This window comes from Propithecus coquereli, unplaced genomic scaffold (assembly GCF_000956105.1).
Source record: "Propithecus coquereli isolate 6110/MARCELLA unplaced genomic scaffold, Pcoq_1.0 Scaffold119, whole genome shotgun sequence".
NCBI lineage: Eukaryota > Metazoa > Chordata > Mammalia > Primates > Indriidae > Propithecus > Propithecus coquereli.
The window spans coordinates 6,212,773-6,350,199 of record NW_012135969.1 but is presented as its reverse complement, the minus strand read 5'-3'; the positions used below and the strand labels follow the sequence as shown (position 1 = coordinate 6,350,199).

Genomic DNA, 137,427 nt, shown 5'->3' with positions numbered 1-137,427 from the left:
AATGAGGCCGACAGTATGTTCACAGTTGAATTCGCCTGATGTTGCTCCATTTTTTTCCCTAACTTTTGCGAATCCATTGGGCAATCACAATGAGCTGCACAGACGCAGCCTGGACGTGCACATATTCGCGCACACACACTCACATGCAGGAATGCTGACATACACAGACCCTACTTTATTCTGCCTCTAGAGTCTTTTATGACTCAGCCTCAGGAATGAAAATAAGGTTTGGAGTGAAATAATGTGTCCAAGGCCCAGTAGGACGCAGCTGCTCCAGATGTGTGCTCGGTAATTAGGCATCCTCAAGAGCCCTTGCTGGCTGGGAAACATGCATCTCCTGGGACCGCAGACCCCAGCAGGTGCCCCCTGTGAGTCTGCCCCATAGTAGGCACGTGCCCTTTGCTGCCTTGCCCCCGTGTTCCCTCAGCCCTCTTCTTCTCTTCCTCCCCTGCAGGTGATTCTCTGGCACCTCTGTCCTCCAAGGAATAACTCTGGAGAAATATCTGGCAGAGGGCTGCGCAGTATAAAATGGTGTCTCTGCCATAGGGAGGAGGGACTCTGGTTTCTCCTCTCTGGCTCTTCCCGGGTCCTGGACATCTCTGAGCTCAGGCTCAGAGGGGCTGGATCCCAAACAAGGCCTCTCTTTCCTTGTCCCACCACAGGACTTAACAAAGAGGCTCCATTCAGGCCAAGGAGAGTGACCTGAGTGCCAGCCCTGGCTGCCCCTTGTTTTTGGGTTTATGGAGCAGTCGTGCATCCAACGACAAGTTCTCGTAGTTACCAGGCCCTGTTTCATGAAGTGTTCACGTTTTAACACATCCCCTTTCAGTAGGTCTTCTTCATCTGGGCCTTTGAGGGCCTAAGGCACTTGGCCAAGATCACATAAGCTGGGGAGGTTGTAAGTGACTAGCTGGCCATTTCCCAGAAAGGAGGGGGCTGGATTTGTCTGGATTCTGAATCCTGGCTGAGCTCTCCCTATATCCACCTCCAGTTTTCTTATGCACTCTCCCAAATCTGAAATCCAAGAAACCCCAGAATTCCAACATAGACAACCCTCAAAGCCTGCCTTTCTGAAGATGAATTTTGCTTACAAGAAAGGTTTAAGCCCAGGGGTTCAAGCCTATAGTCCCAGCTTCTAGAGAGACTGAGGCAGGAGGATAGATCCCCTTGACCTCAGGACTTTGAGACGGCCTGGGCAACCTAGGGACACCCCCCCACGAAGAAAGAAAGAAACAAAGAGAGGAAGGGAAAGAAAAGAATGAAAAAGAAAGAAAAGAAGAAAGAACTAAAGAAAGAAGAAAGAGAAAAAAGAAAAGGAAGGAAAGAAGAAAAGAAAGATGTTTGTTGGGGTGGGTGGTCCTCTTAATTTGGGGTAAGAACATTCGATTTGGAGTTTCACCACTTTTAATAGCTGTTGTAATCTTGGGCTAACCACTTAATTCCTTCGGAACTCAGAGTCTTCTTTTACGAGTTGGGAGGCGTTAAAGACGCTGGCGCTGTCCTCTAGCTGGCCGCTGGGGAGATCAAAGGAGATCCAGGCTGTGGAAGGCTCCCTAGCGTCGGGGATGGCGGTAGGGAATGGGGGTGGGTTGGAACGGATGGGGTTTTGATTAGCTGCCATTTCTTTCCCAGCGCACTCGTTTAACCGTGTCTCTCTTGCTTGGCAGAGGGCGCCAAAGGCGACGTGCGGGCGGCCAGCTCCAGGCCAAGCCCTGTGCGCCGGCAGGGACCGGCCCCTTCACCCGGCGCGGGACGCAGAGCTGCGCGAGAATCTTGTTCGGCGCGGACTCAACGCCAGGGCGCCGCCTAGAGGTCTGTTTCTGCCTCGGCCTCACCCGCCGGAACCGCAGAGCTGCTTCCCCAGCCGCCTGCCACCAGAAATTATAAAAAAAAAAAAAAGAAAGAAAGAAAGAGAGAAAGAAAAAAAAAAATCCAGCTTCGGTCTCAGGGACTCGGCTTCAGGCACCTCTGACTTCTTCGAGACTGCCTCCCACCCCCTTGCCCCATAATGAACCCCGGAAAGAGAGAGGCCAGGAAATCCCAGAAAAATTTATTTATTTTTTGAGACAGAGTCTCGCTTTGTTGCCCAGGCTAGAGTGAGTGCCGTGGCGTCAGCCTAGCTCACAGCAACCTCAAACTCCTGGGCTCAAACAATCCTTCTGCCTCGGCCTCCCAAGTAGCTGGGACTACAGTCATGTGCCACCATACCTGGCTAATTTTTTCTATATATATATATATATTTTTTTTTAGTTGTCCGGCTAATTTCCTTCTATTTTTAGTAGAGACGGGGTCTCGCTCTTGCTCAGGCTGATCTCGAACTCTTGACCTTGAGCTATCCACCCGCCTCGGCCTCCCAGAGTGCTGGGATTACAGGCGTGAGCCACTGCACCCGGCTGATTCTTGTTGCTCTCACTAAATGGAAGAGGGTCTCAATCCTTTTGTTTAAGGATCTTGTGTTTTGCTTCTGTGTCTACACTGCTCCTCTCACCATCCAAATTGTCCAGCCCCAAGCAGTTATGCTAGAACTTTGCTTTATCTTCAAGGAAGAAAGGGAGTAGAGAGAAGTTGCCCCTAAATCTTACAGCTTGGCCAGCAATTTTCTGAATTATTTGGAGATCGACGTGCTTTTGGAAAAGTATTTGGAAAACGTTTGGGTGTGAAAGGAAGCACTGCCTAAATGGCGTTTACTCACTAACCGGCAGCTCAGCTAATGTATGAGCGACGTTCAGGAGTGTGCTTGGCACCAGCACTCCTGTCTGTGAGTGTCCGTGCTGAGTAGTTGAAAGTTGACTTCTCCTTTGGAGCCAGGTGACCTCGGAAGGAGACAGCTGGCATCTGTGGAAACAGGTTTGAGCTGTCCTTCAGCCCCTTGCAGAGAGTTTAATTTTTTAAAACTGGGATCCAAGGCCTAGGTTCTAGGGATGGGGGTAGGGAGAAGCCACAAAACCCCTGAAAATGTCTGCAAAATGTATGTATATGCAGGTGCACAAGGTTCTAAGGCTGTGACCGCTTCAGTGTTTCCAAAGAGTTTAAGACTATAAAATGTTTCCATCAGCCACGGAGCGACGGAGACTCAGGTCAGCAATAGGCTGGGAGCCGGCACCTGACCTACCCCCAGTGCAGGCTCTGACCAGGCACCCCACAGAGGATGGATAATAACAGCTCTGAATAGTCTGAAAACTGCTGGTCCCTCAGTCCAGCCCTGTTCCTAGAGGGAAATCCTGATAGGACAGGTGACAGCCAGTAGCTGCCTTCTCGGTATTTTAAATAAAAATATAGCATGATAAAGAGCAAATTGAGGGAATTGGAGCACATGGTAAGGAGGGGAGTTAGAGGGGCCTCCTAACACAAATCCTAGAATTTGAATGTTGGATAAAAATGAGATACTTCCTATCCTCCAGCTGTTAAAGAGTTCCCCCCTTCCTCCCTCTTGGTGCCAAGAAGGAGCCACAAGGCAGTCCTGGCACTCCCCTACCACACCGCCACCCACGTCTGGACAGGCCGGGCCACAGTGGGACTGCTTGCAGCAGAGTTAGCCTTTCAGAAAGTTTAGAAACTGTAGAACACAGCCTAGTATTTTCCCTGCCCATTCCATTTTTTATCCATTTTTAAAAATCTCCGCCAGCACTTTGGCGCTTTTTCCTGGAGGGGGAGTGGAGTTGGCTGGTCAGGGTTGCACCTGTGTGTCTGTAGGAAGCGGGGGTGCCTTGGGTGCACTAAACCCCTCCTGGGCCTGCAGCTGGGCCTCAGTCCTGTGCCTGAGCCTGAGCTAATCTCAGCCCTCTGGGGTGTCTCAGACCTGAACCCTTGGTGTTTGGGGGGTGAGTCACTGTGGGGCAGGATCCAGAGCCCTTTTGCTCTCCCACCCAGAAGGGCACCTAACCAAGCCCCTGGAGCAGACAAACGGAGCAGGAAGTCAATAACTTCGCTTCCAGTTATCTGAAGCCCAAAGCAAAAAGGGGTTTTTCTTAGTTTGGGTTCATGGTGGCCTAGTGTCGATATCTGGATTTCACAAAGTTTTGAAAAAAGCAAATGACCCAGAGCAGAAAATAACTGTAAAGAGGAAACTTGAGGCCCGGGTGGTGGTTGCTTTTGTTTGATTTTGACGCTTTTAAGGAGCAAGAGAAGAGCCGGTGGTGGCTCTCGGCAGAGGCCGATTTGGACACCACTCGGCCCTGGCTGTCACTCCCACACCGACGGAGACCGGCCCCTCGGGTTTCTGCTGTGGGAGTCCCTGGCCGGCTCAGCCCCCTTTAGGCCTTGGAAGTCTTATCTTCTATCCCTTTCTAGCAAGTACCTGGCAATAAACGGGCGGGGCAGGGCAAAGGTCTGGCCACTAAAGACGAAAAAAAAAGAGAGAGAGAGAGAGAAAAAAAAAAACCCGCTTTGAGCGGAAAGATGCAAAGAATGGAGGCCACAGGGTGTGGTTGGAGAGCCGGGCCTGAGCAAGGAAGCGCCAGCGCGCCCCGCTCTGCCGCAGCGAGAAGCGGGGAGCCTCATCCTGAGCCTGGCGGGCCGGCCGTTGGATGTGCGCGGGGCCCTGTGAATTTTGACTTCAGGCGGCAGCTTCCAGGCTTCGGCATCAGGCCGCCCGGGCTGCGCGCGGACAACTCCTTGCGAGAGGACAGCACGCCTGGTGGCTGGGACCGCCGAGGTGAAGGCCCGAGGCCGAGGCTGCTTCTCTCCTCGCCGACAAAGTCGGTGCAGCCCAAAGAAAGGGGCCGAGGCGGGTGCTTCTGCCGCTCGTAAATTTGTTTCCCTTCCTTTTAATCCGCCCCCGGCCCGTCTTTCTTTTCAGGACAGGAGGGGATGTAAACCGTTTGAAGTTCATCAGCACGGTGAAGTTTTATTGTATTTCCGGTCCCCAAGATTTATACCCGGGAGGGGGAGCGGGCGACCAGGCCGATTCCCTCGCTACCTCGGACTTCCCCGCCGGACACGTGGCCACTCGGACACTCGCCTCCCGGGCGAGGGCGGGAGGGAGCCGGGCCGGACGGGGATGGGATTGCTCCTCCGCTCCTTCCGACGGCCGCTCCCGCCCGCGACCACCGGCCGCCGCCCAGGTAAGTCGGCCGCCCTGGGTCCGCACGCCTGCGGACGGTTGTGGATGGGTGCGGGGTGCGCGCTTGGGCACTTGTGAGGATGCGGGTATTTGGAGAGGCGGGGGTGGCGAGCGGCAGCAGAGGACGTCAGGGTGGCAAGGACCCAGACTGAAGGTCAGGAAGGAAGAAGCAAATTTGTTCTCTGTGTCCCAATCCAAGTCCTTAGCCTCCCGTTCCATTTGTGAATTCGGAATGGATTGTCTTACCTGGGGCAGCTCAGCGGACGTTTCCGAGAGGGAGAGGCTGTGACTTCACAGCAACTGTCTGGTCAACAGGCTTTCCCCTCCAAATCACAGCCTTCCTCTGTTCCCTAGAGTTCTTAATACTTTCTGACACTGTCCTTTTCCGTCTTTCTCTCTCTCTCTCTCTTGCTTTCTCAACACTCTTTGCCCCACTCTTCTGTCTACACCCCAGTCTCAAAGCTGGGGGTTGATGTAGGGCTTAAAGAATTGGCCTCTCAGAACTACTCTGGGAGGCTGGGTGACCCCGGAATACAGGGACTAGCCCCATGGTGAGTGTAGATACACCTTCACAACAGTTTGAAGTTGAGAATTCTTTTTATCCGTGGAGACATCCAGCTGCAGAGACTGGCTGAGGGGCAGAGACCAAGCAGGTGTACCAAAGAGGCCCTGCCCAGGTCCAGGGATGTGCTAGGGGCTTCTCCTCTGGCCAGGGCTCCTGGAAGACAGCAAAAGTCTGGAATCTGCAAGGATCAGCTCCAAAATGGTTTTGCTTGGAGTCCTGGGTTCAGTTCTTTGGATATGTTGTTTACTAGCAACTGGGCTCTTCTGTTGGGGAAGAGGTGGAGAAAAATGAAGTGAAGTGGCTTTTTGACCCACAAAAAGGGCCACAGGCCCTACCCCAAGTGAGCCCTTGACCTGGAGCTTGACCTGGAACTGCTAAGTGAATTAGGTAGTTTCATGTTGTTGGGCCTGGGTTTCTGAACACAACAACATCGAACCACCCGATCCACGGCAGTTACTGCTCCTCGCTTAGCTGGAGGAGTCGGGGGAGGAGGAGTGGAGGAACCAGGACTGTGTATCACCTTTGCAAAATGGTGAAGAGGTTTGAGGTCCCTCATCCAGAAGCAGCAAGGATGCTCCGGAGAAGCGATTGGGGAAGTGTCTTCCCACTTCGGAATGTTTTTAGTGTGAGTGTTTGGAGGGAAAGGCAGATGGCGAGCATTCAGCTCTCCAAAGGCACCTTCCTGGCAGTTGTTGAGCTGTTGTGCGGAGCCGAAGGTTGGCAGTCAGAGCTCAAGCTTCCTGCCTTAGGGTCTTGGGCTGCTGTCTACGTTCAGAACCTTCTAGAGAAGTTCTCCTCAACTTCACAAATATTTCGTTTCAACAGAGACACAGGGGGGCCTTGAGGCTTTTGTAACTCTTCAGGGGTCCACCTTAATAGTTAGCTGTAGGTCCTTGAAGAGGGCTCAGTAGGTCCCATTCTGAAAGAGAAACACTGGGATCTCAGGGTCCTGCCTAGGGCCCCCTAGTGGGACTGGACCTACAGAGGTAGGTTAAAAAAAAAAAAGTCCTTCCTTTTCTAATCTCTCAGTTGGCTCCATTCTTACCCAGTGGCCAAAGACTTCCCACTGGCCCTTGGGCCGAGTTGGGGGTTCACATAGGTCCTGAGGGCCACCCCCTGGGAGAAGAGCCTGACTTGCAGACTAGTGGGGAGCCCAGGCTATTGGGCAACTCAGTCCAGACTGATGCAGTGACAAGGGATGGGGGGGCAGGGTGAGACTGTGAGACCCTCTCGGACCCCAGACCTCTTAAGGCTGCTGGCTCTGTGCCCAGGAAAGGAATAACCAGAAGTGCTGGTGGATGGAGGGGAACTGTTCCAAAGCATAAGCTAACTTTTGTTCCCAAACTTTCCCCCCTGCTCGAGGCAGAGGAAATGTGCAAAGGGGCCAGGGAAAGAGGCCCAACCGGATGGGGCTCTGGCGCCAGGCTGGCTTGAAGGGCTGGGGTGGGGGTGGGGGGGGTCTCTCAACAAGGGGCCTCTGCTGGGGCAGAGGAGCACTGGGGAGACGCACCCCCAGCCCAGGGGAAATGCAGCCTTCAACCACTGTTCTGATAAGCAAAGGCTAAGAGCACTGTCGCTTGACAGTGTCTCATCATCCGGTCTCGGTGAAGATGGTCTGGCATGTCCCTGCAGCCTCACTTCACTTCTCCCTGGGCCTCTCGCAAACCTGCCAAGTCACTAGAAACCTGACTGTCTTCCATCTCTAACCTCCCTTGACCACCCCCTCCCAGGAAAAGTGCTATAAAAAGAAAAAAGGGGGATGTTAGAGAGAAAGGAGGAAATAAAGTCTTTGGAAAGCCGAGTTTTACAACAGCCACAGGTTTTATGGAAGCAATTCTGTAATAACCTTCTACCTGCTCGCCTCCTTTCTGCCGGCCTGCCGCCCACCCCGTTTGGCCTCCTGGATACCCCCTCCCAAGGAGTCAGCCACCCCCACTGCCTGACTTGGATATCCTTGATGGCTGAGAGTTGGTAAGAAGATTCCTGAGGTCGGCTTGGGCCACTGACCTCTCCGTCCTTCCTTTCACCTCTGACATTCTGGGAGGGAGGTTTGGCAGAAGATTTCATTACTTCACAGTTAAGATCCTCACTCAGAGTGTGGAAGTACAGAGGTTTGAACCCAAGTGTGCAGATTCGATGTGACACCTGTTTTGGAGGCAGTTTTGTACAAAGGGCAAGGGTTCTCTGGGACCTTGTGTGCCTCCTCGGATGGAACAAGTGTCCTCATGCCTCACTCTTTCCCAGAGGGGGTCTGGACTCTGATCCTGAGTCAGAAGAAATATCTCTGGTGCTTGGGGGCATAGATTTGGGGACTTTCCTAATTTTGTTCTACACAGCAATGCTTTTGCATGATCCCCATAGTTACCTGCGGACTTTAGCACTCAGCTCAGCTCTGCCCGCCTCTCCTTCACACTTGCGTAGGACACATGTGTGCAAAAGTAACTGTGCCTCCACCTCCGTGCCCATCACTACCATGAAATAAGCATCACACAGCGTACACTGTCCCTGCAGTTTGGGGTAAGATACGAAGTAAAGGATTTCGTGGTCAAACAAAAAAGTCACAAAACTTCATGATCTCTCTTGGGCCAATTTGAGACATTTCCTTCACCTTCCTGAGAAATGTTTTGGAAGGAAATTGTAATAGAATCCAGTCACATGCATTTGTTTTGTTTGTTGATACGGTATATATTTTTCCTTGAATATCGAGTCAAGGGATAGATTTTCAAGTGAGACTTCCGAGCTAGCTAATATTATATTTTATAGCCATAATTCAAGTACACGAACACCCAAGTTTTTGCCTTCTCCATAGGTGTGTGATGGTTATTAAAATGTACACACAAACTTTTGGGTCGTTGATCTTATATGAGCAGACTCGTAAACCTGCATCACTCACAGAGGTTATACACGCATCTACATACACACGATTAGATCTTATATACGAACACCCAAAACACTCAAGTACATTTAGTATTATAGTTGGGCAGATTTATTTATTACATATCATATTCTACATACAGTATAGAGCACACTGTATTTGCATACTGGGTTCCCCGTACAGAAATACTGATTTGAAATATACAGAATACAAACATCTATTCAAGTACAGCATGCATAAATTTCAGCTTAGCTTGTTAATTAAAAACAAACTATTTTTCCCCTTTCTCATTTATTGTTTTTATTTTTCCTCTTTTCCTTTTTCTTACCTCCCTCTAGATTTTCTCTACCTTCCTATTGCCATGGACCCTCCCAAAAGTCACCCCTAAAACACAGGCACTCACCGACTGGTTCCGGCCAGCGTCGGTCTCTATTCTTCAAACCTCAACCCCAGTTTTAGCTGCTCTTGGCCCCAGTATGGCCAGGGGCTGCTGTTTTTTCCCCTGCCTTCCCTTCCCCAAGTCACCAGCTACTGGCCCCAGCTGTGTTCCGGTGAGGCTGCAGTGCAGGGAATGGTAAGAGACTCTAAGGGAAGGCAGAGTTTTTCCTTCTTTCTCTTTAGGATTAAGGGTGGGATGTGGAGCCGCTTTGCTCTCTCAGGACAAAGTGACCTCCACTAAAGTAACCACTCTGTTAAGTGTCTTTGGAAACTGTGCTCTAGGGGCTGAAATCCTGTTTGTGCCACTTCATCATAATGGGTACCATTGTCTGGGGAGAAAACAAGGTTTTAGGGGGTCCACATATTCTCAGAGCACCCACATAAGGGAAGCCTTCTCAACTGACCCTTTAAGCATTTGCCTAGGCTGGGGTTGAACTCCAATTTGGGGCAGCAATGCTTTCTAGAAAGCGTGGATGGGGTGGGACTCATTGCTTTGTGTATCCACATCCTCTGGAGGGCAGTGAGCTGGGATGTAGTGTCCGGGGCCTGGGGGCTAGTTCATTCTCTTCCCTCTGGAGTCACCTCTCCCTAGAAGACCAAGACCTCCAAAACTTGTCATTTTGAAATTGTTCCATGCTCCAGCTTCCTTGTGAGCAAAGGCTAATCTCTGGTCTCAGAAAGGAGGCCTGGGTCTCCTCCTCACCCAGCACTCAGGAACCACCAGGTACTAGGGAAAGCTTCCCAGGCAGACAGCAACACACAACCTGAACCCTGTCTGCTGGAAGAACTCACCCTTGCTGGGCACAAGTCATGAGCCCAAATGTTCTTCTTCTAACTTCTTCCCTAAACTAAATGGGTCTCTTGACTCCTCTCGTTGCAGGGAGGCAGCTGCAAAGCCGGCGAAGGGGAACCAGGAGGGTGATAGTCAGAGCCCAGAGCTTGTAGAGCTTGGGTCTTAAGGACAGCCCAGTGCTATGACTTTTCCATAAATAAAAAAGCCCCAGTCCACAGTCCATATGTCCTTTTGGGCCCTAATTTATACACTACAGGAAATCATATACTCAGCCTGTCATGCTTCATAACGCCATTATTTATGTCGGGGGGGGGGTTTTTTTTTTCCTGAAGAGTATATTTATTACAGGTAAAGCTGACAGCAGACTCCTTGCGTCTGGCAAATAGAGAACAGGTGCTTTGCCTTAACTGTGATTCATTCGCTCAGCGCCCAGCTTTCTCGCTGGCGAGTCCGGGGAGCTCCCTCGACTTTCCCAGGCGTCCAACCGCTACTCAGAAGAATTTGCATCGGATTTTTGTTTCCCCATTTGGGTCCCATGGAAAAAGCAGATCTTCACGCTGTTTGGCTCCGGATCTGCCGGGCTGCCGCCTTCGGAAAGCAGGGTTGGAAAAGGAGAGGGCCAGCTGGGCGCCGACATTGATCTTTAAAAAATCATTTTGAAATCGCCATAATGTGAAGAAATATGGCGCTTCACCCTCGTATTTCACACGTAATGACACGAGATGGCTTCATTTGGAAAGAAAAGTGGGCGGGAGTGTGTCTGTGCTTGTGCGGAGGTGATCCGCAGGCTTCCGCAGGGCAGAGGGATGGGTGTGTGGCCAAAAAGATAAAACCCCAAGATAGAGTGGCCCCGCTTTTGTTAAAAGGACCGAGCTGAGGGCAGCCTGCCTTATAATGGCTCAGGGTCAGAGAGTTGCCGAGAAATCCACCCCAATCTGCCCCTAAACCCAACCGAGGAGGAGAACTGGGTCTGTCTGGGGGCCGCGCCTCCCCAAGAGAGCGCCCCATGCCAGGACAGGCGACTGCACCCAGGCAGAAGCTGGAGGAGCAGCGGCTGGGAGAGGAGCCAGGAAGCCAGCCAGTGGCCCCGGGGGAGTCCCAGCGCAGGGCCGCATAGTAGATACCAACAAAAGTGGCTATTTGGAAGCTCCAACGAGGGGGTCTGCAGGAAGCAAGGCAGCGAGTGGGTGAGAGACTGACCCCAGGGGCTCGCAGTTCATACTGGTGCCCTATGCCGGTATTCAAAAGTCATCCACAACAGCAATCGGGGTGAGAGGAGCAGCACAGGAGGGCGGAAAACTCGGCCTTGGCTCCTTCCTCTCTGGGTGGAAGGGGAGATAATTCGGGACCCCTTCCCATGCTGGTTAGGGATCTTTTCCCAAGGCCTCTGCTCCGGTGACACCTCAGGGAAGTACCCTTTTTCATGTTTGACTCCTTTATCTGGGCAATTTTAAGGACCTGGGTGGTTATTCAGTGGAGAGAAGGAGAAATGGTGGTTCCCCTAACCCCTCCATCCATTCACCTGGTCAGAGCCAGAGAAAGGCCCTAGATATTTAAAGGAGCTTTGTATTAAACTCTTTCGGAGGCTTAAGTTTCCAGGGCCTGATGAATCCCTTTAACGTGAGGCAGGTTCTAATTCCAGGACAGATAGTGATCCTTGGACACTCATTCCATTTTATTCCCCTCTCTTCTTCTCCCTCAGCTACTGAGGGGTCAGAGGAAGCACCCAGAAACCTAAATCTCCACAAACAGTGCACAGAGAGTCCCCTCCAAATCTGAAAACGTCCTAAAATCCCCAACTTCTCCCCCATTCCTTCTACTTCGCCTCCTGTGGATTGCTGCTGCTGCCGTTGTTTAATAAACATCTTCTGTCAAGGGGACAGAGGAGAGGAAATGAGTGCCTGCGGGGTGGAGGTGTGTGTGGAGGACCACCTCCTTTTTAATTATGCTGTCCGGCCTCTCTGGCTGCTCCCTGGGCTGGGGCTCTCTCCCTCCCTCTGCCCTGGCTGTCCCTCCCTCCCTCCCCGACCCGCCTAGGGAGAGGGCTCCACAGCTTGCGTCCCTCCCGAGGCAGCCCGCTGTTTCCCTCCGCCTCTCCTCCGCCCCCGCCGCCCCACGTCGAGAACTCCCCCCCTTCCTGCAGCGGGCGGGCGGGGGCGGGGGCGGAGGGGGGCCGGCCGGCCGGCAGCTCCGGCTGAGGTTACGTGGCCGCCGGAGCCCTGACGTGATAGCACATTGCATCAGCATAAAACAATCCATCCTCGATATGGAATGCGGTGCGGACGGATGACAGCGAGAGCGCAGCCCCCTCGCCCGATTGATTTATGTCGGAGCTGACGCTTTATCAGGCAGTCGGAAAAACTTTGACCAATCATTTTGCAAGGAGCGCTGAGCCGGGCTGCTCCACTGTACTTTGTTGGCTGAGAAGTTGAGCAGGGGGTGGGGGTGGGAGGGTGGGGGGCTGGGGGGGGTCGCGTCCGAAAGCCCTCACACCGGTCCGGGTGCCACCTCTCCCTGCTTGGGCGCCGCCGCGCGAGTGCTTCCCTTCCCCCTGCGAGCGCCCGGATAATGTCTGAGAATGTCCATTTCTGGGACGCTTAGCAGCTATTATGTCGACTCGATCATAAGTCACGAGAGTGAGGACGCGCCTCCAGCCAAGTTTCCTTCTGGCCAGTACGCGAGCCCGCGGCAGCCGGGCCACGCGGAGCACCTGGAGTTCCCCTCGTGCAGCTTCCAGCCCAAAGCGCCGGTGTTCGGCGCCTCCTGGGCACCGCTGAGCCCTCACGCGTCCGGAAGCCTGCCATCGGTCTACCACCCCTACATCCAGCCCCAGGGCGTCCCGCCGGCGGAGAGCAGGTACCTCCGCACCTGGCTGGAGCCCGCGCCGAGAGGCGAAGCTGCCCCGGGGCAGGGCCAGGCGGCGGTGAAGGCGGAGCCGCTGCTGGGCGCGCCTGGGGAGCTGCTCAAACAGGGCACGCCCGAGTACAGTTTGGAAACTTCGGCCGGCAGGGAGGCCGTCCTGTCTAATCAAAGACCCGGCTACGGGGACAATAAAATTTGCGAAGGAAGCGAGGACAAAGAGAGGCCGGATCAAAGTAAGTTATAAAAAGTGAGGAAATACCCAGGCCGAAGGCCAGGCGAGGGGGAGGGGAGGGGAGAGGCAATAAACTGCGGACAATGTGAAGGGAAAACACGGCGGGGGCCGGAGAGCGAGCGGGGGGTGGGAGGAGGAAAGAGGAAGGAGGGAAGGTAAAAACCTGGGTGCCCTAGAAGGGGACTCTGAGGCCGCTGAAGGAGCGCCGCCCCCACTACTTCAAGTTCTGCAGGGGAAGTGGGGTTTAGGGACCAACTCGCCGCTCTCTCGCCCTCCCTGACCCACTCTCTCCCGGAGGCCGCAGCTGAAAGCCGGGCGACCGCCGGGAGAGGAGCTGGCGGGGGCCGGGGCTGGCGGCCAGCGAGGCCGAGAGCCGGCGCGGGCAAGGGCCGGAGCGCACAGGGCTGCCCGGGACCGCGCGGCTGGCAGAGCTCCCCGCGCCACGCGCAGACCGTAAAAGCCGGCCAAGGGGAAGGGGGAGGGGGCTCATTAGGATTTTATTTGCGATGCAACAGCTTGGCGGAGGATTGTTCCTAGCAAATCTCGCGCAGTAGCCGTGCAGGGTCCGCAGCCGGCGCCGGGAGGGGCGGGGGAAGCCCAGGACGCGGTGACTGAGCCCCCTCCTCGGATGCGCCGGCCCCTCCCGGGAGCCTTCCCTCCGGTGGCCCCCTGTCTTCCTCCGCATCCTTGCCTGGGCCGCCGCTTCCTTTTCTGCGGGCCACCTCCTCCCTCCCGCTGCTCTCCGCAGGGCTCCCTAGCCCCAGCCGCTGCTGTCCGCCTCGCGGGGAGTCTGGGAATCGCTTCCGAATTTCGGGGCATCCCGAAGGGACCCAGGGGAGCGGAGGGGAGGGGAAAGAAAGGATTGCGGAGAGGCGGGGAACTTTACCCTTCCTAGGTAGTTTCTCTTCACCTTCTACTCCTCAAAAGCACTCCTGCCAGTACCCCATGTCTGGCTAATTTCCAGGAGGTGCTACCCGGTGAGAGGAGTGGGTTCTTGTATTTTTTTGTTTTTAAGGTTGAGAAGGGCAAATGGGTTAGGGGGCTCTTAGCGCCAAACAATAACCCGAAAACTGCCGGGTCAAGTCCTCACCCCTGGCTCTTTTGGGGAAGTAGAGAGTCCGATTTTTTAGCCTCTCTGCCCTCCCTGCCAGATTTCCTACCAACAGAATGGCCAAGGGCCCTCTGGGACGCTTGCTGGAGAGTAAAGAGCTGCCCCATTCCTCTCAGGTCCCTGCTGGGTCTCACCACCTTCAACCTGCCAGGTTGAATCGGAAGAGCTGGCATTTGGGGAACACTGCTCTTCCCAAACCCTCCCGGGCACCCCCAAACAGACTCCCCCATCCCCAACCCCAAAACTCTGCCTGGAAAGCTCATTATTGCAAGGCGGCCATTTGGCTAGGATCAATTATTAACAGTTTTTTCCTCTTTCATATTTAATGCGGCTGTGGGTCCCATCCCAGGCAATCACATTAAGGAAATAGCAGTGCAAATTGGTAAGACAGGGTGCTTAGTGTAGGATGAACCGAATTTTTTTATTTTAAATATCCAGAGCTTTTCATTTGGGGAGAAGGAAGCTAGTAGCGGATGGCTGTTATTTTTAATTGGCTTGGCTTCATTTGGCAACTTTCCGCATTCCAGGGTAGGGGGTGAGATGCTAAGGAGAGGAGAAGCCTATTTCCTCTTTTTGCTCCTCTTCCACTCAATTGCCCCTTTCTCTACCTCCCTCTCCAAACACACAGGGCCAGGTAAGGCTAGGCGTGCTGTGAAGGGCTTTCTGTTACCCTCATATCGTGTCTGGCTCCCCAGCTTGGGACTGGAGCAATTTTGCTCCCCAAATTTCCCTGTACTTGTGTTAACCAAACTATGAGCTGAGCAGGAGCAGAAAAGGAGAGACTATTGCAACCATAAGTTATCTGTGAGCCCCAGCGCTCCCCTGTCCATAGGCTGGAGTTGATAAATGGTCGCAATTGCGTTGCGTGTGAATTGGAGTATGCTGGATGTTTACGGCTCTAAGTGCAGACCTGTATTTGTGGTGTGTGTTGGTGGAAGAGGGGGAGATTTTTCCACAGACACACATGCCTGCTGCCATGTGGCCTTAGAGATGCAAGCTTATGATCAAGGCAGGGTGTACTCCATGGACGGAAGGGCTGAGAGGTCTCTTGGCTGTGGCTGAACAGAAATCCCTCCTCCCCCACCCCATCCCTCCTCTCACCTCCTAGACCTAGAGCCAGCAGCCTTCATGTTGGCCACCCCTAGACAGTCTGGTGGCACTGGTGGTGGGGCTTCAGCCATTCTGGGCTCTGACCTGGGACCTAAGAAGTTTGGAACCAAGTGGAGAAAAGTTGAGAGAGAACTTGAGATAGGCAAAGCTTTGGAAGTTCTGAGGAAGCCTGGGCACACTCTGGCTCCATCCTCTCCAGATAACCTCTCACCTGGAGGTGTCTCTAGCAGCTGCTGGCCCATCTGTGGGACCTTTTCTGGGAGCTTGAAGGCCCAAGTGCCTCCTCTCCAGTGCAAGATGGGGAGTGGAGACCAGGGGTGCACCCTCTTGGTCTGGGGCCCTTCACCCACACCTTCCTTTCTTTGATTCTATCCCTGCTTCTCTTTCAGCCAACCCCTCCGCCAACTGGCTGCACGCTCGCTCTTCCCGGAAAAAGCGCTGTCCCTACACCAAATACCAGACGCTGGAGCTAGAGAAGGAGTTTCTGTTCAATATGTACCTCACCAGGGACCGTAGGCATGAAGTGGCCAGACTCCTCAATCTGAGTGAGAGACAAGTCAAAATCTGGTTTCAGAACCGGCGGATGAAAATGAAGAAAATGAATAAGGAACAGGGCAAAGAGTAAAGATTACCCTCAGCCCTCCCCAGCTCTTCCCCATCTCTTATTTATGTGATGGCTGCAAAGCCAGTGCTGTCTGGGATGTATTCAAGTGAATGGGGAAGGGCATCTTTATCTTCCAAGTCCTTTTCCTCCACCTGGAGCCTCTCTCCTTTCCTTTGCCCTTACCTGTCTCTCTCTTCTCCCTGGGCATCAGGAGAAAGTTTTGTTGATTTAGAAGGTAGAAGTAGTTGGTTCCCAAGAAGGTGATGGGCCACAAGGAAAGAGAGACCCTAGTCAAGCTCCTAGCACCCCTTGTAATTTTTCTGGGAAGCCCCAGCCCCTTTCCAGCTTGCCTGTTCCCCTCCTGCACCTATCCAAAACTTGCCCAGGGACACTCCGACTGCACACAGCCCAGCAGACACCCACAAATGTACAGCCTGGAGTCCACAGTAATAACAGGGAAAGCTCACAGCCACCATTCAGTCAAGTGAAGTGACACCCCAAATGCAGACTGTCAAATATCAAATCTGGCAGAAAAGTCCTCAGACCATCAGGCAAGCCTGGGTCCTACCCCTGATGCAAATATGCACACTGAGAAGATGTGTAGAGACAGAGACAGACTCCTGAATGAGACGCTGCTGCTCCAAGGTCTCAGCATTGCAATACCTTCCCCATGGAGTCACCAACTATACCTAGGCCATGAGGTCTCAGGTAGATGGGGCAAACCTAGCTCCCAAGCTGGTGGACTGGAAAGGGCAAGAAAAGGCAGCAGGTGGTTTTGCAAAGGTACTCCAGGTGGAGCTTCCCCACACTCTACCCCCCCACATTTTGTTGCAGGAAATATTTAATTCTGCATGTTGCTTTCCTCTCCTTCCAACAAAAGGAGGTCAAACTGTGGGTCATAGAGCCTTGACAATGTCGTCCTCCTGTTCATCTGTGCCCCACTTGACAGACTGTAGCTTCTCTTGCTCTCCACTGGCCCTGCGTTCTTCAGCATCCTTCCTAGCTCTGAAATCAACTCTCTATTCGGCCAAATCCACCTTGCACCAGCGAGTCAAGCTGCCCCTTGTAGAAAATCCCCTCCACCCTCCACACTTCCCCTCTAGGTCGACCCCACCGCTGTAGGCAGGAAGGCTGGGTCAGTAGAGCCCGACTGAGAATTTATTGTGAATCGATTCCTGAGCACCCTTCGGGGTAAGTTATCCGGGACAGGGAGGAGCTATGGCCCCAGCGCGCAGAGCTCAGCGCTGTTCCTCCCTATCCTGCCCGCTTCCCAGGCGGAGGAGCCCTAGACTAGGTGGCCTCCGACCCTGCGCCAGAGGAGACTGGCCCCAGCGCCGGGCTTTACCTCCTGCTACACTGGCCAGGGTGGCGATCTGCGCGACTGGTGCGATCGCATGCTTCTGGGACAGCAGTCCCGCATGCAAAGGAAAGAAACTAAATCGCACCTAAGCATCAGGCAGAAGCTTACTCTCTGCTTCCCTTCCTCCCCCTACTACCCCAGCTCTCAATCCCCTCCAATTCCTTCTTGCTCCTGCTTCTCCTGATCCTGCAAGGGAGCATCCAAGTAGTTTTTGCTTTGTCCGTGGCTGTCGTGAAATTGTGCTTGTGTTTTGTGATTTCTTTGGGGGTGATTGTCTCGCCTGTTTTCAGTTGTGGCTTATATGGGAGGGTTGTGGGTGGGAGTGGGGAGGGTGAGGGGCCTAGAGCTCTAATTGTTTGTTTTGGAAGAAAAAAAGAAAAAGAACAAAAAATATATATCACTCTAGAAAATAAATCTCTCCTTGTGTCTTATTCCGTGTTAGCTCTCCCAGCCTGACATAGATAGAGATCCCAGTTGCCAGGATCAAGGATTGGAAAAAGAGACTGCCGTGCCCAAGAGGTGGCTCCTTAGACCCTGCAGAGCAAGGTGTCTCTGCAGAGCTCCCTGATCTGGTGGAGCTGAGAGCTGGTCCCCGACACAAGGTCCCAAGACCACTGCTTAAAGTGAGCAAGAGTCTCCCAACAGGAGAACTGGAAGGCTGGAGGAGGGAGGAAAGGAAATACGGGTGGTTTGGAGAGGGGACTGGGTCTTGGGGAGCAATGGGGTCTTCTCCCAAAGTTGCACCGGAGACCTCCCCACCTATGTAAGAGCAGGAGGAAAGGCAAGTGTCCCTGCAAGTCCTGAGAGAAGTTCCTCTCTCAGCCACTGAGAATGTCATCTTGGTTTGGCCACTTTAAAATGCCGTGCAAAGGAGCAGCAGCTTCCCTCTGCTCTTCCCTGCAGCAGGGTAGCTGGGTGTAGACAGAGGCCTCAAGCAGGCTGGGCTGTCCTTCCTTTCGCTCAAAGGGAGTGAGTCCCTTAGGGTTCTCAGCCCCTGCTTGAGGTTTGAGGCACCAATTTAAGCCACAGAGTAGCTGCCTTGGTCTGAGGCGGACTGGATTTGGTAGGGGCTGAGGCCTGGGGAAGCAGCTCCCAATGGCCGGAAAGGGCATTGAGTGTGGATCAGAAATGTCTCAGAAGAGAAAAGAATTCCACTCCCAAAAGGACCCCAGAATTAAACTCAGGTTCGGAAGGCACCTTTCTGTCCCTCTGGTGTCCCACCGGAGCCTCCTATGAAGACCGCAGTTCTCGGCAGCCTGCCTTTCTCATCCGGGCGTTAGGATTCGACTTTGGCTCGGCTGACGGTCCCGAGCCGGTCTCCCGCCCAAGCCTCTCACCAGACCCACCCTGGCGACACAGAAGCCCGCAGACATCCTGCGGGCTGGAGTAGTCATGGGAACAAAGCGTGGTCCAGTGAGGGGAGTCGGTGAGCGAGAAGAGCCTACCCTCCTCGAACGAAAGGGTGATACGAAAGGGTCGGAGAGACAGCAGGAGGCTGGAGGAAGCGAAGCTTCGGGCAAGGCAGGCTAGGACAGGCACTCTGCAAGGACGGTTCCACCGGGGATACAAAATGAATCTGGCATTACAGCTGGTGTAGACTAGGCTCCCTCCCTGTCTTGGGCTCCCGGGGCCCCGCTGGCGCTGAGAGCGAGCGGAGAAGGCCATTTCTGCTAAAAGGAAACAGGAAAGTGAGGCTGGAAGCTCACGCTGTGCAGCGGGGTAGGGGGCCAGGCGCCCGGAGGGGCCTCCGGCAGCGGCGTCTGGATCCCGAGCCCCGGGTTGCTTCTTTAAAGACAAACAAAGGCGAAGATGCGGAGGCTCCCGAAGCCGGAGATGGGGAAATCGGTTGTCATAAAAGAGAGAGAGATTCAGAGAAAGAGACCAGGAGAGTGCGAGGCAGAGAGAAGCCGGGAGAGGAATTCAATGCCGTGTGCGCAGCAATAAAAGAATATGACCGCTATAAAAGTTTATAGCGTATAAATTTCTGAAGGTTAAGAAACTAAACAGCAGCAAAGCAAACAGTGAGGGGAAACTTTCCGGAGCTGAGAGAGCCGCAGCTGGGCCTGAGCTCGGAGCCTGGCGGGGGGAATGGGTGGGCCCGGCTCGCAGCCCCCACCTTCACCCTCCCAGAACGCGGGGCTTGGGGCTTCCGGGGCCCCAGGGGGCAAAGAGGGGAGATGAGGGAAGGCGGGGGAGGGAAGAACACTTTGTTGTCGCCAATGCTTCAGAGATCGCAACTCGCAATTCGGACTCTTTGTTCTTCACACCCTCTCCAGAATCAGGCACCATAAATGAGAAGCCCCCTGCGCGCGCACACACACGCGCGCACACACACACAGACACACACACACACACACACACACACGCACACGCAGGTCCGGAGAGGCCAGACGTCTGGGCGCGGGCAGCCCCTTGATCCTTTTAAAGTCTCATCCGATCCTCTCAGGCCTCCTCTCCCCCCACAAAAAGCCCAATTGTTTCTCCTCAGAGTTTGAAAAGTGCTCGGTTCTCCCTTTTACGGGCCATAAACGGGTGCACAGCTTGGCGGTCTCCGCTAGAAATTAGGGACTGGTGGGGGTGTGTGAGTAGAAAAAAAAAAAGCTTATGACTTCTTTTTTTCCTCCCTCCTCCATGTTTTTTTTTTTTAGCTTATCTACACAATTTCATGAACCGTTTCCTGATTCCGATGCCTTTTCTCTGGTCCGCTCTCGTATCCCTCCCCCTTTTCTGCTAATAATGAAAGTTTCTCTCGCTGGTCGCCGCCGCGGCTGGCTGGCTCTTTGAGAACCTGACCGAGCCGGTGGCGGCGACGCCTTTTGGCTGAGCGGCCGCTAGATGGCACCCTTGCTCCACGTGAAAAATCCCCGGTGCGGCGGCTGCGGACGTCCGCGTCTCCGCGCCGCACCTTGGTCGGCCCTGAATCTATGAACTGAGAGCTACCAAAAGTCATGAATAATTTGCACATAATAAAAAAAAAATAGGGTTCGTTATGGCCTCCCCCCCATTTTATAGATTTCAGATATAGCGGTGTTCCCCCCTCTCCGTAAATGGTCAATTTTCTGAATTTCCCCCACGAGGAGGAATCAGTGCTTCTCACCCAGTTGCTGTACTCGCTGGGGCAACAAATGCGTGAAAACGGGGAATAATCGTAATAATAGGAATAATGGGTCCAAATAAAAAAGGAGAATTGATTCGGAAATATGAGATTTTCCGGGAGGGGGGTGAAAGGAATGTCCTCGGATGCGGGTGAGCAGGTCGGTGAGAGGGGCGAACCGGCAAAATGAGGTCCGGGTGGAGAAGCAGCTGCCTCGAGGGGGCTGCCCACTCCAGCTGGCTAGGGAACCGGGTGAGCCAGCCTGGGGGGCTCCCAATTTGCGGGGAATGGAGCCATGGTTTTCTGGAAATTCGGAGTTGCCCAAAGCCGGAGGGGCGGCTCCGCACGGGCGCAGGCTCCAGAGGCTTTGTACGTGTCCGGGTCGGGGCTGGGCGCGCGCCGGGTGACCCAGGCTAGGGGCTGGGGCTCCCCAGGGCGGCGGGGTGCGGGAAGGCTCGGATATCTCCGCGGGATGCTCTGAGCGCCCCAAGTTGGGCGGCCAAAAGAATGCGCGTTTTCCGGGTGGGTGTGAGGGCAGGCGCGGCGTCGGGGAGCAGGAGCTCGGTTCTCTGGGCGTCCTTCGGCTTCCAGGTGAGAGCTGCGGCTCCCGCGCGCCCGGGCCCTGGCCCCAGGAAAACCTGGGGGCGCAGGTCCTTTCGTAATTTAGAAGCTGGAGACCTGAATGCGGGACACTTTGCTTCCGAGGTCCGCGCTCTGGCTGTCCACAGCCCCTTGGATTCCAAATCTCCTATTTCCTCCAGGCCCCAGCAGAACCCTGCCTCCCATCCAGACAAACCTGCGCCAGCAATAGACACTCCACCCCGCTCAAAATTACCCTGGCCACAGCCTCCCCTCTCTTCCCCCAGGACCCAGAGCAAAGAGGCAAGCGGAGTTTCTCCTCAACTTGAGTTTCTCTAATAAATCTGCGCTCCGCTGGGTGTTTATAAATTATCTCCTCGCTCTTTCTTGTTTTTTTCTTATAATAGAAACATTTTCCTTCCATCAGGAATTTCTGGCACGGTGTAGGGATGATTTAGAACAAGCCATTGAATTTCTACCTCGCTGGTGAGTCCTCAAATCATGACCATAAAATCTCCGGCACTTGATAAAAATGTTTGCTTCGGCAACAATTTAACTGTGCCTTCGTTTGCCTCATGGCCCCCTCAGCCACGCGCTGAAAATTCAAAACCCTGGTTCTTTCTACTTCTTTTTTCCTTTCTCTCTCTCTTTTCTCCCCCCCACCCCTTTTAGCCCCTCTCCCATTCTCTGGATTCACTGTTGTAGACGTGACCCCTCTGGTAACTTTCCCTTGGAAAAGGTGATAATTTCATTTTTATAAAGGTTAGGGTGTGTGGGGTCCCCAAAAGGTGCCCCTCTAAAAGCAAACCACTCTCTCCTGAATAAACAATGGATCGAATATATTTGTAAAGCCTCCACTTTTGTTGCTAGAAATTTTCTTTCTCTCTCTTCTTCCTTTCCTTTCTTTTCCTTTGCCGATAGGCTGCTTCAGGAGGCCATTGATTCTAACCCTAGAATGGGGCCTTCTAAAGCTTGGCCATCACCATCATTGGGCCCAGTAGGCAGGGAAGGTGGTGGGCATGGAATGTGCCCCCATCAGCTTGCTCCAGCATTCTGTGATTCAGGTCTCTGGTCCCCAGGTCTGCAGGGAGAGCCGGGTTTAACTAGAGGCTCTCCAACGGGAGAGGAGAGAAAATGGGGTACTCAGCTCTATCTGAATCCTCTCCTCTTTAGGGGAGAGATTAGGTAATAACAGTGGCTCAAAGGGTGCTGGGGACACTGAGGACAAACAGGTGTCCCCCTCCAAACACATACCTTGCAGCCACTGCCCAGGGCAGCCCAGAGCATAGAACGGCAGGTACCAAGGCCAGGTGCCAGGGCCTGGGTGCCCAGCAGGAGCCTCCATTGCCCTTCCCTCCTTTTGATGTGTGTCTGGGGTTGACGGTGCCCTCTCACCCTCGGGCACTGCAGAAGGTGTGGGGCGGTTGGCCAGGGAAGGTTGGGAGCTAACGGGGCTTGTTTACTGGATCCCAAGACCCGAATGCAGGTGCAGGGCAGCTCCATGGGGTGTCATCCCCTCTCCCCTGATGCAAAGTCTGCCCTGAAAGCACTGACTGGACCGAGGTGCTCTCAGGAGTCCGAGTTTCAGCACTCCTGCCAGCAAGCCTAGATTGTGCAGAACCGCAGAATCTGCAGTTGCAGGCGAACTTTGCTCGGTGCTTCACCACCGCCCATTAACCGGAAAGTTACTTCTTCCCCTGCCCGTCCCTCTGCAAGCTCTCCCAGACCCCTGTTCCACAGAAAATCCTTGCTTATTTGTTTAATGAGGGAAAGTTGTGTGACTGGCCAGGTCAGGGCGGAGGGGGGACCTTTTGGGGGCTTGAGAGAGGGGGTGGGGGCAGGTGCTTGCCAAGGCTGAAGGAGGCAAAAATCTCCGGAAAAGTCACCGTTTGCGCCGAAAAAATAAAAAAAAAACAAAACCACCCATAATCGTTCTCATTTCAGCTTCGTCACCCCCACCGTGCTGCAGTCGGGCGGCGGGGGCGATCGAAGCTGCAGTTTTATAGCTGTAGAGGAAAGAACTCGTAAAATGCTAACAGCTTTTATGCGCTGCGGCATAAACAACAACAGACTCCGGCTTTATTGCGTTTTATAGTTTGTTAAAGAGTTTACAGCCGTTTTTTTGGGGGCCGGTTACCCAGCCAATTCCCTCCACACGATAGTTAAACCTTTATCAATAATAAGGAAATTGATCATTAAAGCTTTAAATATGACTACCTCGTTTGTTTGAAAATATGTTTAGGAGAGGAAGCTGTATGATTTGATAACTTGTATTAAAATACCAATTACATTTATAGGACCTTTTAAAACTCGGCGCAATTAAACCGTGTTCTTTTACATTTTTCCGAAGCGACCCTGACATTTAGAAAGACTCCAATTGCCTCGTTAAAATCGCGAAATTAACAGCGTGCCTACGCCTGGCGCGTTGTGTATGCGTGCGTGCGTGGTTTTTTTCCATGACTCCCCCACATCAGTCTTTGGGGGTGGTCTGCGAAGGTATTTGATTTGTTGTGAGGCGAGAGATATCTCATTAATGTAGGTAGTTAAACAGATTTAATCCGTATTCATTCTCTCTCACCCCCTCTCCCTCTCCCCCTCTGTCTCTCCCCCTCTCCCCCTCTCTCTCCCTGGGTGTTTTTTTTTCTTCCCCTCCTCTTTTTCCTCCTCTTTTTTTTTTCCGCTCTCTCCTCACTCCCTGGCGCTCTCTCGCTCTAGCTCTCTCTCTCGCTCGCTCTCTCTCGCTCGCACCCTCGCTCTGCGTTCTGTCCGGGAGGAGTACGAAGAAGCCAATAGGATGCGGGGTCTCTAATGGATGCAAATGATCATGAAAAGACAGTGCAAAATATGAAACAACTCATTTGCAGGGAAGTAAATCACCGAAAACTGTTTATGAACTGGCATCCCTTCTTCGAAATGTAAAGCGAGGACCTCTTTAAGTGGCGGTATATTTTTGTTTGGGGGGTGGGGGGTGGGGGGAGGGCGAGCGAGCCGCGGCTGCCATGCAGGCTTAGACTTTTGGAGGCTTCTCTGTCCTTTTCTATTCCTGGAAATCACAAAAAGTGTGGCGGCTTCGAGATCTTCTTCGCCTTTTCTTTCTTTCCTTTTTTTTTTTTTTTCTCCTCCTCCCTTTCCCTCTCCTTTCCTGGCGAGGGTGACTAGGAGCCGGCGAATCCGCGTTTTTTTTTCTCTCTCTCCCTCCCTTTCCCCCTCCCCACCCCCTCCCCAACAGCCCCCAACTACAGCCTCCGCCGCCGCCGCCGCCTCAAAATTCAATAAAATGAGCTCTTATTTCGTCAACTCACTGTTCTCCAAATACAAAACCGGGGAGTCCCTGCGCCCCAATTATTATGACTGCGGCTTCGCCCAGGACCTGGGCGGCCGACCCACCGTGGTGTATGGTCCCAGCAGCGGCGGCAGCTTCCAGCACCCTTCGCAAATCCAGGAGTTCTACCACGGGCCATCGTCGCTGTCCACGGCTCCCTACCAGCAGAACCCGTGCGCCGTGGCGTGCCACGGGGACCCGGGCAACTTCTACGGCTACGACCCGCTGCAGCGCCAGAGCCTGTTCGGTGCGCAGGATCCAGACCTGGTGCAGTACGCAGACTGCAAGCTCGCGGCCGCCAGCGGCCTGGGCGAGGAGGCTGAGGGCTCGGAGCAGAGCCCGTCGCCAACACAGCTGTTCCCCTGGATGCGCCCGCAAGGTGAGCTCGCGACGGGGCCGGCGGGGCCGGGCCGACCCGGAGGGCCCAAGGCCGGGCAGGGGGCCGGGCAGGCCCGGGCGCATTCCCTGTAGCTACTGGAAGACTTGCGGGCTCCGTTCCGGTCGCCTCCGGCTTCTTCCTTTTCTTCCTTCCTTCCTTTCTTGCTTTTTTTGGGTTTCTTTCTTTCTTTTTTGTTTCCCTGGAAAGGGGGGTCAGTAAGCGACATTTCCTGAATCCATAAACCCCTCACCCTTCCTTACTTTTCTTCTCCTTCCCCTCCTTTTTTTTCTTTTACTGTTTTATGGGGGGTAGTGGAGAGAGGGTGGTGGGAGTGGGGGCGCTCAACTTTTGCACTTCTCAATTGCTTTATAGTTTAATTACCCTGAAGAAACTTTTCTTCTGGGGCAGAGGCTCTGGGGGCTTTTCAAGGTGGGTCCATTCGTCCCCACCGGCTTTTTTATTCTTATTTTTCCCCCTCCTTCACATCCTTCCTTCTAAAGTTTATGGCACTTTTAGTAGATTTGAACCACCCTCCACCCAACTCTGGTTCTGGTTACCAGGGCAGGGGGCTCCCCTTTCTGGCTCCCTTGGACTCACTGGTGTCTGATCCTTCCCACCCCCGCTGCCGACCACGGCCTCCCCGAGCCCCCCGCCCCCGCGTGAGGTAGAAGGTCCCTTGCCCTTATTATACTGGTCTCCTAGGCTCGTTCACGAATCTTCCAACCTTCTCCGTCTCTGTCCCCTCCCCCCTCCCCCCTCCCCTCTGTCTCGCCCTTTCCCCCATTCCCAGCAGCCGCCGGACGCAGGCGAGGCCGACAGACCTACAGCCGCTACCAGACCCTGGAGCTGGAGAAGGAGTTCCTATTTAATCCCTATCTGACTCGCAAGCGGCGAATCGAGGTATCGCATGCGCTGGGACTGACAGAGAGACAGGTCAAAATCTGGTTCCAGAACCGGAGGATGAAGTGGAAAAAAGAAAACAACAAAGACAAGTTCCCCAGCAGCAAATGCGAGCAGGAGGAGCTGGAGAAACAGAAGCTGGAGCGGGCCCCGGAGGCGGCGGACGAGGGCGACGCGCAGAAGGGTGACAAGAAGTAGGCTCCAGCTGGGACTGCCAGGGCCGCGGCCTCCCGCACGTCCGCCGGTCCCCGACCGCGCCGCCGCCACAGTCCCTCGCCCGAGAGAGCTCTGGCCCCGCGAGCGGAGCCAGGAGCCGAGCCTCCCACCGCAGCGTCCCCACCGCGCCAGTCCCCGCTAGTGGTAGTATCTCGTAATAGCTTCTGTGTGTGAGCTACCGTGGATCTCCTTCCCTTCTCTTGGGGGCCGGGGGAAAAGAAAAGGATTTTAAGCAAGGACTCCCTCGCTCTGCGAGGGTGAGCGGCCGAGGCCCGGCTGAGCCCCCCTCCCCCGCACTCCTGCCCCGTCCCCGTGTAAAAAGCCTCCTTGTGCAATGGTCTTTTTTTCCTTTGAACGTGCTTCTTTGTAATGACCGAGGTACCGATTTCTGCTAAGTTCTCCCAACAACATGAAACTGCCTATTCACGCCGTAATTCTTTCTGTCTCCCTCTCTCTCTTTTCTCTTCTCTTCTCGTCTCTTCTCTCTCGCTCTCTCTCTCTCTCTCTCTCTCTCTCTCTCTCTCTCTCTCTCTCTCTCGCCGCGTCCTCATTTCCCCTCCCAACCCCTCTCTCCCCGCTGCCCTCCCTAGCTGGCTGGCTTTCTCTCTTGCTTCTCTCTTTTCCTCCCCCACCGCCCCTTTGGTTTGACAGTTTCGTCTTAAGTGTTTCTCAAAAGAGGTTGCTTTAGTTAGCATGCGCGCTGTGGGCAATTGTTAAAAGTGTTCTTAGGTTTACTGTGAAGAGAATGTATCCTGTATCCGTGAATTGCTTTATGGGGGGGAGGGAGGGCTAATTATATATTTTGTTGTTCCTCTATACTTTGTTCTGTTGTCTGCGCCTGAAAAGGGCGGAAGAGTTACAATAAAGTTTACAAGCAAGAACCCGAGACTGGCCCGGCCCGCGCTCCTCTTTTGCTCCTGGGCGCCTTGCAGAGCTGGGGGGAGCCTGTCACCGGGCTCCTGCGCCTGCTGAGGCTAGGCCGCGGAGAGGAGGGGGCGGGGGCTGGAGGCAGGTGGTGAGAGTCCCTTGGCCCAGGGGCGCAGCGGGTGAGGGAGGCGGCTGCGCGTGATTGGAGGAGAGAAAAACGAGGGAGGGGAGCCAAGAGAAACCCCCTCCCCTCGCGTTCCGAGGCTGCCCGGCCCCGGAGACCCGGGCGCCCAGGCCACGGGGGAGAGATGCGCATAGGCTGGTGGCTATATCCCCCACCACCTCCCTCTTTGTTTTGATGTGTGTCCTTCTATATGTGTGGGGTAGGGGATAAAGGTGGAGTGCAGGGCTGCTGAGCTCGCTTATATTTTTATTTTTCTCGAATTCTGGTGGGGGGAACAAGAGGAGAAGGGAAATCCTCTTCTCCACCTCTCCCTCTTTGGGACTTGGCCACCTTCGCTCAGCTCCAAGGCCTAGGCTCGCCGCCTTTCTTCCTTCCCTGCCTCTGCTTCGCTGGTAGCCACGCTCTACTGAGGCATCCAGGAACCGGGAGAGCAGCGTGCCTGGGCCGCCCTCCACCCTTCCTTTCTTTGCCCACCCCACCCCACTCCACCCCATCCACTCAAACACCCCCCCGTTTTTTGTTGTTGTTGTGTTTTTTTACTTTCAAACCTTTTTTTTAGCCACCAGAAACTGCAGCACGGGCTGGATCTTGTGCCTTGCACCTATGAAGCCTCGCTCCATCTCTGCTTGTGTATCTGGGGCACCGAGAGAGCCGTGAGCCAGGTTTACCTCGTTCCTCGCCTTGGGAGAACCGGACCAACTTCACCCAAAGCCCTGCTGAATTGGCCCGGCTTAATAAAGACTGACCTGCCCCCACTCACCACCCACCAACCAACCCAGTTGCGTGTATTCAATTCCTGCGTTTGTCTCTCGCTCGGTCGGTAACGGGCTGGAGAGGATGGGTGGAGGGTGACAACGCGGATCTCTGGGAGGTTATTTATTTTCCCTTCCACTCAATCCCTTCCTCCCCAAATCTCGCCTGCAAGCTGCCTCCAGCCCGCGGGGGTCGGCAGCGGCCCTTGAGCCCCCAGCCCCAATCCACAGTGCTCGGCTTTCCCATTCATTATTGATCATATTTTATAAATCCAACGCCACACAATTTTTTCCACATTACCGGGAGCCGCGGGGAGGCTGCCCGGCCATTGGCGGAGGGGACGTCACGTGGGCGAGTGTCACGTGGTCTGGAGAGGAAAAAGGGGGTCCTTTTTGGTGTAAATCTGGACTCTAATTCTGTAATATATCAAGGAATCTCGTAAAACCGACACTAAAACGTCCCTGCCTACAAATCATCCGGCCAAATTATGAGTTCATTGTATTATGCGAATGCTTTATTTTCTAAATATCCAGCCGCAAGTTCGGTTTTCGCTACCGGAGCCTTCCCCGAACAAACTTCTTGTGCGTTTGCTTCCAACCCCCAGCGCCCGGGCTATGGAGCAGGTTCGGGCGCTTCCTTCGCCGCCTCGATGCAGGGCTTGTACCCCGGCGGGGGGGGCATGGCGGGCCAGAGCGCTGCCGGTGTCTACGCGGCCGGCTACGGGCTCGAGCCGAGTTCCTTCAACATGCACTGCGCGCCCTTTGAGCAGAACCTCTCCGGGGTGTGTCCCGGCGACTCCGCCAAGGCGGCAGGCTCCAAGGAGCAGAGGGACTCGGACTTGGCGGCCGAGAGTAACTTCCGGATCTACCCCTGGATGCGAAGCTCAGGTAACGCCGCGCACCAAACTGTCCCGAGCCCCAGCGGGCAGGGCACATTCGCTGGAAGGCGCCCCCTTCCTGGCCGGGCATCCCTTTCCGCGTCCAGAGTCCTTCCGGCCTGGGGTCGGCCTTGGGGACGCGGCACCCCCTTGGCTGCGACCCAGCGAGCTGCCCCCACCCCTATATTTGCTCGGTGCTCTCAGGCTTGCTCTGCTTCCCGGCGGATCTCTCTTCGCCGACGCCGCGACGCTCCGAGCCCCCATCCCGCCCCCCACCCTTCCTCCCGGCCTTTTAGCTTTAAATATTTATCAGCAGCGCCGGCACGGGTTGGAGACGAGGCCGTTTGTCTTGCGGAGGAAGGCTGGGGTTTGCAGAGAATAGCCATTAGGTTCTCCCCCTTCTCTCCCCCCTTCCCCGCCAGGGATCTCAGTTCTGGGTGTGTCTCCCAGCCCCTGCTCCGATAAGGTATGGGGGAGGGGGCCATAGCGTTAAGCAATCTCCCCTCCCCCTTCCTTTCCAGCCAACCCCGCTCCCCCATTATTCCCAATGGGACAATTAGAGGTGGGCTCTAGAGGCCTGGGGGGAGGAGATGAGGACCCAGCAAGGGAGACAGAGCCAGAGAGGCAGGTGCAGGGAGGGAGCTGAGGCCAAGAGAGATGAGGCTCCTGACCCCCCAGTGAACTTGGGGGTGGGGAGGAGAACTAGAGAAAGGGTCAGAGGCCTCCTGGGAGTACAACTGGCTTCCTCAGGTGCCCTTCCCGGGACTCCTATGCACCCCTGGAGAACTGGCCAACAAGTTTGGAGGTGTCTCTCTGGAAAGGTGACTCTCCTCTTGGGGGAGGGGCTATGACTCCATGGAGCCAAATGAAGATTTAAAGAGTGCAGGCCACCCAGCTAGCTGCTGCAGGAACCCCAAGAACCCAGGGATTCCATGGGTCTCCTGCCAAGCTTGGCCCAGACATCCTTTTTAATGTTGCCCCAAGGCAGATGAACTTGGGGGCTAGCCCCAAGGTCCAGAAGGCCCAAGACTTGTGGTCAGAGGCACCAGGAAAGGTGGGGGGCCAGGAGGAACCCACCTCTCACACTGTCAGTATTGGTGATCACAGTCCCCATTACCTGCTCCATAATTCAACTGCCTTTCCAGTTGATTTATCAAAGCCCCAATTTTTCTGCTCGTAAACATTTCAGCTTGGCTTTTATCTGACTTGAAACAAGGGCCCCTGGCCCCTCCTCTGCATCTCCTTCCCAGGAGGGCTGACATCAGCACCTCTCCCAGGTCTCTTCAGGTTCTGGGTCTAACCTGGGAAGTTCCCCTCTGCCCTTCAGCCCCCACCACCCAGATACTCCATGTTCTGCCCTAACTCAGGCTGCTGTCTCTCCTCTCCCTGTGCGCCTTCCTGGAGGCCCTTCCTGGAGGCCCGAAGATCAGATCGCTTTGGGTTGTCTAGGCAAGCAGGAAGGCAAGCACAGCCTGGCCCTGGAAGAACCTCAGCCAATCACTGGAAAAGAATCATCAGAGGGCAGCTGCTCTCAGACCAACTCCAGGCTCGAAGGAAATCTGCAAATCTGCACCTCATTCCACAACGGGATGGGGGGGAGATTGGGCCTGTGAGGCCCCTTTGTCTCCTTTTCTTCTTGGGAAACACTCCTAGGCCAGGCCTGGAGCCCCACTCCAGGGCCACTTGCGTGGTTCCCATTGGCCTCTACCTCCAAGACCATCTGAATCAGCATCCAAAAGGGGAGGCTTAGGGTCCCTGATCTCAGAGAGTGAAAGGAGGATTAACCTTGCCTTTTCCTACCTATACCCGTTAGGAGCAGAACTTTCAAGAACCAGCAGGTTAGATCCTCCTGGGTTCAGAAGCTCCAGGCTGAAAATGACTTCTTGGATGGAAAATAGAAATGTTTTCCTCGGGAGACCTGTAGAATGTTCTACACATTTAGGGGAATGGGCATGGAGCATGGGCTGAGGTGTGGAAAGAGAGAATTTAGTTTAGTGGGAAAATGGACTGCTTCTGTCCGCTGACTTCACACACATGGTCTAAGAGGGAGGTGGGCACTCTCTTGGCGGTTTACCCACTCACTGATTTTTCTCCTCCAAATACGGTACGCAGGAACCGACCGCAAGCGAGGCCGCCAGACCTATACCCGCTACCAGACCCTGGAGCTGGAGAAGGAATTTCACTACAACCGCTACCTGACGCGGCGGCGGCGCATCGAGATCGCGCACGCGCTCTGCCTCACGGAAAGACAGATCAAGATTTGGTTTCAGAACCGGCGCATGAAGTGGAAAAAGGAGAACAAGACCGCGGGCCCGGGGAACACCGGCCAGGACAAAGCCGAAGCAGAGGAGGAAGAGGAAGAGTGAGGAAGGACGGAGAAAGGGAGAGGAAGAGAGAGATGAGAAAGGGAGAGAGGGAGAAGCCCGGCTCTGGGAACTGAACCAGGAAACTCAAATAAGGAAGAAAAACACTGTTTAAATGAAAGCAGTTATAAGTTTTTTTTAAGGAGAGTGAAATTTTGGTTTCTCAACACTGAAAAAAAATACTACCTATAGGAAAGCCTGTCGGGTTTGTTTTTGTACAATATAGGAAGGACATTATCTACCTTGTTCTGTAGCTTTCTGGTATTTGCCTCCCCTTTTCTATGTTGCTATTGTAAGGTCTTTGTAAAATCTTGCTGTTTTGTAAGCCCCTTTTGATGCTGTCTTTGTGGACTGTGGGTCTGGACTAGTGCCTGTGGTTCCCCGCCCTCCTGAGCCTCTGCCTTCCCAGTAGCGGCACCAAAGGGGCCTTAGGGAGCCCCAAGGACCCACCGACTAGGGTGTTCCCCCAGCGATTAGGGTGTCCCCCCAGGACCTGCCCGCTGCTCCGTGCTCCTGCCAGCTCCCCAGCCCCACCCTGTGCCCCTCTTTACAATATATGTGTATGTAAAGGATGGAAAAATAAAACGCAATTAAAAATAAACAGATGCCTTATTTTCTGTGTCTCCCTAAGGCTGGGAGGGGGTCAGGGTTAAGGATGGGGAGGTGTCCCAGAGCCCCTCTGCTCTGGCTTCTGCTGTGGGCCCATTTCTGTGCTGGGTTTGCTCTTTTTCCTGGTGCCCCCAGCTCTGGGGAGCTGCCAACTAGCGAACCCCAATATTAGACACACACATTCCCTTTACACTCTTTACACATAAATATACACGAATGCACACAGTCACACACCTTATTTACAGGCTGACATCATGTATGAATATATACGCTGTCACATACATATTCTCAAATTTATATGTTCATAAATAAACATACAGGCATTCACACAATCTCAGCTCCACACCCACAAAACATGCATTCACATTCACACACACTCACAAGTAAACACACATTCACACTCACTCACAGACACATTGATATATACCAACGTACATTCACACATCGGCTTATAAACACACAGATTCACATATGCTCCCAAGAAAATACATCCATGAGCTCACATGCTCAGTCACACAAACTCACAAAACATAATAAAACAAAATTTAAAAATCTCACAGTTCCACAAACCCTCTTCCTCATTCAGGCCTTGAAACCAGGCTTCAGTATCTGGGCTGCAGCCCAACACAAACACAGAGCTGAAATCCAAAATGGTAGGCTGCATAGGAAGGAAGAGTGGAGGGAAAGGGAAAGTGAACACCCAAATCCACTTTGGCTTCTTGGCTGGCATTGGATAGAGGCCAGGAGGGTGAGTAGAGGCCTCATAGTCGGCCCAGAGAAGCCTCCAATGTCAGGGCGCTCACGGCTTTCCGCTTGCTTGACAAATATTTTTGGCAAGAGCTGTTCCTTTATTTTATTTCAATTTATTTTACTTTCATTTGTTTTAATTTATCTCATTCTAAATTCACACAGGCGACCCAAATAAAACTTAACAATGGGGGTGGAAAATGAGTCCGGGAGAAAGCCTGAGCTTTGGGAGTTTACCCAGCTAGTATGGCCGCATCCCAGCGCTCTGAGCCTGGCCGCGCCGCCGGCCGGCCGGGGGCTTCCTCCTAGCCTTCCTGCCCGCTCTCCGCGCCGCCGGCAACCTGGAACCTACTCCGCAGCACAGGGAGAGGGAGAGAGGAAGAAAAACATATTTTGAGAGGTTATTTCGTTTCCTGCATTTGGGTACTAATTGCTCAACTCGAAATATGGGGCTATTTTGGGGGACCTGGGAAACATGGGCTGAATTTTATTTTATTTTTTGCTCTAAAACACTCCCTGACTGCTGGACAAAAACCTGAAGGGCGGTGTCTACGCAGCTAGACCTGCGGGAATTGATTTTTAGTATAAATTCGATTAAAACGCTGGATTGTTTAAATTTAAAGAACAGACACCGGATAGAAAACGGGAGGACGGTTGGTTTTAGGAGACTTTTTAATTTGAATTTGTAAGTAAAAGCCTCCTAAACCTGCAGTTTCTCCCTTTAGTGATCAGAGAACTCCCTGGAGAGCGCGTGGAGCTGTCATAGAGAACCTGGACTTGCCTGCGTTTGGGCGGGAGAGGCCAGGATTTGGCTTTACCCTCCCCCAGTTTCTGGGGTGCGGAGGGCAAGAGAATCGGTTGTTCGACTATCTGCCTTGGCCCCCATCCAGGCCACCTTTCCTCCTAGGGCAAAACCTAAGCCCTGGGGTGTCAAAGGTCCCCAAACCCTCAATGCTGCAAGCCTCACAGGTGGGGGTCCTGCCATCTCTAGAGCTAGGAATGAGGGAGCCAGTTCAGAGGGAGAGCGGGGGACACTGAGGCTTTCGTTTTGCCCTGATGCAGATGGCAACTCTGGAAACAGGCTGTTGCTCCCGCCTTTCCCCAAAATTGCCTCAGACCAGTCCTATCCGGAGGATTTGGAGTGAATTTTTACTAGAGGAGCTGGTAGAGTTCCTGTGGAAAATAGGGATGTTCGGGAAAGCACCCCCTTCCCAGCTGGATTCTCGTGGCTTCTCCACTCTGATTCCCTGCCCCCCAAACCTCATCCCTTCTCAGATTGGGGTTTCCCCAAAAAGAGAGGAGGAGAAGAAAAGAAGATGGCGACTGAGAAAAGGGTTGCTGGTGGAGCAGCCATGAAGAAATGCAATAAATTCCTTGTTGTTTTATGAAAATTTACAACTTTGTGATAGAAGTTTATGAGTGGTTGAATCCAGCGATTGGCCAGCGCCGGTCATGTGGGCAGGCGATCGTGAACATGAACTTTTTATCATTTCCCTGGTGGTTATAATGCAGCATTCTTTTGGACACCACACCTAGGTCGGAGCACTGTCGTCCTTCAGGGCTCCAGCCTCTTGATATTTTTATACTTCGGTATCAGCTCAATAGAGCAAAAGAGAGAGAGGAAGAGAGAGGGGGGAGAGGAGAGAAAAGAGAGAGAGGGAGAGAGAGAGAGAGAAAGAGAGAGAGAGGAGGAGGGGTGGGAATTACACAAAAGAGAACCAAAAATAATTTTGATTCTAAATTAATTTGCTTGCTGATCTGGGATTTTAGTCATCATGGAAGGTAAATGGACGATCTGCCCAGGACCGCAGCCCGATACCATTTTTCAAAGCCAGAACTTACTCCATTTTCTATGCAAATGTCAGAAAAGCGAAACACCCTCTCTCCCAAGTCAGAGAAGGGGAAGCAACGGCTCTCAGGTTGGGACAATATTATCTGGAAGCTGAAGAAGAAACCGAACGCTCCTTTTTTCCCCTCCCTTCCCATCCCTTTCAATCCAGAGGAAAAAAATTCCAAGGTCTGCAAAGGTAAGGGAGATTCTACAATTCTCTTCTTGTTCGTTAGCATGGCTTTTGTAGGGGGTGGGGCTTGGGTTTTTCTCCCTCCTCCCCCGCTCCAAGACGGGGCTGAACCCCACCTCTGGGCGCTGCAGGGAGAGGCTTCCCAGGAAATTCAGTAGCGGAGAGAGGGGTGGCTGCTTCCTGGAGGGGGAGCCAAGGCAGGGAAGATGGGAAGAGGAACTGAAAGGGGCCACGAGGCCAGCTCTAAGTCGCCTTTTTAAGCTTGGAGGAGAGGCTCACGCAAGGACTGGGAAAGAGAGGACGGGGGTGTCTGGTCTTCTATGGCATCCGAAGAAGCCAGTCGCTATGGCTTCTGTGGGTTTTCTCCCTCCCTCCCATCATCCCTCCCTTGTCCTGGCCTCTCCCAATTGCCCCGCTGAGTTCTCTTGCCTGGTGCGGATATCGGCGATTTCCCGACAGCATTGGCATGCGGGGCGGTGGCGCTAAGGGACGTCCTGGTCTCTGTAGGGCCTGGAATCTCCGCAGAGGCCGGCGAAGGCGAGGAGGCGGCTAGAGAGACACAGAAAGAACAATTCACAGAAAAATGTTCACTGTCTCTCTTTGGTGGCATTTCTGAAATTAAAGGGCTGTGGGTGGAGGCACCCAAAGCGAGGGAGACCCCCCCAGGAAGCCTGCCCGAGAATGCCCAGGTCTCTCGCCACTCCTGCAGGAGGGAGCCTCGCTCTGCAGGGAGACAGTTTTGTGGTTTTAACGCGGTAGGTTACAGCGTGCTGGTTTCTGAGCGATATTGACTGTTACTTGTGTTGTATTGGTATGGGAGGTGTGAATTTCGGTGGAGGAGAAAATTGTCCTGTGTATGTCTGATATGGAAACATTTCAAACTCTCCTGGATCCAAACGTGGTGATTGTGAAGAAGCTGTTTAGCTTGTTGTGTTTTAGGCTTGTTAAAAAAAAAATAGAAAAGAAAAAGAAAACCCAGTTATGGAACCTGATGGTATTTGAACTAGAAAGCCGAGTGGCACTGAGCTCGGACAGCTAGCCCTGTACCTCCGGTGCCCAGATTTCATCCGCCCCCCACCCCGCTGCCTCAGGCCTCCTGGGGAAGGGGGGGTGGAGAAGAACCTTGGGCGGGAGATAGATTCCTGAAGTAGCTGGGGGTGGAAGAAGGCACAAGCATTGAGGCAAGGACTTAAAAGTGGGTTGACAGAGCTTCTGGGGAAGCTGTGAGCCTAGAGATAAGTGACATTGGGCGCGGAGGACAGGAAAGACCGTGATTTAGTTTTGTTTGCATCAATAGGTGATTGCTTTTCTCTTTCTTAAGACCAGATGCAGGGCGTTCATCCTCAGGTCTGTAGTTGCCCAGGAATCGCGGGGTCTGGGGTGTGTGTGTTGGGGGGGAGAGTATATTGGCTTTCTCAGTCCTGAGCTGCGAGAGGGACGATGCAGCCACTTGTGGCGCGGGAGGGGGCCCCTGGGGGCGCAGGTAGATGCCCTAGGCGCAGGCCCGGACTGGGCGCCGGAGGGACTGCTTGGCTTCATAGCAAGAGTCGTTCTCCGCCAACACCCACGGCACTCGGGGCCTGGTCTCAAAGGAAAAATTCCCCAAACCCACCCATACTAAAGGTCTTTTTCTCCTGTAGTCTTGGCGGGTTATAAATCCTCCCTTAAGACAGTTTGTTCTGACCCAAATTATGCGGTTTGCTGCCATCTACCGTCCGTTCGGAGACACGCGGCTTCGGCGCCGCACGCCCCACGACACTGCCGGAGCCGTGCCCGACGCCTGAAGCCCCAGCCGCTCAGGTTCGACAGGATTCGGGGGATTTGGGGCCCACACCGACGCTCCCTGCTGGATCTTGGTTTCCGGGTGTGGATGAGAGAATAGAACAAGTTTCTCCCCAAGTCCACCATCCCCAACCCCATACTCCTCCCTGCCCCCGCCCATCTCAGCTCCAAACCTGCAGGCTGGCAGGAGAAGCGGCTTCTCCTAGGGCATATTTAAAGAGGACTAATGCTACATTCAGCGGGCAGGGGGCCCTGAACCAAAGGGTTGAGGGATCAGAGCCACGACACCACGACCACGCACCCCCCAAAAGCGCGGGAGAGGATCGGGGCCGCTGGAGAGACCCGAGGCCAAGGCTGTTCAAGGTTTATTTGGTTTTCTCCTCAGCCAAGGGGAGGGGCCCGCGGGGAAGGCGCCGGCCCCGGCAGTTCCACTCGGTTGTCAAAAGACAAACCGAGTCTGTGTTCTCCGGGTTGGCTGGTGGGTCTTGCCAGTTCCTTGGCTGGTGGATCCGTGGTGAAGGAATTGAACCGAGTTTTCTGGAAACTGTTGGTGTCTCCAGTGAGAGTCTATCCCCTCCCCCATTCTCGATCGTTTCTAGCGAAATCGACGCAAATGTACTTTGGGGAAAAATTGGGAGTGGGACTGGGGCTAAATCATTAAGGAACCACACCGTTGTAATTTCCGTTCCTGCCGGACCCTTCCACCCGCTTAACGCTACCGCTTTCCCAGAAAGGGGTGGCGAGGGCGGGGGTATGCGCCTGTGCTGCGGCATTTGAATATTGGCCCCTGTCTCACGGGTTACTGATTAGCTCGGGCTTTCAAGCCTCAGGAGGAAGCTCTGGCAGCTCCTTTAAAGGTGCTGTAGCTCCAATTCCTGGGCGGGGGGCGGGGGGTTCCAGGAAATTGCCTGCGGTGCCAGGCTAGCCGACGTGTTGCTAGGGTCTGGCGCGAAGCTAGAGGAGCTGCGGAGGTCCAGGGGCCTGGCAGTGCTGGGGGCAAACGCTGCAGCCGCGGCCCCCGCGCCCTCCTCTTGAGCCTGGGCCTCTGGAGCAGCTCTTTCAGCTTTTCCGCAGCGGAGTGACTTTCTGGCTGCTAGAAGGCTGGGCTTAAGTGAGTCCGCTCTGCGGGAAGCCCCGAGGGAGCCAGCATAGAAGGTCTTGGGCCCCTAGAAGATTTTTTTTTCTTTTGAGCAATCTGAAGGACAGGTAGGGAGGGGAAGTCGTGCTGACGAATCGAAACACTTCAGGGCTCTTAGGGTGCTCGTGGACCTGGCGGGGAGAGGACAAGGAGATCCGGCTCCTAGCCATTGCCCACTCCCCTCTAAGATCAGAGAAGATGCCGCTCATTTGCATAATGGAAATGAGGTCTTTGTACCTCAGGTTGGACCGGCCAATTTTAGGGCAAAGTGTTTCATCTAAAGAGCCTCCCCCAAGCTATGGGAGGAACCACAGGGGTACCTCTGGGAACATTTCTGTTCCCCAAACCCCGGGAATCAGAGCCCAAGGAGAGAATTGGGTTGAAATGTTTTCATCTGCCCCACTCCAGCAAAGTTGGGGGTGGCTGGAGTTGGGGAAGGTGCCCACAACCCAAAGTGCTGGATTGTTTTGGGAGGGCTTGGGGGGACACTTTGTAGCTTAGAGGAAATGGAAAGCCTGGACAATGTCTCAATCCCTACTGCCGCCCTCCCAACACATACAGGCAAATACCCCTCCCTGAGGTTACCCATCAAGAAGAATTTTACTCCTGAACTGAACACAACTTAGGAAACATTTTCCTGGGAGCTGGAATGTGTATGCTTGCCCACAGGACTGCAGATTCACAGCAGAGGAAAATTACAATTATAAATCCTGCCCGTGGCGTATCTGTACAATCCCTCTGTTACGTACTCAGGACTTAGTACACATTTATATCCACTGCTCTGAACACATACTTCCTCCTGGAGGCAGGGAGACACCCCAGACCGGCAGAAGGCTGTGCCCGCTCTGTATTTACGTATTCCCCTGTGGAGACAGACAGACAGAGGTGGACTGAACCACAGACAGATTCGTAGAGATCTGGCTCCAGAAACCAGGCGGTCTCTGGCCCGCCTGTTCTTTTTCCCAAACAAACGGATCAGACGAATAAACGCTCATAAATACCTCTGGGCTTAGATAAGAGCGATGAGGCGCTATTTCCTTTCATGCCTGACTCCAGGCGCCTCGGCCCTGCCGGTAGTGGCTCCATCTCCTGACAGGCAACCTGCAGAGGTGAGGTTAATTTGGGGACTGCGACTCTAAGAATAAGGCAATTATTTTCCTGCTTCTATCACAGGGGAAATCTCCCTCCCTCTCTGCATCTCACTTTGCCCAGACTCCACGGAGAAGACCACACCACCCAGTGCTAGGATGGGGACATTGTGGCCAGGAAGGGGGCAGGAAGGACTGAGGCCCAGAGCTCAGACTTAGTGTCAGGGAGGAGGGAGGTGTATACAAGCACTCTTCCCCACCTTGTTCCCCCTGTTCAAATAGCCCCTACTCCTCTCTTGGAGTGAGCCCAACCATAGCTAGATTTGGAACATTTATATTCATTATTAGGGTTTCTTCTCTTACATCCTCATCAAATCCCCCATAGAGTCAGGCTAGGAAGTGATTGGAGGAACATCGATGATGGCCACTTTGCCATGAAGGTGCAGCCAAGAAGTTGCCCTGAGTTCAGAGAGCCCTGGAAACCACTTTGCAACCAAACAAGTTCCCACCCTTGGTTACCCAACCTCAGTCCTGTACGGCCTTCGCTAGTGTCTTGTGCCATCTTCAGCGGGCAGAGCTGGGTCATAAGAAGGAGCCCTAAGGACTAGGCAGAGGAGGGTCAGCCTGGCCAGACATCAGACTTTGTCCCACATCCTGGCCCCTTCCTGTCCCCAGGTCGGTCGGAAGTTTGTCAACCTTCACTGCCTGGCCTGTGCACACATATTAGAATGTTGGAAATGCACTGTGGTCCTGTCTCCCACCCTGGGCTCAATGCTTATTTTCCTCGGTTGAGAGAGCCAGAGGCATACACTCTTATGCCCAAGCTCGTAAGGCAGCAAAGCTGATGATCCAAACATGGGGTGTGGGAGGGAATTGTAGAGATGCTGAGAGACAGACAGAAGGGAGAGAGTATGCAGCCTGATGGTTGGAAACTGCCTGCTGAGTCCCCGGGAGGACTGGAACACCTTCCTCCTTATAAAACTAAAGCAAAACCAAGTCTTGGGAAAGAATTGATTTTAAAAGGAATTGCCAGCTTCTGGAGAGACCTGGAAAAGGAGCAAGGGGCCCTCTTTTCCAGGTGGTCCTCCGATTGCTTCAAATAATAGGAAGATTTGAAGACCCACAATTGCAAGAGGAACAATTTCTTCCTTGTGCCCAGATTTACTTGGACACCCTTGATTCCTAAAAATCTGAGCCCAGGATATTTCTATGTCTTTTGGAGTATCAAGGGGTACTGGAGGGAGGGTTGCAGGCAGATAGGGATCAGACAGATAAAGCCATGTAGAATGAAGGGTACCCCTCACTCTCTCACTCCATATCCCCAAGTGAGGAGAGGGCCAGTCCTTTTCCCCAGTGCCTCTTCCCCTGCCAAGAGTGCGCAGCTGCATACTAGAACCAAGCGGGATGTCTTGGGCAGCAGCAGCCGCAGCCTTTCAAGAAGCTCCTAGCCTGGCCGCAGAGCCAGAGGGGAAGCTGGGGCTCAGAACGAGCGATCGGAGCCTGCGATCTCCCCCTCTTCTGGGTCTTCCAGGCAGTGGGATCTGACCTGCCCCCCTCAGACCATAAGAGTTGTGGAGAAGCAGGAATAATAAAACCAGGCTTGGAGGAGAGAGAGAGAGTAGATCTGATAAATAGAAAGAAACAATTTTCAAAACCTGGGAAGCAGGGTGTGTTTCTTCTTCGCTTTCCTTACTGAAACGATGCAAATTATCAGAGAACTCTTATCACCTACCAACATAAAATCCTAGGATCAAACCTTCTCCTTTAGCTCTCGCTCAAGGAGATTCAGCAACACTTACCCACCCCTCCCTGAGGGAAAGGGCCCAAGCTACGCAGGGGTTAACTTTTCTGAAAACACAATTAACTTTTTCCTATCTTGCGTGGGACGAGGGGAGGGATATATTTATTTAATCACTGGGGGATGGGGTGGTCTCCATCCAAATGCTCCCTCCTCCTTCAAAGGCACAGCGCCTCTTTCGCAGGTTCTACGTAGGTGGAACAGGACGCGTTGTGTTGTTGGGGAGAGAGAGAGAAAGGAGGAGAAGGAGGGAAAAAAAGGTTGATAGGTTTGTGCGCGGGTCCCTCGTGCGGGCTGCGCTCCTCCAGGGTGCTATTTGACAATTCCTGCCTCTGCCATTGGTCAGTGTTGGATCAGATGGTTGTATTTCCTTCTGGCCCTCACTGGCACCTCGCCATCCCCCCTCAGCTAAAACCCAATCTCGGATATACTACTAATAGGCGCGGCGCTCAGACTATAAAACACAACAAATCATAAACCCGGCGGAGCAGCAGCGGCCGCGCGCGCCTCCCCTCCCAATGAGTTCCTATTTCGTGAACTCCACCTTCCCCGTCACTCTGGCCAGCGGGCAGGAGTCCTTCCTGGGCCAGCTACCGCTCTACTCGTCCGGCTATGCGGACCCGCTGAGGCACTACCCCGCGCCCTATGGGCCGGGGCCCGGCCAGGACAAGGGCTTTGCCACTTCCTCCTATTACCCGCCGGCCGGCGGTGGCTATGGCCGAGCCGCGCCTTGCGACTACGGGCCGGCGCCGGCCTTCTACCGCGAGAAGGAGTCGGCCTGCGCGCTCTCGGGCGCCGACGAGCCTCCCCCGTTCCACCCCGAGCCGCGGAAGTCAGACTGCGCGCAGGACAAGAGCGTGTTCGGCGAGACGGAGGAGCAGAAGTGCTCCACTCCAGTCTACCCGTGGATGCAGCGGATGAATTCGTGCAACAGTGAGTGAGACTCCCTCCGCCGCCCGTCCCTGGGTCCCCCACCCCGGGAGACAACTAGCGAGGCCTCCCCCATTCTCCCACAGGGTGCTGGGTAGTCTTCTCAGTTAGGAGATAGGGGAAGATTGGGCGCCTGCACGGAGTCTCCCGCTCTGTCCTCAGGTCCACAGGAGTAACAAAGTTTGCAAAGTCCCCCTGCACTGGGAGCCAGGGGGAGTGAGTGGGCTCTCCCCGAGCGCCAGGCCAGAGCGAGGATTCCAGGTCAGGGAAGGAAACAGGGGTCGCAGTCGCTTGCTTTGCTTTCCTTTGGGCCCCAGCCCCCCTCCTCCTGCCCTGGTTGGGTCCCCCACCCAAAGAGGGCTCCATTAAAAACCGAGTGCGTCATGCAGGGGCGGACGGTGTGACGCTGGCGAGGGAGAGTTGGTCTGCCTGGGACTGTGCTTCCCTGGGGGTGGAGAGCTGGGGAAAGAAGAAGTACCAGGAAAGGAATGGTAGTCAGAGGAGAGAGGAAGAATAGGGGATAGAAAAAGAGGGAGGGGACGGAGGGGGAGAGAGGGAGAAACAGGCGCCTGGGTCTCAGGTTGGATTATTTGTCGGCCTTAAATCCCAATTGATGTCCATTAGCGGGACACCAAAGTAAGGAGCAGTTAATGTGGACTATGGATCGATTCACGTCATTACGGATTAAGGGCCTGAATCTATCATTGGTTGGGTGGGGGCGGGGGCATAGATGAATGGAAAGGGAGAGAAAGAAAAGATGTAGCTAGGAAGAGACACACCTGGCCAGCCCCTCCCCCTAGGCTCAGGTGGGAGTTCAAACTGCTCCTCCCCTCCCCCACAGAGAGTCTAGGCTGAAGGCACTTGCCTAGGAGACCAGGAGGGAATCTGGAGGGGGCGCTGGAGGAGTGAAGAAGGGGGGACACAGAACAGAGAGTGTGGAGAGTATCCCGGGACAGCCTGAAGTCCATGTTTGAGGGTCGAGTGGGGGAGGGGGGCTCTGGGCACTGTGACCCCAGGCCTCAGCGTCTCCACTCTGCATAACAGGTTCCTCCTTTGGGCCCAGCGGCCGGCGAGGCCGCCAGACCTACACGCGCTACCAGACGCTGGAGCTGGAGAAGGAGTTTCACTACAATCGCTACCTGACGAGGCGTCGGCGCATCGAGATCGCGCACGCCCTGTGCCTGACCGAGCGACAGATCAAGATCTGGTTCCAGAACCGGCGCATGAAGTGGAAAAAGGAGAGCAAACTGCTCAGCACCTCTCAGCTCAGTGCGGAGGAGGAGGAAGAAAAACCAGCCGAGTGAAGGTGCTGGAAAGGGAGAGGCGACGCGAAGGGAGAAGCCTGTGGGGAGCCGAGGGCATCGGAGAGCCCGAGAAGGCTCTGCGGGCGGAGGAGCCCAGGGACCTACTCTTCAGCGCGCGACAGGCGGGGCCCAGCGCTCTCCTGGACGCCTCTGCCCGCAGAGCTCTTGGCGGGTGCTTGGAGGCCGCACCGCCCGAGCCCACCCAGCACCCCGCGGGCCCCCTTCCTCCCCGAGGAACCCGCCTCGGCCCGATCAGGCTCCCTGTGAGAACTGAGGATAGGACTCACTTGATGTTTCCCGGAAGCAGAGCAAAATGCTCTTGTCTGTGTCTCGTCTCATTTCGTCCATGTCCCTGTGCACGGTTCAATGGTAGATTCGCTGTGCCCTCAGCGGGGGCCTCGAAAACTCCCTGACCCCAGACCTGTCGTCTCTCCCACCCCCTCCCCAAAGCCACTGGAAGGAGCACATACTACCTAGAAGAAGAGGAGCCTCAGAAGAAAACAAAGTTCTATTTTATTAATTTTCTATGTGTTGTGTTTGTAGTCTTGTCTTAGCTCTGGACGTGAAATACTTCGGTAATAATATTAATATTATTAATAATGATGATAATAATAATAATAAAGACATGAAAACTCGCCGCTCAGTCACCTCCAATCTTCCTCTGCCATTTTTTTTTTCTCTCCCCACTCCCCAACCACTCCATCCTCCCAGAGCCTAAACTCCCCAGCAAAGGCGGGAGCCTTGGTCCGCCTGGGGCCTCCCCAGCGGGCTCAACTCGATTCGGAAGTTACAGTTGGGATAAAGGCTGGAGCGATCAGTCGCTCCCAGGCGCCAGCGCTGCGCCTGGACAGTGCCGAGGCTCACAACCGCCTCTTCCTGCACAGACTTGGGGGACGGAGAGGGGCCGTTTTTCTCTTATTCTCTAGCCTTTCCTCGTTTGTCCACAGCACTAGGGACGCACCACTGATGTCCCCTATCCCCAAGCCCCTGCAGAGACTGAGCCTGGCGAGCCTTGGCGCCTCTGCAGCGCTTTCCTATCCTCATGGTTGCTGAGGCGCCTGGCCTCTGGCCCGCCCACACGGTCAGGTCTCCTTCAGCCCTGGCCCTCTGCTTCTGGCCTGTGGCTCCGGGGACTGAAAAATGGGACCACTGGGTATCTCTCCACCATGCAGCTGAAGGGGCTAGGTGCCCTTTCCTACCTCAAGGAGAAGCTCAGTGACAAGTAGGGGAATGTAAAGCCGCCAGCAGGCACTGGCAGAAGGACATGACTTTCCCTTGCTCCTTGGAGATCCGAGGGCGGGAGGCCAGGTGATGGGGCATTTGGGTCTCATCCTCTCAACCCGAAATGGCCCAATCTCTCTCTACCCCCACCCGCACCCAGGCGGCAAGCTGCTGACACTGTTTTCCTTTCTTTCTCCTCCCTCTCTCTCCCTTTTTTATTTTTAAAGAAAATAGCTGCCTGGCAGAAGGGGCCCAGCTGCAGCGGTCTCTGGCCGCCCAGCCCGCGCAGCAAGCCTCCGCTGTCTTCGAAACCCCTTCCCGGGGAAGGCGGTGGGTCGCCGGGCAAATTCTCAAACTGCCCAGCCACCAGCGAGGGGCCTCAAGTGGGGCCTCCGAATGCTATAGGCGGCATCTGACAAGGAGGCCACGGGGTCCCGCTTTAACCTCAAACTCTCAGCCGTTAGTGTCCAAACCCAAGCCGCCGACGCGGTGACCGCTGCAGTGTTTCCGGCAAAGTAGGCCGCTTAGTTATTGCGGTGCTCGTCCTGTGGGGTTCCTGTACTGTTTTGCCATTCCCCAGGCTTGGGCTAAGGACAAGAAAGAGGTCAGGAAGAGCATTCCAAACTTCCAAGGGGCCCAGGAGAAGTGAAAGCTTCTCCTGCTTCCTGAAGCCTCGGGCTCAGCCCTGCTCGCTCGGCCTGGGCGCTGTGTATCGGCCTCTGCAGTTTCGCCAGGAAGCAGGCCGGGCTGAGCTCGCGGGGAAGACCCATAGCAATAATTGTTTTTCACACACAACTTCCTACCCTTCCCCCCATTTCCGTCCCAACCGGGAGACTTGGCAAAGCCCGAGTAAGGGAAAAGCAACTCAATCTTTAATCAGCTCATCCAGAGCTAAAATAATAATGATAATGATAGGGACAAGGACACAAATAGAGAGACTAAGCCCACCCCAAGAAAGTGGGTAAAGAGCTCAATCCCCTCTCTAAAGGGCTCAACCCTAGGAGTGAGCCACAGCCAGGATTTCTTTCTCTCCCGGCGGTTGCGGCGAGTCAGCGGGGAGACTGCCGCCGCCGCCATGGCGGTCTTCGGACCGCGCTCCCGCCGATCGCCGGGAGGTGGCGCGCTCTGCTCAGAGGCCAACGCCAACCTTCTCCCTGTTTCTCCCCCTTCTCCCTTTTCCCCCTCTCTCGGAGGCTCGCATTGAATCGGCCCTAACGATTCTCGGATCGTCATTATTTGTAACCATAGAGCATGAATTACCTCTTGAGGTCATCAGCGAGAATTTACGACTGGTCAACAAAAGCACGTGATTCCCTAACGCCCCCCCATCCCCCTTCCAACCCCCCCCATATTTGGCCGCATACATAGCAAAACGAAGTACAGTGCATCGCTATAATTCATTAATACATCATAAATCGTGAAGCACAGGGTTATAACGACCACGATCCACAAATCAAGCCCTCCAAAATCACCCAAATGAGCTCGTACTTTGTAAACTCCTTCTCGGGGCGTTATCCAAATGGCCCGGACTATCAGTTGCTAAATTATGGCAGTGGCAGCTCTCTGAGCGGCTCTTACAGGGATCCCGCTGCCATGCACACCGGCTCTTACGGCTACAATTACAATGGGATGGACCTCAGCGTCAACCGCTCCTCGGCCTCCTCCAGCCACTTTGGGGCGGTGGGCGAGAGCTCGCGCGCCTTCCCCACGCCCGCCCAGGAGCCCCGCTTCAGGCAAGCGGCGTCGAGCTGCTCCCTGTCTTCGCCCGAGTCCCTGCCTTGCACCAACGGCGACAGCCACGGCGCCAAGCCCTCTGCTTCGTCCCCCTCCGACCAGGCGACCCCAGCCAGCTCCAGCGCCAATTTCACCGAAATAGACGAGGCCAGCGCGTCCTCGGAGCCTGAGGAAGCGGGGAGCCAGCTAAGCAGCCCGAGCCTAGCTCGGGCGCAGCCAGAGCCCATGGCCACCTCCACAGCCGCGCCCGAGGGGCAGACTCCGCAGATATTCCCCTGGATGAGGAAGCTTCACATCAGCCATGGTAATTCTTTCTGTCTCTCTTTTTTGTCTTCCCAGCTTTCCTTCTCTGCATTTGGGGGTGGAGGGGCGCGAGGAGAGCTTTGCTTTTCCTTAAATATAGATTTATTTTTCCAAGGGGGAGAAGTCTCTAAGAGGGTCCTCAGGGCTTTGTGGACAGAGCCAAACAGGGTCTCTAACTGGGAGGGGGTATTTTTAATAATTTGTTTCCAGCTTCTCTTAGGTTTTATTCGCTTAGCTGCACCAGCTTTAGAATGAAGGATGGGTTTTATGTAATGTGAGAAAAAGGTCCTTCTTACCCCTGAAATTTTGAGATCCCCTCTAGCAAAGAAGGGGAGAGCAGTAAAATGAGCTTTCCAGGGCAAAAGTGCAAGCTCTCTCCTCCCTCCCGGGGAGAGCGACCGCCTGAGTCCAGCCAAGGGTGAGGCTCTGGCAGGGAGCAAGAGACAAAGCCGGGCTCATTCGCTGCTGGCAGAAGTGGGGGTTGCAGGAGAAGGGGGTGCAGAAATCCAGCCTGGATGTAGGCATCTGGTGTAGGGAGGATTGGAGCTGCGGTGAGCTGGGTGCTGGGGATGCCTGGGTCCTGCTCCCCCGCCCCCTCCTACCCAGTGCCCCCTCCCTTAACCGGAATAACGTTGCCTTGTGGCTCTACTCTATCTGCTCCAGATATGACCGGGCCAGACGGGAAAAGGGCTCGGACCGCGTATACCCGCTACCAGACCCTGGAGCTGGAGAAAGAGTTTCACTTCAACCGCTACCTGACTCGGCGGCGGCGCATCGAAATCGCCCACGCACTCTGCCTGTCCGAGCGCCAGATCAAGATCTGGTTCCAGAACCGGCGCATGAAGTGGAAGAAGGACAACAAACTGAAAAGTATGAGCCTGGCTACAGCCGGCAGCGCCTTCCAGCCCTGAGCCTGCCCAGAGGAGCCCCGGGCGGCCCAAGAGCCCACGCCACCCCAGCCCCAGCCCCTCTAATCCTCCCCACCCTGCGGTCGCCCGCTGGGGACTGGTTCCCACAGCCTGCCTCGCCCCGGCCTTGTGTTACGATTTTTCGTTTGGTCTTAGGTCTTCCTGTGGCTCCCTCTCTCCTGGACTGGTTATCTTGTTATTATTGTTAATAATAATAATAATTATTATTTTCCCTCCATGCTCCCCACTCCTTTCCCATGGCCCCAAATCCGCCAGTGTTTCTGAATGTTCGTGTCTGTGGTTGCAGTCCTTCCCCCAGGGGGAAAAAAAAAGAAATTCGCATGTGTAATGTGAACTTTCCCCTTCCCATCTGTGTTCTAACTTATTTATAAAAGGATGATCACTGTATTTTGAGTTTCAGCTGGAAACTTCTCTAAGGGGCGGCAGTTGAGGTGGGGTAGCGCCGCAGCACGGGGCCCAGCTGAGCTGGCCTGGGAGATGGAATCCATGACTGTGTCTCTATTCACCCCCCTCCTCCTCCTCTTTCCCCACTTCCCAGGCCCAGGTCTCCCAGGGACTTGGTCCTGGGGTGGGAAGGGGCTAGAAAGGACCAAAGGAGTGATGCTGAGAAAAGGGAAGGAAAGCAGTGAGATTTAAGTTCCTGCTGCCTGGGTAGGCCCCACAAGGCCTGGTCTGGGAGTATAAGGAAACAAAAATAATCTTCAGTGTAAAACGTCTTGTGTATTTCTCTGTGAATCCATGGGTCTGGCTAGAGGGCCCAAAGCTTGTAAATATGGGAATAGTCTGGGTCAGACCCATCTTTTCCTCCCTACCCATTTCGCTTCCAAGACCATTTGTAGTGAGCGAGTGGATGCCGTGCTACGTGTGAAATCTGTCTTTGCCGGGCCTGTCTCAGTGATTCGCTTTTGGTATTTGTTTGTAGCTTTCCTTGAAGTCAAATAAATGTTTCCCCCACTCCACCGCCCTTCCACTTGTCTTTTCTGGATGTGGGGGGTCTCCTCTCTAATCACCAGGCACACCCTAGACCATTCTAGACCATTCTCTATAGATCTGCGGTATAGGGAAAGGAATGTAGGATGCTTCCCAGCAGCCACTCTCAGCTACTTAAGTCCCTGGCTTGGTCAATGGTGCTTGGGCCAGGGAACAGGCCTTCATGCCTGGGCGACTGAGAGGCCCAGAAACCCCATGTGGGGCTGGGGCATGGGAAAGGCTGGGCCGGACTCCATTCTGGCCTTCCATCAGCTGGCCAGTAAAGCCTCTGGAAAACTCTTTAGGGAAAGTAATTTGGGCCTAAGTCCTGAGCAGGAGGCTCCTGGCCTTTTGGCAATGGTAGTGCCCTTCCCAGCTCCCTTTTCCCTGCTACAAATCCCAATTCAGTTCTGCCACTAAGGCAAAAAGAAAAAAAAAAATCAGCTCAATTTCAAAGGTTTTCTCTCACCTTCAGCTTTCTCTACACTTCTCTAGGGCTCCTTCTCTCTAGGGGCCCAACTGACCTTCCTTCTTGATTAGGAGTTGGAGCCCCTCCTGAAAGACCCCTGGTTCCCCCTCCAGCCAGACTGGCCCAGGGCCAGGGCCCAGTCCACCTCCATCCAAGCTAGCCTCCACCCTGAGCACAAGAGTCAAGTCTGGACACTTACCCGGTCAATCCCTTCCAGCTTGGCCCAACTTCTTACTGGATATGGGGGGAGGGGGAGCTGGTGAGGAGGCAGCCGAGGGTCGTGGAGGCTCTACTGGGCCCTCCTTCCCCTTCACCCCTTGACTTTGTGCCCCTTTGTCGATAGCAAACTATCCCAAAAGTCGCTATGACATTTAGATGTCAAATGGATAGGGGTTTTATCTCGAAGTTAGATCGTAAAAATCGCCGAGAAGTCAGACAGATACCCCTCACTGGCTCGAGAAAGTCACGTGAGGTCCATAAAGTTAGTTTTATGGTTTTGGGGAGTTGACACCGCGCGGTATATTTCACATTCTCCAGAATGTTAAGTGACACTTTAACTGCTCGCCGTGGTGGGGAAGGGGGCAGAGGTAGGTGAGCGCTCTCGCAGCCTAGAGCAGCCCGACCGGCCCAGAAGGCGGCGGCCAGGCCAGCACTCCCGCAGTAAGTCGCTTCCAGCTTTCGCTTTCTCCCCTTGCAATTCCGGGGCTTGGGACTGGAGGAAGGAAATTTTGCTTCCAGCAAGGCTGTGAGGTGCTGTAGGGGAAATTTAGCCTATTTTTGGCATCCAGTTCTGAAAAACTGGGTGCCCGAAGTGGGGGCATTTATTTCGATAAGGCCTCAGCGGTCGGGTGCCTGGTTTTTATTTGCAGGAGTGTCTGACTCTGTGGGGAAAAGGGGTTGTGTGAGCTCCGTGTTCCTTTAGTGCCCTTGAAAATTTAGGGGGCAAGAATGAGGGGTGTGTATTGCTGAAAGAAGGGATCACCGTGGGGGGGCTACTTCACTGCTGAATATCTTCAGACAGATATCCTTCCACCCTGGGGAGAGGGTGGGATGAAACTCTATGACATTCATTTGTCAGGGGTGTGTGGGGGTGCGCCGCTGGGCACTTTTATACATCTGAGCTGAGAAAAAGCACCAGGGGAAGTGGCTGATGTGAGCTGCCTTGCCCTGGGGTACTCACTGGCTTTCAGATCTTTGAACCTTATAAAAAAGGGTCCTTCCAGTTCTCCATGGCTTCATCAGGGCTGTCCAGGATGGGGGGCATCGGGCTTTTGCACCCACCTTCAGCCTTTTGGTCCCAAGCTAACCCATCTGCTTGGCTCTAAGTAGGCTCTCTAAGGAGATCAGAGTAGGGAATACACAGAGGGGGCAATCCCCTCTGTTCTAAAATCTAATTCCTGGCTAGGGGTAGGGGAAGGGGAGTGCTTCTTCCCTTGCCTAGAGGAGTTAGGTGTTTGAATAGATCTCTGGCAAGCCCTTCATAAATCAAACCTGCTCAAGAACACAGACCCCAACTGTCGGGAGGGAAAAAAGAGACTCAGGAGCTAGGAGAGAAAATTGCACAGGTGCTCTTTATTCTCTCCTCTTCTTTCCTCTTCTCTCCTGGGCACACCTTCAAAGGCCCCTTTGTTTTGTGCCACCACAAACCAGAGGGACTTCAGGATTTGACCCTAGAGGGTCTGTTATTTTCTAAGGAAAATTCACCCTTCTTCTAAAAGCCAGAGACCTCTTCCCCGCCAAATTAAACATCCCCTCCCTATTTTAAGACCCATGGGGCCAACCACCCTGTCACTACTGCCTTCCCCAGCCCACCATCTCTAGAGTCAGCTTACCAACTCCCTATGGATAGTCCCTGGGATTGGATATATGGCACCTTGAGGGGCTTCTGATCTTTGGGACAAGGAGGGGGTCATAAGGTTCCCCGGTTCCCATTAAGGGACATTGGAACTCTCCCCCTCTTCTCCTTCTCCTGAAGCCACTTTATTCCCTGAGCTCTTCTGTCTCTGCCCAAGCCTAACTTACAGGAGACCCTTAACAGGCTTTGAGAGCAGAGTCACCCTAGTTTGAAGACACATCATCCCAAGAATGATGGGGCATTTGTGTCCCTTGGAAAGGAGACTCTGGTCAGCTCCAAAAGGATCCCCAGCACCATTTAAAATACTAATAAATTTTGGAGGCATAGCTTGCACAAGCTTCCACTATCTACAAGGCAAAGGGGTTGAGAGAGGTATGGAGGAAGAGCGAAGCAGGAGGAGATCTGACCTGGGGCCTCCTGGGAAACCCCATTCCTACTGTGGCCCTGGCCTCACTCTAATGTGCTTCCCTCTCTGGAAGTCTTCCCAGGATCCCAAAACGATCAGGCCTGCCCCTGAAGATCTTTTTTTTTTTTTTTTTTTTTTGCTCCCCTCTCATGTCAGTTCTGCCCACTGATAGAGAGTACAGGGGGCCAATGGCCAGGGAACATCTGTTGGGCATAACTGGACAGATTTTCCGGAATGGGAAAGAGCAGCCCTGGGCAGGGATGCCCACTTCCACCTCAGGGACCAAACCCTTGGAGGGTTTCCTCTCTCACTCTAAGCAGATCTTAGAGAAGGCACCCTGGCTGGACTTTCCTCTTCCCCGCTTCGCTTTGGCTCTCTTAGCAACTTTCCTCCTGGAACCCAACCAGGACAAGCTGGGGGAAGGGATGAGAGGTGTGAAGGGATTTCTGTTGTAAAGAACTCTGTCCTCTGCCCCAGACCTGTGCCCTCCCCTCCCGCCACCTTCACCTTCCCCAAGTCATCTCTCTCCTGGAAAGCTTCCCTACTCTCCCACCCGCTTTCTGCTTTCTCTCGCTGCTGGTCCAGGCCTCAACCTTCTGAACTCTAAGCCAACACCCTCTGGCCAAATCCTCAACTTGGGACAGGCCCCAGGAGGTGGCAGCTGAGGATTAAGGCTGCAGTTTCCCTTTTTCCTCTGAGGGCAGCCTGGCCACCACTCAGTGGACAATTTGATTTTGATTTTTTTTCTTTTAATTGATTATTTGTTTTGTTTTGTTTCTCTGAGGCCAAGGGGTGGGAGGAAGTATAAAGAAGTGTAAACAGGAAAGCCAGCCGGCCTAGAGTTCCAAGTGCCCATATTTCATCGGCTTCCTCTCCATAACTGTGGCGGGGACATTTAACCCTTCCCTGACTGTGAGAAGCTATTCACTGACAGTTGGTGGGGCAGAATGTGGAGATCCATGAGGAAGCGCCTTTCCCTCCTAGTTCCTTTATCACTGGGATCTGGATACTGGGGAGGATGCCAAAGATTCAGAGCAAAGAAGACGACAGACTGCTCAACACAATCCCCAAACTCAGTCCTTTCCCAGGACTGCTCTCCCCTGCATGGGTTCCCAGCTTGGGGACCAACCTGGCCAACCTTGGTGGATAAGGCTAGCAAGAACCCAATCCCCTCTTTTAGGGGAGGGGCTACTGGTAATCCTCCCCATTTCTTGGAGTTTCTCAGAGTAATCAGATTTTGAGGCTGGGTTCTGCCCACAGCAGGATTTATCGATTGCTGCAGCACTGTTACACATCGATATTAATTAACCCAGACAGGCCTGGAAACCAAGCTATTTGAGAAGGGGGAGGAGAGGGTAGAAATTGGGGCCCCTTAAGGAGAATGGACTTTTCTCCCTAAGTGCCCCTGAGGCACAGATAGGAGAGCGGTTTCCCCACCAGAATCCTGTCGCCCTCCCCAAGCTTGAAGTTTCTGGAGTTCACAGCAAGGGTAAGAGTGACTTAGCCTCCACATTTGGACTCCACATACGTCTCCTAGGGGGTGGAATTAAACACCTTCCAGGCTGGTTCCTGCAAGCCCGCCCCCCCACTCCTCCTTGCCTCTAGTTGGTTTCTCAGCCCTCCAATGCTGTGTTTCTGGTGGCTGTTATCATTTCGACCTTTCTAGAGGGGTTAACGCCCCCTCCTCACCGTCCTTTCAACTTTCCAAAGGTAGAAACTTTTGATGGTTTTCGGGTTTCTTTTGTTTTGTTTTAGTGTCCCGTTTGTTGCTGGTGGTAGTGATGATGTTATGGTCTTCCCCTTTCTCCTACCCCTCCCTCCAAAAAGTGATTAAAATCTGTTAAAGGATTTAATTAAGAGAGTTAAATGAAAAGGAAGGAGGCGCAAATGAGTTGGGGGAAAAAACCCACCAAAGCTATTCTCAACGATTAAATCGCCATTTTAACAATATAATGGAGTTTGCATCCTGAAAGGGGAAATCAACGCTTATATCTCATCAATAATTCATAGAGTCTGGGATCACACAGAGGTCAGCAGACGGGGGCCGCAGTGCGGGCCTACGTGGGACTCCGAGCCGTGGCTGCATACATTACAGGCCGCTGCTGGCCACACTGCCCCGGCCACCTCCGCCGCTCCAAGCCGGGGGCGGGGGCGTGCCGACAGGTTTAGCGGATCTTTCCTTCTTTCTTGGCGAATTCACTGAGACCGGGATTGTAGGCTCTAAGAGGAAGAGGGAAGTTTGGGGGCCTGGAGAGGATTGAACTTCAGGCAATTCGGCAACCTGTCGGATGCTGAAAATCACCTCCTGCCCAAGTTTTAATTTCTCTCTTTCTCCCTTCTTCCATTCTTTTTCCCTTTCTCTACGGTTTAGGAATCTCTTGTCCTGTCTCTTCTCTCCCTAAATTTCCCCTTGGAGAGAAAAATGCACTTTCCGCAGCATCCTCTAGCTTCTCCTGCCTGGACACAGCTCCCAGGCTGCCGGGCCACACTGTGGCGTTGCTCTGGGGGCCGGCAGCCTGGGAGTGGATTCAGGCTAAGCCCACGCAGCTGCTGCCTGGGGTGCTGCCTCTCAGGACCGCAGCTGGCTTTGGTTGCAGCGATCCCTGACCTTGCAGACCGGTGGGGTAGGAATGAATCAGTCTAGGGAGGAAAGGTACCTCGCCAGCCCCAGATCGGCTTGCCTAACCAAGAGATGACCCAGGCCAGATGGAAAGGTGGGGAGTCAGCATTTAGGGGAGAAGTAGAAGGAAAGTGTCAGCTTGGGGGGCGTCTTCTCTTCGGAGATTTGAAGGCACGATGAAGGATAATCCCTATATCGGGGCTTCTGCTGGCTTGTTCTATTCTCTCTCTGTGCATCTCTCTAACTCGCTCTCTTTTCTGCTTTCCAACTCCCAAGGGCCCCTAGGGAAGAAAAAATGAAACCCTTCCGAATGGTGAGAGGTGGGGTCCTAGGAGGCGATATTTGGGCGGAAGGGAAACCGAAAGCGCGCGCGCGGGTCATCCTCACCGCCGCTGCGCTGATCGAGCGGCAGAGCCTGTAACATCCCCAAACTGCCAGTAGAGTCCGCCTTAGACCAAGTTCACAGCCAGGCTAGGGCCTCCGAGGCTCCAGCGATCGGCCGCGCAAGGTGGCCCGGGGCCCTGCATTGTTGGGACACTGAGCTCTCCCTCCAGCCCTATGGGCACAGTGGCTCCCTCTGCTCCCTAGGAGCCCCTGCTCCAAGCTCTTCCCACTCTTCACCCCGGAAATACCCTTCTTTAGGTCATCCCACAGATCCCCCCTCCCAGCAACTTTGGCCTCACTCTGGGGAACAAGCATGAGGAAGAGTGGGTGGTCAAAAGCGCTTCCAAGTATTCCAACGGAAAAGATTGGTGAAAATGCGGAAAGCGGGGTCGGCAGCGTTTTTTCCAAGGAGATTTAATAGTCAAAGACTCCTCTTCCCCAAGTCCAGGGCCCCGGGGGTGGGGGTGGAGAACATTGGCAAAGGGGGAGGGGTAAGGAAGACGTTTTGTGCTTGGGTTTCTGCAGCCGGTGTAGCAGAATGAGACTCTGGGCCGTGAGGCCAGTGTTATTGCTGGAGGGGTCGCAAAGTTGGAGGGTCAAAAGTTTACAGCTTGCGTGAGCGGCCGCGGAGGCGTCTAGCGGCGGGGGCGGGGTGGGACGGTGGGAGAGGGGGAGGGGGCCGTGTGTGTGAAGAGAGAAGGACAGAGCAAGGGATGCTCAAGGTAAGGAAGACTTAGGAGCTGGGGAAAGTGGGGGAGCAGAATTGGGCAAGGAGGAGGCAGCTATCTGGGGGAGGAAAAAGTGAGGAAGGAAGAAATCCTCCTTCAAAAGACGAGCTGCGCCGGTGGTGGTGGTGGTGGTGGTGGGGAGCTGCACAAAAGAGAGGCTCAGGGCATGGTGAATCCTCCGCCCATTTTCTCTCCCAAAGACAACCTTTGAATCACCATATTAAATTTAATTAAAACCTACCCAGCCGCACACATTTTTAAAATTCAATTACCCACAAGTCTTTGCAGGACGTTTGTGGAGGCCAAAGAAAGCTTCCAAGGTAAAGAAAGGTTTGATTCTCACGAACATCAGCCCCACCCTGCTTGCCCTAAAGGGGTCAAACTGCTGGCTCTTCCCCCTCCCTGATCCCCCCACAGAGATAGGCCTGTTTTCAAGAACCCCTAACCCCAAGGCTAGGTCTAGGCCGCTGGGGTCCATGACCACAGGCCAGCACTGGAGGCTTTCCAGACTCCCATTCCTCTCTCTAAATTGCTCGGGTATTAGAACTTGGATATTGAAAGGTTAGCTTGTTAATTCTATCACTCTTTTCCAAAACCTCCATTTGTGTGTTCATCCTGACTCCCTCTCTTCCTATTTGAACAAGGGAGGGGAAAGGCAAAGGAAAAATACCAAATGGCCTCATGGAGATCTTTTTAACTGGAGTAGAAACAGGCGACCTGAAATGAACCTTGAATCCATGCATTAAGCTTAGCTCATAAGTGAAATGTCTAGAGAGACTCTGTAATTAAAACACCAGGGTATATGCCTATTTTGGGTCTTTAAATGACTGTTGCATTATGAGATGTCATCATATTCTCTTCTAAGCATTTAATATAGGAGGTGCAATGTGGGTGTTTGTCCTGCCAGGGTGGAGATGACCTGAGAGTTTCTGTAAAAATGTCTTTTGAAATATGGCAAGAAGAGACAAAAGTTTAATACCAAATTTCAAATCAATTTGACCCCAGTTTTTTACTAAACCAACTGGGTACAGATCCCTATTTCTACTCAGTCCTCAGGTGAGTTTCTCTGGGGTGTCAGACCAGAGAGGAATTCCTGGAGTCTTGAGGAGGTAAAGGGCAAAGCCTGAACTAGGTCTCCTTTTCCTCCCTTTCAGGACAATATGTTAGCAAATTTAGGGATATGTGGAGTAGACCGGAGCAGCCCAAAGTCCTGGGCTAGAGGGGCCTCAGGATAGGGAAGAGGTGGCCTCTGCTATCCCAGACCAAGCTGGGTGCCTTGGGGGCTCTTTCCATACCTCTCTGTATTAGGGGGATACCACTCTACCAACTCTCCCCCTAGGCCTAAGCCTGGTCTCAGTCTCCAGACTTCAATTGGGTGGAAGGGAAGTCATCTCTGCTGGTCCCTTGGAAGCTGGAGAAAGGGAGAAATGTATTGTAGACAGCCCACCAGATTCTAATCCTGCAGAGACCAGCCCATGGAAATCTCACTATTTTAAATGCCTCCTGGATTTGCTCCTCAACCTCCTGTAGTAGTGATGGAAGTAGGCAAAGGAGTTACTGTATAGATGAGAACTTTTTTGGGGGGTGGGAGGGAGATACTGTTTTGTTTTAGAAGGACAATTAAAGCCTCTGAAAGCCAAGTATCCAGCTTTGACAAGTGCCATCCAGACCCTCTTTCAGGGTTCTCTGTATTTTGCTCAACCTTGCTGGACTATGGACCAGAATCTTGGCTCAAGAGGTGAAGAGGTCATTTCTGGGCCCTGGAGCCTCCAAAGTTTTTGCAGAAATGGGTGTACTCTGGTACTTAGGGGAGCAAATAAAGCAGATGGAGTGTGCAATGTGGTCAGGACACAGGCCCTACTGGTGCAGGCATTTAGGGAGAAGGTTTAGGGAAGGGGCCTCTGGCTCAGGCCTACTCTCTGGGGCAAAGATGCCCAACGCTGAATTTTCAGTTTTTCTTGTGCCAGCCTCCTTCTCAGGCTTCAAAAGGATCCCGCATTGAATCCTACCCTCTCCCTGAAACAGAGCTGACAAAAATATAGGAATGATGAAAAATCAAAACAGGGGTGGGCTGGCTGAATCCTATCCAAATGGGACTTTTGCGGGGCGTGGGGAGGGGTTAGGTGAGGAAAAGAGAAGGTTCTGGCTAAAAGTCGAGCTAGAGAGGATGAGCTGAATCAAATTCCTGCTCTGTCATTTTTCTCCCAAGTAATGACCTACGCAAAATTCAATATGACCGAGCGAACTGCGCGAGCGTGTTATAGTAACTGCCTGCTCGTGGGGGAGGCCCGGAGAGGGGTGAACCGCAGGTCACGGCGTCTAAAAATTATTAAAATGTTCGAGAGCCTCGTGACGCGCCTTGCTGTTTAACAAAGACTGCCAAAGTATGAGATTAATACGAAAAACTTGCGCTTCAAAAACAAAAACACATCAAAAAAAAAAAAAAAAGTCTTGTTCCGGCCTGCGAGGGGGCCCGTGGCTCCTCTGCCCGCAGCCGCGGTTCGGTTTTCCGGACACACAATAGTGGACAAGAGCGAGCTCAGCTGTTGCCCAGCGGGTCCGCGGGCGGGTCGGCGGCCGGGAGGGTGCGGGTAGCGGCCCGGTGAGTACTCTTGCCCTCTTCCCCTTTCGGCTTTCCTCTCCTCCACCCCGCTGCTGATGCGCTCGGGAACCGCGGCTGCTGCACCCTTTGGTTTCCCTTCCTCGCTGCGTCCCTTCCTCCCCGCCGACAAAAGGTGGATGATTCCTGGCGGGTTGGGCACGCCCAGGGCGGCGGGAGGGGGGCTGGGCAGCAAGAGGTCATACCAGCAACCTGTGGCTGCCAGGATAAGGCGGCCGGCCAGCCGCGGAACCCCCGGGAGCGAAGGGGAGATGGTTCCAAACGCGCGCGAGCCCCTGTTCTTATTTTATTATTATGCGCATTGCTGTTAGTATTCTGGGGGTAAACGGAAGAGGCAGCCTCCCGCTCCAGCGAAACTCGTCCTGGGAGTGGCTGATAAACCCTGTCCTCCACCTCTGGCGGCTGGAAGAGGGGCTGCGGCGTTTTGGTGGGATTGGCAGGTGGCTGCTCCCAGTGCGCAGAAGAGAAAATCTTTGCTCTCTGGCCCTAGGATCAACCATGCCCGACCCCACAGTGGTTCTGCCCCCCATTCCTGTCTCTTGGGGTGCTCTGGGTACCTGGGCCGTATCCCTTGTGAAGTGTAGAGCAACAGAGAGGCCCAGCGGCGGGCCAGCCGCCTTCGCAAATTTCCGAAACGCGGACGGGTTGGACGGGTTTCCGAGAGCGGGCGAGTTGAGAAGGACAGGAGATATGGGGTGGGGGAGGGGCCTGGCCGGTTGGAGTGGGTCCTGGAGACCCTGAGTGGCCTTTGGGAAGACTTGGAAAGGTCTTTGCTTGACACTAGGGAGCTGGTGGGGATCCTAGCAGCACATTTTGTCTGTGGGCCTAGGGCCAGACTCCAGTCTTCCTGGGTGCCCCAAATGGGGGTCTGAGATTACCTATTGGATCCCTCTTGGTAAAGATAGCAGCTACAGTGTAATAGTTTGCTTTTCTTCCCCCAAATATGTATGAGTCCAACCTGGCTGGGAGTGTTAGTGTTAGAAATCGGGCCCAGAGGCCAACATTGGCAATGCCTAGATTTGGGATTTTAAAAAATCAGAGCGTCTCTGGACTTAGTTGTGGGCAAGTGGGAGCTCTCCTCCCACCCACCTGCAAGGGTCCCAGGACTGGGGTTGGGCAGAGACCTCTGGAGTGTGGTAGTCAGAGGGTTGTTTTTGTTTTGTTGCTGTATTTGTGAATTAAATTGACATTATTCTGACTTGCTCACTAGGGATGAAAGTATTTCTCAGATCTAGAGATTTAGGTAGGGAGTCTGCCTGCGGAGGAGGCTTCTGTGCACACTATCTCACAGTTGCAGATTTCACAGTCTAAGCCTCAGTACCCTCCAGTCCAATCCCCAGTTTCCCAGTTTAGTAAATTCACCAGTTCCTGGGAACCCCAGGAAGTCAGTTCAGAAACCCCAGATCCCCATTTTGGCTCCACCACCAGTAACCCAAGCAGGTGTCTGGGCAAGTTTGTGTCTTTAGACCGAGAGGACCCGCCTGAGGCTAGGGAGGTGGAGAAATGGGGTTCCTCCCCACACCTCCTGGGGATTGTCTCCCTCTTCTGGCCCCCAGGAGGTGTGGGAGGCTGGGAGGGGCCAGCATATCATCTGGCTGCATCTTTTATGGTTCCTCATTACCCTTCATTCGGAAATGAAACGCCTTTGATCTTTTTCTCAGGTTGTAAACGGAATTGCCCGTCATTAAATATCCGGGGCCCCATCTGCTTGGTCTCCCAGCATTTTTCTTTACAGCTGTTTCTCTCTCTTTTTACCATTGAATTTTTCCAAAAGGACTTTTATTACACCCCCTTCACACCCAGCCTCCTCTCCCTCCTGTCTTCACTGAGAGGCGCTTTGGAAAATATCTAGATATTCGTTTGATCGCAAACTAAAGGCTTGGAGGGGGCACGGAGGAGCCGATTGGGGTTTTGTTTTTTCTTTAAAAAAAGAAAAAAAGTCCTGGGGGGAGGGGAGGGGAGCGAGGGCACCCAGAAAGGCCTGAATCTGACTTCGCGGCAGCCTCAGAATGACCCTTCCTCCTTTTGTGCTTAGCTAATGTTTACATCTCATAATTCATGCGCCACCGAGAGTTGCACAGCGGCCGCGAGTTTCGCGTCCCTTTGCGAACCGGCTGCTTCTATTTCTCTCTAATAGAAGAGGAGACTTGAAAACCTTGTAATCCCAAGAATGGACCCGCAGTGCCTTTTTCTGCTCCCAGAGCTCAAAACTAGAACAAAACGAAATAAAATCAAAGCATTCAAACCACACCCCAAACGAAGAACGCGCGGAAAGTAGGAGAACTGGAAAATTTCTGGGCCAAGAAGATCTGTCTGTCTTCTGTATATACCCTGTAGATCCGAATTTGTGTAAGGAATTTTGTGGTCACAAATTCGTATCTAGGGGAATATGTAGTTGACATAAACACTCCGCTCATTTTTTTCCAGAAGAAAAATGTATCTATTATTTTTCTAAATGAGGACAATCCGGTGACTGACCACGCGAAGATTCCTTCCTTTTTCTTTCTTCCTCTTTCTTTTCCTCCCTCAACTGGTTAGAGACGGAGGAATCATCTACCTGGACTCTCTTCATGCCTGCCCCTGGGAGCCTGGGTCCTTTTCACTTTCCTTAAGAGGTTAATGTTGCTGATGATGTTTTTAATTTATCCTTTTGCCCGAAGCCCACCTATTTTCTATTCTGGGCTCAGCAAGGCTTTATTGCAAATTCCCCCAAAACGACTGTTGTCTTCAGTGTGCTAAGGCAAAGGAAATTCGCTTTTCAAACGGCTGCTGAAGTCGCTTTTCCATTTGGGTTCAGAACAAGATGCCCTAGACATACGCGATTTAGGGGCGGGGTGGGTGTTATTGTTTGTGGGGGGCACCTCTGGTTCTCCTATCCCCAGCATCACAAAGATGTGAGATTTCTACTCGCCGCGGAGACGGCGGCATTAGCGGCTATTAGAACGTCTCAGCGCCATAGTTAGTATTGCTCCGGTGGTTCTGCAATTAGCAAATTGCTACCCAATTTTGCTCTCAAAAGTTGCAAGTTTTTTACTCCAGGGCTCATCTTTAGTGTGGGATACCAAGTCTTTTCTCCCGGCTTGGGCCATGTGGGGGGTAAAGGGAGGAGTGGATAGGAGAAGGGGTTCAGACGGACTGACACAGCCAAGCTAATCGCGCAGCTAAATGCGATTTGGAAGGCGAGGTCTCCCCGAATTAGTGCATGAATTTCCTATCGATCCGCCCGCAGTTCCATTCATCTCTGACAAGTCCCTCTGCGCACCCGCCCTCTAGCTCTCGATGCCTTCTCCCTCATCCCTTGCCCCTCCCATCCCATCCGGCTGCAGAGAAAAGCCCCAAGTTCTGTGCCCCTCGCCCCCATATGTGTTCCCCTTTCGAGGCGGAGCCCCCAACCCACCGATCACTTAACTCCCCAACACAGATGCAGGGTGCGTGGGCTCCCTCCCGCCTTGGAGAGGAGGTGGGGGGCTATGGAAGGCAGAGAATGCTGGGCAGAGGTGAGGCAGGACAGGAGGGGCTACACCCGGAGCCCCAACTTCTGAGCGGACACAGGGATTGCGCTTTACCCAGCGCCCCAACAGGCCCTCCAGTCGCAACCTGCTCGCGCCCGGCGAGAGCTTTCTCTCTCTCTCTCTCATCCCAAAGAGAGCAAGGCGAGGAGGGGGTCGCCCCTCAGGAGCCCTATGTAAATCCTGGTGTTGGGTGGGTGGGGAGGGGGAACAGAAGGGGAAATAAACCTCTTTGGCTGGAGTAGGGTCCGGGTGAGCAGATTTCCTTATCCGGGAATCGCAGGCGGGGCGGCCATTGGCTCGGAGGATCACGTGGGCCCCTAACTTTGTTCACTTGACAGTAAGTAGGAGGGCTTTCGGAAACAGGAAAACGAGTCAGGGGTCGGAATAAATTTTAGTATATTTTGTGGGCAATTCCCAGAAATTAATGGCTATGAGTTCTTTTTTGATCAACTCAAACTATGTCGACCCCAAGTTCCCTCCGTGCGAGGAATATTCACAGAGCGATTACCTACCCAGCGACCACTCGCCCGGGTACTACGCCGGCGGCCAGAGGCGAGAGAGCAGCTTCCAGCCGGAGGCGGGCTTCGGGCGTCGCGCGGCGTGCACCGTGCAGCGCTACGCGGCCTGCCGGGACCCTGGGCCCCCGCCGCCTCCGCCACCACCCCCACCGCCCCTGCCACCGCCCGGGCTGTCCCCTCGGGCTCCTGCGCCGCCGCCGGCCGGGGCTCTCCTCCCGGAGCCCGGCCCGCACTGCGATGCGGTCAGAAGCAGCCCCCCGCCGCCTCCCTGCGCCCAGAACCCCCTGCACCCCAGTCCGTCCCACTCCGCGTGCAAAGAGCCGGTCGTCTACCCCTGGATGCGCAAAGTTCACGTGAGCACGGGTGAGTGCGTGGGCACCCCTTCCCCCTCCCACCCCCGGAGCTTTACACCGAAGGGACCTCTGAGGCATTGGGGGGGGGTGAGCTGGGGGAAGCCAATTGTCCCCGCTATAAACTCGCCATTGCCAGAGATTTACGGTCGCCTGTTTTCAGAGCCACATAATTACATCCCCCATAAATTTTTATGGCCTGGTGGGCCCTGCGCCTTTGAAGTCGGTTCTCCATCCTCTTCGCCATTCTCACCAGCGACTTTTTCACCAGGGAGATGCAGTCTCAGTGAAGTTGGAAGTTGGGGAGGGGTGTGGGAGGTGGGGGAGGAGAAGGAGGAGGAGGTGATCTGTATTTAAGCAGAGTTGAGTCAACTCCCAGTATTTACTTATTCCTTTCTTCCAGTCTGACTCCTTGGCTGGAGAAGTGGGCAAAAGTTTTTACCCGGGGCAGGCACTGCTTGGAATCCGAGAGGAAGGAGAGCGAGGGGAGGAACTAAACAGAGGAAAGGTTTAGGGAAACCCCCTCCCTCTTTTCCACCTTTCATTCTCCCATTCCAGGGGGGCCCTGGCCAAGGGGGAGAGTGAAGCCATTAAAATCCTGGGGAGGTTCTTCACTCCTGTCCCCCAGACACCCAAACAGCAACCAGGACAGCACAGCCCTCCAAAATTTGGGGATCTCTCTCTTCCTTGGGTCCCGCTTTCTTCCCTTTTTGGTTTTTTTCCCCCTTTGAAGGAAGCAGAGGTGGCGGGAGAGAGAGGGAGGGAGGGAGACACTGTGTTAGCTGGAAGAAAAGGCTCTCCCTCCTCCCATTCGGGGATAATAAAACTTTCTCTTTCTCCCTCTCTCTGTGTGTGTCCAGTAAACCCCAATTACGCCGGCGGGGAGCCCAAGCGCTCTCGGACCGCCTACACTCGCCAGCAGGTCTTGGAGCTGGAGAAGGAATTTCACTACAACCGCTACCTGACGCGGCGCCGGAGGGTGGAGATCGCCCACGCGCTCTGCCTCTCGGAGCGCCAGATCAAGATCTGGTTCCAGAACCGGCGCATGAAGTGGAAAAAAGATCACAAGTTGCCCAACACCAAGATCCGCTCCGGTGGCACCGCAGGCGCAGCCGGAGGGCCCCCTGGCCGGCCCAACGGAGGCCCCCCCGCGCTCTAGTGCCCCCCTTGAGGGAGCCGCGAACCTCGGGGTGGGGGTGGGCAGCGAGCGCGGGGGGTGTGGGGGTGGGAGGGGGCCCCGGGGCCTGGGCCTGGAAAAACCTACCTGCCCTCCCCCAACTTTATCTATATAGGAATAAACGCAGAAGAGGGGGAGGGGAAGCTTTATTTATAGAAATGACAATAGGGAGCCAGGGAGGCCCCCCAGAAGCAAGGTTCAAGTCTTCTGCTTTCTTCCTTAAAAGAAAGGAAGGAAGGAAGAAAATACGAAAGAAAGAAAGAAAACAAAGAAGAAGGAAGAAAGAAAAAAAACAGGGAAATAGGAGGAGGCTGCAGCTCTTCGTTTTCAGCTTTGGTGAAGATGGATCCACGTTTCATCTTTAATCACGCCAGGCCCAGGCCCATCTGTCTTGTTTACTCTGCCGAGGAGAGGACGGGTCTCGGTGGCGACCATTACCTCGACACCCAGCTAACAAATGAGGCCCGGCTCCACCGCCGCCGCCTCTGCTGCTGCCGCTGCTGGAAGACAGCCTGGATATTCTTTCTTTGTCCCCCACTCCTGACACCCAGCGAAAGCACCCTCTGACTGCCAGATAGCGCAGTGTTTTGGCCACGGTAACAAACACATACATAACCTCCCTCCTCCTCCGTGCCCTTCACGGGGGGACTGTGACTGCTCACCCCCTTCCACCTTGGGGCTGGGGGGCCTGGGGAATAGAAGGAAGGGGACAAGTCGGGGAGAGGGCAGCCTTGACAACACAGGAGCGAGCAGGCAGGGAAATTGAGTCCAAGGAAAAAAGAGAGACTCAGAGACCGGGAGGGCCTTCCTCTGGAAGGCCAAGCCATGCCTGGCAGCCTGAGGGGCCAGTTGAATTCTGGGAGCCGGGTACCACGCTCTCACCAATCCAGAGTTGTACAGTGGAGGCCTCTCTCCTAGACTGAAAATGAATGTGAAACTAGGAAATAAAATGTGTCCCTCCCAGTCTGGGAGGAGGATGTTGCAGAGCCCTCTCCCATAGTTTATCATTGTTGCATCGTTTATTATTATTATTACTATTATTATTATTGCTATTATTTTATGTCGTGTGCGTCCTCTCTCCTTTTCTCTTTCTGACATTCCAAATCGGGCCCCTTCCCATTTCTGGGGCTGCTTGAGTCTAGAACCTTTCGTTGATGTGAAATTGTGTGTCCTGTACAGAGTGACAATAGAAATAAATGTTTGGTTTCTTGTGACCAGCACAGCGTGTTTTTGTTGAAACCTTGATGTAAAGATATGGACTAATGCCACCCAGCATATATTTTAAGCACCCTAGTGGGTTCAGCCTCACATTGTATGTGGTTGAAGATTTTCTTCAAGGAGTCTGATGGGAATTTCTATCTCAGAGGGCTCCAAATTGTGGTAGCTCGTTTGTTTTCCTTTTGGGGTGGGTGTGTTTTGTTTGGGGCTTTTAATTTTTTCCCTCCAGTCCAAAAATGGATTGAAAGGACTGGGAGGGCTGATTCCAGTCCCTAATGGGGGAAAATGTTTCATTGTAGGACACAAGAGGCTTAAGTACGGAAAAGCCTTTCATATCATGATTTATTTGTCATAAGCAAATAAAATGCGGTTAAGCTGTCTCCTACTAGACAGACGGCTCTTTGGTTATTAAAGTTCCGAGAGAGGATTCTGCGAGGCCGGCCTCTTTCCTCCCAGCATAAGAAGGTATCGCTTTCCTCTGAGGTGTTTAAGGCTTTAATGAGTCTAATTTTTTGCACAGCTGTTTCTGGGTGTTTGCAGGTTTTCGGAGTATTTTTATATTACAAAGGAGCTAGCCGGTGCCATAGCTCAAACTCTGACAAGCAAATAGATAATCAAGAAGACAAATGGCCTCTTTTGTGAAGCCCTGCTCCTGTATTAATTTTCATTTTCTTTCTCATAGAAAGTATCGAAAGTACGACTGGGGACCAAATAGCTTTTTGTCTCTGAGGTCCCAGTCACCCCTAGAATAGAATGGGGGAAGGGGAAAGGGGTGCGGGTGACCCTTAGAAGCTTTGTCAGGCTTGGGCCGCTTTTGTGCAGCACCATGGAAAAGTTCTAAGGTCTGGGGACTCCAGCCTTCAGGTCTCTGGTCTGGTGGTAACCCAGGGTGCAGCCACCTCGCCTCCAAAAAGCTCAGGGCTCCGAAGAGCATGTGCAATTAAACGTCGTTTTTTTCCATCCCATCTCTTCAGAAAATAAAAAGAGCCAATCCCATCTGTACATTTTATTCTTATTTATTTTGCATTCCTCTGGTTTGCAGCGCCGGTAGTTGGAGGCTGAGTAGGGCCGGGAACCGATGGGGCCGGTGTCCCCAGCAAGGGAAATGGTGGTTGAACTGCCCGTTTAAATGCTGCTGGGAGAGTCATAAAAAAATTACCCTGGACCTGGAGGACAAGAGGGGCAGGGGCGAGCTTTGTTTGGTAGGATCGCGGTGTGATGTTTTTAGCTGCAAGAGGATGCGGCAGCCTTTAGTCTAGGGGGAAAATAGTTCTTAAAAAGCATATGCCCCCCCAGGAATGTCTCTAAAGAACCAAATCAAAGCTGCTTCTTGGAAGGTATGAATAGAATTTTTAAAAAGAGATTTCTATGGAGCTTAAAGTTCACAGCCATTCTGTGTAGACAAGAGCTAAGAAAAATGTGAGAATTATACAGAAAACCATTAATCACTTCTTTTCTTTAAATACGTATCCTCTCTCCTTTGTTATTATTCAACAGCAAATCTCCGCAGACCGGCTGTTGGGGGAAAAAAGTGTTAGCCGTCTCTCCCGGATCTGCCAGGGGGAAAAAATTTGGAACCATAAAGTTGAAAACTTTTTTCTCTCAGTTTGGAAGAAGCCGTTCGTCATGAATGGGATCTGCGGAGCTCAGGCGAGAGGAGGCGAGAGGCGCAAAGGTAACAAAGCCCGGGTCCGGGCTGGCGTTGTTTTTTTTTTTTTTTTTTTGATCGTTTTATGAGCTCTTTTCACAAGCGAAAGAAGAAACACTCTCTCGCCTCCTCCTTTTCCTTTTTCAACTATCTTTGCTGGGTTTTTATGGTGGACGCTTCGGCAGATTTGCTGCCTTTTATGATGACGGATGCTTGGGTCTGAGCGAGAGAGAGGGGCCTGGAAACCTGGAGAGTGTTTGAACTGGTTGGGACAGAGGTGTCAGGGCCCCTGAAGAAGCCCAGAAAAGAAGGTTGTTTGTCAGGCAGCTCAGAAGAACTTTTCAGATTTTGGAAAATACAGGTGGGCATGGTGAGCCCCAGCGTGTGTGCAGGAGTATGACTACAGAGGTGCACATGTGGTCCGAGCGTTCCTGTGACTCTGTCTATCTGCACTGGGGACTTGTGTCCCCTATGCCTGTTTACCGGTGAGATGTTGTCACTGACGCCAGTTCTCAGATGGAATGCCCCAGCCTTGGAGCGGGTATAAGTGGATGTGTTCGTTTTTTTCTTCTTTTGTCTAGCTTGGGATTCTAGACAAATATGTGCTACTCTGTGCAGCAGGAAACTGCTCAGTTCACAAGGCGAGGTGCATTGACGCAGAAATATTCCTCTTCTGCTCTGCCCGCCCCCCCTTCTTCCTGAAGTGTTCACTTTGGTTTCCTCTTGTTCTCTTGGTTTGGGGGCTCTGCTCTCCTCTGGGGCCCTGCTCCTCAGGCCCAGGGAGTCAGTGCACTCTGCAGCAGACCAGAATGCGCCGGCCCTTTTTCCCTGAGGCCTCACTTAGGGTTTGGAGGCGGGAGGCTGGCAGGAGAGAGAGTTCATGGAGAGGCCACGTTTTCTAGGCGATTAGCTCAGTATTAGAACCACAAAATGACCTCGGAAGCCCCTTGACCTCTCTGAGACTGGACATTGTGCTGGCTCTTGCCTCCTGCCCAGGAGGGAAAGTCACACCTCTGCAGGGAGGAGTCCTTGGACTGTCATATGTCCCATCTTCTCCATCCCCCTCTAGCCTCCAAACCCTTCTTTGCTAACTTGGAATTTCTGGGTTATTTTTCTATTATTGTCCATTGAGGAGAAAAGGAATAAAAACTTTATCCTGAGGGTCCAGTTGGGAGAGGAAAGTAGGGTACTGATCTGTTTTTCTATACACAGGCCCTTCCCTAGGCCAGGCACCAACCACCTCCCCCTGCCATGTCCTGTTCATTCTCCTTTCTTGTTTCTGCTTGGAGGGAGCTGAGGGAAGAAAGACAAAGAGAGAAGACATGAGATGTTAGAAGGGCTCAATCCACAGAGCTTCTGAAGGCCAGAGGAATAAGCCCCTGGCTTGTAAGGAGAGAAAGGGCTCCCACCAAGAATATTCCTTTGGAGGTTGCCATCTCTCTGAGGGCTGACATCCAAATCCACAGCCTCTCAACCCATTTTCTGAAGTTCCTTTGTTTAGGAAGCTATTTCTATAGTCGTCTTTACCTTCTCACCCTAAGCCACATCTCCCACGTGCAGAGGCCTTCAGTGCCTCACCCATCAGAGGAGCAAGAGAAATGGGAGGAGGATTAGTTCGGGCTGTTCTGACCACTTTCCAGGGCCAGCTCTGCCATGTTAACCAAGGTTTCCAGAAACTTAATTTTAAGAGATGGGTGGAAGATTTGCTGGGAGGTAAGCCCTGAACACAGAGCCTTTCTAAATCTGTATACTATTTGCTGTATCTTGAAAATCCATACCAGCAGCCATCCTTTTAGGGAGAGACAGAGACAAAGAGGGAGAGAGACAGACAGACAGACAGACAGACTCTGGCTGGACAGAGGAAACGCTCCCCTAGGGTTAAGATTAGGAGAGACAGAAGCTTGCTGGCATATGTGTGGGTTGTTGGTTTGCATTTTGAAAATTGTTTCCTGTAATTTGGGGACTCTGTCTCGGGCAAGAAATAATTGGAGTGGTCGGTATCCTCTCCTTTGTCCCTGGGTGGCATAAGTGTAGGGGCTGGAGGCCTCAGGAAGGAAAGAGGATGAGCAGAAAGGCAAGCTGGGTCCCTTCTGGACTGAAAATATTTTGGCATCGGGAAGATGTGTGTTCATTACCCGTAAGGACAGTTAACTAATTGTGGACCCTCTATAGGCCCAAGTGACAAAGACCTAGTTGCCTGGGACTTTTCAAACTTCTCGCTGCAACGTGAGGGTTAGTGGCTCACCAAAGGAAAAGAGGAGGGGGATCACAGACAAGGACGGTGGAGGTTCACTAAAGGATTTCAGCATCACCGGCCCAAACTGCAAGATCTCCCCTTTCCTTCACTCCCAGACAACTCTAGTGCCGCCCTAGTCCTCCCAATCTTTTGACCTTTCTCCCTCTTTTCCTCCCAGTTTCCTGGGCCCTCCCTACTCTCTCTCCTACTTTCACCTGCCTGGCCCAGGCAGAAGGGGCTGCCCAGTCCTGCCAGAGCCCTCCGAGGCAGCCCCCCCCCCCCGCCCCCGCACCGGTGGTAGTCTCAGTGGTGGTGGCAGGTCTCCCTGAGAAGCGGAGGCTGAGGAGGGGGTCTGGTTCGAAAACGGAGTTGGGAAGTTTCCCAGCGTGAGTTGAGCGCTGACGGATTTGTGATCAGCCATAAAACTGGCGCGTTCAGATTCGTAAATCAATCTCGGCTTTCTCACAGTCTAAACGTTCGCTTTATCGGCAGCAAGAAAGCGCTCAGCTCGCGCTCAGGCGCTTGTTTATTTGAACGTAGAGATTCCCAGGGTCTGCAAAGAGTGTGGGCATTTTAATAGAACCTGCTCCGCGTGCCTTCGCATCGTTTTGCTGTTCTTTTTCTCGTCCTTAAACATAATATTATCTCAGTTTCAGAGATTGCTGTCTTCCCATGTCCAGCATATTATATTCATATTCTCATTCACATTCATTCTCTCTCTCTCTCTCTCCTGCCCCCACCTCCTATTTTTGTTTTAGACTTTAGCGGAGTGTTTTTCTTTGGAGGACCATTTTTAATGGATTTGTGGCCAGAACCTTGCAGGGAGTTGCCCTCGCTGGAGCCGGGATCAGGCTGAATTCAATACCAGTCTGTGTTTTGTATCTGGACAATCAAAGCCGACCACCCCCTCCCTTACAGAGTCTGGGCCCCGCCGGCGCCCCAACCCCGCGCGGCGCGAGCGGGATTCCAGCGCCTTTGGTAGGGGCGGCGCAGCCTCTGCAGCTGGAACGTCCGAGGCTGAGGCCGCCGACATCGGGATGGCTGTTTCTTTGGGGTTTGTTAAGACAACTAGGTCCTTAGGTCCTCAACCTTCTCCCCATTGAGTTGCTTTTGATTCAGACCTCTCCAAATTAAACCAGTGGAGGCCCTTCTGCCCCATGCTCTCCTAAACTAGAGCACATTTTTTCTTCCCCCATTCCCTGCCTGCCCAGGCGGCTGTGGTCCAGGCTACCCCGAGAGCTGCTGAAGACAGATAAGGCTGGGAATGTGCAGTCAGGGGCATTTTTAGGAATGTCTTTTCTGCTTCCCTTTGCACCCCTACCCCCACCCCATGCTCAGGCCAAGAACTCTGATTCTGGTTGCAACTGTTCAAGTTTGGGGGATTTTTTGTTTTGTTTTGTTTACGTTGAGGTGAAGGGGTCTGCATAAGTATCTCTCCTTAGGCCTAGGGGATAGATTTCCCCTATCCCTGGTGTTTAACCCTTTAACATGCATACCTCCCATCTTTTTCCCATTGATCAGTCTCCATTGTCTGCTGATTGGAAGCTCAGGGTACTAACACCTGGGAAACAGGGACCCTGGGGCTGCCAGGCAGACTTCAAAGCTCTTCTTTCCTTTCCCTCTGCTCCTGTTCAAATCTCCAGCTGTCTTCCCTGGTGTGTCTGGGGGGGCAGGGAGGACAGAGACAGGGTATGACATAGGTAATAGAGGCTGAGTGTCTACTTCTTTTGTGTAGAAACCTTAGTCCTGGTCTTTGTCTCTAGAGCCTATTTTCAAACAGTCAATAGAATCTGGCTACCTATGGTAGTAATGACACAACGGAAAAAAAAGTCCCCTTTGCAGTTATCCTCAACTCTGGAAGCTCCAGAGTCATCGCTTCATGCTGTCCTTTTTATGCCCCTTCAAAAGGTACCAGAAAAGATCAAAAAGAGAATTAAAGCCAGAAGTGCCATTCTTTATACATATATAACATGGGCTTATGAAGTGTTTCTTTTCAAGCTGATCCCTTCAGAAATTTTGTTGATTATTTAGGAAGAGAGCGAGTGGGTCCCACTAAAACAAATAGCCCAGGAGTGGGGGAGAAAGTGGAGCTGGGGAGGGAATCTTAATCTTAAAGGATGCGGAGAGAAGAATCAGAAGCTGAGAAATCCAGGGGCTTGGAGAAGGGCTCCGTGCCCACCCCACCCCCACCCCTCAGACGCCCCTGCAGACTACTTCTGCACCTCCACAAACTAAGCAGAAGCAGGAGGAGAAGGGAGAGAGGAGAGGTGGGCTGTGGGTAAGTGTGTGCCTGGGGGGGTTAGGGAGCTGTAGAGGTAGTAGGTACAGATATGAGTGTGGGAGAGAGAGAACTCTACTATTCCATTGGTGGGGGGGAACTTATTTTGCAGGAAAATTTCTCCTCCTGAAGGGGAAGGTCATAGTGGTCCTTTGAGCCTGAAATCGAAAGACCCCCTTCCCCCTCCCGGTCACGTGATTCATTAAATAATTAATGCCGAGGTTGCAGAATAGATATGTATTCGTCAGGAAAATCGCAGGCTCGGTCTCCCTGTTTCTGACGTGCAATTCAACTGTCCTTTGAAAAACAAGCCTGTACCCCGAGAAAAAAAAAGAGAGAGGGGGAGAGAGAGAGGGAGAGAGAGAAAAAGAAAGGGAGGCAGCAATAAAACAGCCCCGCAGCCGGAGCCACACCGCGGGCTGGGGTATTGTAAGTAGAAGGGATTTCTCACTACCTACCGCGTCTTATATGTCCATGTAAATTTATTGTTTGTTATTAATGTTATTGTCGTAAAATGTGACAAATAGCCATCTTCATTTCCTGCCATTTCTCTTCACACGGTACTCTGTGTTTATACCCATTGAGGCATTGCATAGAGATTTTAGGAATATTCCTCCTCTCTCTCTCTCCCTCTCTCCCTCTCTCTCTCCTCCAACCTTTTTCTTGATTTATAGCAATATGGGTGTCAGCATCTCAGCCGGCATGCCAACCATTGTGTGTGTGTGTGTGTGTGTGTGTGTGTGTGCGTGCGCGCACGCGTCTGCGTGTGTTTGTGAGCCAGTTGTGTTGTTTATGGCCATGTCTTCGATAAATCATTTCTCATGGAAAATGATGTGGAAGCTGGGCTGTTTCTGTGGCCGGGAGAGAGTCGCTCTCTCGGAGGCACTTCCTCCCTCTCTGCTCTGCTCCCAGGAGTTGGTTATTTCAGACGATTTACAGTAATATATCAGCAGTTAATATGAAAGCTCTATAGCTGGAGGTCTTAAATTACAGCATCTGTGATTATCAATTAAGGCGAGATTTGTATAAATTTGGTAAACCAGAAATGCCTCATTGGCATATAAACCCAGTCAAAGACCACGACCTAATATAAAAATTATATTTGCAAGCCTGATAGAGCCAACATTCCTGCAGCTGCAGACAGAGCTTCGTTTTTCAGCGGTTCCCCTCCAGGAGTTTGGCTTCTCCAACTCCAGCCCCGGGTGAACAAACCCTACTCTGAAGCAGAAGGAGCCTGGGAGCAAGAGAGGTGGAAGCTGAGAAAGAAATTACTGGAGCTGAAGGCAAAGATTTTTTTTGTAATCGATGAAGACGAAATCAAAGTTCTCTGCAAATGGAAAGGGGTGGGAGAGATTCATTTATAGTATTAAAACTTAATTTATAGGACTGATGTGTATGGGGAATCATTGCGGGTGGAGAAGGAGTTACCCAAATTGGGGGAGACAATGGAGGTAGGCAAAGGGTGAAGGACAGGGAGAGAAACTGAAAGCCTGGACTCCCCACCCTCCTGGCTAACAAAACAAGGAAATGAATTCACACCCCAGAAGCCTTCCTCCAACCTCCTGAAACAAAGAAAAGTTTCCTGAGCAGTGAGGCACTGTATGTTGGGTGATAAAGGGAAGAGAAGTTCTCTTAAGTTTTTCGAGAAAAACTTAGGAACTTAGGAACTCTAGGAATCAGGTGGTCCCAGAAAGTTGGAAAGTATTCCAGGACATGGGGTGTGTTCCTCTACTTAAGCCCCCATCCAAAGAGGGAACAAATGGGATGCAGACCGAGATGGGGAGTGAGCTGGTAACTTTCCCCACAGTTTCACGTGGAAGTTCCGGTTCCTTCCCATTAGGAAAAAGGCTACTACTGGTCAAGAGCAAAGCTAGAGGTGGCTTCTGGGGACATCCTGCAGTGTGCCCCAAAGTTGTGATGGGTGAGGGGCAGAGGGCCAGAGCCTTCACCAAATCTAGTCTGGACTGCTGGTTGCTCATTCCCTGACTGACTGGTGCCCGGCCAACTGACTTTACAGCCATTATCATCTGTGGCATTTAACTCTGCCTGCTAGTGTAAACCTTTGAGCAGGAAAATTAGAATGATAGGCACCCAGTGTTAATTATTCATGGCATCAGCAGCAATCGGCAGCATGGAGTGGCAACTTAGGCCCAAGTCCTTGCAACCTCCAGGAGCTCCCTCCCACACTCTGCTCCAAGTGGACACTGAGCCCCATCCTTGTTAACAGGAGATTTGCAGTGGTGGGTGACACCTCCCAACTTGGGAGTCTGGGTTGAAAATGGTCTAGGGAGAAATTGGGGAAGGCCAAGACCTTAGGCTGGGATGGGAAGGGGCATTGCTTGGCCTGGATAAAAGGAATTGAGGAATGTCTGGATTCATGGGCAGCTTTGACAGGGCTGGAGATTGTGGGGAGATGAGAAGGGCTGGGGGAGGCAGCAAAGAGTCCTGGGGCATAGGGGCTCCAATACTTTCAGTCCCATTCCCCACTCCCCCAAATGTTGGAGGATCCCACATATACTCAGTGTGGGAGACAAGCATTTCTACTTCTCCCTTACCTGCAAAGTGGCTGAGGGGTGGGGGGCAGTGAGCATGAAGAGGGTGAATTCACCCCCTAAACTGGTGCTCCAGAGTTTAGGCCAAAGTCTTGGAGTCCCTGAGAGGAGGAAAATGATCACCTCTTCCTTGGAGAGGAGGAGGGAAATGAAGGAGAAGGAAGAGGGTAGAATCAGAATCATTTTTCTTAGCTTCTGAATTCAGCCTATTTTGGAGGATGGGGAACAAAATGGGGGGGGGGCCTGAAGGATTTGTTCTTTGGGCTAGGCTACAGCTAGCAGGGAGAGCTGGGAGCCAGTCCCATAGGCCCCTTATCCCCGTGCTTGCAACTCCTGCTTCTACCTCTTTTCCCTCTCCCCTCCTGCTGCTGCCTTTGCCTGTGACTGGAGGACTGACCCCCTCTCCCCAGGCCTTTCCTTTTTATTCTCTCAGCCCCCTTCAGGTCTTTGTCTTCTCTGGCCCTGGGAAGGGGAGGTGGCACTGATACCCCCTCCCCCTCCTTTTCCCCAACACACAAACAGACTCTTCCCCAGGATACAAAGCAGGGGGACCATCCTTGCCACCATTATCTCACTAAATCCCCCTATGTGAGACTTGATGTCCTCCATCCAGGCATCTAGGCCTACCCCCCAAATCAGCAAGTTTGAAAAGACTTTGTTGTTATATCTGTCTATCTATCCATCTATGTGTATCTCTTTAGTTCATTTAGCCATGAAGCACCCTGTTTCTTACGAGTTCTGTACTCCCCACCCCTCTGATTTGCTTTTGTGTTGTTCAGGGGATGGGGTAGAATGCATTTGGTGGACAGGGCTTTAGGAAGGTTGCTAATTCCATCTTCTCCCCAGACTCTCCGCTAGCATGCTCTTTCTCTATATAACTGTAGTGTTTATCTCCATGCCTTTAAGAAGCCCGGCTGCTAATGCTTTAATGACCGGAGGAATTGGATAGAAAGATGAAGAGTGAGAGGTCGAAGGACAAGGAGAGGACTCAGAGACAGAACAAGAAGCAGGATCCCTTTCTGGGGTGAGAAGTCAAGCCTGAGCCCAAGGAGAGGATGACAGGGAGAACGGAGACAAAGACCAGTAAGGGGGAAAGGGAGGCTGTCTGGGAAGGAGACCCACAACTCAGATGGACACACACACACACACACACACACACACACAGAATTAAGTGAGAAGAACAGAAGTGGAAAGAAAACCACTCACTTTGCCCCTTTCTCTCTAGAAGAGAATCTCTCCACGACAGAGGGTGGTTCCCCCACAGAGGAAGGAGAAGAAAAGAGGCAGCCTAATGAGCCAGCCCAGAAGTGATTTCTGGAGACACTCCTAAGTCCTTTGCAAGGCTCAATTCAAATTCACTTAAGACATAGAGAGTGGCAGTGTGAGAAGACAAAGAGGCTGTGAGAAAGGAACAGAGACAACAGCAATGGTTAGAAAAGGCAGGGCAGGGGGAGAGAAGAGAAAAACAGAAATAGAGACAGAAACACAGAGAAAGAGCCTAACCTCCTTGGGGAGCAGGCACAGAAGGAAGCTCCTCCAGACTCCATGCTCTCTATCTTTCTAGTAGCTTTCTTACAGGAGGCTGCCCATAGCAGAGGCCATCTCAGAAGGACCCTAGAGTAGGCCGTTGGGGGTGCTAAATCAGGTGAGAGGCAGTGTGATAGGAACTGAAGTGCCAGGGAATGGCCAAGACGTCTTGAATACTTCAGTCTTCACCACCGCCACCATCAGTAACAACCATCGGGACCTCCCAAAGCCGAATTCCATCATGGGGGTAGGGTGGGGATTGAGGCCAGTCTGGACACCTGGACCCTAGAATTCTTCCTTGGCTTTTCTTCCCCCTTGGGGGTTTGGTCTCTTCTTTCTCTAGGGACTGGGAGAAGTTGTTGATCTCCCAGCCACCTAAGAGCTTTCACCTCCAATCCGCATCTCCTCCCTGAAACCCCTAGCCTTGAACCAGGGGATGCTTCCCTTACTAATCTCTTCCCTCCCCCATCTTTCAGGAAAGAAAAGGAAAAAAGGAAAGAAAGTTCCTACCAGCCTAAGCAGCTTTAGAAACTCGAGGGAAAATGGAAAATGCAAACCTCTCTCGCCTCTCCAGTCCTTCCCATTGCCCCCTCGCTAGTGCTGTGCTTCCTCCATTGCGCCCCCCAACCCCCTCTCCTGCCCAGAACTCTCTCCCTTTCCCTCCCTTCTCCGCCGGGTCGGACATATGGAACCCATTTCGCTGGTGACATTGAAGAGCCGCCGGTGTGCCCGCCTTCCGCCATGGCGCCCCCGGCGCTCCCCGCGCCGCGCCGTGCCCCTGTCAGTCGCCGCTCCTCTCGCCCGGCAACTTGGCCCGCTCTCAAGGCCCGAGCCCAGCTCGGTGCCAGACCGGCCCGCCCTTCCCGTAGCCCCACGAGGGCCCTGGTGGAGCGGGAGCTCCGGCTTCTCAGGACGCCTCGAGTGAAGGATCCGCGCGAGCCTCGGCCCCGCGGCTGAGGAGGCCGAACAAAGCCGGGGGCGGGGGCGGGGGCGGGGGCGAGCGCATCCGGGCCTCTCCCCCAACTCGGCGGGACGCTCCGGGGCTGCTAGGGGTTGAGTGACCAGGATGCGGCCGGCAGCGGTGGCGGCGGCGGCGGCGGCGGCGGAGCCCCAGCCGGGGCCGAGGGTCCGAGGCCTGGCAATCGGCTCCCACGCGCCCCCCGCGCCCGGCAGCCCGCCGCTGCCCGCGCCCTAGCGGGAGACCGCACAGGTAAGTGTGGGGTGCTGAGCCGGGGCGCTCAGGGTGGGCAGAGGGCGTGGACAGACTCTCTCCTGGGACAGGCCTGGATCCTAGTGGAACACAAAGATGAGAGCAACTTAAAGATGAGGCGGGGGCTCAGACTGGGTGCAGGGCGAGCGTGGAGGAATGTGGAGCTGTTTGTGTGGGGTGTGGACAAGGTCCGGTTAGGGGATGGGAGAACTCTCCCTCACGAAGGGTATTGGATGCTCTGGAGGGTTTTCCAGGGGAGTTGTGAGCTGTGGGTGTCGAGGGAAGTGTGAGGGGCATCTGCTGGGACCAGTGGGGGTGGGGACGGCTGAGTCCTGCTCCCACAGTCCAGCTGCCACCATGGCTCAACCCTTTAGCACCTAGCGGGTTATTTGAAGCCAAAACTACAAGGGGTTGCGCTGAGGCTGGGTGTTAAGCTGAGAAGCTAGGAGAGGAGGTGATTTATGGCTTCAGAGAAGCTGTGTTTACTCCCTGCCTGCTCTGGAAACCAAAAACCAAACAGAACAGAGGCCTGAGAAGCCCCTCTCCTTGGAGTGGGAGGTGATGCCAGGCTGATGTGCTGAGATTTATTTTCCCAGATGTGGGGAGATAGTGAGAACTGTTGCTTTGCAGGCACCTGGTGTGGTAGGTCTGTGTGAAGTATGAGGAGTGTGCGGGCAAGCACACGTATAGGTGTGTTTGTGTATTGTGTGAGCGCAATCTGCACATCCACATTGAGAGGTGCGTGCGCTCTGGTCAGGGCTTGTCGGATGTGTTTGCAGGATGGCTTTGTGAACAGGCATATTGGGAACCTGGAGGGAGACTTCGTGTTCTCTGGTTCTGGTACTGTGGGATGGGGTAGCTCTGGACACATTTTGCTGCCCCTTGCCCTGTCCATGAGGTAGTGTTCCTTCCTGCCTGTCCTTCCTTTTTCCACAGCCACATGCAGCAGAGCTCACTTGGCCCAGCCCTTGGCCCCCTGCCCCTCCACCCTTTCCTCATATGCCCTCTGCCCACGCGGCCTGATCTTCACTTTGAATCTTTAACTTTGCAGTGGGAGATTGAGGAATTAGTGAGCATGGTTGGGTGGGAAGGCGGGAGGAGAGAAGGAAAAGGCCTGGTGTGGTAGGGAAGATCTCAGGAGATCCGTGGTTGGAGGGTGGGCCTTGGCAAGCTTGTGTCCCACCATTACTTCTCAAATTCCCCCAAAGTCTCTGCTTAAAAGGGGGGCAAATGAGCACAAAGGCAAACATGGGGAGGGAGCCATGCAGGATGATGGGGGTAGGGAAAAAATATTTTGACTCCCAGGTAGTTATTTCCACAGGCCAACTAGTGGCTTTTGCATCTCTGTCCAGACGCCCAGTTTTGCCTGGAAATTGTTTTGCATTAAATTTTCTCAGCCGCAGAATTATCTTTCCTCGCCTCCAGCTAAACTTGCATCTTTCCACCAGACACTTGGGCCCCGCACCAATGAAATTTGAGAGGAAGCGGCTGGGCCCTAAGTGGCCGTAATTTAATTGATTTTATCATAAATCATCAACTTGATGAAGAACCCGAGGTTTCAGTGAAGTAAATTGATATTAATGGGAGTTTCTTGAAATGCAAACTCGCTGCATTGTTGGGGCATCTTGAGCTGGGAAGGTGGATTACATGTTTCCCAAGAGCAGAGAGCCTGGACCTGGAGCCCAGCATAGCTTTGCAGGGTAGGGAAAGCAAGCTTTGAGGGACAGCTGCTGGCAGACCAATTGCTGTGGGGGAGCACAGTAGAGAATGGAACTTTGTTGGGAGGGAGCAGAATCAGGCTCTGTGGACCCTGCTGGCCATCTGGGGAATGCCGGTCTCCGACTGTGGGGGAGGCAACTGGGGAGGCTGGTAGGTGTGTGGGCAGAGGTGGGGGTCGGGTGAGAAGGCTAGGCTGGTACAATGCGTGCATTGATGCCTGGTTAAAAATTGCCAGGTTGAAGGCTTCCTCCTTTAATTATACAAATTAATTATTTACTGCTCAGGTTGCTACATCCCAAAATAACACTTTTGATTTGGTGATGAGGGTAGAAAACAACCCCCCCCATAGAAAAGCAGTAAAACCTAGTACATGAACCTCTGTGGGGCCGAGGCAGGACCAGGAATTGGGTTTGTGCTCAGTGGTAGGGTAGGGGTATAAGCATTTAAATCCCAAGAGGAAATACTCTGCATTTAGTCAAAATGGTGCCTGTTATTGTCTGAAGTCAGTTTATTCCTGCTTATTGTCCCTCACTTTTACATTAGCACATTGAGAATTACTAACTTTCAGTCCAAAAAAGGGATCTTAGAGATCATTTTGCCTCCCCTCCATACACATGCCTAGGCTCTATAAAAGTGGACGCAGGCTCAAGGAGTGTCCTACCTCATATCACACAGCCAAGCTGAACCGCCTAGAATATAAGCCTCTCAACTCCCAGGCCTATCCCAAGCATGACTCTAGACAAATCACTTCCTCACTCTGGACCTCAGTTTCCTTGTCTAAGAATGGCACAGTTGGACTGGACACTCCTTGAGTTCTCCCCACTTCTGAAATTAGGTGCCAGCTGTGTATCTATCCTCTGTGGGACAGTGCTTGGGAACAGCTCCCTCGCATGTCTTGAAGTTCTGTGGGCATCTGGGTATAGGTTACTACATGCTTATTTGTAATATTCAGAGAGTTTGTATCCACCTCCATCAGTGGATTGTTACTCAGACTAGCTCCAGGAAATCCACTGGAATCTGGGCTATTCTTCCTCCTGAAAGTGTCCTTATTCTCAGCAGAGGAAGAACCTAGCGGAGAGCAGTGGAACTAGAAGGCAGCGGAGAGGGGATAGCTAGCTGGGATTGGCATTTGGAGAGGGGCTAAGGAAGGAGGGGCTGGGTCCCACTGAGCAAGGCCCTTTCCCTGCCAGGCACTGGGCTAAGGCTGGAGTCATTCAGGATGTGGCCTTTAAGATGACTCCTACCCAAGCCCAGGAACTGAATTGTGATTTCAGAGTTTAGATTCTGTGACAACGGATACCACCTCCCCAGCCTCACCCTGGTCCCTGGGCCTTTGGACCCTCACTTCCTGGGAGGAGGCACACACAGGGTGCCACAGCACTCTACCAGGTCTCCTTGGAGTGGCCAGGACAGAAGGCCTAGATGGTGGAAGACCCCCACTCTATTCTTGCTCTAATTTTCCATCTCTTCCCCCAACTGGGGGAAGATAAAATTAGAAAGAAGTGGTGGCTTCTCAGGTCCATAGTTGTGAGAAGGGAAATTTCTTGTAGGATCAGGGATATGAGGAGGCCAGCAGGGGAGGGGAGGTTTCCAGGCTTCCTTGGGAAGTGTGGTTTGAGGTATAAATTCTAGGAGAAGAGTAAAGTGAGAAGAGATGGGAAATAACTTCATCTTTGGGGCTTTGGAAACCTCAGTCTATGGCCAGATAATCTACTCCCTAAAGTCTAGCCCCAAACACTATTTTGGGAGAGAAAAAACACAAAAGACCTGGCAGGCGCAGACTCTGGCCGTATCCCATTCTGACTTTGGAGTTTTATATTTGGAGGCAATTTGGAAGGCCTTCCACTGATTGGTCATTAATCCAGTGAGTTATTGTCTGCTAAACAGAGGTCACTGGGAGAGAGACATCCAATCTGTCAGGAGAGATCTGTGCAGCCACTCACAGAGGACTGAGCCCCTGCTCCTCTCTCGCCTGCTGCTCCTTCCCTTCCTCAGCACTCCTACCCCTCAAGCTGTCCAGATTCGCAGTCTCTCTCCCTCTGCCTTCTCCACTCTGCCCACCTTTGTCTCAACATTCACTGGGGGTGGGGTTTGTCAGTCCAAGACTGCTTCTAAATGAGGCAGGAGCCCTGATTCAGAATGGGAGGTATCACCACCAAGGAGCCCACCTTGCTCGTGGCTCCCAACTTCTCTCACCGCACTGTCTTCTCCTCATTACGGTGTTCAGGCTGCCTCCGTGGTCACAGTAGACTTTGCAGACTCTCGTGGCTGCCCTGTTTGTTCCTGCCTCCCCATCTCGTGCTTAGCCAGGAAGAGGGCAGCATCCCTACGCCTGGGGTGGGGAAAGTACAGTTTGGATATTTCTTCTCCCGCCCTAGCGGCCTTTTTCTTCTTTGGATCCCAATACTGCTGAACAGGGGCTACACCGGGCTTCTGCGAAGGTGCAGAGATCTGCTCCTGCCCAGTGCCCCTTTGTTCCCTCCTGCTCTGGCCTATTAGAGAGTTGGGGATTGGGGATCCAAATGCCAAGAGCCTTCCTTGTTCCTTAGCAAGTCCCCTTTACAACCTCCAGCTTTGAAATCTTTATTAATACTAATGAGGAGATGAATGTGTGTGAACTTTACACCACTCTGCTGCAGCCACAAAGTTGGGCATTGAAGCTGGAAAAGTGTAGGACCAGGAATCCCCGACAGGGTCAGAAAGACCCATCGCTAAATACCTTACTCTCAGATCCCCAGGCTCTTGGGTCCCAGCTCCCCAGCGACCAGCGGGCCAGGCAGACCAGGCAAATTTTGTGTTGTTTGAGCTGGGGGTGGGATCCTTGGCTGCCCCAAGGCTGAGATCAGAAATCAGTTTTAAAGGAGCCAGCCAGTTTGCCCTTATTGAGAGAATTTTCGTTTGCCTGTTGATGGATTTTTGGGGGAGAGAAACAGGCATGCTTCCACCACCAAGGACCAGAAGGCTGGTGGCCAGTGATTGCTCAGGGGGGTTTAAAGTGTTCCTTGTCCCCTGGTACTGGGTGCCCAGTGGGAGTGGGAGGGGGAGTGACAGAGAGAGTGTTCTGGCTTTGTGGAAACTGAAGAGGAAAGGATGTCTATAAAAAGGGACATTTCCTGTATCTTTACTTTTACTATTATTTTTGCCTTTATTACTTTACGCTAGTGTCTCTTAATTTTTCTCTCAGTTTTTTTCTTTTTCGATTTCTCTCTCCCCTTCTCTCTCTCTCTCTCTCTCTCTCTCTCTCTCTCTCTCACACACACACACACACACACATACACACTCATACACACACAGAGTTGCCCAAGTTCCCCTCCCTGAATCCAGGAAGAAATTGTTCCCTCTACTCTCTCCCCAGTCTGTCCCTTAGTCGTGTCTTCACTGTCGGGGATTATAAACCCTTCTCTAACCTCTCATCTTTTCCCAGACCCCAAAATCTTCCCTCAGACCCCTCTGGTGTCCCCCATTGCAAGTTCCCTGCCCAAGCTCCTCACTACCCCATCTTTGTCCCCTCGAGTTTGAAAAGCCCCTAACCTGCAGCAACACCTTAAACGAAATGGGATGCCTTGGGGGCGCCTATTTGACCATCTGCTCTCCACCCTCCCAGCCCCAATCTGGGGCAACTGGCCTGCTGGCCAGAACCCTCTGAGAAAGGAAGAAAAAAGGCAAAAAAGAAACCAAACTGGGATCTAATTGCCTACCAAACATTACAAATGGGCTCTGTTATCCAGAATTAGAAGCCCCCACTCCATCTCCTACCACATTTGTGGGTGCATGTCCTCTGAACTTTTCTCCAGATTCGTTTCCTTGCTCCCCAGTCCTACTTTTCACTCCCACCCCACTACACTCCACCACCTTGTGTAGCCAGAGGGACCACAAAGGATTGAGGAGGCTTGGGAAGAGAAGGGCTTGTTGCTGTCTCTGGAACACTCCTCTACCCCCAGCTTAGTTCCAGGCCTGCTTCACTTCTCCGCTTCTCCGAATCCCCATCTCTTCTTGCAGGCCCCACAGCTGGCTGGGTTTCCTCCGGGCTCTCTTTTTATTCCTTGAGGCAAAGCTGCGCAGTCCCACAAGCGATCAGGTTCTCCTTTTCTCTCAGTTTCACGATGACCTTCTCTAGCCAGTGACAGTAGCAGCTAGGAGAGCCGGAGGGTCTGAAGTGTGCAGTCTTGACGTTTTTATTTTGAGGAGTGAGAGGAAAAAACCCAACGGTGCTGGTTCCCTTAAGCCTCTGGAAACCTCCGTGGCCCAAGTCCCTGACCCACTAGGCCCAAAATTACATGGGGTCTAACCCTGTAGGTCTCCAGTCAGGGTTGTCTAGAGATCTCAGGACAGACTTCTTGCAGCCAAATACTCAATGGCCCTAAGGGTCTCTTTGAGGGTCCTGGTTTCAGCCCCAACATTGGGTCTGGCCTGGACATTTTTCTTTTCTTGATACTATTAATAAAGACAGAAAAATGGCTCACACCTTCCATCCTCACTTTTTCTCCCCACTTGCCCCGGTGACCAACTCTTTAGGCAGGAGATAGGATGCTCAGAACATCTCATCCTGAGGCTACACATGTGGCTCCTGTTGCTGAAGGGTAGGAAGGCCACAGGCTCCCCCTGTTTAGGAGGGTCCCAGGAAACCAGCTGCTCCAACTCACCTGGCCTCGTTTAGCTGGCCTGGAAGAAATGGGGGCCAGAGGCCAGGGACCAGTCCCTTTTTCATCCCAAAGCAGAGCCTCTGAGTGGGGAGTGAGAGTGTGTGAGGGGAGCTTTGCCAGACACAGTCATCCTCTTCTGCAGGGGAGACAATAGCTGGAAACCATCTCTCACCTTTGTTTTCCCCAGTCCCATCACCTCTCCTGGTGCATCCAGATGGGAGGAGGCAAAAGCCAAATATTCTAACGAGGAAATCACAGGGTAGTGGCTGGCTCTGTCTACATGAAGTTAAGAGAATTAGTTTTCCAAGCTGCCTTTGTAGAAAAGAGAGACTTTCTGCCTTCTATTTTATCTCCTAAGCTCCGAGTCAGCAGTTAGGCAGAGTTGCAAACACTTCTTGCTTTCGGAAGAAATTTCCTGGTGCTCTTTTTGTCTTTTTCCTCCCATCCAGTGGCTTTTCCCTACCCCCATCCCAAATCTGCAGACACCTACATTCTTGGCTCCTTTCTTCCTCCTACAGGCCTCCTCCTTGCCTTTTCCTGCCCTGCTCAAATACACCCTAAGAATACTTTAGCTTTTGTGGCCTTCTTCACTTGTGCCAAGAGTCATAAATCTTGCAGAGCAGAAAGAAACAAACAGGTTTGTTCTGAATAATAATAATAATAATAACTATCCTCATTCTCTTCTGCCAGTGCATTTAAAATTAAGCCATTCTGCTAGTTCTCTCATCTTCTTAGAAGCACAAATGTCCTTATCACCTCTTAGTCCCTTCATGCCTATGCGGAGGTGAGAATCTTAACAGAAACTTCTCCATAAAGTTCTTAAAACCCTTCTACTGCCAGCCAGTCTGGAGCTCAAGCTAAACACAGGGTCCTCCTTTTGTCACCCTTTTCCCAACCCTCCTCCCCCTGCAAGATGTTCTGGGTTTTTAAAATCATCACTCACCGCTTGTTGTCTGTTCTAAAAAAAAAAAAAAAAAAAAAAGATCTGGCCTTCCCTGTCCCTTGGTTAGAGACTGGGCCTGGAGATTAGCGGGAGAGAGAAGGAATAGAGGAGAGGGTGTGGAGGAGAGACGCAGCAGAGGCTGGAGACTCCGGAGGAGGGAGACAGCGAGAGGCGAGAGGCGAGAGGCGAGAGGCGGGAGACCAGGCCACCAGTCCCGGAGGAGTGAAACTACTTAAAAAAAAAGTCCTAGTGTTCCAACCGCGAATGAGCTCAGAGGGGCACTCAGCACCCCCACTCCTAGGGGAGGCCTGCCTTTGACTCGGCCTCCTAATGCCACTTCTCAAATTAGCATAATGGTTCACCAGTGGGGTGTGGGGGGAGCTGTGAACTTCACTGGACTTCCTTGCCTCCGCTCTCCTCTTCCTCCCCGTCCCCCCAATATCAATTTAAAAATTTACCTGTTCTTTAAAAAAAAAAACACTCTCCACCTTCTTTCCTTTTCACTCTTGGGGGGGGTGTATTTTAAAATCCTCCTCCGCCATCACCACCACCACCTTCCCTCCTTATCAGGCATCTAAGCTTGCTAAAGGGGGAGAGGTGGGGATGTGTGTGAGCTTGTGTGTGTGTGAGTGAGTGTGTGTGTGTCTGTGTGGTTTTTTTTTTCCCTGTGCAAAAGCAGAGGCCATTGTTACGGAGAGTAGGGCGTACCAGTCTTATAGGGCAAGCACACTGTGGCGGCTTGGCTGCGCTGGAGCCCGGAGCTGGATTCTCGGCGAGCTGAGCCGCCCCGGCACCTTTCGGTCTTCTATTTTTTTCCCCAGCTCCCCCACCCCCTCCCTCCTGCGCACCCCCGCTCCTAAGCCGAGTGAATTGAAGCGGACGCCGCGCGGCTCCTCTGGCCGGTCTGCCCCTCGGGCTCCCCAGCCGGGGTGGCTTTGGTGGGGGGGCGACGCAGCTTTAAACAGTGGTCTTTTTTTCCTTTGCCTTCAAGGAGGGGAGATTTCTCGCCTGCCGCTCGCGCTGGGGCTCGATGTGAATATATATTATGTCTGCCTGTTCTCCCCTCGTCGGTGGCTAAGGTAAGCTGGACTGAAATAGGCTATCAGTTTGTGAATGGCGGAGAGTATGTCTCAATGATTTATGGCCCATATGACTCCAATCTCGGTTCAAGAAGAGTTCACAAGCTTTAAGCTTCCTTCCACGCAGCGACTCTCTCTCTCTCTCTCCCCCTCTCTCTCCCTCTCTCCCTCCCTCCCTCTCTCTCTCTCTCTCTTCCCCTCTCTTGCTTCTCTCTTTTTCTCCTCTTTTCTTTCAGCAGCCAGATCCAGGGCTGAATTTTCCCCGGCTGCTAAGAAGAGACTAACCATTCTCTCTCTTCCTTTCTTGTTCTTCTATTTTTCTTCCTTCCATTAATTTAAGTCCTGGAAGGTGGCCTATCCCCGCTCCAGGGGCTTCCCAGCTATTGTTACCCTCTCTTACTTTCCCTGGGGTGTGCCTGGAAAGGTGGGGCTCTTGGGGGCTCACCTCCCTTCTCCAGCGAGACCCTTGGGGGAAGCCGGGAGCCACGGTCTCCCTCCCGCCCTCCCTCCGGAGGAGCCATATGGAGCCTGAATTTTTCCAACATGGAGGGCAAGGGAAATAGATATGTTTGGCTTGGTAGAGCTGTTCCCCACCCCCTCTTGTCCTGGATCCCAGATCTTGGATGCCCTCGGCACCTTTCCCTCTTCCCACTGTCCCGTCAGTCAGGCCTCGGCGCCCTCCAGCCCGGAGCCCTGCGGAGCAAAGTCCCGAAGCGGAGTTGCTAAGGCGCCTTTTAATTCGGTTACCTCCAGCGCCCAAACTTGCTGCTGCCCGCGGGGCTCGGCCCTCGCTGGGCGCGGTGTGCTTGGAACCTGCCGCTGATAACTGTTTTGGTGTCCTGATCGCTTTCTCTTCTCCTCTTTGGGCCAGCGTAGTAGGCTGGTAGTTCATCGCCAGCCACAGCGGCAGCAGCGGCCGCCGAGACAGCCGGGCGGCGGCAGCCCGGGGCTACCCGGGTGCACAAACCTTCCTGGCCCTGTCTCACCGCCGGCGGAGTCTCCATTCTTTCCTCTTGAGTCTCTGGCTCCTTCGCTTCCCACACTCGCCTGGCCTCGGTCCTGCGACGGTTTGGGGTTTATTGCAGGGGGAGCGACAGGAATTTCGGCCCCAGGCGTCTAGTCAAATTATTGTTTTATTATTATTACTATCATCACCATCATCATCATCATTATTATTGCTGTAACAATCATTTAGACTAAATAAAGCTAGGGCCCAGCCAGCCAACCCCCGCCAACGTTTTTATTTCATTCTCTTCTCTATCTATTAATAACAAACTCAACTGATGCCTGTTAATTAATTCCCCCTTCAGCCAGGGCTGCTTCGAAGCTAATTTTGGTTAAATCATCAGAGGCTAATGGTAATAATAATAAAGGGATTGGGTCAGCCTGGTCAATTGAACTCCGGTTCTCCCTAGAAGGACCTGCTGCTTTGCAGACCCATGTGTATTTCCAGAAACCAATCGGAACTCAGGGCTACACTGGCTCCCTTTTGAGTATAAATCTGTGCCATTAAGAAGGGGATTTAAAAAAAAAGGGGGGGGATTTATGTGTGGGAGGGACTTCCTTCACCTGCACTCCTTTTATTTTCCTATTTTTAGTCTTCTTTGCAGTTGACCAGCTGGGCTGAATGAGATTTAAGTTTTCCAAACACACGTCAGAAGGGAGGGTCAGTATGGAGGTTTTATGAAAAGTGGTGGTGAGGGCTTGGGGAAGACAGAGGGAAAAAATGCAGTCGGAAGTTTTAGAACAAACAAAATCATACGATAGCTTGATTCTTTATTTTTCTGGCACACTTTTAAAAGGCTGTATTAAAATAGTGATTGTATTTTATTTTTTACTTTTTGCCTCGGGGAACCTCAGTCAACAAGGGTACCCTCTCTATTCCCAACCCAGAGAGTAATATTGTTCAAATTGCTTTGTTGGTTTTTTCCCCCCCTCAGGAATAATTTCCTCTTTTAGAAAGCGCTTTTCCCATTTTGGTAGAAAAGTCCAGCAGTTATGCAATTTTTTCTTCTTTTCTTTTGGAGAAATCAAAAGACTGTCAAGGAAAGGGTGGTAAAAATTGTCTGATGGAAAAGGAAGACAGGTGAGGAGACAGACCTAGGCCAAATGGTCACAGCACCAGCTGGCCTGGTCTGGAAAATAGCAACAATCATGCTCCATTTGGAGGCCCCATGGAGGCCCTGGCTGCCAGGTCCCAGGCTTGGCTGGGCAAAGACTCTGACTGGAGGTGGTGGTACCTGTAGCAGGGACATGGTCAGATGAGGCTGGGTTCAGCTGACTCTGGAGGTTAAAAATCTTCAGGAAGTTTGTAGATCAGGCTGTTGCTGTCCTTTGGGGGAAGAGGATACCTCACAGGAGAAGATTCCCTGCTGAACTTGTTTCTCCCTCCTGTCTTTTTCTGAGATCCTCTGGTTTTCCTCCAGGCTAGACTTTGCTTGGATGAGAGACCTAAACAGACATGGAGGGAGGCAAAGGCAGGAGGCAGAGAAGCCTCTCAGCTCAGAAGGGGGTGTAGACGACGCTTTTATTTTGGCGTCTCCTAGTGTCCCCTCCCTTGAGCCACTCTATCCCAGAGTTGAGGGGGGAGGTAAGGAGAGGGAGTAGGTGAGGTCAGAGGCTAGTACACAGACTGGAGAGAAGCAATGGCCCTTGCAATAGCAGGATTCTATACCTAGGCAGTCCCCAAAGGAGTACACTCCTTATTTTTTAAGTGGAAAGGAAAACTGGTGGGCTTTTTTCTTGAAAATTAAAGCATTGAAATAAGAAAAATCCATTTCAGGTCAGGGACCTGGCCTCAGCATCTGCTCTGGAGATGCTGGGGAGGAGAGAAGAAAAAAAAAACCCTATTGATGTCAGTTCCCTTTTCAGTTCCTAAGATGGATTTGAGCCGAGCCCCAGTCCTCTTCTCCCCCTTGTGTCTCTTCTCTCGCCCCGCAGGTCAGCCGTTTGGAACGTACCCGGGAGGAGGGGGGCAGAGAGGGGAGGGGGGGGGGTCCGGCTTGTCACGTGACCCCCAGGGGTGCCAATGTCCGATCCTGAGGGTATCAGGCCCTTGCAAGTTGCCACCCACTGCCCGGGCCTCGCCCAGCGATGCAGAAAGCCACCTACTACGACAACGCAGCGGCTGCGCTCTTCGGAGGCTACTCCTCGTACCCTGGCAGCAATGGCTTCGGCTACGACGGCCCCCCCCAACCCCCCTTTCAGGCCGCCACGCACCTGGAGGGCGATTACCAGCGCTCAGCATGCTCACTGCAGTCCCTGGGCAACGCCGCCCCTCATGCCAAGAGCAAGGAGCTCAACGGCAGCTGCATGAGGCCCGGCCTGGCCCCGGAGCCCCTGCCCGCCCCGCCCGGCTCACCCCCGCCCAGCGCCGCACCTACCAGTACCACTAGCAACAGCAATAATGGGGGCGGGCCCGGCAAAAGCGGTCCCCCCAAGTGCGGTCCCGGCTCCAACTCCACCCTCACCAAACAGATATTCCCCTGGATGAAAGAGTCGAGGCAAACGTCCAAGCTGAAAAACAGCTCCCCCGGCACAGGTACCAGCTCTCTGCCTTCCTCTCATCAGCTTTTGTCCAGGCCAGGAATGTCACTGTTATTCTAGCACCCAGCCCCTAGGCGCCCAAGAGGCGGCCTGGGAACAATATTAGGAGGTGGCAGCGCATTTTTGGTACCCCCACCCCCTGATGACCCCTGACCCCGCCAACACCCCCTCCCTCCAGCCACCCTCCACCTGAGCTTCTGTGAGCTCCAGAAGGCCGGGTGCTGGGCCTCAGAGACCTTCCCAGGGCCGCAGAGCCAAGAGGCGCTGCTGGGAGGATGCAGAGTCGTCAAGGATTGATTATTATTAAGTATGATTACTGTGGGTATTAATCACAATCGCTCTGGTGTTCCTGGGTCCCGGCCTCCAGGCACGGCAGCCTCTTAGCTCCACATTTCGGGATCCTGCCTACGAGTGTCCAAATTCCCCCAAGGGTTCTCCTCAGTCACCTACCCTGATGGGGCAGAGTAGGGGGAATGTCTTCCCAGACAAGAAATTGGGGATAAGGGGAAGGAAGCGCGCGCGTGAAAATCCGGCCCTAAATAAACGGCCATGCGGCTCTGTCTGCGTGACATGATCAAATTTTCATAAGCTGGGGCAGCGAGAGGAGAACAGGTCTCTTAATAAATGCCACTATTATAGAGTGTCCGCTAATGCGACGGGCGGTGGGGGGGCGGTAGTGAGGAGGAGGCGGAGACGCGAAGGCGAGGGCAGCGGGGGCTCTGAGTCCAGGCCTGGATTTATTAAGAAACGATGCATTCAATTTCGGCGTGTTCAGTAATTATCTTTTATTTCATTTTCTCCCCTTCCCACCCCTCCCCCTCGGATCCAGCAGAGGGCTGCGGCGGTGGCGGCGGCGGAGGAGGCGGCGGCGGCAGTGGGGGCGGCAGCGGGGGCAGCAGCGGCGGCGGGGGAGGGGACAAGAGCCCGCCGGGGTCGGCGGCGTCCAAGCGGGCGCGGACGGCGTACACGAGCGCGCAGCTGGTGGAGCTGGAGAAGGAGTTCCACTTCAACCGCTACCTGTGCCGGCCTCGCCGCGTGGAGATGGCCAACCTGCTGAACCTCAGCGAGCGGCAGATCAAGATCTGGTTCCAGAACCGGCGCATGAAATACAAGAAGGACCAGAAGGCCAAGGGGCTGGCCTCGTCGTCTGGGGGCCCCTCTCCAGCCGGCAGCCCCCCGCAACCCATGCAGTCCACGGCCGGCTTCATGAACGCCTTACATTCCATGACGCCTAGCTATGAGAGCCCGTCCCCGCCCGCCTTCGGCAAAGCCCACCAGAATGCCTACGCGCTGCCCTCCAACTATCAGCCCCCTCTCAAGGGCTGCGGCGCCCCTCAGAAGTACCCCCCGACCCCGGCGCCGGATTATGAGCCCCACGTCCTCCAAGCCAACGGGGGCGCCTACGGGACGCCCACCATGCAGGGCAGCCCGGTGTACGTGGGCGGGGGCGGCTACGCGGATCCGCTGCCGCCCCCTGCCGGCCCCTCCCTCTATGGCCTCAACCACCTTTCCCACCATCCTTCGGGGAACCTGGACTACAATGGGGCGCCCCCTATGGCCCCCAGCCAGCACCACGGACCCTGCGACCCCCACCCCACCTACACAGACCTCTCCTCTCACCACGCGCCTCCTCCTCAGGGTAGAATCCAAGAAGCGCCCAAATTAACACACCTGTGATGGGAAAGGGAGGGCGGAGGAGCGAGGTCAAGGGCGAGGGGTGGGGGTGGGGCGAGGAAGAAGAGCAGAGCTGTGCAGCTCTGGGGGCAGACTTGGAGATCTGAAAGAGAGGCCAGGGAGGTGGTAGCCAGGCTTCCTGGGCAGAACGGGCCTGGAACTCCTTCCCCTCCCCCTCCCCCTGGCCTGAGAGGTTGCTTTTAAATCCTCCACCCCTAGTTCCATCTGCCTGCCAACCCATCAGAAAGGAATCCACAGCAGATTGGAGATGACCCCATCAACCCCAGGGCTCCAGCACTACCGAGTTGGAATTCCACGAATGGGAGTGGGGTAGAGGAAGACGAAGTAGAAAAACAAGGCAGAGAAGCACATTTTAAAAAACAGACAAGATGGCTAGGCCATCACCAACCAACCAACCAACTTACTTTCCATCTCTGCGGGTAATTCCCCCAAATCTTAATTTTTTTTCCTCTCAATTCTCCTTTAAAAAATAAGAAAACACATTTCAAATCCAAGGGCACAAAGCACGTTCCCCTCCCACTTCCCTGAAACCTCAAATTTCCTCCCATCTATTTGAAGTTTAGTGGAGTCCCTTCTCCATTTCTAGTCCCATGTTGTTCTGCTCTAGGACATTCATATCTATACCGCACCTCCATTGATTACAGTTGTTAGAGGGCTCAGGGATGGCGAGAGATCCTGAAAGTAGGAGCTGCCTATATCATAAAAAAAATATATATATATATATTTTTTTTTTCTTTTAAGGAAAAGTTAGGAGGCTAGGGCAGGCAAGTTGTCAGGACTGAAGGTTTGCCCATACTGCTGCCTCTGTCTCAGCTCCAGGTCCATCCCCCTCTCTCCAAGGAAAGCAGTCAGAGACACGAGGTTCTACACTTTTCTTTTCTTCTGTTGCTCTCTTGACTTAACGTGAAAACAGGGTATATTTGAACAAACTGTCTGTCCCAGGCAGGAGCTGCAGCTGGGCTTATGTGCCTTGCTCAACCTCCTGACAGGACACTTTTGTTGCACTTAGAGTTTACATTTTAATGGATATAAAAACAACTGTGAGAGATGCCTGGGCCTGCAGAAGTCCAGCATCGCTCAAAAAGCGTGTGTTCTAGTGAACATTTTCATATATATTTATTGGTTATAGCCTGTTAAAATATTTTCTTTTTGTATTATTTATCCCCCTACAGTATGTATTTATATGAGGGAAAAAAGGAAAAAATTGTACTTTTTTAGTATTTACTTGTTATAAAGGACATTGTGTTTCCTGTCATGTAAAACCAGCTATTTTAGTTATTATTGTACTCTAGAAAAGAGCTGTAGATTTATGTTAAACTCGTACTTATGAGCAATTGTAATTAGTTCTAAAAGGCATGAACTCAGCTCCTAATCGTCACTGTATAGTCCTGAATTTGTAGAATTAGAGTTAATTCCCTCTTGGAACTTTCTTTGTTCTTCTGTAGTTACTTTTTTCCTTACCTAAAAGGGTTGTCTGTCAAACAATTCTTGAATAAACTTTCTGTTATCAATTTTATCTTGTCCTGGTGGTCCAATTTAGATAGCAGAGCAAGACTGCTGACTGCCCAATTTCCCTCAAGGGAAGAAAGACTAGGATGTGGAAGACCCTTTCCAGGCCTTTTTGTCCAGTGCTCAGGTTCCTATCTCCCCCTTTATGTGTCTCAGGTTTAAATACTGTTTTCTCACATATATGATCCTGGAACATTCTGCCAACTTCTTTGGTTAAGCTTTAAGTAACAAGTTGAGGGGAGAGGGGACTCCAGTGCTCTCTGTAGGTCTTTCTCTTTTGCCTCTTTGCCTTTGCGTTTTTCTCATTCATTGACCTTTTGTCTGCTCCCTCTTTTGGCCACAATCTCCTCGCAACCCCACCACCACCACCACCAACAAAAATCTGGTCGATTACTGTTTCTTTCTCGAAACCTAAACTTCACAGTCCTCTTCCGGAGCTACAAAGAAGTTCATCACGTGACCTGAAGCCCAACGACCATTGGGTCTAAAATGAAAACAAAGGAAAATGATTAATCTAAAAAAAAAAAAAATCCGAGGCCTAGATTTCTCAGGTCAAACTTTAAAACTAACGTGAAATTAAATCACTAAATAAAACTCTGGGCAGAGGAAGAGGAGGCACGTGTTTGATTTCCCCTGCCAGAGAAAGGGGAGAGGGGGGTGGGAGAAGCTGTTAGATCCAAGCGTAAATAAAGTGGTCCCCAGGCTAATGAGCAGCTCTTCCACCATCCCTGGGAAAACTTCATTTCTTAGTCGTGGTTCCATAAAAGTTTTATCACATTGGAGTGAGGATAGAGAGGGTCTGTCAAAGATGAAATGTCACCGCCGCGTCGCTGGAGCCGATAAGAGCCAGGAGACAGGGCGGCTGAAATATGGAGCTAATTCGTTGAAAGAGAAGCGATGGCTGCTTACTGAAGAGTTGCATAATTCTAATTGTAAGAGATGCGCCCGCGTTGCTTAATTAGGAGCATATATTTGGTGGTAGAGTTGTGGGGGTGGGGGGGGCAGTGAGAATCATTCCAGGCCCTCAACCTAAAGCAAGGGTTGATTTTCATTTTTATGTTGCATCCTGGAAGTCCAAGGTTAGTAATTATAGTCTTTATGCAACAATAAATAACAATAAAAAAGCAACCTGAATTCTACACCCCCCCACCGCCACCAAGTAGGATTTTAACTAGACTCGGCTCATCCAAGCAGCAAGCAATTTAGCACTGGGTCAGGCTATAATTTAAAGGCATAAGAGCGTGCAAAGTTTGATTGGGATCAAATAACGCTCAAGGGTCTTTCTTTCTTTCTTTCTTTCTTTCTTTCTTTCTTTCCTTCCTTCCTTCCTTCCTTCCTTCTCTTCCTCTTCCCTGAATAACATTTTCTGAATGATGTAACTAGATGAAGCGCCATGTTTGGCTCTGGGGGTGGGTTGGGTTGCTTATTTATCTAGCGGGAGAGAGGCAGGCCAAGAGAGAGAATTTAGCTTGAGTTTGAAAAACAGAGCTTTGGCTTGAAGCTGGAATTGCAAACAGGAAAAATAAGAGCCGACTTGGCTTAGTGTTCCCTACCCTTCTCTCTGGGAAATTCCAGGCGTTCAGCTAAAGCAGTCAAAGACGTGGGTAAAATATCTGTGCTGCAAGATTCACAGCACGACAAGGGGGCGGGGGAGGGATGTCTCTGGGAAGGAGGGCTTTCTTGGCCCCTTTTAACACCCAAGTTTTCCGCTGTTCTCTAATCTGGCCGTAAAATCTGTCAGCGAGGGTTAGAGAGAGCTGTATTTCCTGCAGGGACAGTCTCTGGGCCAGAGTTGCTGAGAGAAGCGCGAGATCCTGCAGCCAGCTGGAGAGGCTGTTACTGAACTTCCAGAGGTGCTCAAGGGGGTGGCCAGAGGGAGAACCCTCTCTTAAGCCTCCCTGCACAACTTCCAGACAGCTACTATTTGGACTCTTCCGTGCCCACACCCATCCACATCTCCAAATGGCAAAAATTGTTTTCTTTGGAGCCGAGTTGCACACAACCGTCTCTGGCCAGTTTGCCCAGGTCAGAGCAGCTCTATCTGTTCTGAGCCCTCCGGAGTCTGCCTCCCCTTGTCCCTATAGCCCCCACCTCCAACTTTCCTTTCTCCAGCCCACTATCCTCCACCCCCACCCTTCTACTGGAGACTTCTCTGCCCTTCTTTTTAAATACTCACCACCACCCACGCGATGTTACATTGACAGAAAGTTTCTAGTTCCAGCTCCCGGCTGAGTTGCCATTTCTCTGCTAACCAGCCTGCTCCTCCTGGCTGGGCAGCCGAGAGTGAGGAGGGGGGAGGGGAGGCCAGAGCTGTAGGAGTTCTCCAGGCAAACTTTCCACCCAACTTAGCGTCTTCTCTCTGTCCCCATTTCCCATCTGTTTCCCAACTCTCCCAGAATCACCTTTCTCTTTTGCCCCCGCCCCCCAGGCCTTTTTAAGGGATGTGAAATTTCGGCTGTTCCCTCTGATTTCCCAAAGAGCAAAATTCTTTGATGCAATCGGAGGGAGCTGTCAGGGGGCTAAGATTGATCGCCTCATCTCCTGTCCATCCCTCTGACCCACTTATTTAAAAATCTTCCCCCAGATGGACTTTTCATTTTCCGCTTGGAGGCCTAGTTTCCCACCAAGTGCTTGGGGCTCTGAGTCTTGTGCCCCCTCCCTCTAGAAAATTACAACACTCTAAAGTTCAGACTATCTTGGTTCCCTCAAAATAAAATAAATTTTAAAAAACATTTTCCCCAGGGGCCATAAATGGAATATCATCTCAGTGGTCATTACTTCCACCCCCTCCATCTTCAGGGAATTCTTTTGTCAGGGATTTTTTTTTTTTTTTTAACTAGCACAATGGCAAAAATGAGCTTTGTCCTGGGGGAAAAGCTCCCTGACACCCACACGCACATACACTGACCTGAGCTTTGAGAGTACTCTAAGTTAAATCAGTGGCTATCTTGTTCATGCCTTTGAGTGGGTGCATATGCATCTTAGACCCTGCCTGTTTGAAGGGGGATGTCATAGAGAAGTGTGGATGCCACAGATGAGGAAGGCAGGTGGACATAAGGGACAGGGCCAGTGCTGTAAACACTGGGCAGAGAAGGGAACCCAGGCCACACAGCTATGGAGGCCAGAGGCCCCCAAGTGCCCCTCACTATCTTATCTCACTCTTCTGTTAGCCTGGGAATGCCTGTCCATTTTCCAAGATTTAACTGTTGCTTTTGAAGGGTGCGATGGGGATACTGGTGCTGAGGATTGTAAATCTATCTTCTTTATTTGCATCTTAACACTACCTTTTTCAAAGAGTGGAAGCCTCTTTCTACTCTTCCTTCAACATTAAGATTCTCATTCGTCTTTCCTTTTTTGTGGAGGAGAGGATGTTGCTGACCATAAAGAAAGCATTAATTTACTCTATTAAAAATATCTGGAAAAGACGAAGATTTCTCTCTTAGATTCCTGTTTCCCAGGCTCCTGCAACCTCCCATCCTCTGAAGGGGATGAGGAAGAGGTTCCTCTAGCTTTTCCGGAGAAAGGGAAGCCTTTGAGAGAGAGTGTGAGGCACTGGTGTAAGGAATGGGGGCTCATGGTGTCCAGGTCGTGGTACTCTGGAGTTTTTGAATCAATTAAAGCAAATAATGCTCTCTGTTTTTCACCAGGCCCAGACGAGCGATTGGCCGAGGCCGGTCCCGTGACCATGAATTCCCTGCAATTTCGCCGGAGTCCTGGGTTTAATAGAGAGAGTCCCCATACGCTTGTATTTATCAGCAATATACAATTATAAAGGCCCAAAATTTAAAAAAAGAGAGAGAGAGCAAAATCTCCCCCTCCCAAAATCGCTTCATCACATAAACCTGGGGGGGGCAGGAGGGGGGGTCCCTTCCGATCCTCCCTCCTGACGCCCCCCCCAGCAGGCCCCCTCCCCCACCATTGAAAGCCATGAATTTTGAATTTGAGAGGGAGATTGGGTTTATAAACAGCCAGCCATCGCTCGCCGAGTGTCTGACTTCCTTCCCCGCTGTCTTGGAGACATTTCAAACTTCATCAATCAAAGAGTCGACATTAATTCCTCCTCCTCCTCCTTTCGAGCAAACCTTCCCCAGCCTCCAGCCCGGCGCCTCCACCCTTCAGAGACCGGGAAGCCAAAAGCGAGTCGAAGATGGGCCAGTTCTGCCGCCGCCACCGCCGCCGCTCCCCGCTGCCCCCCCAGCCCCCGAGTTCCCCTGGATGAAAGAGAAGAAATCCGCCAAGAAACCCAGCCAATCCGCCACGTCTCCTTCCCTGGCCGCCTCCTCCGTCCAGGCCTCCGGGGTCGGATCGGCTGCAGGTCGGTAAGCGTCGTGGGGGTGGGGTGAGGGGCAGCTAGAAGAGAGGGGGAGAAAGAGCGGCGGGGGAGGTTAAAAAAAAGGTGGCGAGCCTGTTGGGGTTCCTTGCTCCGTCCATTCCTGGGATAGGGAAGCAGAATATCCCGCTGGGGTTCAGGCCTAGCCTCTGCCAGCATTTTTTTTTTCTGCAGCAGATTTTGGAAGCTGGTTGGGGAAGCGCTTTTTCTCTGCTAGAAGAAAAGGATTCGATTGAGGTTTTCGCCCGTAACTGTAGGGGAATGAGTGTGTTGTTGCTGGGATTGAATCTGCAGGCAGGAAAAGAGGCGGTCCTCCCTCCCCCAGCCCTAAGAGAACACAGGCAATTTGAGAGCTGGGAAGAGGGGCGAAGAACCACCTTTATGAACCCTGTCTCGGGTTGGGTTGGAAAGTTCCGAACTGAGGGGTCCACTGGGAAGAGTTGGTAGGGGGGTCCTGAGGTTCTGGGCGCGAAAGGGAGCGGCTCTTCGCTCGCTGTACGGCCTGTGGGCGGCTCTGAATACTTTGCCCCGACCCGGGCCACGGCTGTCGGCTAGGGAGAGAGCGCAAAGAATCAAAAAGCAGTGAGAGCGAGCCTCTTTGGTTGGGGGGGAAGGAAGGGGAGACTGATGATACTGTTTTTGGCGGATGGGGTAGTCTTTATCTCTGCTGAACTGAGGTTGGGCTGAGGACACAGCCCGCTGTGACGCCCAGCCTGTTTTTCCTGTAGATGGCCCGGGACTGCCGGAGGCTGGTGGCGGCGGGGTGCGCAGGCTGCGTACGGCTTACACCAACACGCAGCTGCTGGAGCTGGAGAAGGAATTCCACTTTAACAAATACCTGTGCCGTCCGCGCCGCGTCGAGATCGCGGCCTTGCTGGACCTTACCGAGAGGCAGGTCAAAGTCTGGTTCCAGAACCGGCGCATGAAGCACAAGCGGCAGACGCAGCACCGAGAGCCGCCCGACGGGGAGCCAGCTGGTCCTGGCGCCCTGGAGGACACCGGCGACCCCGCCGAGGAGCCCGCGACCAGCCCAGGCGGTCCCTCCGCCTCGCGGGCGGCGCGGGAAGCTTGCTCTCACCCGCCTGAGGTTGCGCCGGGGCCCCTGGGCGCCCCAGGTCCCTTGCCTTTTGCCGATCGCTTGGAGGGCGCGCCGAGCCCCGGCTGCGCGCTGCGCGGAGCCGGCGGTCTGGAGCCCCGGCTATTGTTAGAAGACACCTTCCCGGAGCGGCAGGATTCGCCTTTCCTGCCTGACCTCAACTTCTTCGCGGCCGACTCCTGTTTCCAGCTGTCCGGAGGCCTCTCCCCGAGCCTACAGGGTTCGTTCGACAGCCCTGTCCCCTTTTCCGAGGAAGACCTGGACTTCTTCACCAGCACGCTCTGTGCCATCGACCTGCAGTTTCCCTAACCCGTTTCCTCCTCCCCGGCCCTTTGGACCCCCGCCCTCCTTGGCAGTTTGCTGGAAAAATTGAGCCTCCCCGCCCCCCAGTTGCGTAGATATTTGTTTTGCTAAAATTCAGATATTATTGAATTAGCATTTAATTCACTCCCTTTCTTTCTCTAAAATATTGGGCACTCGGGCATCTCTTTCAAATCACACAGAAAAATTCCATTTGGTAGACTCCTTCCAACGAAATCTCAGGAATAATTAAACTCTAGGGGGAATTTCTTAAAACGAACTAGAGGGACCTATTTTCCTCTTTTTTTTAAAGTTTTAGACAGTAGATTATTTATTAAAATTCCTTAATAATAGGAAAAGGGGAAAGTATTTATTGTACATTATTTTCATAGATGAAATAAATGTCTTTCTAATACGAAAGTGAGTGCTTGTGTCGGGACTTAGTCCCTTTCCCCCGTCCCCAAGGGCCGTCCTCATCCCTCTAGGACCTGCGCGAAGCTTGTCAGGTTCAGTGGCCCACACGACAGCTAAATCCTCTGGGCCGGCGAAGTCCGGATGGTACAAAGGTAGTCCCGACTTGTGGCCGCTTCTCCACCCACGGCTCTGGGAAGAGTTGAGGGGTTGCTGGAAGCTCAGTCACTTCCCCCACCCCCCACGTACACAGAAGGACAGAGGGCCTTTGGCCCTGCGCGGGTGTTCCCTGGGCCTCTGCTTAGAAATAAAGGTGGGCAGATGGAGGGAGAGGGTGTGCTGCGAACAGAGCAGGGTGCAGGAGAGGAGGCCCGGGGACAGCTTTCCGGGGCACTTCGGGGGGCGCAGAGGTTTAGTTGAATTGAGAGGGATCCTAGGGCTTCCCAGGCTTCTTGCTTCGGTTTCCGAAGCGGGGCGGAGGGCCTTATTGGGAACGCAGAAAGGCTGAGGATGAGAGGCCTGGGGCATGAGCCGGGCCTCCTAGGAGCTGTAAGGTGGCCAAGGAATGGATTGGGGATGGGGGTTTTCTCTGGAAGCAGAGCCCCATATCCAAGGACGGTAACTGGCTTCCAAGTGGGCAAGAAAAGAGATCGGCTGAGAAATGTGGCGCTGCCAGTCACCCTGGGGTTGCCGGAGTTGGAAGAGCATCCGAGAAGCAGCGAGGCGACAAGCCCAGGGAGGCTCGGGCAGCGTCGGGAGGCACTCGGCCCGCGGGGAGAGAAGGAGGAGCGAGGAGAGCGGGAGGGAGACAGGGAAGCAAGGAAGATGCTCAAAATGGCGCTGGGGCCGGGCGGCAGGGAGGGCGAGGGAAGAGACTGCGGCCGCCATGACAGCCGCTTCGGGATGGGCCCGGCCCAGCCCAGCCCCCGGGCTGTGCCCCCGCCCCCAGCCTCTCCTCGCTGGATCTTCCAGACGCCAGGGAAGAAAGGGACACTGGGAGCCTCCCATTAGTTTTTATTTGTTATTTGTTTTTTTATTTTAAAAGTGAATCCAACGGATGCTGAGGACGCGAGATGGAAGGGGAGTCGGGTGGAAGTAGGGAGGGAAGGAGAGTGGCCGGTCTACGGGCCCAGGTTTGCCTCGCGTAGTCTGTCTTTTGATCCTTCGCTCTGGGATTTGAAGCCAGGCCAGGGCTTTCTCCAAATGCAGGCCCACCTGTCCTGGGCCAACAACTTCATTTTCCATCTCAACACCATGTCCAGTCCCCCACCCCACTTTGCCCAGCTCCATGTAAACCCGGTGATCGGGAACCAAGGATCAATCTCCCCCGTCTGCTTCCTGGTTTGTTCTGGGAACGCAGAGATTTAAAAGGCCCTAGAAAGCCATCCATCCTCCTTAGGTTTACTTAATATTTCTCTGGCTCAGAAACAGACACTGCGGGGCTACTTTCCCGGCAGATGCTGCCATTCTCTAAAAGCAGTTTATTTCCTGGGCCTCTCAGACTTTCCCCTGGACCAGCAGGACAGGGACTTAGAGAACTTGGCACTGAGAGTCAGCAAGTGTCAGGATGAGGAGGGAGCCAACACAGGTTGTGATATAGAGGACTAGACAAGCAGGCCCTTTGCATATTTTTTTAACAGGTCCCTCAATGTGGAAAGTACACACATTATTTAGCTGGAATTTAATCCCTTAAACTGTCTTAATATAGAATTCATCTCATGCATTAAATAATCTTATGTCATGTTGAATTGCGCTTATTTCTCTCATAAATAAATTAATATAGAACAATTAAATGTGTTATTATAATATCGTGTATCTTAGTTTATTTTCCCTCATAAAATATATAGGTATGAAATAAATTCAATATATTAAAGTAATAATACACAGCTTATTGGCTTGTGTGTTTATTTTCCCCATAAATAAGTGAATATACAATATATTAAAACCACACTATACATCTCATTGGGCTGTGTGTTTATTTCTCCATAAAATATGCCCACAGGCAGTGTTGAACATCTTAAAAATCACAGCACATAAGCCATCTCTACACTAGCAAAATGAAACAGACATTTCAGCTGGGGCTTTGATTTCTATGGACAACCAAACTAGATAATTTGGTCTAATTAAAAATGCTCTTGCAGTTATTAAGAATACCAGAAAGACCTTGCTAATGGCCCACCTTCTGGTTTCTTTGGTGAAAAGGAGAGCACCCTTCATCACTGCCAAAAAATGCAGTCTGCTCTGCTGGAGAGAATTCCCATTGCAGAATGATGGTCTGCAACACTCAGGGGCCTCTGAGGTGCCAGTTCTCTAGAGCCTGGATATTCCACGGGCCAGCAGCAAACAGCATCAGCATTACCTGTGAGCTACTTAGAAATGTAGAATCTCAGGCCCCACTCCAGACCTACTGAATCAGAATCTGAAATTTAGCAGATCTCCAAGTGATTTATATGCACACTAAAGTTTGAGAAGTACTGCTAGATCACAGTGTTACCTTGCTTTCTGCTTTCCTCCATGCTTAAGAATTTTTGACCCACTTTACCTAGCCCCTGCCTACCAATTCTCCCAACCCAAACCCAGTAGCCCAAGGGGCAGGGAATCTCAGGTCCTGCCTGGGGGGGGGGGTACATCAATCCTGATTCCGTCCCTGCCAAAGTGACTGAGGAGCCAGGAGGTTCCAGCCAAAGGTTGTATCTACCTGTTTAGATTCAGGTACTTTGGATATCCTAGGGGTGAGAAGTTCCCAGTCCAGGTATTTCCTGTTGGCTGATTATTAGAGAGGAGTTGGAACTCTTTTTACAGGAAACACACACTTTCCTGTCTCTCTCCTTTCCCAAATTCACAAAACTCACTATCCTGATAACACCACAGCAGAACAAAGAAGCAACGCATTTCTGGAAGGAAAATGATTCCCATCTTCAATCTCCCCAAACGACTTCAAATTCAAGGGAATGCCTGGCAATTTGGAATTCATAAAGGATTGGAATTCAGGATGCCTGTGTGTTCCAAATCAACTCCTTTTCCTTTTTTTCACCTCTGGGGTCATCCTGTTTGGCCCAAGCTTTCCCAGTTGGTATGGAGAAAGAAGGGGAAGAGCAGTGGTTCCCAGACAGGGCATCAGACCCTACAGTGCTGGTGGCAAGTTAGAGGGCAGCACCAGGCTGCTGCACTCACTTATTCCATCTTGACTGGGGCAGGGATGCTCTTGGGTCAGGACCAACTGTGAGTGCTCTGTAGTATAGACTGGTTATAAATTGGCTGTGGTTGGAGTAGGAATGTTCAGTGCAGCCCAGAAAGCTACTGGTCAGTCTACCCTGCTCTTAGTGGATGACTCTTTTAAGATCCATGGCTCATTAATATTATGGTGAAAGCAAAGGACCATTAGACTGAGGAATTACTTGCAATTGTGATAACCCTGAGTCATTAAAAAAAAAGTTAACTTATGCCTGGGCAAGTCCCTTCCCCTTTCTGGACCTCAGTTTCTCTATCTTGTGAAATAAATGGAAGAATTTAATGCCTCTAATGTACTCTACATTAACATAGGCTAAATGTATATTTGCTAGTCTTCCCAAGCAATGTATTAAATATTTATTATGGCCAATGTCAGGTGGTCTTAAGTGACTCTTGGTGTTTGACAATAACCTACCTCCCATGTATCCAGTGGGGCCATTTTAACAAATTTTAATTTGTATCTTTATACCAACAATCATGCCTTAATCATTATTTAAATAAGTAGGGAGAAACAAATCTTTTCAATAAGCATGTAATTGGGAGCAGTGCTGTGTGCCAGGTAGTCAATAAATATGAGTACTGAAAAGTGTCTTAGCCAAGTTTTCCTCTGGCTTTCATCCTCTGCCACCTTCCCCAACATTTGGTTATATTTACTCTTATTTTTAAAACAAGTAGGCCATTTCATATAAATAGATCCACCAAACTTCTTCTTTGACATGGTGTACTAGATTTTAAAAGTCTCCTTTAGTTAGGTTTTATCTGGTTGCTAAGGCATCAGATCATAGGCACAATTTCTGAGTCTCCCTAAACAGCACTACTGAATTCCCCTACCCACCTCTTTCCCAAGTCTCTGGCAAGCACTTGCTCCCAGCACTGAACCTCTTTTTAGAATGTGCTCTCAGTCACAGGCACGCTCTCACTTTGTAGAAGGTGGCCTCCAAGGCCCCCCCTTCATCCCCTCTGCCTATTGAGCCTGGGATGTCCCAGATCCTCCATTGACTCCTCCAGCTTAGCTCTGCCCCACCCCTCTTCTCTCTTCTCACTCCCAAGGCCCCCATCTCTCTCTCCACACTCAGTGGTAAGGGAAATATTTAGTGCCTGAAGGAGAACTAACAAACTGCTTCTTCCTCAGAGGAGAGAGTAAACAGTGAAGGAAATCCCTTAAAACCTTCCCTAACTTCCAACTACCACAGAAAAATCACAGTCTGGACAGTCATTCAGATCCAAATTCAGCTTGATCAGTGTTTGATAAGGTTTCCAAAGTGGACATTTGGGCCAAAACTATCACACTTAGATAAAAACCAGTTAAATAGAAAATTATTTCAATTCTTCATGTCACTCTAACCTTTCCTTTTAGAAAGATCCCAATTATTATTTAATCATGCCCCTAATTATTCACTCAAGATGAAAGTTTACATCCTGTTGATCTATCTAGATCCCAGAAGTCAGGTTCAACCCCTTCCCCCTCTGGGAAGGATAGTTTCTAACCTAATCCCTTATGGAAAAAGAGACAACCTCCTCCTTAGAAAACTTTTCCCAAATATTTGAAAAATCAAGAAGTTCTTTCTAATATACAACCTCAAACCTTTCTGCTGCAATTTTAATCATTTGGGTTCTTTATAGATATAAAATATTAGGCTTTAGTTTTCAAAAAGATCTTTAGTTTAGAAGAAAATCCTTTGCCCAAATAGAGTCAAACTTCTCAATTCTCAATGAAATTTTCACATGATAAAGTAAATATTGCATAATATATGGTGATATGTTACATGAAAATATAGCACATATACTATTCTATGATCACATATTTCCATATTTTAATAATGCTAGTTATATTAAAAAACAGAAGAATGACTCATACTATTTCAGAATGTGTATGTAAGGTTAATGTCACACATTTAGAGCGTTCTCTATGGTTTATATTTTCTTGTTTGCTTTATTCCTACTGACAATGCAGTGAAGTAAGTAGTATTAAACCCATTCTTCTTCTCTGAGGCTCAGACTCAGAGAAGTCAAGAAACTTGTCCAAGGTCATAATGCTAAAAAATGGCCAAGTAAGGACTTGAACACAAGTATTCTGGCCCCAAACCTGGTACTAATCCCATTACAATATGTACTGCCCACAGTCTAGGATTCTCAACCAGATTCATGATGATTTAACTGGTATGTATTAAAAGAAATGACATCGAATTCAGACTTCATCCTTCCTCCAAGGGCAACAAAAATCCATATCTTTGTTTTTTTAATTTTATTTTTTCAACACCACAGGAGCCCACATTGCAAAAAGAGCCATTTCTTATAGTGAAAAAATTACAACCCTGAATATTGTTATAGTTCTTAAGCTCCAAACATTGATCTTGGGTTTGGCCTCCCAAGATTTGGGAGGTGGTGTAAGATTGCACCAAGCTCTTGTTCTCAGAGTGTGTCTGGAGGAGGAGGAAAAAGAATCAATGGGGCCAGGTGCAGTGGCTCATGCCTGTAATCCTAGCTCTCTGAGAGGCCAGAGGCGGGCGGATTGTTTGAGCTCAGGAGTTCGAAACCAGCCTGAGCAAGAGCAAGACCCCCGTCTCTACTAAAAAAATAGAAAGAAATTAATTGGACAACTAAAAATATATAGAAAAAATTAGCCGGGCATGATGGCACATGTCTGTAGTCCCAGCTACTCGGGAGGCTGAGGCAGGAGGATCGCTTGAGCCCAGGAGTTTGAGGTTGCTGTGAGCTAGGATGACGCCATGGCACTCTAGCCCAGGCAACACAGTGAGACTCTGTCTCAAAAAAAAAAAAAAAGAATCAATGGGCTCTACCTAAGAGCTTCTCTTCTAGTCCCTTTCAGGTCTGGGGTCTGAGGAGAGGAGATAGAGACATTTAAGGCCTCAGCAAAGAACTGTTAGATTGCTCCTGCCAACCCCCCAATGAAAGCAACTTCCTCCACAGAAAGGATCATCATCTGAGGTTTAAACTTGTAACATTGCCCTGTTCTGGTTAAAATGGTCTCCCTGCCTTGCATTCTCAGTATAATATGGACCAACAACCCTCAAAGATAATTTCGGTTTTAAACATGTCTATTTTTTCTCTTTGCTCTCTTATATGTAAAGCAGATCATATAAACTAGGAAATAAACTTTATTTCACTCTGGTGTTTAGTGCACCCAAACCCTCTCTAGTGAATTTAATTTAGTTAACCAAAAAATCCTCTAGTCCATAGATTACTCCTTCAGCTGGTGAAGCTTCTTTTAAGGAGGAGGAGCTTGGGAACCTACGGAGCCAAGTTGCTTGGTTCTCCCAATCCTTTCTGCTGGAGCTGGGAACTTTGGGAAATTTTTAAATACCTGCTACACAAGAGAAGGTGGCAAGACCTAGGGATGCATTGGAGAGCATAGTGAACTTGAAGGACTGAGAGACCAAAGCAATCACTGCAATGCACAATATAGCTTGAGGCACTTTTGCCCCAGCCTTTTCTACCTGTCATTAATAAAAGACTATTGGTGACTTCAGCTGTTGTAGAGGGGATGCATTTCCCCAACTCCCAGACAGATCTGTGCTGCCTTATTAACTGATTTGAAATTTGCTTTTTCCATTAGACCTCAAATTATTCCTTTCCTTGGGGGGGGGGCAAGAGATAGGGTGAGAAAGTTCTCCCTGGGATGAAGAAAAGGTGGAAAGTGAAGAAGGTTCAAGTCTCTCAGAAGCGGGATAACCAGATCAGATATAGGCCTAACTCAGATTTGGGGTTAGAAGACAAATCCTAGTTCCCTCCACCCAAAGTCTTCTCCAAAGGTCTCAGCCTGTGTGTAGGACATCTTAAAATGAGAGGAAAGAGTTGGGAGTATCTACAAATCCCTCCCCCCAAAAAAGGTGAAATGGAAAGAAATAAGCTTGCTCCCATCTCAATAATCCTTTTCTCTTCAATCTCTCTACCAGGCCACTCCCCCCTCCCCCCACCTCAGTTCTCCTTCCCTTTGTCTGCTCTCATCCCTTTGGCAAGTGAGCATTCTCTCACTCTCCCCCATTGCATCTCTCTTAAGGAGTTATCAGCTGGACACCTTCCCCCAACCTGGAGCTGGGTCCGAAGCAGAGTACACAGAGGGAAAGGAGATAGGGGTTCTGTGACTTGCTTTGAGCTCTTTCATAGCTGGGGGCTAAGCCAGGCCCACAGTTATTAGAGAAGAGAAGGGCAGTGTGATGCTGGTGACAGAACAGAAAGCAGGAGAGGGGACCGTAGAGAAGGACAAAAAAACCCAAGGGGGATGGGAAACAGAGGATGGAGAGACACAGAGACTGAGAGAGACAACTTTGGAGTCACTTGGAGAGGGTGGAGTACTCACCTTACCCTTTCTGGGGTGGGGAAACTTAAGAAGTTTTGAGGGTCCTCACTGAACCTGTCCCACCTGCTCCCCCATCCTCTCCTCAACTCAGTTGTTTACAGAGATCCCTCCCTGAACTCTTGCCCTCCTGGACTTGCCGGAGCTCCAGCGCCAGGCCTCCATCCAGGCAGACACCCTGACAGGTTACAAATGAGTGTGGGTGTTAGATTGCGCCAAACTCTTGTTCTCAGAGTGTGTCCGGAGGAGGAGGAAAAAGAATCAATGGGCTCTACCTAAGAGCTTCTCTTCTAGTCCGTTCCAGGTCTGGGGTCTCAGAGAGTGAGGAAGGCATTTCCTGTTTTCCTCCCCAACAGACAGTGAAGAAGAAAGGGGTGAGATTCCACCCCAGAGCCTTAGAAGTCAGAGCCTCAGGGTGACCACACTGATTCTCCCACTCTCTGAGCAAACTCCCTTTATCAAGTCTAGAAAATTCACTGAAAATTTGAGTAATCTTTAAGATTTAACTGGTATTGAATTTATGGATTTGAGGCTTGGATTTTTGTTTTTTGTTTTGTTTTGTTTTGTTTTGGAAGGGGATGAAGGGTGGTGACAGGGAGAGGAGAGGAGGGAACCAGAAGAATGTAGGGTCTCCACTAGTTTTAAACACTTCAAGAACAGAATAAAAATTCGCCTCCTCTTCACCCCCCTGTAAACATCACCTAACTCTGCTCATTGTAGCTCTCTGGAGAGATATAGGGAGTTATTTAAGTCTGAGTGAGTGAGCCAGCTACAGCTATGGATGGCTAGAAAGAGGATAAATACATCTAGAGAGATGAGTTGATGGATAGGTAGGGAGCGAATATAAATATGGAGAAAGATGGACGAACAGAGAGATGGATTGAGACAGAGAGAAAATAAAGAGAGGCTGAGGGAGAGAAATGGATGTGTGAATGAGGAGAGAGCGCTTATACAGAGAGATGGAGAGAGGAATGGGGCGTTTCTCATCCTTTTCTCCACATTTCTGTAGTCCTGCCTTGCTCCCTGAAATGCCATTTTCCCACCCCTCACTTAATGAATTCTTCCTCTAGATTCCAGACCCTGCCTCACACCCTTAGGTGTTTTTGCAGCCCCTCCCTTCACAGTCATCCATTTGGCCCAAGATAACATACCTCACTCGGCTGTCCTAGCCCATCAACCCCAGACAAATTGGGAGAAAGAAACATGGAGTAGAAGTTCTGGGCAAAATACGGAGGCTAGATTCCCACCTCTAGGTCTTGGGGGGAAGGTTTCTTTGAGGGGTGGGAATGGTGAGGGGCAGCTGGGTTGAATTTGTCCAAATCTAATAACCCAGGAGCCTATTGAAGGCCTTGGGGGCTGGGAGGGGAGGAAAGTCTTGAATATTCTTCTAACTTTCCCCCCCTCTCCCTCTGGTCCCTTCTTTCCAAAAGTCTTTGAAGAAAGATGTTTTTGACGCTTCCATGTCGCTCTCAGATGGATGGGCTGCGGGTGATTGAAGTGTCTTTGTCATGCTAATGCTTGGGGGGTGATGGATGGGCGCTGGGGCTGCCAAACTCTGGCCCGCTTTGCCCATTGGCCTGGGAGAGATCACATGTGCCCCCCCACCCCCACTCCCTACCCCCTTCCTAGGGGAGTGTTGGCCCAGGCGAGCTGGGCCAGGCCATGGATGCGAGCCTCAGCGCTGTGACATACTGCCGAAAGGTTGTAGGGCAAGAGGGTGTCTCCACCAAACGGGCCGACCCTCCTGCGGCCTCGACGCATGGACTATAATAGGATGAACTCCTTCTTAGAGTACCCACTCTGTAATCGGGGACCCAGCGCCTACAGCGCCCACAGCGCCCCAACCTCCTTCCCCCTCAGCTCAGCTCCAGCCGTTGACAGCTACGCAGGCGAGGGCCGCTATGGCGGGGGGCTCCCCAGCCCCGCACTCCAGCAGAACTCGGGCTATGCCGCTCAGCAGCCGCCTTCAGCGCTGGGGGTGCCCTTCCCCAGCTCCGCGCCCTCGGGGTACACCCCGGCTGCCTGCAGCCCCAGCTATGGGCCTTCTCAGTACTACCCTCTGGGTCAATCGGAAGGAGACGGAGGCTATTTTCATCCCTCGAGCTACGGGGCCCAGTTAGGGGGTTTATCCGACGGCTACGGAGCCGGTGGAGGGGGCCCGGGCCCGTACCCTCCGCCGCAGCCCCCTTATGGGAACGAGCAGGCGGCGAGTTTTGCACCGTCCTACGCTGATCTCCTCTCTGAGGACAAGGAATCGTCCTGCGGGTCAGAAACCAACACCCCCACGGCTCGGACCTTCGACTGGATGAAGGTTAAGAGAAACCCACCCAAGACAGGTAGGGCTCAGACGTGGCCACCCCCTCTCCGGGGCCCAAAGTAGCTGCACTGCCCCTGCAGTGAGATGGCCTGGGCTGGGTTCTTCTTTTTCAGCCGCCCTGATAAAGGCAGGTAAGAGCATTCTCAGGTCAGGTGAGGTCTCCCTACCCAGTACCAGCCGGGTCACCCCCAAGAGTAAGTCTCCATACCCACGCCACTTCCAGATCTGTGCACCCAGCACAGGCCCAGGACCTGACGTGCGTCGGGGTCGGGGGTGGAAGTCTAGGGGAGGCGGCTCCAGATTTGGAGATCACCACTGGGGTCCCTGGTGATCCGTGGGAACTTTAGAGAACTGAAGGTGGACAGAATGGTGAATGGAGGCGCAGAGCCGGCCCGGGAGGAGGGGAGGAGAAGGAGAAAGAGGTGAGAGAACTGACGTGGCCTTTCTCCCTGCCCCGCCCCTAGCGAAGGTGTCGGAGCTGGGCCTGGGCGCGCCCAGCGGCCTCCGCACCAACTTCACCACGCGGCAGCTGACCGAGCTGGAGAAGGAGTTCCATTTCAACAAGTACCTGAGCCGGGCACGGAGGGTGGAGATCGCCGCCACCCTGGAGCTCAATGAAACGCAGGTCAAGATTTGGTTCCAGAACCGGCGCATGAAGCAGAAGAAGCGCGAGCGGGAGGGAGGCCGGGTGCCCCCAGCTCCACCAGGCTGCCCCAAGGAGGCGGCAGGAGATGCCTCGGACCAGTCCACATGCACCTCCCCTGAAGCCTCGCCCAGCTCCATTACCTCCTGATCTGAACCTCACAACCCACGGGGCTTCCAGGCACTGGAGCTCCCCAGTCCAGCCTGCTCCCATGCTCTCCCCAACTGGGGTCTCGGCCTCACTGCCCGGGTGATCCTCTCCAGGGCTGGGACAGCAGTTTAGAGCTGGGGAGGGGGGACCTTTTTCTGAGATCTGGGTGGGGAACTAATGGCTAGGGACCCTACAGGACCAGAGGCCTGGCGGGCACTGAACTTGTCAATGTGGAGGGAAGGCCTTTCATCTGGGGATCAGCTCACTCTCAACATGTTGGGGGGGAGGAGCCAGCCCCATCCTCCTGGATTGTCTTTTCCCTTCCAACTTCAGTTTATTCAGTTTAGTGCCTTTGAGCTTCAAGGATTCTCCTTATGAACTCGTATCCTAACTCCCTCTTCTAGGCCCAGGACAGACGGAAGGCCTTGAATGTTCTTGTGTGGGAGCTGTTTGGGTGCTGGCATATTATCACCAATCCTTAATCCAGTCACCACAGACCTTACAATAGCACCAGTTGCCTTGTGACAGACCAAAAAGCTCCCCATCTAATCCTATTAACCCTCTCCTGGCACATTTGTATTGCACTAATGCAGCTTCCAGAGGTGGTTTTCTGAGACCTGCGTCCTCTCACCAGCGACCTCATCACTAAGTCACCAAAGTGTTTTGGAACTTGGTACTCCAGAGACTTCTGGAACGCTGTGCAAGGCCTGCCCCCACCAAACCTCAACCAGGAAGGCGCAGGCACGCCCCCGCTAGTTCCTCCCCTATTTATTGCCTCCTGGAAAACCCAGGACCCTCTTCACCATCTCCACCCTACCCCTGGGGGCAGCCAGGAAGGCCCAGGTACTGTGAGGGCTCCCAGTCACAGCAAGCAATTCTCTGAACCTTGGAGATAGTGGAGGCACCATCCAAGTTTCTGGAAACCTGAGCCGCAAGCAAGCCAGCCTCTCTCTGTACCTCCAACTACCTCATTTCAATAAAGTCTGTGTTTTTCCCCTCTTCCCGCCTGCTTCTGCTCCTCCGTCTAGGGGTAGAGGAGGCCTGATACTCCAAAAGCCCTGGGGAAGAGGTGAGGAAAGAGTGGTTGCTGGCTGGTTGGGCTGGAAAGAGCTGAGCTTTAAGATCTCAGCAGGATAAAGAGAAGGACTTACTGGGCACGGGCCTAAGCAGAATAGGGCCCCAGGCCCCCAGGCCTGACAGTGTCAGTCCACTGATCATTGGGAGAACTCAGAAAGGCATGGAGGAAGAAGACCGGGGAGATCAAACAGTTCCCAGAGGGTCTTGAGAGGAAGACAAGAAAGAGGAGAAACAGATCTGTTTGGAGAGCACAGAAAGAGGGTGCAAAAGGAGGAGGACGTGCGGGAGAAGGCGAAGCAAACTACCGCTTCCCTCCTCCTCAACTCCCTCCGTCCCGCCCAGAGCAAGGCCTGGCTTAGACCCATGGGTCCCTGAAAAATTTGACATTGGCATTAACCCCACCGCCCCACGCCAACCCAGCGCCCTTCCAGTGACTCCGCGGGGATGTCGGGATCCGAGTAGCTGTGAGAGTCTGGCCTCAGCCCGCCCTCCTCCAAAATGCCTTTCCGCTGGGGCTCAAGGTGAACGCCCTCGGTCTCCGGGCCCTGGACCGCAGGAAGGAGGTGGCTGTGAAAGGGCCTGGTTGGGGGCGGGGTAGGGTGCGGGAGAAAGGGCTGATAGCCCGAGGCGGGGGAAGGGGAGGCCGTCGGAGGGTGGGGAGGGAGAAGTCGTAGGACCGTCCGGGGTCTGGGGGTGGGCGGAGGCGACGGAGGTAAACCCGGATCCCGCTCTGACCTTTTTACCTCGAAGCGCCTCTGGGCTTTCCAAACAAGCTAACAGCGCGGCCCCGGGGGCAGCTATTGTCTCCGGGAGGGTCCCACTGGCAAACCTTTCGTCGGCAGACGCGGGGGGCCGGGACTCGGGAAGCTGCGCGGCGGCCAACAAACCGCCATCGCTCACTAGCCGCGCGGTGCCATCGAGATGACGCGGGCCTGCGGGCTCGGGCCCCGGTTTATTGATTCCGGTTACCCCGCGAGCCCATGTGCCCCTCTGGCAGGACAGCCTGAGGGGAGAGAGGTAGCGGCGACCAAGGTGGGGTTTCTTATCCACACTGCCATCTCTTTAATTCGTGACCTTCAAGGGAAGACAGACAGCTAAAAGGAGCAGGAATGTACGTAAGCAACGTTGAGCATTTGCTTCCTAATGAAATTGGTGCCATTATAGGAGAGGCAACGTTATCAATAATTGCACAGCCCAGCTGGAGAGGAAGAGAAGTGTTTTGCAAGAGGAAGCCTAGCTTTCCCAGAGGCTGATGTCTTGCCCTCTGTCTTTTAAAAATAAATCTATTAACTGCTTTTCTGCATTTAATTGAAATTGCCACCAAGCTTGGCTTGCCCAAAGGGGTCACCTTGGCAGAGGGGAAAAGAGTGAGTGTCTGTAGAAACAAAACTCCCTTTGCTTGGAGCCATTCAGTGTGAGCCAGTAGAGCTTTCTGGTTGGGGTATTTGTGGACCCTCCAAACTTTGGACAAGTGAGCAAGAAAGCAGGGAGGAGGAGGAAGGTGCAGTGGTTAGAGCAAAGCCCACAGTAAGGAAGGATGGTGGAGCTGGGTTGCAGACTGGGGCAGACAGGTCCTGGGGGAGGGGTGACGGAAGGGCCGGGAGGAAAAGGGAAGGCTGGCTGGCTTGGTTTTTGGTGGTAGCAAAAGGAACTATCAGATTCTACCAGGGAAGGATGAGGGGCAAATCAATTCTCCGTTAACACAGGGGCGAACTGAAAATAGTCTACAATGAATCTGAGCCTCTCATCTTAGATGCAGAGATCCTGACCCCTTCCCCACTTTGCACTCTCCTACTTGAGTCCCACTTCCAATATGAGGCCCCAGGCAGGTCTACACTGAAGACATTTATTTGGAGAAAGAAAAGATCATTGCATATTTTCCTAGCATAAATGACAAAAGGAGTCGATGGTAAACAAACAAAAACACATTTTGTCCCCATCGAGCTAAACTGATGGTCTTGTTAAACTTTCTCGAATGGAAGCCAAACTGCTTCGCTCCTAAACTCCTCAAAGCCTTTGAGATTGATGGTTTTTTCACCGTCCTGAGGAAGGGAGGGATTCTATATACCAGGAGATCTGAAAGTACATTTTTTGAAAAATTTGAAAACACTCTACCCCCACATCTCCATTTCCCAGATCTCAAAAAATATCTCCAGTTTTGTAAATAAAAATCTTGAGGGTTTTTTTTTTTTTTTTGTCTTGATTCTTCACAGGAGGAGCATTCACAGGGCTGGTTAAAAGTTTGTCAAGCTCTCTGACCACCACCCCCACCAACCTGGCAGTCCAATTGAGGGGGGACAGTCAAGCCTCCACTCCACCCAAGCCTCAGTACCATCTGTTTCTCAGCCCAAGTGTGAACTTTTTCTCTTTCCTTTGCCATTTTCCTGGGCGTTTGTTCTCCAAATGTGAGGCTTTTTGATCTCCTGGACAAGAGAAAAAGAAAAAGAGGTTTTTAAAGCCCTGAAGTTCTTCTTATGTTTAATGTGGGTTCCTTTGTTGTGAATATTTTTTGTACCAACACCACTGGGCTGCTGGAAAGGGGTTGGTGGGATGGGGCTTGGAAAAGGGTGTGGATAGGGAAGCTTGGGAGGAATTTCCAGTTGACCAAATGACGGAGGTCAAAATGAGTCAGAGTGCAGAACCAAGGAGTTGGGGAAAACATCTAGGAACGTGGGTTCAAATCCAAGCCCTGCCTCTCCATAGCCAAGTTGCCTAATTCCCCGTGCCCGGTTTCATTATTTACAAAATGGGAATAATAACATCTACTATCTTATGGGGTTGATGTTAGGATTAAATTAATATGAATATGTGTAAAATGCTTGTAATAGTCCCTAATAAATAGATGTAAGCTATAACAATTATTATCATTATAAAAAGGAATATGTGTTCTTCCCTTTCTATAGTCTCTATTCCAGAGCATAGCTTGACTATGCCCACTTCTTATACTCATATCTTGTTTGATTCCTGATAGGTGTATTGGGTTAGGGACAAATAGAAGGGATTCCCTCCCCAGCAGCTGAGAACCCTCACCTGTAGAGAAGAAGCGTTATCCTCACGTCCCATACCCTTTCCCTTCCTTTTCCATTATGGGAAGATGGACAAGAAGTCTGGAAGATACTTCAGGTTCCTGATTTAGGGCAGTAGAGGGCAGGGGTTCTGGAGTACAATTTACTTTTCAAAGTGTTCCCCTCGTATTAGCTGGGTGAGCACCTGCCAGTGGCCCAGCTTCCCTGTGCTCCCATTTCTTCAGATGTACCATGCAGGATGTTGAAGAATAAATGATATAGATGAGAAATGCTTAGAACACTGCCTGGCACATAGAAAGTGTTCAGTAGCAATTTCCTATTTTATATATTCACATAAGACATTTTTCTGTTACTTTCTTACACTGAGTTATTCTTGGTCTCGGCATGATGGAAGCAGATATCCTCCAGCCTTGGCCCCCTGCACTGCACCGGCAGACCCGCCCGGCACCATAACTTGGGACTTGCTGCTAGGAAATAAAATAATTATGAACTGAATTAAAGGGGTCAGGGGAATCCCACAGACTACTGGCTTACAGTAAATACAATATCATAATGAGGGATGCTCTTGCCAGGACAGCCTCACTGCATAAACCTGGGAGAACATTCTCACTGTAGTCCATAAGATTGGCGCCCCCTGCTACTGTACCAGATTGTTTTTTGTTTTTTTTTTTTTTTTGGTTACTCAGTCCTGACTCTAAGGACTTCCTTGCATGACCTTCCTTGAATGACTCAACCAGAGTATTCCAGATGCTTCAGTTTTTGCTGTTTCCCTGGTTCTCAAAATGCTTTCTATAATCAGAGTGTGTCCTGGGTAGGACAGGAGCTGGAGATGTAAAATGCTTAATGTCCATTCCTGGGAGAACGGGGAGGCTCAGGAAGCAGCAGACTTCAGCCCAAAGGCTGACCTCCTGATCCTCATCCACTCTTATTCTCTTCATTGGGAAAGAAATGGCTCAAATACTTCAGCAAAGATACACAGGATTTTGTAGAAGTCAGGAGTCCTAAGTTTTCTCTACCAAGGGCCTTCTTTGTGTTCTTGGGTAAGTCACTTAACCTCTCTGGGCCTACTTTCTCAGTCTTTAATATAAGTTGAATTATCCCAGTGCAGCTTGACTCATCCTTTCCTCTGAGGATAGAAGATGTAGGTAAGAAAGAATGTAAATTGGATGGAGGCTAGGGGGCTGGGAGGGTCGGGTGGAGAAGCATCCTGTATTTATCCTACCTGGCTGGTTAGAGCTAATTAAAATCACTCTTTTTCTATCCAACTCCCCCACTCATCCCCATTTCCTTCAAGCTCTCAAGATCACTGGCCTGGGTCCAGACAATTCTCAGCCCTGCAGCCTTTTTCTGCCTGGAGGGGAACAGAGGAGGGAGGGAGCCCCACAAAGCATGCGCCCTCTGCTCCTTAGAGGCTGATGCTCCCTTCAGTTTACTCTGGCCTGACAGCTCCATTTCAACCCCCACCTTGGAGATGAGGCAGCTCAATATTTACTCAGCCAGAGAGGTTTGCCCAGAAGCCTCCCCTCCCCAGCCTGCCCCCACCCTCTTCCCTTCCCGGTTCATGGAGAGTTCAGCCCTGAAATGGCTTGCAGCACCCCCTCCCCAGCCCCAGCAGCTCAGAGGAGCCTCCTGTCCAGGGGATTGTTGAGCCAGAAGGGCGGGGGAAGGGCCCGGTCGTGGGGTCATGCCCTGGTCTTTCTACTCTTTCTGGACCAGCAGCCTGGCTCTCCAGGAGGAGAGAAGACTCAGCAAATTATTGTCTTTAGAGGGATGGAGCAAGGCATGGAGATTGGAACTATCAGGTTGGGGACATGATCCAGGATGGCAAAGGAGTCACGTATCTGCATGTTGTAAGTACAATATCATAAACCAAACTTTGTGGTAGAGAAACTTGGTAAACCTGTGACAACTTGGACTGTCTTTCCAAAGACACTAAAAGAGTTAATACAATGAGGAAGTGACACTTGTGTTCCCAGAAACCATATATGAAAACCAATCTCTCACCTCCTAACATTCTAGAATGTAAGATCCATGAAGGCAGGGATTTTTGTCTGTTTTGTGCATAGCTCCATTTCTAGTTCCTAGAACAAAGCCCAGTACATAGCAGATGCTCAGTAAATATATGTTGAATAAATGAATATTGAAGCAAGATTCTCCTGTCTGGAAGATAAGTACCCCCCAAATCGTGTCCTGAAATGATATGAGCTTCAGATGTTTGATTAGTCCAATAGTATTATAATCAATGTATTACTATGAAGATAATGAAAATAGGGTTCCAGCTGGAAGGGGACTTGGGAGGCAGTTTCTTCATCCATACCTGCCATTCAAGCTGTCTGTCTCAGGGAAATGACATAGAGCTCACTGGTTGCTTTTAGGGCAAGTCTGATCCAAGAATTCTTCCAGCTTTTGTTTGTTCCATTTGTTTTGTTTGGGCTTCCTTTATTTTAGCAAGTGTAAACCCAAGACAAGACTCAACTTTGGAAATGAAAAGGATTTGAAGACCCAGCTGGACCTTTCTATTGGTAGAAAATGGACACAGAACTCATCCTGCAGCGACACCCAAGAGAAGTGCACTTGTCTCAGACAAGCCTTCCTCTCCATCTTCCAACTTCCCACAGAGGCTAGCGTCAGGCTCCCTCTGCACCAACGCACCAAGGTTTTGTTTTATCTTTTTAAAAAGACATGTGGGTTGTCTCCCTGCTTCTAGGGCCAATGAGGTGAATTCACACAGGGCTGTGCATGCAGTTTGTTTGGGATCAGAAAGGGGACAGTGAGGTGAAGCATTACTTTCAATGCTTACTGGAACTTGAGGGCAGGGATGGCCACCTGTTGAAATGTCACAGAACCCTTGGGAAGGTCACCCAGTCTAGGGTGGTCAATTACCATCTTTGGAAATTGTTGGGAATTGATGGCATCTGCTTGTTTCCTTCTCCCGTGGATCTACACACGTGGATCCTGACACCACAGAAACAGGACCTAGAGTCTGACCTGAGTCAGGCAGAGAGGGAAGGGAGTAACTGTCAAGGAAAAGGGAGAAAAAAGGTCACCTACTAATACCCTGCTCTACCCTGGGGGGAGATGTTTACATCTGGGGCCCCCCAGGGAGAAGGAAGCTGGTGGAGAGAATATTTCTCAGCAGCAAATGGAAGGAAAGCAAAGCTTTGAGGGTGGGACATAGATCTCACGATTTCGGCCAGAGTTCTCTGATTCCCCATGTCAGACAGTCCAAAGCCTCTGCCAGGAGCTGTCACTTTTTGAGTTAGAGAGTCCGAAGAAGCAAAATTTGGACAATGAGCCGTGCAGGTCAAAAGCCTCGAGGTGTGTGTTAGAGGAACATGCAAGCTGGCAGATAGTTGGGCAGGAAGTTAACTATCATCATTCTTCTCCGGCCCTGAACCTCCTGTCCTTCATCTCCAGTTACTCCGCTCTTAATTTGCTATCCCCACACTTGAGCATGGCAGGGGAGACCTTTCCCAGTTTGCTGAAGCCGAGTAGAAAGAGTTAGAGGAAGGCAGTGAGGTATCCCTGCAGGATGGGTGGGGTGGGATGGGGCAAAGCCTGAATCCAGCTCCGGGTCTCCATTCAGAACATTCCAATTAGTAATCTGGGTGCATTGGAAATGGGGAATTGCAAAAATGACTTCGAAAGGGTCCGCATGCTTGCAGGTTCCCACCTGCTGCGTGAACATTTCAAAATCCCTTGAAATCCACACCTTGACATTTTGCTGAAGGCCTTCCTCACACAAGCCTGTCTGTAAACAAGCATTGTTCTTTGTGTTCCCAACCAGAAAACAAACTGACCTTGTACACAGCTTTGCAGCCATGGCTTCCACACAGCCAGAGAAAGCGGGCTAGGGAGACAGATATTGTTACCTGGGTGGAAAAGGTCTCTTTCTCTTCCACTCTTTGGAGTTTATATTTTGACTGTATGAGGAGCAAAATGAAACTTCAGAGAAATACAAGTGGAAAACAGAAGGATTCTCTGCAGAGAGGTGAAAAAAGAAAAGGGCTTTTTGCTAAAACTCCCTCAATCTAATCTATCTTTACAAGATTCCCAGAGTGGAAATGAAAAGGAAAGAGGTGAGAAGTCAGCTCTCCATGTTGTGCAGCTAAACACTTAGGGGAAAAGCAAAAATTAAGATAAAGCAAAACAGAACCAAAAATCCCAAACATAGTTATTCTCCTACATTTTCTTCACAGAATACCAAAGATCCAGATAGCTGATTTCCCCTCCTGATTTTCATTTGGGTGTTTTGGACCCAGAATTTAGTAGGATTTAACTGAGTCCTCCTATCTTAAGTAAGAAAAGGAAAAAGAGTTTGTCTTTATCTTTAGACTTTAATCATAAAGAACAAAGGTACAAATACAAAAATAAAAGAAAAATAGCGTCCAGTTAATGCCTTTTGAGTTCTTCAACATCCTAACCTATCTTGAAAAAAATAAAAATTTCAAATGTGCATTAAATAAATCAACCAAAAATAATCTTTGAGTGTTTTCCAAAATCCTCTCCTTATGAAAAGCTTCCTTAAATTCACTAGAGAAAAATTTTGTTTTTTAAAATACCTCTTTTGGAATAAGACGAGGAGTTTATCTCCAATAGCAATGGGGCTTCTTTCTGTCTCTTTATTCTTTCTAAATCAAAAGAATATGGGAGACTGGAAAAAAAAATCAGTGCAAATTTTGCTTTATTCTTTCTCTTCCTCCAGCCTTCTTGTACACAATTCTCCAGACCAAAACAAGATCCTAGGTTTCAATTTAATAGGTATCATAAACCTCTTGTTTAGTATATCCTCTGAATTGGACAGATGCTGAGCTGCTCCCAATATCAGATTCCTCCCTTAGAAAACAAGAAAATACCTGGTTTTCTCTTTTTTTCCCCTCCCCAGAACATTTGAGTTTAATTCTCAGTTTTATTTTTGTTGACAAGTGTAAATGTTTGCCTACTCACTGAGAAATAACTCAGATTCTTGTCTTGGGTCACGTGGAAACCTAGAGGAGTACCCTTCCACCAGCTCCTTTCAACTGAGGCAAGTTTCAACACTCAGATGATCTTCCTGCAGTCACAGGGGTTCTAACTCAGCATCCCTGGAGCCCCGTCCCACTCCAGCCGGGAACTGGGTGGGAGCAGTTTGCTGAATCACGGGGTCCACTATCCCATGAGGTCTGAAGCCCTCCATTGATGGTGGAGTGAGGGGAGAGAAAAGGTCACAGGTCCTTGATGGGTCTGAATAGCAGGTCTTTCTACACTGTGTCTGGAAAAGAACGGGCTTCCCCCTCCTCCCAGCACGTGTACACACACACACACACACGTACACACCCCTGCAAGCTTAATGGAGGAGTTTTGTTGTTTAAAGAAATGTAGACAGAGAAGGGGTAAATTACTTGTAAATCTGTTTCCAGCAACAGGGAGTGATGTTTCTCTCCTGGCATTTGGCAGATGTGCAGAGAAATTCCTGCCCTAGAAGGAGATGCTAACTCATCTTTCATGTCAACATTGCCTTTGGACATCTTGATGACCGTCTAGCTGCTTCTTAGCTCATAGAGAGCTGAGGTAGCTGCACCATGGAGTCTCTTCTGTTCCCCTAAACAGAAAGTGGGGGCCCTGAAGCCTTTTATTTCTCCTTCAGGTGAATGAATTTTGCAAGACATATATCAATGTTCAAGTGGACAATTGCTGGAAGTTTCCTACTTTTCTCAACCTTACTAGTGCCCATCTGAGATGGACTTAGAGGATGAGGGTGGGGTAAATGCAAGTAAAAGAACAACCAAAAGCTTGCAGATGGAAGGAATATGAAGACCTCATCATTTATGCCCTCATTCAATCTTGACTACAATATCCCGGGCTCAGACACTTCCAGCAATGGGGAGATCACTACTTATAGGAAAGACTCCCCTAATGTTGGACTGCTCTAAATAATAGAAAATGGTTCTTTATATGGAATAGTCGTTTGCCTGCTTGGGACTTGCACCCGACTTCTTTGGTGCCTTCTGGAGCCAACACAATAACTCTTAATTCCTTTTTCACATGCTACCCCTTCAAATATTTGAAAACAGCTATCATGTGTGCCCCTACTTTGTTCCTTCTGTAGAGAAATACACATTCCAGATTGCTTCATTTGTTCCTCCTGAGACCTGATTCCCAGATCTTTCCCCATTCTGCTCTCCTTTCCTTAGTTAATATTTTCTATAAAACGAGGTGTCCAGAACTTAACAGAAAATGTAGTGTGATCAGATCAGCTCTAATACAGTGGGAATATTATATCTCTTGAGCTAGCACTGTATTTCTGTTGACACAGGCAGGATAGCCTGGGCAGGGAAGGACTATGGGGAGGGCAGGTGGTGAGAAATGGAGAAATTCTCTTTCTCTTGCAAATTGTGTCTATCTACTTGACTTCTAGGGCTTCATCAGTCACTGATACCTTAATCCATCCAAATCCCCAAGCTCAGGAAGGCAGCAGCCACATCAGCAGCCATTTGTGGGGAGCAAACATTTGCTGAGCAGAGTCTGTGTAATTTGTGAGAAGAGAAAGCAGAGTTCCTGATGAGAAACAATGTAGACAGGTGAGGAGGAGAGGCCCTGTTATCTCAAGGGAAGGAAGTGCAGATGACCCAGGCCAGGGCAGCTACTCTACTTCCACTCCTTTTTATCATTGCTGTCCAGGTGATTTCTACTTGTTTCATGATACTTTACCCTGACCTCCTTTTTGGTTGCAGCTGTTATTATTTTTGTTATTGTTCTTGTTATTGACATTTATATAGCTCTCTGCGATTAGCTCTTATTTCTCACCAAATCTCTGAGAGGTTAGCATGACCATTAGTCTCTCTTTATATATGAGGAGCCTAAGGATTGGAGAAAATAAGTAATGTATTCAAGATCACATATCCGAAAAGCAACATATCACTTTATTTTTCTGCCTCTGGTCCTCAACAATTTATACACATCCACATGTGTGGAATATGCAATACATTCAGGATTATGGCCTCTTTCCCTCTACCCTCAACCTCACCCTTAGTTGTCGGACCATAAGGCATTGTTTAGTGCCCTAGGTCATTGCCTCTTCTTTTGCCTTTTGGAAAAGAAAAATCAAGCAGACTACCCAAATAGCCAAGATCACCAGATTCAACAAGGGAATATCTCTCTCCGGCAAATAGAGTCCAAGTCTATTTTGTAAAAGCCTCTAATGGTCCAGGATTTGGCTATGATGGGAAGTTTTGCTCTAATAATTTTCCACTTGGGGTGATCTTCTCCAAGTTTGGAAAGATGTAGGCACTTTGAACATGACTGATCTCCAAGCTGAAGGGCTCAGGTTTGTATATTACAGCAAGCCTGGAAAAATGAGAAGGGGACTATAAAAGTGAATTTGGGAAACATTCTCTTTGAAGGCACCTCTTTCCAAATTCTTCCAACAGGTGTGGGATGCTATGACTTCCCAGATAGTGGGAATCATGATACAGGGATGGATAAGAAGTAGGGGCTTTTGGCACCAGGGTTAGAGACCACAGCGCTGCCTGGTTGCCTGCTTTCACATGAATCAGCCTCCCTCCACGTCGCGTCCTCCCCCACCTTGTTGGAGACCCCCATCGTGGTAGATATATAGGTCAGAGCTTTGAAGACTTTGGGGGAATAAGCAGACCAAAAGTCCGAGTCTCCAGCCCCTTCCACCTGTGAACTCCCTCATTGGACTGCAGAGCCAGGTGCGAAGCAGATGAAGGCAGAGACCTGGAGGCCACAAGCAGCTTCCCATCCCATAACTCAGCCCAGGTCCTGGGGATGCGTAGAGGGTCCTGATAGAAGAATTAACATGATGAGGAGTCTGGGAGAGACAAGAAGAGGAGAGGGAAAGGATAAGAGAGCCAGATTAGGGCAGTAGATCACTTGGGCCTGGCATCTGCTCTCCTGCTTTATGCAAATGTTGCTTTAGCCCCAAAGAAGCCACATTCTGGGACTAGATTGCTGTTTATTTAAAAATATGCAGACTTTGCAACCCGTCTGGAAAGCTCTGAGGGGGCTCCTGATAAGGGCATCTCCTCATATCCCAGCAGCAGGGCAGTAAATCGAGAACATGCAGAAACATCAAAAAAGCCCTTCCTTGATCAGATGTTGTAAAGAATTTGCCAAGTCTGCAGATAAGGAGATCACTAGAGTGCCTGTGTGAGTCCCTCAGAGAAAGCCCATTTATTTTCTCCTTCCCGTTACCTTCTGCGCTCTAGATGAGCCAGGCACGCACGAGAAGGGGGAGGTGGGTGAGACTGGTTGTGGGGCCACGCCGACCACATCACATATGGCTTCCCCTCGCCATGTGCTCTGACAGTGAGCTCCGTGGGAGGGTCTTGCCTTTCCTTATCAGTTTTGAAATACAAGGCACAGAGACTCAGTGGCTGCCAAGGTAAAAAGCTATCGCAGAGCAAATACCTGAATGAGAGAGACATATTTGAGAAAGAACAGATAACATTTTCAACATATTTAGAGATCCCGGCCCTCCAGCTTCGGTATCCCTTCACCTGAGCTTTTCCTGGTAAGAGGCGTCAAACAGATTAAATAGTTTATGGGAAGGCAGGAGCCAGGCATCTCAGCAGTCCTTTATTCATGTGTAGGAGCCAGCCTGGAGACAACCACGCTGAAATAATGGGCCTTGGTAATTTTCACAAGCTAAGAGACTCCAAATATGCCATATTTCACTTACTTTGCAAATAGTCACTTGGCTCCCTGACCAAAGGGAATATCAATTTTTGTCTGGATTCAGTAAAAATTATTAAAGGACAGCGAGAGTATAAGAGAGTGGAGTGGGATTTACAGTTTCTTTTTATAAGGCCAAGTTAAAGCTTCTTGAGGTTCCTTCTCCACTCTCACTTTCATCCCAGCCATCGTCAGCCCTGGTTGTCAGCTAAAAAAATGGAGATGGAGGCCAGTGGAATTTCGAGTAACTGGAGATGATATTGGAGGAACCCAAGAGCTTTTCACACACCACAAGCTTTCAGGGAGTGTCATGGTAGGAGATCCAAGACAAGCCCCAAAGGGTAGAGTGGGCAGGTAGGATGTATTTTGAGAGGTGGAAAAATTTGAAATCTAGAACCAGGAAGGAACCAATTCCAGGTTGCTATATCTGCTCATCCTCTTAAAATGCAAGGATATCTGGGAGGAGAGAAAGCTCTAAGAATGAAAGGATATTGGGTTTTAGGAGAGGGGCTCTGAAAGTGGGAAGAAGAAGAAGAGAAATAGAAGATTGGGTGACTAAGAAACTCTCTCTCTCTCTCCTTTGAGAATTATGACACATGTTGATAACATTCCTGGCTTTTCATATTTCCTTGAGGTTCAGTCTTACCTGGTTACTTGTCTCTCCAAAACGTAGCACTCTTTCGATCTTGACTTTTAATAAGCTCTTCCATTTACCTGAATGTTTTTCTGCCCGTTCTATGTCTGGAAAATCCTTATTTATCTTCCAATATGTAGTTTAAATGTCACTTCCTTAAGGAAGCCTTCCCTATCATCCCTAGAGAGAGTGAAACTGTCCTTGTTTGCTCTACCTGTGTGGTGGCTGCCCACCCACTGCTGGCATTTACCACATGGTTGTTGCCTCTTGTTTGTATGTCTATTTATTTCTGTATCTTTAGTACCTAGGAAAATATATATCTTGTAAATATACGTGAAGTATTGAAAAGACTAATAAAGGAATGCAAGAGACAGATCCAATAGTTGGCATAGATGGTATAATATTAATAGCTGATAGATACAGTAAATCTATTCAATTTTTGGTTTTCTCCCTTCTTCATATAAAATAAAGATCTTCAAGATTTAAATAACCATGGGAGACATTTGTCTCACTAACTCAAACCTATAGCATTCATGTCCAGGTGCCATACTTTAAAAGCATCTTAAATTCTCTGAGTTGGAGGGGACCATAAAGATCATCTGGCCCTGCCAGGTGCTGTGGCACACCCTGTAGTCCCTCCCGGCTACTTGGGAGGCTGAGGCAGGAGGATCACTTGAACCCAGGAGTTTTGGGTTGTAGTGTCCTATGGCAATTGGGTGTCCTCACTAAATTCAGTATCAATATGGTCACCTCCAGGAAACAGGGGACCACCGGGTTGCCTAAGCGGGGGTGAACTGGCCAAGGTCAGAGATGGAGCAGGTCAAAACTCTAGTGCTGATCAGTAGTGGGATCACGTCTGTGAGTAACCACTGCGCTACAGCACAGCAAGACCCCATCTGAGACGTACCTAAAAAAATTTGCAATAAAACCCACTGCATATCGAATTTCTCTAATTTTCTTAAAAATTTTTTTGTGTGGGCCGGCGCGGTGGTTCACGCCTGTAATCCTAGCTCTCTGGGAGGCCAAGGCGGGCAGATTGTTTGAGCTCAGGAGTTTGAAACCAGCCTGAGCAAGAGCGAGACCCTGTCTCTACTAAAAATAGAGAGAAATTAATCGGACAACTAAAAATATATAGAAAAAATTAGCCGGGCATGGTGGTGCATGCCTGTAGTCCCAGCTACTCGGGAGGCTGAGGCAGGAGGATCGCTTGAGCCCAGGAGTTTGAGGTTGCTGTGAGCTAGGATGACGCCACGGCACTCTAGCCCGGGCAACACAGTGAGACTCTGTCTCAAAAAAAAAAAAAAAAATTTTTTGTGTGGTAAAATACATAAAACATAAAATTCACCATCTTAATCATTTTTAAACATACAGTTCAGTAGTGTTTGGCACATTTACATTATTGTGCAACCAATCTCCAGATCTTTTTATTTTGAAAAACTGGAACTCTATAACCATTAAATATCTCCCCATTCTCCACTCCCCCTGGGTCCTTGAAAAGCACCATTTTACTTTCTGTTTCTATGAACTTGAGTGCCTTTTCACTCTATCGATTGTGTCTTTTGATGTAATGACTTTTTGAATTCAAAATAGCTTTCCTTTATCCCAAATAAACCTCATGGCTTTGCATATTTTCATCCCTGTTCTCCTGCCTTCCTCTGGTTTGAATGACTCCTATGCATCCTCTAAGACCCATCCCAGGTTGTCCCTTCCTTCTGCCCTGAGTTAGGAGCCCTTCCCCTTGAGTGCTCTATGTGCACGCTTGTGCCTTGGCTTCAGTGTATTATAATCCTCTGATTATCTTGAAGGCAGAGACCACCTTGTTAGTCCTGTCTTCCCAGTGCCTAGTACAGTGTTTGGCTCATAGATGCCAACTGAACTAACAAATGTTATATTTAGCTGGACATTCTGAATTAGAGAGCTCCAGAGGAGGTCAGCCAGAACAGAGTGATGATGGTGATTACAAAGCATATGTATAATGTTTTATAATTATCAAATAATGTAGGCATATATTATCTCATTTAACCCTCTCAATCCTAAGTAAGATATATATTTAATCTCCATATTATAGAGGAAGAAAGTAAACTTCAGAGAGGTTAAATGACTTCCCCAAAGTCACCCAGCTGGTAGCTGGTGAAGTTAGGACTTGAACCTAGGTTTTTTTACTCCCAGTTCATTGTTCTTTCCCTGCATAGGATTTGTTGAAGTAACTTGAAATGCTCAGCTTAGAGGAGAAAAGCCCTAGTGCAGACATTATAGATATTTTCAAAGATTTTAAAAGAATGTCGCACGGGGCTCCTGAAAAGGCTTCCATTCATTCTGTATTGCGTCTGTGAGTGAAATTAGGCAGTAAATAGGAAGAACTTTTTTTAAAAAATAAAAGCTGTCCAAAATTGAACTGGGTTTCCCAATGAGTTCCCTACCATTTGAAGTATTAAAGCATCAGTGTATGACTGTCTGTCAGGAATATTGTAGGGGAGAGTCTTGGGTGGGAGCTTGGACCAGATCACCCTGAGATCATTTTCCCATCCGAGTACTAACCGGGCCCGACCCTGCTTAGCTTACAAGATCAGATGAGATTGGGCACGTTCAGGGTGGTATGGCCGTAGACACAGATCACCCTGAGATTTTTCAGTGACTCTAGGATTCCTTTTGGGTCTTCCTTATACCTTGTCATGTGAACATCTGCATGCCTCTCTTATCCACAACCACCAACAAAGATGGGCATCACTTTTTTGTAGGGAAGTGGATAGTATTTTGTAGGAGTGGATACTATCTTGCTCCTAGAAGCAAATAAAAGAAAACAACCACTGAAGTGGAAGAAATGAAGACTGGTTCCCACCAGGGAGCATTTTCCTTCTAATGGTGGAACCAGGAAGTCACGATCTCCAAAACTCAAAGGTGTGACCAGCTAGGAATAAGGGGAATAGCTGCATCAGGGAGAGGCCAGAGGAGACCACTGAGCAAGACTTCCCACCTGCAGGTCACATCTTTCTCCTGGAACCACTTTGCAAACTTGACCCTGGATTCTTTCTGAGGAAAAGGAGAAGTCAGGAACCCAGAGAATCAGAGTGGGAATCGAATTCTTAGGACATAACCCAATTGTCAAATGTCCTTCATACTTCTCTGACAGCATGAAGTCAAAGGCTTCCAGGAGATCGGGAGCTCTGACTGCTTGGGGCAGCATTGAGCCCAAGAGGAATGGGTATTGAGGAACACTGATGTCTGCACGCTCAGGATTTAATAATCCAGACGCATATTGTGCTTGCTCTGCTGTGAACTCTGACCTTCCTTTCAAGTCCCTGGCCTCCAAGTTCATTAAAAACTCGGATCACCAGTGACCTGGGCCCTAGTGCGCTGACACTGCCTGGGTCCTTTCATTTCTGCTCTCACTCTGACATGCTCCACAGATGCAAAACAGCTGGGGCTCAGTGGTGAGAAAATCACCGGCTGGAGAAATCTAGCTACAGCAGGGACCTCAGTGTGGAGCTAGGAGATGGGAAAAGGACAGCTGGAAATAGGAGGTTTTGCCCTGCTGAGCAGGACAATATTGTTTTCATGGGCCACCGGGAGGGAGAGGTTGGGGCAAGGATGAAATTCTGAAATTCTCTTCTGTCTAAGGGAAGAAAAACAAGAGAGAAATAGCATCTCTCTCCAGCTGCAGCCAAAATAGCTGGGCCAACCTTTGGGTCAGGCATCCCTCTTACAGCATTAAATTCTGTATCTAAGACTTATCTCCAAGTACTTTTTGAAAGGGTGATTTGGGTTGTGTTCACAACAGCTTCTTTTTCAAAACGTAATTTTGAGGTCTTGCCCACTGGCTCTGTAATTCTTACTCTAAGCCTTAATGGAGATATAGGACCGGAGACTTTTGACACGATTTGATATTTTCTAGGCCTTGACATTGAACAAGGACATGTGATATGAGAAGTGACTCTCTTAGTTCAGCAGGATGTGCATACAGTGTTGGAGTGTGATGAATAATCCATCCTCTCTGGCCTAGTTGCCTTAGTGACCACATTTGCAACGTGACCGGCGAAGCTCAGGGGTGCAACCTAAAATTGAAGAGGTTTTCTTTTTTTTTTTTGCCATGACCTAGTACTTAACAATAACCTCAATAAATGTTTGTTGAGTACATACCTGGTCCCGTATACAGTGAGAGGTGGGCCATAACAAGTGATGTTTGTATAGCACTTCCTTTTTGAGTCTCTTTCATGGACATCTCACTTCCTGTACACAAGAGCCTTGTGAAATATGTATGGCAAGTATTATTATTATCAACTTCATTTTATAGATAAAGAACTTTTCTTTTTAAAAGACAAGAGTCTTGCTCTGTCACCAGTGTGCGGTGGTGTGATCATAGCTCACTGCAGCCTGGAATTCCTGCCTCAGTCTTCTGAGTAGCTGGGACTACAGGTGCATGCCATCATGCCTGGCTAAATATTTTTCAGTTTTTTAGAGACAGGATCTTGTTATGTTGTCCAGGCTGGTCTCGAACTCTTGGCCTCAAGAGATCCTCCCACCTCAGCCCCCTGAGTAGCTGGGATTATAGCTGTGACTCACCTCACCCAGCTCAAGAATCTTCCTTTTACCGAGAGTCTTGATTTTGCCGAGAAACAAAAAAATGAAGTGACCTGCCCAAGGGTGGAACACATTTTCAAAGTCTAAATCTAATATTCCTTCCCTTATAAGAAAATACTTACGTTTGCAGCCAAAATAACTAGCTTGAAATGGACTGGACCTGTCTGGGGGGTGCGGGTTGTGAATGCTATAAAATTGGCCTTGATTGATAATTGTTGAAGCTGGGTGTTGTTGGGTATACAGGAGTTCATTATATTATTTCACTTATGTATATGTTTGAATTTTCTATAAAAAAAAGTTTTTTTTTAAAAAAAGAATGCAGCTGTGTTCTGTGCTGAAATCCTGCCCCTTTGAAACTTTCTTAGATAAATCCTGTCTCCGAGTTTTCTTTTAATGATTAAGACCTTGTTACTGACACTGTCTGCTGTTTACTGAGTGTTTATTGTAGTGGGCACCCTGTTAACTACTTTCTTTACATGTCTTAAGCATTTAATCCTCACAAACCCCTGTGACTTAGGTACTACTATTCCCGTTCTGCAGATAAGGAAACTGAAGCTCAGAGAGGTCACATAACTTGCCCAAGATCACACCCTCAGTAAACATTAGAGCTGATACTTGAACTCAGGTCGGTCTGGCCCAAGATCCCCATCTTTACTGCCTCCCAGCCTTACCACCAGAAGGGAACATCCTTCTCGTGGAGGCAATACTATATGGCATGTGCTTTCATTCTTCTGTCTTACAAGAAACTCCCAACATGGAATTGGAGACATCTTCATCTCTGCTGCGGGAAAAAATAGGACTTGTAAACAGAATGGCTCTTTCATTCAGCCGGGTCTGTCTGTCCCCACCTCCCTGAGGGGATTCAAGCACTTAACTTTGTTTTGTAATCTCAGGTTGACGAAACTGGCATCCATCTACCATCCGAGCACAAGGGTCATGGTTATTTTTTCAGTTCCTGTGAGTGAATCTTCTATGAAAGAAGCGGGGAGGCAGGTGGAGTAGGGTGGGGAGGGGAGAGTTACCTTGGAAAGGGATTTATGTTCCATATCTCTTCATGGATTTACAGAGGACCAACCTTGGGTGGCCAAGGTCTTTGTCCCTAATTGGGCTGACCAAAGTTAAAGGACACTCCCACCTCAAGTCCTGCTGATTTCAGCCAAGTCTAGCACTGGCTGGGCCTCTCTCCTCTCTAATCGCAGCCTTCTTGGGAAGAGCCTTGGGCTGTTATCTGATGTGGTATCAAATATTTAGCTGGAGAACGTTCAGAGCGCTTCAGGGACGCAGGGAACTGTTTAGATATCAGATTCTCTCCTGCCAGGTCAAGCGAACCCCCTGGTGACGAATGGCTGTGTTTCCTCAAGCGTCTTTCCCAGTGGTGAGCTATCTTGTGCGCCCTTTAACTTTCTGTCCAGCTGAGAGGCCCCAGGCCTGCAGAAGCTGTTCTTCTAATCCTCGTCTCAGGCCCAAGCTGCTGCAGTGGGCGACGGAAGATTGTTTACAGAAGATGAAGGCTCACTGCCTCGCACCTGGTTTCTGTCTGGCCCACGCTGATGGGGATGAAGGATACTTCATTTATCTCAGCCTCTCTTCTCAGGCAGCTCCTGCTGTCATGGCAAGCTTGGGCCAGTGTTTCATTCCCTGATAAGCAGCTTTCTGAAGAGCTGGGGAGAGCCACTTACAGGCTTTACATACCTCTCTTGAGTCCCCCACCCCACTTGCCAGGGGCGGCAGGGCTGGATGGGGCAGGGGCAGCTGAGGGTTTATATCGGGGGTCAAGTGGCACTTGCATTCCAGCTCTCTGGTGGGCAGGGCATTTGGTTCTTTCTCTATTTACAGATTTTGGAAATGGCAGTCAAATAACCCATCTGTCCTTTTGCCTGCAGGGAAGTATGAGAGAAAGGGGCATCTGCTGGCAAGGGGTGTCAGGAGCACACCTTATTTTCTGAACGGGAGGGACAGACAGACAAAGAAGGGGAAGGCCCGCTGGGACAGACGTAGCGTTCTGGAAGGATGTAGTTGGAAGCGAAGCGGGAGGAAGCCCCCTCCCTAAAAGCCCCTAAAGATAAAGAGAAGCTCATGATAATAACTAACATTTATGGGGTGCTTGCCATGCACCCAAGCCCTGTGCTAAGAACTTGATCTCATTTAATCCCAAGAGGTAAATACTCTTTTTACATCCGCGTAACATGCAAGGAAACAGAGGCTTAGAGAGATTAACTGTACAGCTAATAAGAAGAGCTGAGATGTCAGAGTAGCGTAGTTTGGCTCCAGGGCCCCAGCCCTTACCAGCCGTGCTCTAGGAGAGAGACCCGCCGTGAGCAGCGTGGCCTGAGGGTACAGAGTTGGCGCAGATGTGCGCTGAGTGTGCTCAGTGGACCGAGTGCTGAACCGTCTCAGGCCTTCCCTTGTGTCACAGCATCAGGCCCTGCTGCGTGCAGAGGTCCAGGATCCTGACACATCTGCTTCTCTTTCTACCCCTGAAGGGGCAAACAATTGTGAATTTGGGGCATTACCCTTTGAGGGAGCCTTCCTCAGCTTCTTCTAAAATTCCCTTGCTGTTGAGTTAGCAACAATAAGCATTTTCAACATGTTCAGCCAAGAAACTCGACAATGGCTTGGTGACCCCTTCACAGCCTCGCCTTTCCTAGGGCTTTGCTGGGGCAGCCTTCGAGCCCAGCCGCCTCCTGGCCAAACTGTTAATTCTATCTTGGCCACAATTCTACCCTCTATTCTAGGCACACACACTGTGGCTGGTTTCTCCACTGGAAAAAAGAGGATCGCAGGGACTTGGAGACCAGTGCGAGATTTCTCAGGAATATAGGTGCCGGGTTTTATTTGGTGGCAACCCAGGTACTTGAACCTGGAGTGAGGCAACTGTGGGTGGTGGGTTAGGCCTGCGGTCCCCAATCTCCTGGCCTGTAAGAGGGGAGCGGCAGGAAAGCAAGCACAGCATCTGTAGCATCTGTTTACAGCTGCTCCCCATCGCTCCCCATCTCCACCCCCCGCCCCGTCCGTGGAAAAATTGTCTTCCATGAAACCAATCCCTGGTGCCAAAACGGTTAGGGACCGCTGGGTTAGGGGAAGCAGATAGCAGAGGGTAAGCATGAATTGGTGCCTGAGAGAAGCTGAATTTGGAGATGGGCAGGAGACTACAGGGCCCCTTTTGGAGTTTAAAAGAAGCAGATTTCCATTAAAACAACCATCTCTCTCTCTCTCCACTGTTTTTTTTTTTTTTTTAGTTTTAGAGACAGGTTCTGCCTCCCACCTTCCTGGAAAAGTCAATAACCCTTTGGAAATGAATTCCAATGGTAGATACAGCAGCAGTTCTCTTTCTCTTTGGATAGAGTAGGAAGTCGATAATCTTAGTTTTTGGAGTCTACTCCAAATAGTTGAATACTGCACTGATGCTCTAGGAAAAGTGTCTCCTACCTCCTGGGACAGGTGTTTTGAGTCATTTGGACAAGTCACTGCCCTCCTTTGCTCTGGGGGAACTCTGAGCCCGGCCAAAGGATCTTCCTGCTATTCACAGGCTGGGCCTTTGAGCCCACGCAGACACACCTGTTGTGCCGCTGAGCCTGGAGGGCCAGGCAGGAGAGTGTGGATGGTGCAATGTGATACATCCTGACCATCAGACTATCCTGTTGAGGGGTCTGGAACATTTTCATTTTTAAAGCTGGTTGCAATAATGAAAGCTGATTGAAGAAGGGCCGAAGCCCTTACTTCAGGGCCCAGGAAGGACTGGTCCAGGACTCAGGAGGTCCTTGTTCTATTCTTGATTCTTCCACTGAGTTGCTGGGGGATGTTAAGAAAGAGCCTTGACAGCCATGGGCCTCCCCTTCTGGAATACGGAAGTTCATCCCATTCCCCATCACGAGAATGTGACATGGACAAGGACAAATGGGACCACTTAAAATAAGTGTCACCTACATTCAAGGCAACGTGGCTTTGATAAAGGTAAGCCCATGTCTCATCTCCCTCTACTTCCCTCCACTGAGCCCTGGGTGGCTTCTTTATGGGAGCAGTCACCAACTCAGAGGTCCTCACTGTCTGCAGGGCAGAAAACATTGACAGAAGGGTTTCGAGCTTCTTTCCTGCAATTGCAGCTCTGATCTGACCCCTTGAGGACAGACGGTTGGAAACAAGGGGAGTTGGAGGTGGGGGAAGGGAGCGGACGCTCTGTTTCACACCCTTCCAACTTGACGCCACCAGGGCTGGGATGGTGACAGGCCCTGGACTCAGCGTTTGGAGCAGCTGACTCTGTGGACAAGAAGCAGATAAACTGCACCAGGCCTCTTAATGAACCCAGCGCCGGCTCCAGATAAACTGTCGCCACTTGCTCCTCCCTGATCCCTTTCTCCAGGAGAGACTCCGCGTTGCATTAGCTGCGAGCTTGGAGCAGGAGCTGGGACCCCAGGGCCAGCTGCTCTTTAGAGAAGATCTGGAGGGAGCAGAGACTCTAGGGAGCTCTGATTAGAACCTCGTTTGATCCCTCTTAACTTCAGTTAAACCCAGCTCTCTAGGACAAATGAGAAGCAGGAAACTAGCAACTGTCTGAAAAATGCAGGTAGAAACCTCTCAGGCATGTTAACTTAAAAACCAACGTGTTTTACTTTCTTGCTTTTTACTACTTTTTTCCCCTCCTGTCACATTTTCATCATACACTCTTTCTAACCACAGGAGAGGTATGTCCATTACAAGCAGGCAAATTCTGTTTAGTGATGTGGAGAGCCCCATCCCAGATCAGCAGGGCAACGGCAAAGATAAGACTAAAATCTGGGCGTCCTGCCTCCCACCCAGGGATACTTCATTATAATATTTCCACCTTCCATTTATCTTAATAATTGCCTCAACTTTATGCTTTATTTTGGCCCTTGGAGGCCTGGCCATGCAGGTTTTAAGAAATGGATCATCTCTTTGTAGGTAACTGGGACAAGCAGATTCAAGCTCATTTCTTCTAGGTTGCACATTGCTAGGATAATCCTGTGAGCTCATAAGAGTTATACATATGTTAACTAATTAATATTCCTAAGAGTGTGAGCAAGTGGTCATTTCTATTAGGGAAGTGAGAAAGGTTTTCTTAAGGCATTTGAGAGAAAGGAAGGTATTTCTTATTTGGGGCAGTGTCAGTGCCCAGACGCTAGTTGAGATGACTTCAAAAGGGTCTTCAAACACTAGGATAAAGCCCAGGCCAGGGGAGGATATGAGGTCTGCACCCTCAACCATATATTTTCTAACAGTTTTAAGATTCCAAGAGAATGTGGCAGGAGATAGTTACAACGGGCTGGATATGATCTAGCAATATCAGGGAACTTCTGATTTTTATCTCAATGTTTTATACCCAAAGTAAATGTTTTTAACTGAAGGAAGTAGGAGAATTCCAAATTTTTATTTTAGGTTTTGTCCTGGCTGCTGTGTTTGGATGAATTGGTATTATTCCCCAACAGTTCCACCTAAGTAAGCAAGACCAGGCCCTAAATTGCTTCTGTTGACCACACAGTGGCTGCTGAACACAGCTCTAGTCGCTTAGTAGGGCTCTGCTGAGTTCTGAATGGGTTTCGGATGTTTCTTTAGCTGGTAATGTTCATTAGTATCATCATCTTCCCATTTGACTAGTAAACAGTCCATCAGCTACTACTCAAAGTGTCGCCCATGGGGCATCTTCAGCAGCGTCATCTGGGAGCATGTTTGAAGTGCTAAATCTCAGGCCCACCCAGATCTACTGACTCAGAGTCAGCAATTTGACAACATCCCCAGTTGACTCATGCACACTTTGAGAAGCACTGGTCCGTGTTACATTATCTCATCTCATTCTTCTACCTCTGGGGTAGGCAGGGCAAGTATTACTATTTTCAATTCGTATCAATGGGAACTAAGACTCAGAGGTCAGGTAACTTGCCTATGCCCGCACAACTAAGTGAGGAGGTTGAAATTTGAACCCAGCTCTTTGGACTCCAGATCCCAACCTCTGTCTCCTACGCCATGATTCATGAGGGAGACAGCAGCTGACTCAATGCAAATGCATTATCCTGAAACACGACTCCTTTGTGCTTCTGATTGTCTCTCTCTCATGGGAGGCTGTGGAAGATGCTTTCTGAAAGAGGGAGAGCTATGATCATGAGCTTGGTTCTCCCTTCAGACTTTTCTTATCTTTCTTACTTTTTTTTTAGAGGCCGGGTCCTGTTATGTTGCCCAGGCTTGCCTCGAACTCCTGGTCTCAAGTTGTCTTCCCTCCTTAGCCTCTTGGGTAGCTAAGATTGCAGGTGCATGACACCACACCCCACTAAGTCTTTTTTTCCCTCAGCCACCTAACAGCATCTCTGACCCTGGCCAACTACTTTACAAGTGCAGGCTGTTAGCAATAATTGCCAGCACCTGTCACAGTGCTTGGCATTTAGTAGGCACTCAACAAATGTTTGTTGAGACAAATAGAATTATCTAGCATTAGCACAAGCTCTCAGTTTGACTACCAAGGCTCACCAGTAAAGTGCTCTGGGTCTTCGTGTCTCCTCTCTCTAGTCCTAGAGAAACATTCAAATTACAGATCCTCCAGACAAGAATTAACCACACCATCTTCTTAACCTGAAGGGCAGATTTTCAAAACAAATTCTGTTTTCTGTGTCTATCTGTCTCCTGAGCAGGGCTCAAGCCAGGAGCTGCAAAAGCCTGAAGTTGAGTGTGAAATCGACATGCTTACACTGGAAAACAGGCTCTGCTGCATTTTCTTGGCTGGAAGCACGAAGTGTGGGAAAAGTCAAGAACATTAACTGAGCCAAGTTTGAAGCCAGGGGTCAGCAGAAGAAGATTACTGGGTGACAGTTACTGGGGTCTGCCTGTAACGTTAATGGCTAAAATTTGGGGCTTTCTCTGATATTGTTGACAATGGGAAAAACCTGAAGTTAACCAGACAGGGATTTCAGTGCATCTAAATGGACACAGGGCTGAACAGGAAACGCCTAGTTTGCTTGCTTCCCCAAGAGAGTAGAAACGAAGCAAAGTTCTGAGGAGTTGAATTATTACGCTGCAAGAAATTTTCTGAGGATCTGGGTTATGAAGATGGATCTCATTAGTAAATTTGACAGCTAGCTACTCCACTCCCCTTTGCATTTTAGCCTCTCCCCCAAAATATAAATAAAAGGAATACACTATCTTTTACAAGGAAGCTGTCTGTCCTTACTCTCCCTAAGTGGGAACATATTTGGGGACTCTTCTACCTGGGTAGGGCTGGGTTTGTTGCTTTACCCACACATTCTCATGCAGCCCTCTTTGTGTCTGGTGATCTGCAAGCCATCAGAGAGAGAACTTATGACTTTGTCTTCCTTTGCGTGCGTCAGACCCTAAGCTGCAGAGAGTGAGCCCCACATGCAACGAGACACGATGTGGCCTTTGATCAAATGAAGATTGGAGAGGTTTGCTTCATCCTTGTCCAACTTTTTTAGAAGCCAGCGCAGTGACTATTTTCCTTCCACATAATGATCTGGAGAGGTGGGACTTACCTCTTGTGGTATGGGTGGGAGAACGTCCTCCCTTTACACCTACCCTGCTCAACTTCTTTTGGCCAGGAAATCTGCAGCCTTGGGAGTTTCTAAGAGATAGATCAGAAAGAAAGTACCAGCCTCAGGGTATATCTATGAGGTATACCAGGTTCAAGGGGTTGTTTGCAGGAATGTAAAACCCCATTCCTACTTCCCGTAATTTAGTTGGGTGGTTTGTCTCAATAGCATTGTTGGGGGGGAGGGAGGGTAGGTAGGTTTCTTTCCCTTCCTACTAATCTGCTCATTCTGATCTTCTACTCAAGGCTGTTTGCTGGTTCATTCATTCACCCAACACATATGGGACGCCAGTGGTGTGCAGAGCACTGTGTAGGCATGGGAGAGAGCCGATCACTTCTTCCTTCCCACCCCAGCGTTCCCTATGCAGACCTACAGCATTTTATTACATTTACTTGATATGTTTTCATGTATCTCCCTGGAAAAGACAATAAACATCTCAAGGGAAGGAGTTATACTAGTATTTGGATAAAACCTAAGTATCTAGCCAGAGTGTCTGGCACATGGGAAATATTCAGTATATGTTGACTAAATGGAATGAACAAGGAGGATTGAGAAGAAAAAGACACATTAATCAGCTAGATCCAGGTTTCAGAAAGAAAAACAAATCTAAGTTCTTCTGAGTAGCCTGAGCTTGGGGAAAAACTTCTAAAATGATCCTGGGTTTGGAGATTTCACCTTTTCAACCTTGACATTGCTGCAGCCTCAGGTTGGTTGCGGTGCTGTTAATAGTGTCACAAAGATATTTGTCAGGACTGAGGACAGCTCATCTGTCATCATTCTGAGTATTATATAGGACATTTATCAGTGATAGAGTATTGCTTAGAAACTGTTGCAACAATACATTTTGTTAATTGATTTGTAAAATTGTTATTATTATTTTTGAGACAGAATCTCACTCTGTCACCCTGAAGTAGAGTGCAGTGGTGTCATTATAGCTCTCTGCAACCTCAAACTTCTGGGCTCAAGTGATCCTCCTGTCTCAGCCTCCCGAGTAGCTGGGACTATAGGCATGCGCCACCATGCCCGGCTAATTTTTTCTATTTTTGATAGAGATAGGGTCTCACTCTTGCTCAGGCTGGTCTTAAACTCCTGAGCTCAAGTGATCCTCCCACCCTGGCCTCCCAGAGTGTTAGGATTAAAGGCATGAGCCCAGCCAGATTTGTAAAATTATTAACATACTTATCAGTGTTCATATTTTTGTGTGCATTTTTAAAAAACACTTTATTGAAGTATCATTGACATACAATAAGCTGTACATATTTAATGTGTACAACTTGATGAGTTTGGAGCTAAGTATACACCCATGAAACCATCACCACAATCAATGCCATAAACATATCCACACCTCCAAAAGTTTGTGTACATTCTTGGACAGAATCATAAAATGTCAAAATATTGTAGAAAGAAGTTTGCAACTTTCTTTTTATAAATGAGAAACTGAACTCCAGAGACTGAGCAAGGACATATTACCAGGTAATGGAAGAGCTGAGATTAAAACCAAAGCCTCCCAATTCATAATAAAATGCTTAGAAACCATGGAGAAGATGGCAGTGGTTGTGAGTTACTTCGCTCTTATTCAGGGGACCTGAGCATTTTTTCCTATTTCCTATACACAGAAGTTTTCTTTTCCTCTTTCACTCTCTGTCTCTCTCTCCCTCTTTTCCTTCCTTCCTTCCTTTTCTTTCTAATGCTAGCATTTACAGTATTGAACACTTATGTGTTGCAGGCACTATGGTAAAAGTTTATATGCATTCTCTCATTTAATCTTCACTGCAACCCTATGAAGTAAACATAACAGTAATAACAACAACAGTTATTATTCTCATTGTATAGAAGAGGCATAGGGAAGTGAAACGACTTGCCCAAGATCCCACAATTAGTAAGTGGTAGAGCTGGAATTCAAACCCAGTATGCTCTTAATCATGGCTCTATGGGTTCTTTTTTTTTTATTTTTTACAGCTTTACTCAGATATCAGCAATGCCCCACTATGGAGAACTGAGCTCCCTTGCTGAGAAAGGGATCAGCCTTGTCAAGTAGGTACCAGGCTCCACCCTATTTTGTGCACATCCCCACTATAGCTGTTTGTAATTATTCATTTTTATGCCCATTTCTTACATGAGAGTGGAAACTGAAGGGATCGTATCTTTCATCATTTTATTTCCAACACCTAGCACAGTGCCTTGCACAGAGAACATGCATAATACATGCTGAAAACAACAAAAAGATAAATGAAACTACGACATAGCTCACAGGGTTATACAACACTAACATAACTACTCAGAGCCTCTCAAGTGGGGATTTGATCTCCTATGTCTGTTCTCTTTGCTTGGTTTCCTGACAGGAGAAAGAACAGCCTCTTTCATGCCCTATCAAATGCAAATGTCGGTAGATAGTCTTCCAATCTCTGAAGCCTGGTGTCTGGCCCATTTACTCCTTTGCCAGGTGCATTCTGGCCTTCTAGGCAGGGCATCAGCAGTAAGGATCATATCTATAGAACTCAGGGGCCATCGGGACTGAGACATTAGTGGGTGCACATTCCACATGGGAAGATGGCTCTGTTCTCTGGTGTAATGCGCATCCCTTGGGGAGAGCTGTGCCTGGGAAAAAGGGCATTGGTGGTATGACACCCCTCCCCACTTCAGCAGGACTTTGATGCCTGGAGCCAGGAATCCCTTCTTCTCCTTGGCGGCTTGGCTGGATCTCCCCAAACCATGAATGAGCTAGGCTGGTATCACAAGCTTCATAAGAGGAGTATAAGGCTTATTGCCTGCCAAAGGCTAACTTGCTGTTTTTACAGAAGGCCGGTTTTCCCAAGTCCATATTTCTAAACTGGGAGAAGGGTCCACGTCACTGACCCTGATGTGTGACATGAGACCCTGCAGTGCTGGTTCTGATCTGAAACTTCTGCATGGAAAAGTGCCGGTCCAGGACCACCTTCGCTTCCCTCTTCAGCTGTCATCTCTGCGTTTGGTCTGTTGGCATGCTTCGAGTCAAAGCCTGAAAGGCCCAGTGCTGGACTCCCCACAGCCTGCTCCCTTTGCCTGCTGAGGGAACTGATCCCGCCCAGGCCTGGCTAAGAAGGGGTGGTTGCCATCCAGGTCTTTGCCCTTCCTAGTGGCCAGGGAATTCCAAACTCCGGTTGGGAGAGGGCCCTGCTATCCACAAGTCCTCTCCAAGAATGTGCTCTCCCATGGGAAAGGACATGGACCCTTCCACCCTGAGACCCCAGGAGAGGCACACAGTCACAGGAGGGGAAAGAAAGATTCCTTGTACTATAAATATTTCTCAAATGTCTCCTGTAAATCTCCAGATGTGTCAGTGAAGCACAAGGAGGAGAGCTTGAATTAGAGCCGATTAGAGACCGTGTTCTCCCAGAGGAGGGCAAGCCTGCCTGTCAACCGAGCCCCACTTGGCCGCAGGGACCACCTCGGGAGGAAGCTTCTCCTGACAGCCTTTCCCGGGAGCTGGCGGGCCTCATTCCGGGGCGCCGCGAGCTTTGGGAAGGACGGACGCCATTTCCCCTTTGCCCTCCTGCCCTTTGTGGTGAGAGCTCCGGAGTCGTCCCCGTGCGCTCTTCCGAGGTGAGTGGGGGACAGGGAGGGCGCGGAGGAGGAACCGAGACGTGGCAGAAGCAAACTGCCCGGGCCGGTGGGTGATTTATGAAGTGCTGAAAAGCATCTTCGAAGCTGTCATTTATCTTACAGCTCTCAGCCTAAATAAACACTGAATCCGCCTAATTATAGTTACAGTGGAAACACAACACCCGAACCTCCTCGCCATCGCTGCCAGCCCGGCTCCGGCGCGGCTCCGCCCGGGCTCCGCGTCAGCCCACAGCTGCACCCTAGCGGCGGCCCCGCGAGCCCGGGCTCCTGGTTTCCAGCCAGGCCGGCTTGCCCTGCTTCTCCCGGGACGCCCCTTCTGTCCTCTCTTCCGCCTCCTTTCTCCCCTCTTCCCTCTCCTTCTAATGATCTCACGCAGGTACACTCCCGGAAAATAATTTCGGTCAGGAGCAGAGGCACCATCTCTATCCCGCAGGGAAACTGCACCTGCTGCAGCCACCCAGCTGGGGCAGGGCTTGGAGGGGACCTTTGGCCTGGATGCTCCCACTCTTTCCCTGTCCTGGGAGCTTCCTTAGCTTGTGGTCACCTGGTCTAGCCTGGCCCAGGAAGATCTCCTGCAAGGGTAAGGGAACGCTCTCTCTGTGGTTGACCAGATGAAAAAAGGCAACAAGAGATCTGAGTATCACTTAGGGTAGAGGAGGAAGGACATTCTTTTTGTTCCTGGGTGATTTTGTGTCCTCCCAGGGAGGAGGGAAAGGCTCTATTCCTGTTCCTGGGCTTGAACTTAGAACCTCCCTTCCTCTTTGGCACATGGGAGGCCTCTTGCCTCTAGAAATTCTTCTATCCTGGACTTCAAAGCAGAGAGGCAGATGCTTCAAAAGCAACCAGGACAGTGACACCCCAGTGTGGCTCTGGATGAAGCAGTCACTTGTTCAGTCTCCAACTTAGTCTTTGTCCTGGGGAGGTGCAGTTTAGGGCCAGAGCTGTGCTTGACATAGCAGAATAATCCAGTTATTCTAACAACCAAAGGAATCAGCCCCATGGCTGATGGAATTATAGTTCCTTCAACTCTGCAGAAACCAGTTCCTTAAAAATGAGAATTTCAGAGCCCAAGGCAGTGCATCCACAGGGGTAGTTCTGGATTTTCTCCACATGGTGTTAACTTATATGCTAGCATATAAATTACACCAGACATATAACTCACCCCTAATTTACTGCTGTCTTTCTGTGTGTGCAGGGGCTTGTTCTGGCAGACAAATTTGGGGATCTAATAACAAAGTAAAGGAAGGATTCCTCAAGGGCAGGTGTAATCTGAGCAGGCCCCTGGAGGATGTGGGCTTTGGAAAATGGTATAAATAAGGAAATGGTTGCCACCTACAAGTTGAATGGGAATGGAGAGTGAGTATGGAAGACAGAACAAGAAGAGGAAGCTCATTAAGACCCTAGAGTGGGAATTTTCATCTTGATTTTGCTTCCTCACTCAGCCCTGACTTGCTCTATCAGAGGGTTATGGAATGTTGTCTTGCTTCAGTTCCAGCGTTGAAACCAAGCCAGAGCAGCCGAGACCATGGATACACATAACCGTGAAGGGCTTGGGCAGCTGGGATCAGGCAAGAGGCTCTGGATTCGAGCTTTCCCACGACCCCAGCAGGCTCCCTGCCTGTCTGTGGCTCCCTTTCCTCTCTAAAGAACAGAATCCCCTGCACCCAAAATCTGGTCTGCTCAGCCCAGTCTCAGAATCCTACTCGAAGGAGAAAAGCAGGGCCTTTTTCGTGGTCTGGAGAGGAGTGTAACAAAAGATAGATCCATTTTTTACTAGTTACGCTACTGCTTATCCATTAAAGTAAGATAAAAATACCTGTTCCCTGCCTGGCTCCCAGAGCACCAATTCAAATGAATGAGGATGTAAAAGCTCATGGTAAGAAAATCTCTCCCTAGGTAGTTCCAGATGAAAGAACAGCTCTTTAG

The 137,427-nt window shown here is 51.1% G+C and overlaps 9 protein-coding genes and 1 long non-coding RNA gene across 12 annotated transcripts in view; all 10 read left to right on the top strand.

Moving 5' to 3' along the window:
- Window positions 1-1,883, top strand: part of LOC105823775 — a 10,451-nt gene extending 8,568 nt beyond the window's left edge. The window contains exon 2 of the long non-coding RNA XR_001138166.1: window positions 1,668-1,883. This is a non-coding gene — a long non-coding RNA (uncharacterized LOC105823775). The remainder of the gene's footprint in view (window positions 1-1,667) is intronic.
- Window positions 1,884-12,108: 10,225 nt separating this feature from the next.
- On the top strand, window positions 12,109-17,426 carry HOXB9 (homeobox B9). The gene is made up of 2 exons (XM_012659963.1): window positions 12,109-12,828; window positions 15,438-17,426. The coding sequence occupies exons 1-2, from the start codon at window positions 12,312-12,314 to the stop codon at window positions 15,671-15,673; spliced, it is 753 nt and encodes a 250-aa protein (XP_012515417.1). The 5' UTR covers window positions 12,109-12,311; the 3' UTR covers window positions 15,674-17,426.
- Window positions 17,427-23,370: 5,944 nt separating this feature from the next.
- Window positions 23,371-25,508, top strand: HOXB8 (homeobox B8). The gene is made up of 2 exons (XM_012659974.1): window positions 23,371-24,386; window positions 25,177-25,508. Exons 1-2 carry the CDS (start codon window positions 23,963-23,965, stop codon window positions 25,482-25,484), a joined length of 732 nt encoding a protein of 243 aa, XP_012515428.1. The 5' UTR covers window positions 23,371-23,962; the 3' UTR covers window positions 25,485-25,508.
- Window positions 25,509-27,690: 2,182 nt separating this feature from the next.
- Window positions 27,691-30,654, top strand: HOXB7 (homeobox B7). Its single transcript, XM_012659986.1, has 2 exons — window positions 27,691-28,193; window positions 30,296-30,654. The coding sequence occupies exons 1-2, from the start codon at window positions 27,794-27,796 to the stop codon at window positions 30,547-30,549; spliced, it is 654 nt and encodes a 217-aa protein (XP_012515440.1). The 5' UTR covers window positions 27,691-27,793; the 3' UTR covers window positions 30,550-30,654.
- A 2,752-nt stretch (window positions 30,655-33,406) lies between these two features.
- On the top strand, window positions 33,407-42,599 carry HOXB6 (homeobox B6). Its single transcript, XM_012660029.1, has 3 exons — window positions 33,407-33,929; window positions 40,138-40,662; window positions 41,704-42,599. The coding sequence occupies exons 2-3, from the start codon at window positions 40,248-40,250 to the stop codon at window positions 41,961-41,963; spliced, it is 675 nt and encodes a 224-aa protein (XP_012515483.1). The 5' UTR covers window positions 33,407-33,929; window positions 40,138-40,247; the 3' UTR covers window positions 41,964-42,599.
- A 1,783-nt stretch (window positions 42,600-44,382) lies between these two features.
- Window positions 44,383-47,107, top strand: HOXB5 (homeobox B5). Its single transcript, XM_012660020.1, has 2 exons — window positions 44,383-45,222; window positions 45,885-47,107. The coding sequence occupies exons 1-2, from the start codon at window positions 44,661-44,663 to the stop codon at window positions 46,130-46,132; spliced, it is 810 nt and encodes a 269-aa protein (XP_012515474.1). The 5' UTR covers window positions 44,383-44,660; the 3' UTR covers window positions 46,133-47,107.
- Window positions 47,108-48,107: 1,000 nt separating this feature from the next.
- Window positions 48,108-88,588, top strand: HOXB3 (homeobox B3). 3 transcript variants are annotated; one of them, XM_012660041.1, is made up of 5 exons: window positions 48,108-48,248; window positions 64,474-64,651; window positions 82,724-82,811; window positions 85,752-86,352; window positions 87,187-88,393. In XM_012660041.1, the coding sequence occupies exons 4-5, from the start codon at window positions 85,905-85,907 to the stop codon at window positions 88,032-88,034; spliced, it is 1,296 nt and encodes a 431-aa protein (XP_012515495.1). In that variant the 5' UTR covers window positions 48,108-48,248; window positions 64,474-64,651; window positions 82,724-82,811; window positions 85,752-85,904; the 3' UTR covers window positions 88,035-88,393. The 3 variants fall into 3 exon arrangements, with proteins under 3 accessions (XP_012515495.1, XP_012515511.1, XP_012515503.1); XM_012660049.1 differs by lacking the exon at window positions 48,108-48,248 and adding an exon at window positions 56,020-56,183 and having other exon boundaries at window positions 86,019-86,352; window positions 87,187-88,121; XM_012660057.1 differs by lacking the exon at window positions 64,474-64,651 and having other exon boundaries at window positions 48,136-48,248; window positions 86,019-86,352; window positions 87,187-88,588.
- On the top strand, window positions 60,076-62,978 carry HOXB4 (homeobox B4). The gene is made up of 2 exons (XM_012660065.1): window positions 60,076-60,594; window positions 61,442-62,978. Exons 1-2 carry the CDS (start codon window positions 60,138-60,140, stop codon window positions 61,738-61,740), a joined length of 756 nt encoding a protein of 251 aa, XP_012515519.1. The 5' UTR covers window positions 60,076-60,137; the 3' UTR covers window positions 61,741-62,978.
- Window positions 88,589-93,367: 4,779 nt separating the features above from the next.
- On the top strand, window positions 93,368-95,703 carry HOXB2 (homeobox B2). The gene is made up of 2 exons (XM_012660794.1): window positions 93,368-93,876; window positions 94,620-95,703. The coding sequence occupies exons 1-2, from the start codon at window positions 93,489-93,491 to the stop codon at window positions 95,294-95,296; spliced, it is 1,065 nt and encodes a 354-aa protein (XP_012516248.1). The 5' UTR covers window positions 93,368-93,488; the 3' UTR covers window positions 95,297-95,703.
- Window positions 95,704-104,920: 9,217 nt separating this feature from the next.
- On the top strand, window positions 104,921-106,471 carry HOXB1 (homeobox B1). The gene is made up of 2 exons (XM_012661022.1): window positions 104,921-105,583; window positions 106,029-106,471. Exons 1-2 carry the CDS (start codon window positions 105,007-105,009, stop codon window positions 106,355-106,357), a joined length of 906 nt encoding a protein of 301 aa, XP_012516476.1. The 5' UTR covers window positions 104,921-105,006; the 3' UTR covers window positions 106,358-106,471.
- The last annotated feature ends 30,956 nt before the right edge of the window (window positions 106,472-137,427 follow it).

Coding starts and splice junctions, on each gene's coding strand:
- HOXB3 (XM_012660041.1), top strand. CDS start 85,905: ATGCAGAAAGCCACCTACTACGACAACGCAGCGGCTGCGCTCTTCGGA. Junction 86,353..87,186: donor AAACAGCTCCCCCGGCACAG/GTACCAGCTCTC, acceptor CCTCGGATCCAG/CAGAGGGCTGCGGCGGTGGC.
- HOXB8 (XM_012659974.1), top strand. CDS start 23,963: ATGAGCTCTTATTTCGTCAACTCACTGTTCTCCAAATACAAAACCGGG. Junction 24,387..25,176: donor CCCCTGGATGCGCCCGCAAG/GTGAGCTCGCGA, acceptor CCCCATTCCCAG/CAGCCGCCGGACGCAGGCGA.
- HOXB2 (XM_012660794.1), top strand. CDS start 93,489: ATGAATTTTGAATTTGAGAGGGAGATTGGGTTTATAAACAGCCAGCCA. Junction 93,877..94,619: donor CGGGGTCGGATCGGCTGCAG/GTCGGTAAGCGT, acceptor TTTTTCCTGTAG/ATGGCCCGGGACTGCCGGAG.
- HOXB1 (XM_012661022.1), top strand. CDS start 105,007: ATGGACTATAATAGGATGAACTCCTTCTTAGAGTACCCACTCTGTAAT. Junction 105,584..106,028: donor GAGAAACCCACCCAAGACAG/GTAGGGCTCAGA, acceptor CCCCGCCCCTAG/CGAAGGTGTCGGAGCTGGGC.
- HOXB5 (XM_012660020.1), top strand. CDS start 44,661: ATGAGCTCGTACTTTGTAAACTCCTTCTCGGGGCGTTATCCAAATGGC. Junction 45,223..45,884: donor GAAGCTTCACATCAGCCATG/GTAATTCTTTCT, acceptor TATCTGCTCCAG/ATATGACCGGGCCAGACGGG.
- HOXB7 (XM_012659986.1), top strand. CDS start 27,794: ATGAGTTCATTGTATTATGCGAATGCTTTATTTTCTAAATATCCAGCC. Junction 28,194..30,295: donor CCCCTGGATGCGAAGCTCAG/GTAACGCCGCGC, acceptor TACGGTACGCAG/GAACCGACCGCAAGCGAGGC.
- HOXB6 (XM_012660029.1), top strand. CDS start 40,248: ATGAGTTCCTATTTCGTGAACTCCACCTTCCCCGTCACTCTGGCCAGC. Junction 40,663..41,703: donor GCGGATGAATTCGTGCAACA/GTGAGTGAGACT, acceptor TCTGCATAACAG/GTTCCTCCTTTGGGCCCAGC.
- HOXB9 (XM_012659963.1), top strand. CDS start 12,312: ATGTCCATTTCTGGGACGCTTAGCAGCTATTATGTCGACTCGATCATA. Junction 12,829..15,437: donor CAAAGAGAGGCCGGATCAAA/GTAAGTTATAAA, acceptor CTTCTCTTTCAG/CCAACCCCTCCGCCAACTGG.
- HOXB4 (XM_012660065.1), top strand. CDS start 60,138: ATGGCTATGAGTTCTTTTTTGATCAACTCAAACTATGTCGACCCCAAG. Junction 60,595..61,441: donor CAAAGTTCACGTGAGCACGG/GTGAGTGCGTGG, acceptor GTGTGTGTCCAG/TAAACCCCAATTACGCCGGC.